At 33.6% G+C, this 136,980-nt stretch overlaps 1 long non-coding RNA gene across 3 annotated transcripts; it reads right to left on the minus strand.

Moving 5' to 3' along the window:
• Window positions 1-58,189: 58,189 nt before the first annotated feature.
• LOC130853038 (uncharacterized) lies at window positions 58,190-121,621 on the minus strand. 3 transcript variants are annotated; one of them, XR_009053645.1, is made up of 6 exons: window positions 121,499-121,621; window positions 106,277-106,386; window positions 78,571-78,657; window positions 60,836-60,913; window positions 60,440-60,547; window positions 58,190-58,493 (listed from the first exon to the last, which is right to left on the minus strand). It is a non-coding gene; the product is annotated as an uncharacterized LOC130853038 (long non-coding RNA). The 3 variants fall into 3 exon arrangements; XR_009053646.1 differs by lacking the exon at window positions 58,190-58,493 and adding an exon at window positions 59,661-59,754; XR_009053647.1 differs by lacking the exons at window positions 58,190-58,493; window positions 60,440-60,547; window positions 60,836-60,913; window positions 78,571-78,657 and adding exons at window positions 83,922-84,910; window positions 87,077-87,173; window positions 88,037-88,148.
• Window positions 121,622-136,980: the final 15,359 nt, after the last annotated feature.

A 136,980-nucleotide genomic window follows, 5' to 3' on the forward strand; every position in this document is an offset into this window, starting at 1 on the left:
AGAGGTGAAAAAAAGTTCATGGTTGACTGTCTCTAGGGCAACATGTAAACAAACATAATGGAATAGATTGCCAATAAAATGAAATATCAAATGCAAATGGAATTAGTTTGAGAGGATCTCAGTTTATTCCTGGAACCTCCATTTATCCTGTTCCACATTCATGAAGATATGTGGCAAAGTTTAGCAAATGGAGAGTAAAAGGACTTCAGAATGATAATAAAACCATATTGGGGTGTTGTGAAGGATAAGGCAGCTAAGAATCAGAGAGTTCTACCCTCACTTTAGCAAATAAATATTTCTGCATTTCTACTTCTCTCAAGTCTTGAGAACTAAACACTCTTGCCTCCTTCATGAAACTAAACCTTCCTCTGTTCTCAAACCTCAAGTCTTGTTTTTGCATTAAAGACCTTACACTGACATTATGCCCCTCTTCTTTTGATTTTTTTTTAATTCTCTGGTTTTTGTTTTCTTTTTTTACTTATTTATTTATTTTATTGGCTGTGTTGGGTCTTCGTTGCTGCACACAGGCTGTCTCTAGTTGCTGTGAGCGGGCGCTACTCTTCATTGTGGTATGCAGGCTCCTCATTGTAGTGGCTTCTCTTATTGTGGAGCACAGGCCATAGACATGTGGGCTTCAATAGTTGTGGCACATGGGCTCAGTAGTTGTGGCTCACAGGCTCTAGAGCGCAGGCTCAATAGTTGTGGCACACGGGCTTAGTTGCTCCATGGCATGTGGAATCTTCCCAGGGCAGGGCTCGAACCCATGTCCCCTGCATTGGCAGGTGGATTCTTTACCACTGTGCCACCTAGGAAGTCCTTAAATTCCCTGTTTTAAATAAAACTACTTGACTCTAGTTCTGTAAATTCTCAACTTACTCTTGCTTCCCAAACCCTTGAACCCTGAAATTTACTTAGTGACTGACTTGTTTAACATTCATCTCTCTTAATACCATCTGTCTTGTTTTTATCCCTATATCCACATAATAACTGATCTCTGAGAGATTGCCTGTGACTTGTTGATAAAGTTCCATCACTTCTCTGAAACATTTAAACTTCTGGATATTTCTTACTACCCTCTCTACAAGCATCACTTTTATAGGATAAATTTTGAATTTGCAATGTTGTTTTCTATTTTCCCCAACAACCACATTTTCAGAATAAAATTGAAAGTTATACACTTATTGGGAAAATTTTGAAAATTATAGTGTTTTTCATTTATGAAGTCTTTAGTGGCAAAACGTTAAATAATACAGTTAAATTACACACTAAATTATTCAGTCTTTTTAAAAAGAATATGCCTCAACAACCTGGGACTGGTCTAGAAAATCTTAGATGTTTTCAAAGACAAAGCAGTAATGCCATTTATGATATTATGTTTTAGGCTGAACTAGAATAAATTCTCTTGGAGGATAACAACCTTAATTCACAATATTAATAAGTCAAGTCAATAAAATATCTCTCTGATTCCTTAACAAAACATTGTTCAAGTACAAAAAAAAATCCCCCCAAATCCCAGTCAAAAGTGGTCTTCATAATATATTTCACCAAAGGTTAAAAATTGAAGAATAATTTTTTAAAGTCCCATAAATATTTGTTTTTGGTCTGGAAATGTTTCAATTTTCTGCTTTAGCCATCAACTCTCCAATTCTGCAGGCTCAGTTTATTAAAGGGATTGTGCTAAGTGTTGGGAATATGAACATGAACAAAAAAGACACAGTCCCCTGCCATTGTGGAGCAAAGAGGCTGGCGAGGGAGAAAATTGCTATTAAATCTTTACACAAATAACAATAAATTTACTGCTGAAATAAGACTCCAGAAGGAAGTGCATAATCTGCAAGATTTGAAGACAAAAACATTATTTCCTTGAGGAAGTGATGTTTGGACTGAGACTTAAAAGGGAACTAAGATAGGAGATAGGTGAGGGAAGTGGGATGGGAAGACAGGAAAAGATCTTTAAGGGAATTAAGAACTTTCTACAAAGGTAATAGAACAGGAGACATTAGGGCTTGTGTAAAGTGGTGCAAGTCTGTTTACAATAGAGCTAAAAGTGATGAGTGAGTGAGGTGAAGGTGCTAGGGAAGTAGGTAGAGGTCTTGTTCACCAGTCCATTGTAAAGCATCATAACAATGTGTAACAGAGAAGATGCTAGATAAATATTTGAGGGGTGAATAAATAGATAATTTTTATAATGTTGAAAAGATACCACTTTGAGGACTAAACAGGAGAAGAAACCTCTCCCCATGATTTCTAGCAAGATTGGCATTTAAGAGATATTTGAGGCTGCAGTGAAAACAGAAAGAGAAGAGCTACGCATTTAAATTAAGGCATGTCAACAACAAAGGGGCTTCACCACTGTGCGGAATCAAAGGACTAAGAAACAAAGACAAAATTTACTCCTTTTAAGTTCACACACAAACCAAGGGAATATTCATGATAGAGATGTTGCCAGATTCTAGGATCCAGTGTTATTGATTTAACTCCATAGTGCTTATTTACTGGCCAGTAATGCAAGCAAATACTGTCTTCCTAATTAAATACCTTAACATCAATATTTCTGAAGCCTTTACCTTCAACTTTCCTTTACAAATTACTCTTTAATTCAGATGCCTCTACATTACCACATTTCTAAAATATAACTAGATATTTATTTTTTCTAAAACTGATACTTTTAACTGAAAACCAAATTTTAGGACTGTATAACATTCCCTTCCTTCCATGAATGCCTTCTGAAACTTTCTTGGTAGTCTAGGGCAAGACCTTTGATATCAAGAGCTATTGACTGAGGTGCAGCACAGAGGATTTTTAGGGCAAAGAAACTCTTTTGTGTGATACTGTAAAGATGGATACTTGTAGTATGCATTTGTCCAAACCCATAGAATGTACACAACTAAGTGTGAACCTTAAGGTAAACTATGGATTCGGGGTGATCGATATGTGTCAATATGGGTTCATCAACTGTAACAAATGTTCCACTCTGGTGGGGGATGTTGATGACAGAGAAGGCTATGAATGTGTGGAAGCCTGGAGTCTATGTATTTTGTAGTTTCTAGTCAAGTTTGCCACAAACCTAAAACTGAACTAAACAAAATAAAGTCTTTAAAAACAAAAAAGAGAAGCAAAGTGAACTAGAATGGCCATGTTGGCAAAATAGACTTAAGACCCAAAGCATAACGAAAGAGTAAAGACACACACACAAAAAAATATTGACCATAAGCTTCATCAGCTTATATAGAAATAATTAATTGCACTTTCTATACATCTTTTCCATAAATTTAAAAAGGAAAAATAACCCTGCCCTACATAAATTAAAAACAATATTCCAACTTAAGAGCTATGGAAAAAGGAGCATGAGAACTAGTATATAACTTTGAAGTGCCAAATACTAATTTTTATTTCTAAATTTTTAATTCTCAGTAGAAAGGCAAAAAATGTCTTGAGTTTGCTTTCAGAACCCTTTGTTCAAAATGGACTTATTCTTTGTTTCTTTTCTAAATCAAATTCTATTATTGCCTATTAAGTTGCATTTAATATCCACAGTGGGTGCACCATAGAGAAAATTATTTGGTATTTTATTAAACAGTCATTTATTTTTCTATCCAATTTTATGAATTAGAGCTATGCCCAAGCTAGTGATTTTTAATATTCAGGGAGCTTTGACACCTCCTTATCTTTAAGTGTCTAATTTTTGACATGTCATCTCCACACAATACTCATTAGAACATAACTCTTTTTCTAATTGAAATGCATTTATGAAGGTGTTTTTTGGAGATTTTACCAGTACCATAGATCTTGAGCTGGATACTCAAAGGTCTATGGTAAAGTCAGTGTTAAGAAAGAATGATTTGTATGTTACATCCCTATACACAGTATACAATGAAAGAGCATGTGATTTAAAATGTTTATCCTAATTTATCCTGCAAATATGTGTTCTTTTACATATGAGAAATGGTCTTGGAAATTGATGTATATTAACTCTTTCATGTGATATAAATAATCATATTTTTAAATGATTATTGTTGTTTAAGTCATTCCTTACACTAGCTCTAGAAGTCCAAAGCCTTACTTACATTGATTCATCTGTTGAGTTGGGTGCTAAATGAAGGATATGCCATTGAAAAATTTAGGTAGAAAGACCTATAGTTAGGTGTTCAGAGTAGGAATGATGAATGATGTTTTTCTTCCTTAGGTAAGCAGCAGAAAACACTCACCCCCTTAAAATTTGTTATTAAAAGAAATGGGACATTTTAATTTATAATCAAATTGTACATTCTAGACATTATTAAATTTATCACTCTAGTCAAGCTCATCTTTTTCCACACTGTTAGGTAAGAACATACACACACACACACACGAATATGTAAACATTAAGTTCAAATTTAAATTGAAATTTAGAAAATTATAAATGGTTTATAGTAACCATTTACCAAAACAGATATAAGATATATCAAAAGTATAATTAAAATATCTAATGGAGATAAAACAATTAAATAAAAAAGAATATAAAACTTTAATTTTTAAAAAGATTTTGATCTATTCTTTCCCTTATGTGGTTATACTATTATTACAACCATGAACAATATAATTTCCTTCTCCAAATGTCACATTTTTATTTCAGCTAGCTAGGTCTCTAATTTTATGCTGGTTAAGATAGTCCTTCTTCCTGAAAAGATTAAGGTTAAATGGAAAGAGAATGGAAGTGTATAAAATTCTCTAAGATGAGAACAATGTATGAGTCCATTCTATTAGAGCCCAGAAAATTAGAAAGGGTGTAATTAATGATGAAAGAAGTGAAAAGAATAAAAAAGAAGTAATTCTTAGCAAACAGTCATTTTTAAAGGTTGACCTGAAGAAAGAGTACACATGAAAATCATAGAGTTAAAAGACTTACATTGATTCATAGGTGATGGGATTAAAGCAGGTTATCAAAGAAAAATTGTACAGAATCTCAATTCAAAAATAAAGCCTCGAAAATTTAAGAGGTTTAATAAGCTTGGAGACAACTCATTTAGGAGCAAAAACTTGGCATATGAAACCAGCATAATGATAAAAGGAAAACTTGATTGAGATAACCTTCCAGTATGGTGACTGCTCTGATATGTCTAGAGGATTCTAAGTTTTGAAGCCTACCATAGGATTTCTTTAAGTACACAGCAACTTATAATGTCAGATATATTAGCAACCAGAAAATTATTTTGTAGCATCTATGATGTGCACACACTGCAATTTCTCAGAAACATCAGCATGGAAGAGATCCTGGTGATATTATGGTCTGACCCCCATATACTTTCATATGCTTAAGAAACTAAAATGTGAAGGGTTAAGTCTCAACTTTTTTTTCCCACTTTATCCCTTCAAGATACAGTTTTTGAATCTTGACTCTTCTTTCTAGCTATGTTATCTGAGGAACATTTTTTAGTTTCTCTGCCTCAGTTTCCTCATTTCAACACAGATATAATGATAGTATATACAAATAGGGTTGTTAGAAAGATTAAAGCTTTTGAAAGAGGGCCAGGCACATCATAAGTTCTCAATAGACATTAGCATATACTGTGGTGTGGTTGTGGCTTTTGTTGCTTATTGCCTGGCAGTAAAGATGATTTATGGGTGCTGTGTATCAATACATCCAATAGGAGGTGCAATTGATAGTTAGTGGAAGGTGAAATTGATAGCTTGACAATATCTGATTTATCCTTTTGTGTTTCCAACAGTGTGTTGAATGTTCAGGGTACCCACCTCTTATAAGGCTTCCAGTCCAGAAGATAAGAAAGATATAATTTAATAATAATGATATAGGATGAATGTTTTTATAGCAAAAATTATACCTGAGAAATGCATATTGATTTCAATTTTATTTTGGATAAGGTAACTAGGTATAGGTAAGCAAGAATATAGATCGATGATAGATGTTTAATAGATAGATAAAAAATTATATTTTAGCTGTATCACAGATAGTTTTTGAGACATGAATAAAAGAGGATTTGATGAATTAATGAAGATATATGGGTGCATGTTAAAACTGGTAAGCATTAATATAATAAATTAGAGTTTTATAATATAATAAATTCCCTCAGTGTAATTACAGTTTTATATTACAGCAGGGATTATCAGCAACCTTATATTGTACCAACTACGAGTTCTCAATATCGGATAAAGTAAAGAGAAGCTAACACATTTCTCTAAAACGTTAACTGCATCCACATTGCCAAACACTGCAAAGCACCACCTTAAGGGGTAACATTCAAGTTGATTAATATAATATTTTCTCTCACAAGTGGAATCATGTCACTATAATTCAAGGATACTGATGAGGAAGTAATGGCTAAAGTGAAATTTTTGACAACTGGCAATATAGCCATATCATATAGATCATTTCTGTTATGATTTGTCAAAGAATCTTAAATTTTTCCTATCTAAACTTTCACAAACACAAATAATAGATCTCTTTCCATATTCTCTGTAATAACATTTGCTGTAAATTTAATTTATAATACTGTATCAAGTATCCAGTGCTATACTGTCACTGAGATTATTGAAATGATAGTTCTACTAGATAATCTATCAATCCGAATGGCAGAACTTGGACCAATCTCGTCTATATTAAAATTACCTTCCCTGTAGGAAACCTATAATTCTTTCCTTTTCTTTCACAACTTTGCCTCTATTTTAAGTTTTATGAATAATTGCTTTTCTACTGATCAAAAACAAATTCTAGTATACTAGATACACTATCATTGATCACTATAAGTACTAATGTATGAATAAAAATATATTTATGTTTCAAACTAAAACTGACATCTCTGTAATAAGACCTCATACACAATCGAGCACATTACTATCTTTTTTACCTAGGGAGGGAGACAGCTTGGGCTTTATGAGTCAAGATTTGGTCTAATAAAATGCTGATGAGTTGTTTGCCTATCATTCTTTTAGTGTCTTCCTTGAGGACTCCGATTTGTTAATATAATACATTGAAGTTATTGCTATTAATTAGTGCAGTGTCACAGAGTGCAAAATCATGACAAAAGTTCCCAGATTTCTGTTTCCAGTCATGAAGAGTATTGTGGGAGCAGTTTGTCTAAGATGGTTAAGGACAAATTAATATGCCATGCTGTTAAATTGTGATTTTAAACCATGATTTTAAATGGTAGCTTATTTGGACTCTGGAAACTGGATTCACACCATTTTGCCCTCTCTACAGGGGCATCAGTGGGTTGATTTTTTAAAATCCTTAGTAAGCAAGAGAAAAGCCATACACAGGAATCTCCAAAGTGGAATTTTTTCAGAATATTTTGGAAAGCTTGAAGACCAAAATTTAAAACAATAATGCAGCCGCAGCTCTCAAGCAATTGGTTTCGTAGACTAAACTTTCTGATTTCCTTAGCAAAATTCATTCTTTATTTGGTGTATCATGGTCCTCAAAACTGGAAATTATATTTCAGGTCTTTGATGTCCTTTGCTTTTACAATGATATTCGAAAGAATAGGGAGTCAGTCTTCAAAATGGAGAGAAAAGTTTTTCCTCCTCCAGGAGGAACTGAGACAAAAAAAAAATTATGATTGGCAATAAAAATCAACAGTTTCCTTCAAACAATACCTTGGATAAAAAAAAAAAACAATCAAAAATTTTGTGTTTTAACAACTGAAGGAGCAAGTAGCAGTGTGTATACACTTAGTGGTGCCAATTATGAAAGTATATGGGGAAACAAGCTCTTACGTAGTCTGGGTTCTGAGTTAGCTTATTTAATTCTCAGTGAAGACAGAAAACAATGAATACCAATGGAAATTAATAGGTTCTTGTAGTAAGTTTCACATGTGGACAATTTAGGCTAGGCTAAAACAATCAACTAGGTCAAGTGAGTGGAAAATAACCAGTTATTTACCATTGTCTAGAGAAAGCAGCTTACTTGCTATCGTTGTATTCTGTAACCTGTTAGCATTACATACTACCAAACACAGATGAATTTACAAAAGAGTGAATAGAAGTTTCACTACAGAATAATCCAAAACATATGGTTGTGGGTGTCAGTGTTTCAACAAAGAAATGGATTCCCATTTTTTTTCTCCAAATTTTATTTCAAGGCAGCTAATTCAGTCATAAAATGAATTGTTTCTAGAAGGAAGACATAAATGCCTACTGGACAGGGGGCCCTACCTGAAGCTACGCATAGGGTAGAAAGCAAAATATTGTTCAAGAAATGAATCCAATGGAATTTGTATACTTTCACCTTTCATTGCACCTACTGAATTAAGAAAGTATTAAGCAAACAATTGATTACCCTTGAGGGGAAAAATAGAAGCAACCAGCCAAAGACCTGATTTTTTTTTTTTGTAATTTGTGTTTTTCAAAGTTGGAAATTCACTCACATGACAAATCAAAGCAATATTAAAAGATAAAAATTAAGGTGTTTCAGTTTGTCTCCTGTCTCGCTCCAAACCATTCCCACCCATCAAGACTTATTAATTTAATTAGTTTCTAATACAGTCTTATACTTTTTCAAGGTAAAAATAAAAAATATAAAAGCATGTGACTAGATACAGAACATATAAATATATTCTTAATAAAAAAAAAACCTTACATTGTAACTTTTTTGGCTGTAAAGTGTAACAGAGTGTAAATTTGTGGAACCACCTCCAAAACCAGAATACGGATGAGTCACATCACCCCCCAAAACCCTCCATGGTACCCCGTGTACTCACCGAGAGTCCATCCCTAACTCCTGGCAATCATTGTCCTGTACTCCTAAACTACAATTTTATCTTTTAAGAACGTCATATAAATGAAATTACATAATATGTAACCTTTTGAAATTGGCTTCTTTCTCATAACATCTTTGCTATCCACCCAAATTATTGTATCTCATCAGTGATACATGCAAGTTCCTATTTCTCTGAAGTCTCCCAGAGTATTTTGTCAAATTTGACTTTTTTTTTCCTGTTTAGAATTATCTGTAAGACACTAGAGAAACAAATATTCTAGGTAAACAAAATTCCTCTCTTTTCATTCAAATTTTATTAAAAATACATATATGTGTATATATATAGACACACATATGTATGTATATATATATGTGTAGGTGTGTGTGTATATATATACACACATATAACTTCTCTAGAGAAGGTATTACAAGTGTTGTCAGGATAGGACAGGGCAAGCACTCTGACACTGATCACAGCTTGGATGACTGTGTCTGGAAAATTACTTAAAAAAAAAAAGCAAAAAAACACTCTCAAAGAGTAATTTGAATGCAGTTTGTAAAGTGAGTCTGTATCTCTTATTATAAATTTGCCACCTTCACCTGTTTCATGCAGCTAACCCTTTCCCTGTAGGTTGTTTTATTTTATTGAGTGCAAACATGCTCTTTATAAACACAAAAACAAATTCCTCCTAAATTTTGTGACTATTTCAACACTACTCTATACATTTGTTTACCTGCTTGCTTTTTATTCAATTACTTTGTTGATTATCTCTATTTCTCAATTTATGTTGGCTAAACACAGGTAGAGTTCCACGTAGGAAAATTTAAATTCAGACTATTCTTCCCAGCAGAGGGACCCATGATTCTGGGCCTTGATTTAAGTACTGGGACTCATAGTTTTGTGACAAATATATCCAATATTTAAAGTTTAGTTTTTCTTTTTAATCTTGAAGCTTACTATTAATTCTTCAATTCTACCCTTTAATGATCTCAAACATAGGAATTTTTGTTGGTAATACTATGATATTTTGATTAACTATTTATAAAAAGAGTGATTTTATTTTGCCTTTATTATTAATTTTGGATTTATTTAGGATTTCCTGATTCTTTTAAGGAATAGTTCTAGGGTTAAAACGACTCCTTAATGGCTACTGTTCTATCTTATGAATATACATTTTTGAATTTTAGAGACAAATTATGTGTATATGTATTTTTCATATTCTCAATTGATTTGTTTTCATTTGTCTAGTTTCTGTTTCCTAATGGTTTTAGTTTAATTACAAATTTATTTTATCATATTCTTACATACACTTGTCCTGAATTTACGTAGATGTGTTTTATAAAAAAAAACACTTTCTGACTAGATTATTTGGAATCAAAGTACATACACCAAGTAAAATCACTTCTTTCAGTGATTCTTAGAGAGGTTATACAATACAGATTTATATAACCAAACTTCATACGCTTGGTGTTGCATAGCATATTTTCAGTGTGACTTTGATAAGTTTGAATGTATTCTGAGAAGACTGATCTTACATGATAAATTGTCTGAAAACAGTTTTGTTCGTTATGGTTTATTTATTCCCGCCTTTATATAGTGCGTGTATGTAGTTGCTTACCAACTATGTGCAGATAGTGTTTCCAGTGTTGATGACATATCTGTGAACAAGTCTATTCATGCTGAAATGGCTGGAGAAGTTTCACCTACAAGCATATGAGGTTTATGAATTAAGCAGTTTTTGGACAGGATCACCTTGAAAAATCTGGAGCAATATATTTGACACATTTATTGAGCATCTACTATGCTGCAATCACTGTGCCTGTTGCTGAAGATGCAGAGACATAACTCATGAACCCTACTCCAAGAAGATCACAGTAAGATCTTCAATTACAGAAACAGAATAGTGGCTGCATATGATGAGGAGCAGTACTGGGATCCACAAAAGGTAATTATTAACTATTATATCAATTCATTACAGAGCAACCTCAAAAAAAAAAAATAGGCTGACATACTGTAATGAGCTCCTTGTCTCTCAAAAGCTGAATTATTACTTTTCAAGGGTATTTAAGTAATCCTATAGAAGGCAACATAGAATATTACATTTGAAACTGACTCGCCTTCTCTTTCCCACTTGGCCACTTCCTGGCGATGTTAAAGAGAAAAGTGACTCATTGAGTCAAAGTTCTGTCATTATCTTATAATAGGATAATGAGACCTGTTTTTTTTTCAGGGGATGGGGGGTCGGGGACTACTGTATGAATGATCTGAGTAATACATATTGAAAAATTGTGTGATCTGTAAATGTGCATAAATATAATATTTTACTATTTTGGTAAGAGGACTAAAGCACCATTTGAGATGTTAAAGGCTAAATGAGCTCTAGATCTCCTTCTCAAACTAAAGCGCCCCAATTCTAGAGCTGGAAAGATCACACTAATATTTTATCAAATTTAAATTTGTAAATGTTGAAATTAAAGATATATGAAACTATGGAAACTATAGAAATCAAATTATACATAAACTAGCTAATGGCCAAGAAGACCCTAAAAGTAAATTATTTTGTCTTCTTTGCTTTCTCCCTTAAAAAAGTTGAATGACTAAAAATTTGTTTACTAAAAATATTTTAACTTTTTTTCTATAGTGTTCTCCTGGACTCCTTGTAAACAGAACAACCATGATATAACAAATTGTTTCTGAAAAATTTCGCCTAGTAAGACAGTATTTTTGCAAATTACCTAAATATTATAATATTGATGTGTATGTGCTAACATTAACTGAGCAATTGCCACCATTTTCCATTTTATTTTCAATTTGTACAGAAAATCTAGTCATTTAAGTTTGATTAAAAAAATAGCTACAATGCAAAAATTTATATATAAGAACAAAAGTACACTGAAGTTATTTTATTAATATGTTTTAATAGGAAACAAATAGGAATGGTTATGTTAGTTTCTAAACTGCATTTTCTTTTCTGAAATATGTTATATTACAAATGCAGTAAAAACAAGCAAAACTTTATGTTAAACATGAACTTTTAAAAATATACAATCTCATGTTTATTTTAGTCACTTTTCATTTCACAACCAAATGAAACATGCCTATAATTTTAGAAATCACATAACTGAAAGACAAATCAAAATCATCCTCAAATATATCCAAAATAACCATCACTCTGGAAAGCATGCCCAACTTATTTTAAAGGTGCATTATTGCCTGATTTAAAGGCAGACAAGGGCTGTGGGGCCACATTCCATGACAGAGAGCCTCTAGAGACATCTTTGATCATTCTTTGTGATGTATAAAATATGTCACAGCTGTACTATAAAAGATATCAGCCGTCAGGTAAGGCTGTCACTTGCCCTTGTAGTATTATATTGGAAAAATACAGCTTTTCTCTCTCGTGCTTGTATGGGATTACTGCTCATGGAAACACAGCCTATTTAGTCTGTGCGTGACCATTATCATACTCCTGGTTTCTTTCAAAAGAAAGTAGTCATAAATAAACATGCTAAAGAGAATAGATCTGGTTGATAGTTTGTTTCAACATTCACCCATTTCATAAGTTGTTATAAGCTGTGAATATGTTAAGTACTGGTCTACATTAAAGCTGGGTTCCACAAAAGGATTGCACATTTCTCCAGAGAGTAGCTGCTTTCATTTGATTTCTGTTATGCATACATTTTAGTTTACTCCAAAATCTGAACCTATGTCACAAATAATATTTATAACAAAAGCACAATAGCAGGAAACTATTTCAAAATGTTATATTCTTATTTCTTAGCTCATATTTTTTACATTATACATGTGTGTGAATTAGCTTTACTAACACATTTGAGATAAAAAAACTACAATTGTTTGTGTTTTATAACAACAGTATATTTAAAATTACCTTTCACATATTGATGTACATAAAATCTTTTTGCCTTATACCTGGATTAATGTTTCCTTATATTTTTTTAAATGGCAATGAGAATGATTTAAATATCCATTTGGGGAAAAACATTTTTTAATTGTATTGAAATTAGGAAATATTTTAATATGAAATGCAATTGAAATGTGATTTTTACCTTTGAAAACTCGAAGTAATTAACTGAAGTTTTACCAAGTGTAATTATTTAATTGACTGCTTAATATTGGCAATATTTACTAGAGGGTTTGTCACATATAATATTCTTGTCTGAAAGCATTTGGCTCCTAAACCAACAAAACCCAAACAAATAAAATACATAAACTATGGTGAATGTGTGTTAAATCTGAACAGCTGACAAAAGTTTTGCTAAAAGAATACAAATACAACTTTCAGATGATTTTTATCTTCTTAATAATTTGTTGCCTTTAAAAATATTGTTTATTGTTTCTAAGTTGCAAAGTGCTACTTCTTAACACTTAAAAATTTAGCAATTTATTTATAAATTGCGAAGGAGGAACCCCATTTAATGGAGAAATAACATACGGTATAACAGACCGGATCGATTAAAGGCCTCCATCTGGCACAAGTCTAGAGAAGTTGCCGCCATATGTTTTGAACAGCACAGCAAAACTGTTTTATACTGTCACCACCCCCAGATTTGTTTTATAAATTGCATTGTGTTTTAATATATATGCATATATGTGTGTAGGTATATGTATATATATGAAAATATCAGGTATACTTTTATTTATGATTGCTTAATTAGAATGAAGATATTACACAAAATTTTTAAAAAGCACTTGCTCTTCATGGTTCAGTGTGAAAAGCAGCTGACAGCTTTAACTACTGAAAAAATAAAAAATAAAAGAGAGGCACGGAGTTTGCTGTAATTTGTTTACTCAATATTCCTTAAATCTTAAATGACTTTAGATTATTTAACGACAGCTCATACTTGAGGATTACTAGAAACGTTAGAATTATAACAATAACAACTTAAGGGAGGAAAATGTATAAGATCCATGCAAATATTAAACACTGGTAATATCAAGAATGTATTCAGTAGTCCTGTGTTTTTTAAGGTAAAATTTCATAAAGATAGATTTAAAAATCAGAATATATATGTTGCTGTTGGAAAAATAACATATCAGGTTCAAATGAAATTTAGGAATGTTAATCTCTTTTGCAGCTGCTATTTTTGTTTTATGGTATTTTTACAGCTGTTTTTAATTTCTTTTAAGAAATACTAACCCTTTAGGAGAATTCCCATGTGGGCGACCACAGTACAGATAATTGGTTTCATTGCAATTCAGATTATGAACATCATTTTTCAGTTGTTACTTTCAAACTATATACATAGCTAAATCTGTAAGCCATTTTCTTTATTCAGCTACTATCAAAAGGGGAAAAATCAGTTAAAAGCATCCCAGAGCCTTACTCTTTATCTGATAGGGTGTGATGTTTAAAAATATTTACCTTCCTCAATAGAACATTAATATATCCTGTGTAGTATGTGCAGGTGTAACCTATACTTTTTTTATTAAGGAAAGCAGAACAACATAAATTATGAAAAATTCTTTTAGAACTACGATTACTTTAATAAATTTCAGAATTGGCATTTATCATGCAATCCTATTTCTATACCTAACATCCTCTTCTTTGATTAAGTATTACCACAGACTGTATATCTTCACTGAGAAGCATCCTTGATTAGCAGCCACACCTATACCATGCAGTTTTTTAATAGAAGCCACCCTTCCCATGCAAGCCGCAGGGGAAAGTAATTAAATTTAATAGAAGCCGTCTTTGTTTTATAGCCACCCTCAATTTAAAGCCACAGGGGTAAGTAATTAAATTTAATAGAAGCCATAGCTTCTAAACAAAGATATACAGTATCAGTTAGGTATGCAGGGGTATAGAAATAAGAAATACTCTACCTTGGGAGTTGCGAAGAGTGTGGGTTTATTTGAAGCAATGTTAAAAAATATAAAAGTTCACAAAATACTTTTTGTTAAGTGATTCAAAAATGGGTGGAGAAGGTGTAGTTGTCACCCTGCATTTTTCAAACAGCAATAAGAGAGGTGGGGCTGCTACACGTCCTTGCTAAACCACAATAGCTTGGACAGTTGCCTGCTGTGAGCACTAGATGCGTCTTTCCCTCTGAATTGGGCAAGTCTAGTCTTGCCTGCTCAGATACGTAATGCCTTAGCTTGGTTAGAAGCAATTCACGGGAACATAAGATTTTTGATATTTATGTTCATTTATTCTAGATTTGAGCTAAGATCTTTTTTGTGTTTTGTTATTCTGTTTGCTCATTTGTTTTTTAAATTATGGTGATGATGGGCCCTCAATTAGTTTACCCTGCCTGTAGCCAATGACTTGTAAAACCTGATCTAGACTAGAAGTGCCATTTGGGTGGTGAATTTCAGCTTCATCCTAGGAAATGTTTTGGCAGGCTGTCTCACCACACCTTCTAAATATTTTGATGGATGTACAAAGAGGCTGATGAAGAAGAATTCTAGAATTTGCATTGACCACATAAAATTTGGGAGGCTTTTTTTTCCACAAAGCAGTATGTGCCAAGTAACTATTGAATAGCTTTAATTATTACATATTGTGTTTTAATACTGTTTTTAAAATTCCAGTTTTTCAAAATCATCCAAAACATGTTTAATCCATGCTTTGTCATAAATGGTGTTTTAATAATGCACAAGCCTCACATAGGGCAAAAGCCCAAAGTGGAAACAAAGCAGCTGGTAGCAGATCCAGTGATATTCTAAGTTCATTGCCTTTAAAAGATAGTTCAAAGTTTCTTAAAAAGAGAGGAGAGGAGAGACTCTGAAATTCAGCAGCCCAGATGGTAAAAGACAATAGGAGCTGCCTGTAAGCATATGGTACACAGAGAATGTACTAAGAATGTGTTAATAAGGAAATTAAAACTTGCATTTAAGTAGTGTGTGATTACAACATGAATCCTGACTAGGAAGGATGAAAACAGAATGGGGCTCAAAGAAAGTCTATATGTAAGAGATATGAAAACAAGAAGGGTTTTTAACATGCAAATTTAGTCACCAGATATCTGCATATACTTATAAATTGTTGTTAAGATTAAGTTGTGTTTTTCCTTAGCACATGTAGGAGTTTAGGCAGTTTGTGATTTATCAGTAGAAAATGAAGATTATCACTAACAATTGTTATCTAAACTACTGGCAAGAACACAAATCCTATGTGTGTGTAATAACAAGTTCTTTTCAATGAATTGCTTTGCCTGTGACACTGCCTGTTGGCAACTGATAAACACGGCCTTTCCAGTTAGGAGGAATTAAAACATCTCCAAATTTAATCAATCGTAGCTTTTTTTAAATTAAAGAACCTTAACGTACCAATGGGTATTTATTCCCATATTTGTAATTGTCTCATTTAAGTCCTTATAGATATTTTTCAGTATGTAGTGTTCAAGATCTTCCATATTAATGTGTGGACCATGTCATTAACAGACTCCATTATCATTACCCCAACTTCACTGAGAAATATTTTCATGTTTGCATTCCCTCCTTGTTAATCATTTTTTTATCAGACTCAGGATTTTCTCTCTATCAATTTCTTTCAATCTGGATTTTCTTCTGTTTGGATTATGGAAACAGAGGATACATTCACAACAGTATTCTGCTGCCCTTGAAGCAAAGCAATAACCCTTTTCTGGTTTTCTAAGGGGATTCTAATGTTAAAGTTTTCAGAATAGGTAAAAGGTTTAAAAAGCCTCAGTCTCCTGCCTTCGTTGTTAGGAGGGTCACCCCAACCTTTCCGCAGCTTGATTTTACCACGTGTCGCTCAGGCAGACCTTTGTTCCCACATAGACTAACCTATTTAGATGTTGCAATCAAAGTTATTTGGAGTTGCTTGCACTGAATCACATAAACCTCCTCCTGAAAAATACAAAGCCATTTACTGTATGTTTACATTCTCATGAAACTAGAAGCGGTATGTTTCCTATTTACACATCCATTGATATATACCTGGAATGATCTGGCAGTTTCTGGTGAATGTAGTGAGAGGAAGGGCTTTTGAGGTCACTCCAAAGCCAGGTTTAATATTGCAAATAGTACCTATGTCTTGATGAAAGTATTGTCTTATATGATTGTGCCAAAATTTTCAATTGTTAATAAACTCTATAAATTAGTATGTGTTCTTACTACTTGAAACTTTAAGAAATAAACTAAATGGAAAACATTTTGATTTTCATTAACAGCATCAGAAATGTATTACAAATTCCTATGAAAAAGGAGCAGGATGTTTAGGAATTTGAGAGTAGCATGCTACAGTTGATCAAGACATATGTACCAGTCCTGCTTCTCCTATTATACACCTGCACAACACACACACACACACACACACCCCATATTAAAAGCTGATTTCTTGCACTGGAGACTGTGGAAGAAAGATAAGTCATGACTTGATGCAAATGGCGATTCTCGCATACACAAAGCACTAAGGAAAGTTAAAGTATATAGTTACAGTGACTTTATCCAGAAGAATATGACATAGCTTTACTTTGACCACCAGAGTGTTCACAGATTAAAAAAGGGGACAGAAAAGTGGTCAGAATATTACTGATCATCAAGACTAGCAAGCTGCAAGTGGATATGTGGTTAGGAAAGCTCTGGATTCATCATCTCCTCCATCAGAGGCAGTGAAAACAAGCCCGAATGATTTTTCTATTCCCTCCTCATAAGGATGGAGAAGTGGGAGACAAGAGGTAAAAGCCAAGCAGGAGAAACAGCAGGGGTGAAAGAAAAGATATGGCCATTGGGGCAGCAATTCTCATATACTAACTGGGTTTGGATTTTAATAGATAGGATATGCATAGATCGAGATTTTAATAGAAAGGATAAGATATGCAGAACCAAGATTGTCAGCACTATTTTGAAGTTCTAGTCCATAAAAGTATTTTATACATAGCTATGTCGAAATGAATCTCTGTTGAGATTAAGTGGAATTATGTAATATATGTCCTTTTGTGACTGTCTTATTTCACTTAGCATAATGTCCTCAAGGTCCATTTATGTTGTAGCAAATGACAGTATTTCCTTCTTTTTTAGGCTGAAAAATATTCCATTGTATGATATAACACATTTTTAAATTCATTCATCCATGGATGAACATTCAGGTTGTTTTCACATCTTGGCTATTGTGAATAAATGCTACAATGAATATGAGAGTGAAAATCTCTTCAAGATTCTGACTTCAAATCCTTTCAATAAATACCTAGGAGTGGGATTGCAGGGATCATAGAATAATTCTATTTTTAAATTCTTGAGGAGCTCCATATTCTTTTCCATAGTAACTGCCATTTTACAATCCTACCAACACCTATTTTCTGTTTTTTATTTTGTTTTTCTTTGTTTTTATAATGGGTATCCCAGAAAAATGTAAGGTGATATACTGTGGTTTTGGTTTACATTTCCCTGTTGATTAGAGATGCTGAGCACCATTCCATAAAACTTTTGCCCATTTGTATGACTTGAGAAATGTCTAAGTTCTTTGCCCATTTTTTAATTGGTTTATTTTCGTGTGTGTGTGTGTGTGTTTTGTTTTGTTTTGTTTTTGTTATTGAGTTGTATGAACTTATATATTTTGGAGATTAACTTCTTATCAGAGAAATGGTTTGCAAGTATTTTCTCCCATTCTGTAGGTTGCTTTTTCACTGGGTTGATTATCTCCTTTGTTGTGTAGGAGATTTCAGGTTGGTTTAGTCTCACTTGTCTATTTTTGTTTTTATTGCCTATGCTTTTAGTGTCTTATCCAAGACACTTAATCCTTTTTTAATTTGTTTTTGTACATGGTGTAAGATGTGTTCACTTACATTCTTTTGCAAGTGTATATCCAGTTTTCCCAAGGCCATTTATTAAAGACACTATCCTTCCTCATTGTGTATACTTGACATCCTTGTAGAAGATCAGTTGACTATATATGTATGTGCTTATTTCTGGATACTCTATACAGAACTCTTCCATTAGTCTATATGTCTGTCTTTTTTGTGGTACCATAATGTTTTGATTATTTCAGCTTTGTAAAATATTTTTAAAATCAGGAAATGTGATGCCTCCCACTTTATCTTTTTTTTCTCCTCAAGATTATGTACCTATTAGGGGTCCTTTGCACTTTCATGTGAATTTTAGGACTGCTTTATCTATTTCTGAAGAAAGAAAAGGTCATTCGGATGGGATTTTGATAGGGATTGTGCTGAATCTACAGATGGCTTTGGATAGTATGGACATTTTAACAATATTAATTCTTCCAATTAATGGATGTGGAATATAGTTCCATTTTTATGTGTGTTCTTCAATTTTAATATTTTTCAGTTTTCAATGTACAAATATTTTACCTCCTTGTTTAGTTTATTCCTAAGTATTTTTTCTTTTTGATACTATTATAAATGTGATTGTTTTCTTGATTTTCTTTTCAGATTATTCATTGTTAGTGTTAGAAATGCCACTGATTTGTAGGTGTTAGTTTTTATCCTGCAATTTTACTGAATTTGTCTATTAGTTCTAACAGGTTTGTGTGTGTGTGTGTGTGTGTGTGTGTGTGTGTGTTTGGAGTCTTAAGATATAAATAAGATCACGTCATCTACATACAGAGATAATTTTATATCTTCCTTTCTGTTTTTAATATGTCTATTACTCTTTCTTCCCTAATTGTTCTGGCTAGTACTTCTAGTCATATGTTGAAGAGACGTGAAGACAGTCAGCATCCTTGCTTTGCTCCTTGTCTTAGAGAAAAAGTTTTCAGTTTTTCACATTTCATGTGATGTTAGCTGTTGGCTTTTTACTTATGGCCTTTACGATGTTGAGGTAATTTTCTTTTATCCCTACTTGTTGAGTTCTTTTAACATGAAAGGCTGTTGAATTTTGTCAAATACTTTTTCTGCATCAACTGAGAACAAGTAATTTAAAATTCTTCATTCTATTAATGTGGCACATCATATCGATTGATTTTCATATGTTGAACCATCCTTGCATCCCAGGAATAAATCCCATTATATAAATCCCACATGGTATAGGATCCATTTTTTTTTTAACAAATTTATTTATTTATTTATTGGCTGTGTTGGGTCTTTGTTTCTGTGCAAGGGCTTTCTCTAGTTGCGGTGAGTGGGGGCTACTCTTCATTGTGGTACACAGGCTTAGATGTGGGATCTTCCCAGACCAATGATTGAACCCACGTCCCCTGCATTGGCAGGCAGGTTCTTAACCACTGCAACACCAGGGAAGCCCAGGATACTTTTAACGTGCTGTTGAATTCTGTTTGCTAGTATTTTGTTGAGAATTTTTGCATCAATTTTATGGATATTGGTCTGTAATTTCCTTTTCTTATGGAGTATTTTCCTGTCTTTGATATCAGGGCAATGCTGGCCTCATAAAATGAATTTGGACATGTTCCTTCCACTTAAATTTTTTGGAAGAGTTTAAGAAGAAATGGTGTTAATTTTTCTTTAAATGTGCAATAGGATTCACCAGTGAAGTTGTCTAGTCCTGGGCTTTTTCTTGGGGGCGGGGGGGTGTTAATTATTCATTCAGTCATGTTAATAGTCATAGATCTGAACAGATTTTCTCTTTCTTTATGATACAAACTTGTTAGGTTGTATATCTCTGGAAATTTATCCATTTCTTCTAAGTTATGCAGTTTATTGGTATATAATTGTCTATAATTGTCTCTTTGACTCTTGAAATTTCTGTAGCATTAGTTGTAAGGGCTCCTCTTTAATTTATGATTTTATTTTTTTGTTTATTGGTTCATATCTTTGCCTAGCTAAAGTTTTGCCAATTTTGTTGACCTTTTCAAAAAACCAACTCAGTTTTATTCGTTTTTCTATTCTTTGTTTCATTGATTTCTGCTGTAATATTTATTATTTTCTTTCTTCTGCTGACTTTGGGTTTACTTTGTTCTTCTTTCTCTAGTTCTTTGAGGTGTATATTTGTATATATCCTTGGGTTGTTTATTTGAGATCTTTCATTTTTATTAATGTACATTTTTATTGCTATAAACTTCCCTTGTAGTACTACTTTTCTGCATCCTGTAAGTTTTACTATGTTATGTTTCCATTTTCATCTATCTCAAGATATTTTATAATCATATTTTTTATTTTTTTCTTTGTCTCATTGGATATTCAAAATTATGTTTTTTTTTTTTTTTTCACCTTTGTGAATTATCCAGTTTTCTATCTGTTAACGGTTTCTAGTTTCATTCAATTGTATTTGGGAAAATACTTGGTATGATTTCAATAATCCTAAATTTATTAACACTTGTTTTGTTACCTAACATGTAGTCTATGTTGGAGAACATTCTGTGTGTGCTTGAGAAGAATATCTATTCTGCTGCTGTTGGGTAGAATGTCATATATATATCTGTTAGAATTATTTTGTCTACAGCATTATTTAAATCTTCTGTATAATCATTGATCTTCTGTCTAGAAGTTCTATCCATTATTGAAAATGGGCTATTGAAATCTCCCATTATTATAATGCCATCTCTTTTTCTCTTTAGGTCAATTAATGTTTTCTTTATATAGTTGGCCACTTTCTGATGTTGGGTGCATTTATATTTATAATTGTTTTATCTTGCAGGTGAATCGACCCTTTTGTGATAGTCCTTTGTCTTGTGACAGTTTTTACTTAAAGCTTATTTTATCTAATATAAGTAAGGCAATCCATGCTCTTTTGATTACCATTTGCCTGAAATATCCTTTCACTTTCAGCCCATGTGTGTCCTTAAATCTAAAGTCAGTCTCTTGTAGACAGCATATAGGAGTATCTTTGTTTGTTTGTTTATGTTTGTGTTTTTCTTACATTCAGCCACTCTGTCTTTAGATTGCTGAGTTTAATCCATTTACGTTTAAAGTAACTATTGATAGGCAGTGACTTTCTATGTCTAGTTTGTTAGTTGTTTTCTGTCTTTCTCGAGATCTTTTGTCCCTCTTTTCCGCTCTTGATATCTTTATGTTTTATTGATTATTTTGTAGTGAAATGTTTTGATTCCTTTTCTATTTTGTTCTGTGTATCTATGAAAGGTGTTTTCATTGTGGTTACCATGGGGCTTAAATAAAACACCATGTAGTTATAACAATTTATTTTAAGCTGATAACAACTTAAGTTCAATCACTTATAAAAACTGTTACTTCTCTCCCTGACACACTTTATGTTATTGATATCATAAATTACATATTTTATATTGTGTATTCACTAATGTATTTTTATAGTTATAGTTATTTTTATAACTTTATCTTTTAACTTCTATATCAGAATTAAAAGGAATTTACACACTTGCTGTAACAGTAGTACAGTATTCTGTATTTGTCTATAAACTTACCTTCAAAAACAAGCTTTATATTTTCACAGGCTTTTGTGTTGCTGTTCAATGTGTTTGTTTCAATTTAAAGGACTCTAATATTTCTTATAAGGCAGGTCTAGTGGTAAACTCCTTCATGTCTTGTTTATCTGGAAAAGTCTTTTTATCTCACCCTCATTTTTGAAGGACAGTTGCTGGATATGACATTCTTGGTCGGTAGTATTTTTCTTTCAACATTTTGAATATAACATCTCACTCCTTTTTGGCCTACTGATTTCTGCTGAGAATTCCACTGATAGTCTTTTGGGCATTCTTTTGTATACAATGAATCACTTTCTTCTTGTTGTTTTACAATTTTCTTTTTGTTTCTGACTTTTGAAAATTTGCATGTATATACATATATTTCTCAGTTCGGACTTCTTTGGTATTATTCTATTTAATAGGTTTTAGGCTTCTTGAATCTGGATGTCCTTTCCTTCCCCAAATCTCAGAAATCTTAGCCACTTTTTTTTTTACAGGTGGAAAAGGTATAAAAGCCTTTAGCCATTTTTTTTTTAAATAAACTTTTTTTTTTCCTTTATCTCTCTTCTCCTTCTGTGACTCCCATAATGCATATATTGCTCTTGTTGGGGTTATCCCATAAGTCCCTTAGACATTCTTTTCTCTTTTTCATTATTTTTTTCTTTCTGCTCCACTGATTGGATAATTTCAAATGACTGTCTTCAAATTTGCTGATTCTTTCTTTAACTTGATAATGTGTGCTGTAGAACTCCTCTGGTAACTTTTCTCTTTTTTTAAGTTCAGTTATTATATTCCTCAGCTCCAAAATTTCCATTTGATTCTTTTAAATTTTGTATTTCTTTGATGTAATTCTTACTTTATTCAATCATTGATTTCCTGAGCTTGTTGACTATCTTTTTGACTGTTATTTTGAATACTTTCTCAGGAAATTCATATATATCTGTTTCTTTCAAGTCAGTTTCTGGATGTTTATTTTGTTCCTTTGATTAGGTCAGTTTTCCTTGTTTTTGTATTCCTTATATGTTTGTGTTGGTACTCATGCATTTGGAAAAACAACCAGAACTTTCAGTCTTTATGGACTGGTTTTGTACAGGAAAACACCTCCAAAGAGATTCTGGGGTCCACTCAAACTTTTCCTGTGGATGTGTCTTCTCTGTAGATTGCTAATTAGAGGGATATGTCATTTTCTTTTTTCTAGGAGCTTGTAATCTCTTGTTGCCTTGGTGGTATACCACAGGTCCTCTGAAACAACAGCATGCTACCCAGATCATTTTTATTCTCAGCACGTCTAGTCCATTCAGGCTACTAAAACAAAAATACCAGAGACTGGGTGTCTGGAGGCTGGGAAGTCCAAAATTGAGGCACTGGCAGATTTTGTGTCTGCTGAGGACCTCCCTAGTTCACTGATGGCCACCTTCTTGCTATGTCCTCACATGAAGGAAGATGTGAGACATCTCTCTGAGGTATCTTTTGTAAGGGCCCTAATGCCATTCATGAGGTCTCCATGTTCATTACCTAAACACCTCTCAAAGGCCCCTCTTCCAAATACCATTACATGGGGGATTAGGTTTCAACACATTAATTTGGGGAGAACACAAAGATTCAGTCTGTAGCTTCAGCCCCCAAGCATCTAGATGATACAGCAGCCTATCTGTGCTCTGAGACAAGCAAGACAGAAGCCAGTCTCTCTAGCAGACTCCTGGAAAGCTGGAATATTGCACATATGCTCCACTCTTCTCGTTCTTCCTGAATGAGAGGCCACTGAATGGTAGCATCCTCTGTCTATTGCACCACACATCCTGTGGAGCAGCAGCAAAAGAGCTACTGTGCTCTTTTGTTCTCGGCAGCTTCCAGCCATCTAGAGAATGCTGGATCCCATCAGTGCACTGAGACAAGTGAGACAGAAGCTAACCTCCTAGGCAGCCCCACTGAAAAGTCAGAATGTTGGACACTTGGTTTGATCCTCTTTTTCTCTCTAGGGAGAAGCTGGGAACTGGGATTTTCCTCTGAATTATGTGGTGTTATGCCAGTGGGAAGCACTATGGTGAGAGTGTGCCACAAATTTTCCTGCCTGCTTTGATGTGGCTTGTTTTGTGCTGGTGTTGGGTGCAAGAGCCCCTAAAATGGTGTCTAGATTCCTCCCAAAGGGAATCGTTACATGTTTTAATGTTGAATTGGTATTTCCATGGGATGAAGAAGCACCATCATTTTCTCCTTCTAATTATTTTAATATAAGCAAACCATAATTTCTTTTTGGTAAACCTTACACAATTGAAATTGATGCAAACACATAGTATCAAGAAAAAACCAGAAATTTGATAGGGTTACACATGCTTTAATGTGATTTCTTTTTAATTTTAATACAGTGATTTCAGTCTTTTGTTTACAGAAAGTCTAGAAATTTGTCATCTCATTTACAACATATGTATACTGCAGTGTGTCTGTGCCTGTGTGTGAATGCATCTAAATCCAACTTTAAATATCACAATATAAATATAATATCTAGCAATAAAACATTAGCCATGTAACTACATAGTTTATACTATTAAAAACTTTATTACAACTAAGATTAATTTGGATTCTGTAATTTTATTTTATTTTTATAGTAACTTTAAAAAATATTCAACCTAGTGGATATATGAAATGTAACAATGTTAACTATGAACCATAAACTTTAAAATTTCATAGATAATTTAGTTTTAAAATTTGAAACTCTGTCATATAAGTTTAAGCAGTGTTTTAGCTATAATACTATCCAAACAAGGGAAGATTAAAGGATACTATTAAATGTAAAAAACATCCAAGGAAAAACAAATGCCTGCTTTTCCAATTATGTGAACCATTAACTATAAAACCATTGAGGCCTTCAAGCTATAAAAATTGGGAGGGGGAATGTATGAAAAAATATTGAAAAGCAACAAATATTTCTAAGTTGATATAAATTTCAAACACTGCAGAGAAAATTAGCTCCAACCGATGAATGAAAAAATCAAGAGGAAATTCTTGCCTCTCTGGTTCTGTCATGTTACCTTAAGATGTATGTGGTCTAAATTACCATGCCTTAGAAAGACTGTAGGAAAGGATTATTTCCTACTGAATCTTGGCAAAAAAAGAATACAAAGATTAATTATATGATATCCAATGACAGAAGCCTAGGAAATTTATAAATCTTTTATTAATATGTTTTTGCTAAGAATGTAACTGAAATGGTAGAACACACTATGCCAAATATATATGATACAGGTCATCAATGAGCTTAGATGGGTTTAGTGTCCCTGGAACTTATGTATGCTTATTTTTTTTTTTTTTTAAATTCTACCACAGCTTGTTTTATTTATTTATTTATTTATTTATTTATTTATTTATTTTGGCACACGAGCTTAGTTGCTCCGTGGCATGTGGGATCTTCCTGGAGCTGGGATCGAACCCGTGACCTCTGCATTGGCAGGTGGATTCTTAACCACTGCGCCACCTAGGAAGCCCCTATGTATGCTTATTTAATAGCATCTTTATTGAAGTAAGTAAAACTTTCATATCTATTGCTGTAAAAGGCAAATACAAATTATTTTCATTATGAAAGAATTTTGGTCATATGCAATCAGATTAGAAGTATAGAACAACAAAATTTTTCACAATTATTCTTTACTGGGGAGGAACTATCAACAGCAGTGGAATTTTAGTTAAGAAGGAAAGCGAAGGGAAAGAGGAATCAATGTTCCATTCAGACATGTAAACTGACATAGTAATCTAAAGCTATTTTGTAAACTAAAGAAAAAACAAAAATTAGGCTGCAGGTAAAATATATATATCTATATATGTATGTACATGACATTATTTGCCAATGGCAAATAAAAAGTCAGAAAATTTTGATCAAAATACTCTAGATTATAGTTTTAATTTTTAATTTCACTTTATGTGTTAAAAATGTTTTATGCACTACATATATTATTAGGGGATAAGATGGAATCAGAGCCACCAGTACAAGAGACTACAGTGTAATATTGAAGGTATAATCCAGAGAGAAATATTAAACATTTAGATAATAATGTCTTCTATGACTATCAAGTCAAATTTTCAGAAATTATTGTACAGCTAAGGTTAATTTTATCTGCCTGTCTATTTAACTTTCTCTACCGGCATGTTTGAATGTTAAATATGGGGCAGAATTAAGTTTAAATTAAGTTTTGCTTAATTTCTGAAGAAATGTTTCATAGATCCATTAGATATAAAGAAATACAGGTTTATTTTCTAGTGTATTATAATATTCTTAGGATACTAGAGCATTTAAAAGATGAAGATATTTATGAGAGATAAATATGATTCAGAGAAACATTTTATCTTATTCTAGGATATGAAATCTGGAAGATGTAGAAATATGTTTAATCATGATTTAGTGGTTAAAAATGCCTTCCCTGTTTCACAAAGTAAGATGTATAATTTAGCTATAGTGGAAGCTATACATGTATATAAACATGAAATAAACCATAAGCGAGAAAGTTATAGATTCTATTCAAGTAGAAAATGAAAAATTATTCCAAACCTGACAACAACATTGTGGGAAGCCATTGGAACCAATAAAATAACATACAAACAGAAAAATGAGATTTATAGCACATTATGTAATGAAGGTAGAGATATGAGATTCATTTAGGTTGAAATATTTATATAAAAAGTATAAAACTCATAGAGTAAAAAAGGCAGAAAATTTTTAGTAAATTACAGCATTTCCAAAGTAGGAAAAAGTTCAATCCAACTTTCTATCCATTCCATGACTAGATTTATGAAGCTATATTATCCTAACTAAAATTGATGTCTTTAGATTTAAGGCACTAGTACTGCCCAACAACCCTCTACCTTCATTTAGTCCAATTCTTCTACCCCTTCTTCCTCTCTGTCCTCAAATCTTCAATCTCCCTTCTCCATCATGGCACTCAGTTCATGACATTGCTTCCTACTTCAAAAAGAAAACACAAGCAATCAGAAGGGAATAGCCACATAGTCCCAAAATTATCTGTTTACCTAACTGCATTTTCACCTACGTATACTGGATGAGTTTCTATCTTCTCATTTAAGTCCACTAGAAATTGTCATTTCTCATTGACTCAAATGTTTCATCACTTCCCGCACATAGCTCCAACAACTTTCTCCATTTTTTTTTTTTTGCATCTTCAAATATTTCCTTGTTAGTGGTTCCTTGTTATCAGGATACAAATCACATAAGAATATTAATTATAATACTAATATTATCTTACATGTCACAACATATACTCTTGGCCTCTACAATCTCCAGGTTTTGGCTACTCATTCGTATTTTGGTTGCTTCACCAACTGCATGGATTCCAACCAACTTCATCTTCTGCATGATACCATGCACTACTTCCCTCTCACCCCAGGTTGTCTCTTTTTCAGCTGAAGCTTGGGACACCATAAGATGCTCTAAACACTAAGTACCCACCACCCAAAAAGATGGAGGAACTAACACCTCAGGGACAATTTCACTAACAGGGAAAAGGAACTGGCAGATAAAATCTTCCTTGCTCTCCTGAGCAGAACCCCCTGAGAAATGGTGGTTCATTTGGCTTCTGGAAGAACAGTACCATGAAATCAAGGTATGAGTCATGTCTAATATCAAGAGGTTGTCAAGTCAACAGTCACCCCAAATTCCCTCCTTCCCTGCTCGGTTCCAATTTTCCTCACTTTGCCTTTCTGGGATTGTTGTCTCTAATCAAGTAATGTCATATATGACTTTACCTCCAGCTTAGCTCTGGGAAACCAACATGCTCAATTTTAGCTATTAATAAACACACACACACACACACACACACACACACACACAAATGCACACAGAGCTGTATTGATTTAACCAGTCCCACTTGTTTCTATCCATACATAATTGTCTTAAAATACATTTTAAATACTCTTTGTCTTGTTTTCTCCCTTGCCATTCTCTCTTTCTCATTCCCCATATCTCCACTAACCCTGCACCCAAATTGCTTTGACACGGTCATCAGCAACCTCCATGTTGTTAAATCAAATGGACAACTCCCATTTCTAACCTTTACCGTATTTTATGTTTCATTATATTACTTTCCTAGAAATGTTTTACTCCACTGGTTTTGAGGAAGGTATAGTTTTCTGGTTTCCCTCTTATTTTCTTCTCAGTCCCCTTGACTAGTTTCTCACCTTCTAGTGGAATGTTCCAGGATGTGACTCCTTTGCCTTATTCTCTGTTGTATCTGCACTCAATTAATTGATGATCTCCTCTTGCCTCATTGCTTTAAATACCAGAGACCTGAAAATTTTCAAATTTATATCTACAGGGTGGTCATCTCTTGAGTTCTTGAGTTGTAGCTATTTGCCTACTTGACATCACTCTTTGGGTATCTAATTATCTCAAAATTAAAATGACCAAAACTAAACTTCTAATTTCCCCGTGTCTCCCTCATTGCTCTCCTCTCAATAGGATTATTTATGATTAATTTTTCATTTAGTGTTTTTCCCATGGCAATGTAAATTTTGTGGTAGCAGAGATGTTTGACTGTTTTATTCATTGGTATAACCCTAGTGATATAAATGGGTCTGCCATAACTATTTCTTGAATAATTTAGGGGTGAAATATTTGAATATTCTCCATCATTTTGATCACTTGAAACAAATAAATTTATTCAGCAGGTAGAATTTACTTCAAATTCTAAAAGAAAATGATGGTTAAAACATAGGTTTCATAAAATCAAATCATATGTACTGTTTAAATGAAAATCAATGGTAGTTTTTATTACAGTTTTGTGTCTGACGATCTTGCTTTTCTGAATCTTACCCACTGTAAGACTATGGCTTTGGGAGCTTAGTTCTTTTAAATGTTATAAGAACCTTTTTCAAAAATTGATCTTTTAAAAAAGAGAACAGACTATAAAGTGGATTTTGACAACATTTTGTTATAAGTTTCACATTGTATCTATCAACAGAAAAACTGGGGATGTATAGAAATTAAAATCTGGACCATAATTAAAATAAATTACTTGAGATTAAAAATGATGTATTTATCCAAAGTGGCAACTAGTACATGAAACCTATTATTGAAAATATATCTATGTAAAAAGACAAAGCTATTCAAAATGTAGGATTAAAAAAATATGAGTAGCATAAAAATTAAATATTCCAAAAGTAATGTATGTGGAATATTAACACTTAAGATCTTATGGGGCTCTATGATTGAATGAAGTTTGCGTGCATGCTTTAGGAAATACAGAAATCTATAAATTTTGTAAACAAATGTTAAATCAAAGGTGTACTAGCCCTTAAAAGAGCAGTCAGTATTGAACTAGATCTACTAAGCCAAACCAAAGTTAAGTAAATCTTACTTTAAACAAAATATACATTAGTTAAAATATGAGATTTTTTTTCTTAGTGCTACAATATGATTTCTTAAATGTTGCTAAATTCTAATTCAATTTCTGGTACTTTAGCATTTTATCTGTGTTACTTCAGTCTTGGAAAACATACTCGGCAATGTCTACTGAAGCTTTTTGAAGTAAAATACTGCTCTTAACTTATGATGTGCTTGTTTCCAGTTTTTAATACTTCAGTTTTCCAGGAAAACTGTATACTTGTTCCTCATAGGTGTGTTGCTTTTACAATTCACAAATATACAGTGGATCCTATCTAAATACAACAGTCAATTAAATTTCTTAAAACCATCTTTTCAATGGCTTAGAGATAGTAAAAGTAGAATATAGATATTATTTAGATAATGTTGTAGATAATAAGCAAACAATCCTAAAATATATGTTTCTGGAAGATTTCCAAGCTGTACCTCAAAGAGACAGCCATCATTCAGCATTAAATATTATGTTTTATGCAATGACCCTTGATCGAGCAACTTGGGGACAGACATGGAATCATGTCAAATTTTTTTAAATTTTTTAAATTTATTTATTTATTGGCTGCATTGAGTCTTCCTTTCTGCATGTGGGCTTTCTCTAGTTGCAGAGAGCAGGAGCCACTCTTCATTTCAGTGTGCAGGCTTCTCATTGCAGTGGCTTCTCTTGTTGTGGAGCATGGGTTCTAGGTGCACCAGCTTCAGTAGTTGTGGTGTGTTGGCTCAGTAGTTGTGGTTTGCAGGCTTTAGAGCACAGGCTCAGTAGTTGTGGCGCATGGGCTTAGTTGCTCCACAGAAGGTGGGATCTTTCCAGACCAGGGCTCAAACCTGTGTCCTCTGCGTTGGCAGGTGGATTCTTAACCACTGCACACCAGGGAAGCCCTCATGTCAAATTAACAAAGACAAAAGCACACATAGAGCCCAACCTATAGTGGTCCCTCAATGAGTATCACAAGGTGATGAAAGATTGAATGCACTGACCAGCTCAACAGGAACCCATGGTAGATTGCCAAATACCCTTCATTAATTATTTCTCTTCCAAAGGCTGGAATTGTGTTGACCCACTTAAATTTCTGCCTTACTTGTGTGAAATCAACCAGTTCCCATGTTTTCTTTATCTTTTATTTGTAAATTTGGCTGTGGGTGTTACAGTGGAGGCAGAAACATCACAGTGGTCAAGATAACTTAAGAAGAACAATTCATTTCTCAGTCACATATGATAAATAGGAAAGCAGAACATGAAACTTAGCTTGCTTTTATCAATGTTTACTTAAATGTATATATTTAATTAACTTCAGGAAATGAAAATTGAAAAACTAAGATATTCTCATATACCCTTTACTCAGATTCCAACGTTAACATTTTAACAATTTGCTTCATATATCTTTGTCTCTGTCATTCTGTCTCTATCTGTCCTCCCTCCTCACCCTGACATTTTTTTCCTGGAATATTTGAAGGTAAATTATATATATGATGAGCCACATTGTAATTACTAAAATCAGGAAATTAACATTGAAATAATGCTATTGTCTAAATGACATACTTTATTCAAATGTCAGTCACCATTTCTCTCACTAGAAAAAAAAAATTTCCTGGTCTGTGCTCCAATCCAGAGGCATTTGATGCATTTAGTTGTCATGTCCCTTTGATGTCCTTTAATCCAGAACAGTTTCTCATTTTTTCTATTAATCTGTATATTTTATCTTTCATGACATTGACATGTTTGAAAAATAAAACTGTTTATTTTCTAGAATGTTCCTCAATGTTTATTTGTCTGATTTTTTTTTCTTATTAGATTTGAGTTATGCTTTTTTGGCAGAAAAAACTACAAAAGTGACATTGAATTTTTTAAGTGCACTCTACAGGGGCACATGACAGTTATCTATAGTTATTGAGCAAGACCACATTTGCACTCTGCAAAGCATGACTTTCTTCCTATATTATGAAAGCATATTTGTTCATTTTCTCACCAAGAAACATATTTATGGAGTCCCACCTATGTTCCAGGCAGCATATGTATAATAAAGTGTTATAAAATTTCCAGAGTAGGTAGTCAAACATTAGTATAATTGAGGAAAACACTACAGAAGTAGTGGAACTTTAACAAGAAGGATGGAGTACAGGATGATAAAACATCCAGACAAGGAGACCTATTAGAATGGAATTTATCACCTTGCAAAGTTGGTTAACTATGCCTGGGCCATTCTGAAATCTTATAGTGTCTGTGTTACACATGAAATCAATTTTTCATCACCCATACTATAAACCATAATTAATAAAACTATCCTCAGCAGGGATTAATTTTCAGAAATCCAGGATACCTTTTGATGTTCATAGTAGTACTAAGATCTGGAGAATACACTTTTTATTGGTTCATCTATCCAAAATAAACTAGTATTTTGGTGTTTTGCTTCCGTGTACTTAACTGTTATTGACTATATTTAGCTGCTGTGCACTGTTGTTGCCCTTGCCATTTATTTATTTACTTCTTAGTCAGTTGAAGCTCTTCAGTTGAATCATCTGCCAACTGAGCTTATCCTATCCCTTGTTTCTGATGCAAGATGCCACTCTTTAGAGCAGCACTATGTAAATCAAAACACATATAAAGAGAAAGTCACTGCTTTAACATTCCATTAAAGTGTTCAAGGATTTGGGTGTGTAGATCTGGGTAAGAAGACATATTGTCTGTTCAAAATTTGGTAATATTGTTAACAGAGAATGTTTCCTTTTTTACGATATAATTATCTCATTATTTCTGAAGCTTGAACTAAAAGAGCAGTGCAATCCTGTAATTGGGGTACCTGAAATTTTAGAAGTTCAAAGTCAGAGTACGACAGCTTACAACTTATGTCTACCTGAATGGTTACCTTGCATGTGCATTTGGTTAATCTATAACAGATTACTCTATTCCTTAATAGATATGTGAGCTACAGCTGATATGCATAGTTCAGTAACTAAGATTAAACTTTTTTTTTAAAAAAAAGAAAAGATAGTTTACTAAAGCATAAGTTACAAAATCACAAAGATGAAAAGGTTTTGAAGAATTTAATTTCCTTTTCTGTCTTACAAAAGAATAGGAAATAGAGCAAATACTAGATACATTTTATTAATCACATAGTGCAAGTCAATGCATTACATACATAGGAATGTGAAATGTCAGATGCAATTAAATGAGCACTTGTAAAATAAACCATTTCACTGCATGAGCATATTTAAATCACAACACATTCAGATAAGTGCACTAAACATTCAAATGAGCATATGTAGCTACTTGACTTTAATTACTGAAATAGAGACACTGACTTCCATGTGTGATGATACAAACAGACCATGTCTTCTTGTAAATGTTTATTTCTGGCTTTTGACTTGGAATCTATTTCTCGAATGGTATTTTATAACAAAAAGTAGTGTGATTTCTTCACACACTTTCAAGGCAGAAGTTTTTCAAAGTGAATCAGCAGTTAGCACACATTCAGAAACAACACACAGGTCAATACTTAAAGAAATGAAAAATTAATTCTAGGGATATCTCATGAAGGTCTTCAAATCTATTGTGATGGTAAACATATACATATACATTATTTGTATAAAGAGTTAAATTTCATTATAAATAACAGTAATTGGCAACACTTACTGAGTCTACTAGACAATGCAACCAGACTTTTAAACAAACAGCTCTAATCCTTCCCCAAATCCTGCATGGTCAACATCAGTGGTCACATTTTACAGGTGAAGAATTTTTCTTGGACAAGCTACATTATTGTCTAAGAGTGTTTAATTAGGAATATGTTTCAATAGGGGTTTCAGGCTAGATGTGTTGACTTTCATAGCCACTGTAAATTACTCTGATATGAAACATAGTGAGAATCAGTCGTTTAAATGGCATTACAGGAACACTTTCTTCCCATACCTACTTTATTCACATATCTAAATTTTATTGTTTGTCCTATAAGATAATTTTATAGTTAGTTATATTTGTAATTTTATTTATATTTTAAAATATTTACTTTTATGATAAAATAAAGGTATAGCCATTGAAGAATTTTTTTAATTAAAAAGGAAACAAATTTTTACAATTTTATATCTCAAATATAAACACTAGTAAGAACATGTTTGCATATTTCCTGATGGTCTGCCAGAGGGTATCTATTTATATGTAACATACAATTGCATACACATATTAATTTAACAAAAACATTTACTCAGTGCCTATTATGTACCACTGCCTAAGGATAAAGAGATAATTTTAGTGGAAAAATGCTTGGTTTCTTACTGCATACACATACACAAATATGTATTTACTTATTTTAGACAATATCAAATATAAAACTTTATTTGTATTTTACATGACATCAAGCATTTTTGGAAATCTAAGTGTTATCAGATATAATTTTTAATAAATGTTATAAGGTAGCCTAGTGAATAGATCATGTTTTTAAATTTTGGCTTCAAATTTGAACTTTGCTACATTATGTATTCTCCTTGAGGCAATGACAGAATTTCTTTAGTATCTGTCTTCAACTTTCAAATGAAAATAAAAATTAAGGAGAAAACCATAATTCAAAAAGATACACATACCACAATGTTCATTGCAGCATTATTTATAATAGCCAGGACATGGAAGCAACCTAAATGTCCATTGACAGATGAATGGATAAAGAAGATGTGGCACATATATACAATGGAATATAACTCAGCCATAAAAAGGGATGAAATTGAGCTATTCATAGTGAGGTGGATGGACCTAGAGTCTGTCATACAGACTGAAGTAAGCCAGAAAGAGAAAAACAAATACTGTATGCTAACACATATTTTGGAATCTAGAAAAATGGTACAGGTGAACCTAGTGGCAGGTAGGGAAAGAGATGCAGATGTAGAGAATGGACTTGAGGACACCAGAGCGAGGGGAAGCTGGGACATAGTGAGAGAGTAGCATCAACATATACACACTACCAAATGTAAAATAGATGGCTAATGGGAAGCTACTACAGAGCACAGGGAGACCAGCTTGATGCTTTGTGAAGACTTAAAGGGGTGGGATAGGGAGGTTGGGAGGGAGGCTCAAGAGGGAGGGGATATGGGAATATATGTATTCATGTGGCTCTTTCGCTTTGTTGTACAGCAGAAACTGACACAATACTGTAAAGCAGTTATACTCCAATAAAGATTTTTAAAAAATTAATGCTTATCAATAGGATTCAGAATTTATATTTATACTTCATGTGATAACACTATCCTAGATTATACTTTTAGTATTATGTTTTCATTTTATTATATCATAGTCATTTGATTTGGTCTATGTAATGCTTGAGTACCCACCTGACATGTTAGCATCAGGTCCAGTTATTTTGTTTTGACAGCTTTCACATTTTCAATGAAAAGATTAAAAATTAGTGGGATTATTTGGTGCCAAGGTTTAGGACCTGTTCTGAAGCACTACAGAAAGAAAACAGAATCTGATCAGACACTGAATATTGTTGCTGAGAACTACCGACATAATCCTGTAGGGCATTCCCTATTACTGTAGCAATGCCCTTCTGGTATTCTCCCTGTACAAGCTGAAATGATGCTGCAACCCAAGGTCCCATCCTTCCCTCCACATTCACCCACACAGCCTTTATTTCCAAACATACAACCCCATACTCAGAGAGTGCTTCAAATCCCAGCTTCATTGGACCAAAATCAGTGCTTTCTCACCACCATCTAAATCTTGGATTTGTAGTCAAGGCACTAAACCAGTCCCTTTTCCTTCACAGTAAGTTTTCATTTAAAGGGAACTCGGTGTTATTTCTCATCCATATAAGATAGTGTACCTCATCTTAGACTATCACAGGTGTTCTAAAAAATCAGACCTACACAATGGCAGGATCACAAACTCTTGGTTCTTCTCTTAGGTTGCTCCTTGGGTTCAGAGCAAGTGTAATGGGAACACAGACTTTATCTGTTTTTCAATTTTGGCTAAAGTTTCCTTCTCTCCCACTTTATTATTCTTTTCTCTCTCACCTTACTCAAGGCACATAGCATAAAATTCTTAATAAATGTGGCTTTTAACAGACAGAAATAGGTTGTTTTTAAGCAGTTTTTGCTTTTAAACTGGTTTTCCTTGAGGCAAAGGAGAACAAAGTTCTGGCTTTTTGACTGGGGGAAAATAACAGCAGAAACTCCTGAGATTGAAACAAAATTTATATTTTAGTAAATTATCCTTCCATGTTGACTTTTTTGGACTTCAGTCTTCCAGTGTAACATATGTCTAATAAGAAGAAAACTTTCATATCCGTTGTATACATTCATTTATTAAGAAGTAGTTGGTTAAAGGAAAAGTGCTACTATAATCGCCAATATGCTATTTTGCAATAGTGTCTGGAGATCTTTAAAAAAATCTTTTTAATTCTTCTATTTATAGTTACCCATCTAAAAAAGTTTTGTGGTTGAATTTAATACTTAGCAATTATGCTGGTCAAGCACTATGTAGGCAAGTATTTTTAAGCAGCTATATCTCTGCCAAGTCTATGCTGCAATTTTAAACCCTACTATTCTTGATATGACATAAAATGTAGAGGGAATTCATTATGTAAACAGACTTTTTCAGGCTAAAAATAAAAACTTTCGATTTACTTAAATCTTACTTGTCAAGACTATTCTCCGAAATTAGTGGATCCTATAAATCTGTATTATATTAAAATTGTTTTTGAGAGTAATAGGAATTATACATTATGTTTTTATAATAATTCCCATTTATTGAAATGTACAATGTGAATGGTAATATATTTAATGTTGTATATACATAATCTCACTTAATTTTTATAGCAACATTGCAAAAAAAAAGATTAACATTAGGCTCTTTTTGCAGTTGAGGATTCTGAAGGTTAGAAAGATTAAGTATTTCACCCAAAACCACTCAACTAACAAGTGACAGAACAGGAATATGAACCTATTTCTTCACAAATTACCATGGAACCTCTGCAAAGATGGCTGCCAAAATTACTCCCATCCCTGTGTGGATATGGTACCATTCCCACAAAGGAGTGGGTTCTATATCCCCTCCCCTTGGATCTTGGCTGTTCCTGTGATTTATTTTGACCAATAGAATACACTGGAAGTGATATTTTGCCAGTTTCAGGCCTAGATTCAAGAGGCCTGCTAGCTTACTCTTTTTTTTTTTGCCTTGGACGACAGCCGCCATGAAAAGAAGCCCAACTACCATGCTGGTAAGAGACGTGTGAAAGGAATGAGAGGCTACAAAGAGGGAGAAAGAGAAACCAACCAACCACTGGCCACTGTCGCCATCTTATCTGAGACAGCAGGAGTGTGAACCAGCCATGTGGATCCTCCATCCATTGTTTAGCTACCTAAACCAAACCACAGAGAGGAGAGGCCCAGACAGGCTCTGCTTAGTTTCAAAATTATGAGCCAATAAACAGTGGTTTTAAGCACTAAGTTTTGGGAGGTTTTTTGGCAGCGAGAAATAACTGAACCACCAATACAAATTACAATCTCTTTGCCGGCAAACTCTCTTATTGCATCTATTATTTATCATCAAACAAACCTGTTAATGTTTATTTAATTAAATTTTTTTGATATTAGTGTTCCACAGAGAGCAAAAAAAGGCATGATACAAATGTGAGCAAGAAACTGAATGAAGAGTGAAATTCTTCAGCAGCAGCCACGCAGTTATATTTATCTGCTACTAAAATTCCCCTCATTAACATTTCTAGAATCACCATAGAAAAGTTTCCAAGCAAATCATCTTTAAGTAATATAAATGTTGAAAGCATTCTCTTAGTTGACTCCATATTCTTAAGGAAAATATTTCCATTTATTGAAACTTACAACATGGCTGGTAATCTGTTTTAGGTTGTGCATACCTAAGTCATATTCTTAATAAAAATATTAGGGATACCTAAGATATGTTTACAATACTGGTATGAATTTAAACTACTTTATATATTTGTTATATTACTATGAATTATACAGATATGCTATTTCATATTAAGTAGGAAATTGTCTATCAATCTGTACTAACTTTACACTTAAAACTTCTTTCTAAAAACAATATGAATACAAATTTTGATCTATCTCATATATCAGACATTTTCAAATTCTTTCCAACAAAGATGGTATTTTAAAAAATATTAAAAACACCAAATATCTCAGGATGAACAATAACTATTAGTTTCCTTTCTTTTGCTGATATTACTTGGGAACAATATGAAAAGTTTGAAACACAGTTTATGAAAAACTAGGTTGTTAAACTATGATATAGTGCAAGATGAAATACCATGAAACCATTTAAAACTTTACCCACATTACTATATGAAAAAGTATCTTGGAAAGCAACCTGTAATAAAATCTCACATTGTTAAAATAATATGATTAATTGCACATATAAATATACAATTCTAAAATTTTACATCTAAAATATTTGAAAATTATATAATAAATGTGCTTTGTTTCATAAGCATGGGAAAGCCATCATAAATGTGCAGGAAAAAGAAAGAACATAGACATTGGAGTCACAAAGATTTAGATGAAAACTCTGATTTTGCCACTTTGATTTACATATAACCTCATATATATGAATCTGTAAAATGGAAAGAACAAAATCTACTTTAAAAATGATGATAAAATTTCAAGAGTATCTGATGATGTTCAGTAAATGGCAATTGTTCAAATTCTTAAAAATTCAAGCACAAATCAAGCTCTGGACCCTTGTCTCCATCAAACAGCACTGAGCTGCTCTATCGAGGAAAGGTTTTCAGATGCCTATCTAGTGTGTCTCTGTTTGCACAGGGATGTTCTTGACATTCCCCAAACGTCTGAACCAAATTTTGGGAAAAATGTGATTTAATTTTTGAAAAGCTATATAGCCTGTACTCAATGTCTCAATTAAATGAGAGCAAAGTTTAAGGGCATCTGCTCAGTGCATCTCTTTTTCAGAGTGAGTATTGCTGAATAACAAAATCTGAGAGGTGATATATTGTATTATGGTTATAGTAGCTTTATTGCAACAGTTTTTGTTTGACTTATATATCTTAAAATGTTTCTTTTACTGAGGTGAAATGTTTACCATCAAAACCTAGAAAGAGTAATTGATTATAAATAGAAATTGATTATTAATTGATCATAAATAGAAAGAGTAATTGATTATAAATCAATTTCAAAAACTGAAAGACTGAAGGATGTGACAAGACTGATCAGGTTTAGGGGAAAAAAAAAAGAAAAGGAAGAACTGTAACCAGCTCCAAATGATTCACATTGACCAAACTGGTAAAGAAATATAAAAGGGGAGCAACTTGGCCAAAACACTCACATAAAGTCATTCAATGAGAGAAAACAAAACAAGATAAAAGGGTAATTGTAATTAACTTCTGGGATTTATGTGTTATAACTTAAGTTCAGAGCAGATTTCACGCAGTGAAATTTTGCAAAATAGATCTATAGCACAGGCCAAGTTCTAATGTTACTTTGAAAGAACATAAAATTCAGGAAAAGAATGTTCCTTAGAATTTTTATTACAACATGAAGAGGTTAGTCTTATTAGTTATAATTAGACAAAATTTTGTATGAAAATAAATTTTCGTCAAAGTGGGTTAATTTGTATTTGAGGGGAAAACAGCATACTCTTGATGGGAAAGCATATTAAACCCAGACTATTGGCATTTGCATCATTGTATTTGATAGCTATACTTACATTTTTCTGTGCACTATAATCAGATTATATTTGTTCAATGTTTTTTAATAGATATATACTCATTTTGACATATGAATTTACAGATTTCACTTATGTTAAGCCTTTCAGCTTTTCTGGGATTTTATGTGTATGTTGCTCTTGTTACATTGATGCAAGCGAATACAAGGGTAGTCTACCACTCTGTAAAAATGTTTGCCTTACACACACACCAATATAAAAGCAAAAAATTATGTGCTTAAATTATTTTCATACGAGATTCATATTTTGTTTTTCAATATTTCTAAATAAGTGTTTAGCAAGTGTTTACTATGTGCTAAGCATATGGCATGGTTGTATGGGTGTGCTATTTAGGACACGTGTGAGCTCTGAACAAAATATGAAAGCAATGTCAAAAAAAGCCAAAGGCCTCCAGGTTTGTTTCCACATAATCACTGTACATTACATAAACTGAAATTAACTGTCAAAGAGAAGTGGGCATCCTTATAAAACAAGTTGAATTATGCAATTTAATGTAAAAATTATAAAGATTCTTATAAAATTGCCAACTTTTTAACTTGAAAGTACAAGGACAGCAAGTACAAAACTACAATTTTATGTTAAAATTTCTGGCTCTCTCAAGAGCATTAGCTATATTGAATATTTGAATGGTATCAGATGGATAGGTAGGTAGGTAGATAGATAGATTTCAGTGTTAATATTGATACATTGATGAAGAAATGCCATTAGCAAAATCTCTCTTAAGAACACGGACAAGGGCTTCCTAGGTGGTGCAATGACTGAGAATCCATCTGCCAATGCAGGGGACACGGGTTTGATCCCTGCTCCAGGAAGATCCCACATACCACCGAGCAACAAAGCCGGTGCACCACAACTATTGAGCCTGCGCTTTAGAGCCCATGAACCACAACTATTGAGCCCTTGTGCCACAACTACTGAAGCCCACATACCTAGAGCCCGTGCTCCGCAATAAGAGAAGCCACGGAAATGAGGAGCCTGTGCACCATAATGAAGAGTAGCCCCCACTCACCACAGCTAAAAAGAAAGCCAGCGCACAGCAAAAAGGACCCAACACAGCCAATAAAATAATTAATTAATTTAAAAAAAAGAACATGGATAAGCCACATGAGTCTTGCTGTATTTTTTATATGTTTACCTCTGGCAATATTTGGAGACTATCAATATTACACACTTACTAATATAGCAATGATATAATTTGAATTCAACTCAAAACAAAATGCATTTTACTACTTTGAAACAAGGAGTGAGTATTCAACAGTGATGACCTCTGAGCTTTCTGGAAAAGAAATTATACTACATAATTAACTCATAATACTACAGGACACTTATAAAACACTATTTTTCTACCAGAAAAATTAAGATAAATAATTTATTATCTCTCTTTGTTAAACACTTACCGAGAATAAATAAGAGGGTTTTGTTTGTATTAATATTTTTAGCTTTTGGATCAGTTTAATTGAAGATTAAGCAAACTGTTGAAAAAGAATTAAGTTAACATTTGCAACTGTCTGCTTGGATCACTCACAATGATTTGTTAATGAGAACATCGCATTAAAAAAACATAAACTAAACAGACATTGAGCCTGTAAAGAAATCACAATCATTTTTGTATAACCCCTGATTTCAATTTAGTATTCACAAAGCCTTCTTATCGTTCCTATTGTCGATTGACTCATTAATGAATAAATGTTATTAAATCACTTAACAACTATCCTAACAAATGAGGGCAGGAGCATTTACCAAAACATGGATCAGTGCCCTCAGCAATATTCTGTTTGTGAAAAATGAAAGCATCCTTCTGCTGAAAAATCAAGTTTGAAAACAACTGTTAAACTTTCAGATTCATATCAATCAGACTTCTCTGTAGTTATCATTTAGAACTATAATTTTGTTTTCTGAGCACTGCTTCATGCATTTTTTTAAAGCAGATAAATAATATATCACATTCTATTTAAGCATCTCTTTAAGATTTATATATTTTCTTTGATCTCTATTTAGGACATGTCCTAAATGTTATATGACTCTAAAAACTTTTTAATACATGTGTAGGGGAAGATGCATACTGAGAAAATTTGAATTGGGATACAGTAAACACAATTTTACTGTCTTTATTCTAATTAGCAAAGAAAGGCTGCTATCTGCTTTACCTACTATCTCCAGATGTTGACAGTTCTGTGGTCAGAACTCATAAAGCATTAGGATCTAATAAATTTGTTAGACTTCAAGAATGAAAAGAATTGCATAATTTTTATTTCTTAAATAAAATAAAGTCTGATTTAGAATACAGATGTTTTTGTCTTTGATGTTTGAATGTTCTGGGTAAACATATTAATGAGACTCAGCTGTATTAGTTTAGCTCAGGTACATTGGAGTTTTATGATCTTGTGAAGTTGAAAAAATAATTGTGCTTTCTTATAAATGCTTTTTGTGTATCATCCCTCCCCTCCAAAAAAACTTTAAAGCAGAGGCTTTCCTTTCTCAGATGACAGTCTTTTGAACATGAGCAATAAGAATATTGGTAATAAAAAACAAAAAAGAACATTGGCAATATTTATTGTAAACCTGTGTCGATGAGGACTTTCTTGAAGAGTAGTTTGGTGGCAATACTTAAGTAGCTCAGAAAATTTTAAACAAGTAGAATAGTAGACATATTTTCCATGGTTGGCTGTTTTCCATGGGGTGTGTTTTTTAAAACACATTCTTGGCCTTTATCGAAAAACCACAGATAACTATAATTTGGGTAGCTTTTACAGATAATTTATGACTTTTGCACTCAACTTAATGGCCCATAAAAAACTCAAACCAGCAGTGTTAGGACATTGCTTTAGCAATCAAAAGGATTCTGGAGACTGAGTGGATATTTAGAAAGGGACTTCCATGTCAAATGGAAATTTTGAATTGTACTTAGAACATTTGTTGCTTGATACAAACATAATCTGTTTCAAAGTTACACCCTGGCTGCTCTGATTCTTGCCATTTTAGCTAGGAATCCTACAGAAGAAAATTATTAGTGTGTTTTTGATTACCTCCTCTTCTTAATGTGCTGATATTGGATAATGCAAATTATCAAGTTAGAAAATGAATGCGGAACTCTTTGTGACCATTTACTGCACCTGAAGCAAATGGATACATTTCAGCTATGGCAACAGATGCCTGTGATTTTTTTTTTTCCATGGCATTTAAACAGTTAACATCACCTGCTGCTGTTTGTGATGAAACCCCACAGGAAATGAATGCCAAAGGTACAAGATGAAAGAGAAAGTAATTTTCTGGGAGGGGAGTGAGAGTAATTTTGCACTGTGAGGTGAAAGGGTGAGAAACCAAAAGATGTGTGAGGAATTACTTATGAAACTGGAAATGAGGGTAAAAGTTGGAGCCAAAGGGAGCAAATATAGGAAAGGGAAAAAGAAGAAAATACCTAAAGTCATAAGAAAGTTAAAGGGACTATAGATTGAAATACACATCCAGAAGGTGCTATTCAGAAAGTCATTGTTATATACATAGAAAAATCACAAACCTAATAAAATATTGTATACAAATTCTATCCTTGATGGGTAAAAAAAAATATTAGCAGACGTATTTTTAGGTTTTCCTCTCTCTTCACAGTGATGGATAATTCTATCAGCTTTTTTTCTTTTCTTTTTCTTGTTAAAAATCAGAGAACATGCAGTGAGGAAGAGCAAGAGATGCAAGAAAGAATAAAATTATAATTATTAGAAAGGAGGGAAAATTAAAAGAAGACAATAGTGTATGATTGAGAGATGTATAAAATTGATTGTGGACTAAGTTGAGGGAAAAGGAAGGAGAGATATTTGCAAGGGCAGTTATTGGTTTGTAGTTAGGGAAACGGGATGAAATGGAGAAACTATTGTCAACTAAGAGACATCAGAAGATATTTAAACATGTTTCAATTAGCTGGTGGATATTGAAACTGTGTTTATTGAAATGCAGCACTGTTTTAGGACTGGGACACATTATGGGTTACATGTGAAGATGTACACCAAAAAGAAATTAGAGTGATTGTTTTCACTTAAAATCAGAGTTAACAAGTTTATTTATCCCTTGTGATCAACAAACATAACCATCATCAGTTGTTACTACCAGTATAAATCAGTCTGTTTCTTTGAAAGAGCAAAAAAGAATAATGGGGGTAAATCCCTGATAACGCCATTCTGCATTAGTTTAGAACAAAGATATATTCTCTAAGGAAAGTCCAAGTTAGTCAAAATTTGTAGAGATGAGAAAAAAGTTGCCCAAGATGAAATGAAGGTGACGAGTAGTAACATGGTTCAATAGTGTATCTCTGGGAACATGAGAACAATATTAGACTTCCTAAGAAGGACTGCCCCTTGAAGTGTAAAAGTTATATGCTGATTAATTTTTTTTGATTTTTAGGTTTTTCTGAAACCAGCTTGTTATCAGAAGCAGAAGATTCAAGACTACACGAAGAATGATGAAGTTGGCCATATTTGTAGACACTTGTAAGTTTCTGTGTTATCGCAAAGAAGAAGAAAGGCCTTCAGGAAGAGCTTAGAAGTGTAGTTCAAAAAAATAGAGCTCATTAATGAACAAGCATACCATTTGTGTTAGTTTTCTATTGCTGCATAACAAATTTCCACAAATTTAGCAGCTTAGAAGAATACAAATTTATTTATTTACGTTTTGAAATAAATTTATTATTTAATTATTTTTGGCTGTGTTTGGTCTTTGCTGCTGCACGCAGGCTTTCTCTAGTTGCGGGGAGCAGAGGCTACTCTTCTTTGCAGTCCTCGAGCTTCTCAGTGTGGTGGCTTCTCTTGCTGTGGAGCACAGGCTCTAGGCTCACGGGCTTCAGTAGTTGTAGCATGCGGGCTCTAGAGCACAGGCGCAATAGTTGTGGCACACAGACTTAGTTGCTCCGAGGCATGTGGGATCTTCCCAGCCCAGGGATCGAACCCATGTCCCCTGCATTGGCAGGCAAATCCTTCAGCACTGCATCACCAGGGAAGCCTGAATATAAATTTATTATCTCAGTTTCCACTGATCAAGAGTATAGGCATGAATTAGCTAGATCAACCAAGTCTAAGATCAGGTGTCAGCCCAGGATTCAATCTCATTTGAGGCATGGGGCTTTTTTCCAAGGCCATTCAGGTTTTGGCAGAATCCATTTCCTACAGCTGTAGGCCTCAATTCCCCACTATCTTGCTGGCTGTAGGCCAAATCTTTCTCTCAGCTCCTGGAGGCTGGACTCAGGTCCTAGATATGTAACTCTCACAACATCACAGATTACTTCCTCAAAGCCTGCAGGAGAGTCTCTCTCTCCAAGAAGAGACAGTCCACCTGTTAAAGACTTACCTGATTATGTGAGATCATCCCAGGTTAGTCTCCCTTTCAATTAACTCAAACTCAACTTATTAGGAAACAGTTTTATCTGCAAAATTCCCTTTACTTTTGCCCTATAGTATTGATTATATATGATAGATGTTCCATCTGCACTCAAGAGGAGAAGTTTTACAAAAGTGTGGGCATTGGGGGCCTTTTTTAGAATTTCATCTTCTGTACCACTTATACAAAGATACTATACTTAAAAAAAGTAAAATATAAGGAAATAAGATTTTTACAGAAAAAAACTTTTTATTTTGAAACAAAAATTATGAACAAACATTTTGCAATGAATTTTTAAAAATCATAATACAGCAATTATTTCTATGCATAAATTCTGTATTAAAGGGATAAAAGATGAAACATCAGCTGTCCAACCTCAGATATAAAAGTAGGGGAAAAAAACACCCTTTTACGGATAGGAACACAAAAGAGAAAGGGCCCATGGGAAAATAGATATTGTGGAAAGCAAGGTAAAGAAGTGTAGCAGGTAGAAATGAAAAAAAAAAAAAAACACATAAAATGACAGCAAAAATAAAAATATAAAAATAAAATCAAAAGAGAAAATGATTACTAAAGCAGACAAAGAGGATCCAACATTTAAGTCACAGAGTCTTACCCTCCTAGAAAAATGAAAACCTAAATAAAGGAAGAGAATACTTTAAAATATAATTATATTCTTTTTTTCCCTTGGTTTTATTTTATTTTTTTATTTTTAAGAACTTTCATTGAGCTACAGTTAACATACAATAAACTGCATATATTTAGTTTACCATTTGGTTTTTTTTTTCTTATTAGTTATATAAATATATGGCAATCCCAATTATATTCTTTTTTTTAAGACTGAATATCCACTTTGAAATTAGACATGCATTTATAAAACAGATTGAGGAAGTTTTCTATGGAAATACATGATCAAACCTGATACACATATTAAGTGCAAAAAGTAATGGACAGAATTGTGCATATTATACTCCTATCATTTGTGAAAGAAATGTTGGTATGTTCAGAAACTAGTCACATTTCCTATTAAAAGCTTAAAAGCTAATAATGTACGTCTGTTGGGATAGGAGTCAGATTAGCAAAAGGTTTGAAGAAGGCTTTTAATACATACTTTTTAAATATATGCTTTTTACATCTTATTTTTATTTTTGAACCATGTGAATGCATTTTATTAATCTGTTAAATGTATACTTTAAAATTATAAATGCTTTTAATAAGTTATAAATGAATTCCTTTAAAATATAAAATCATATAGAACATCTGCTTAAAGATGAGTAAAAACTGTATTAGATTTAAGATCAACATGAAAATGTAACTCAATGTATATAAATTATGTTAGAGTTATGGTTTATAATATACTAATAGAGGAAACTAAGTTACCAAACAACATTGTTACATACAATATAGTGATTTCTCTTCAGTGTGGGTGAAAGTGCATTTGAGTTGAATAGAAATGGAAAGCTGCACAGCAGCAGGCTGTAAACTGCCTCCTTGCAACACACATTTTGTTCCTTTTCCTGACATGAGATTTTGGTTGCCTTTTGGGTTTTTCTTACAAGTTTTCTCCATTTTAAAATTTTCTACCATGAGAACACAATTAAGCATACAAGATGAAGTAATTAATATTCTCTAAACTGATGTTTCTCTAGCTCTTGGTAATGAACACACAATCATTTTAAATCCCCTTGTAGAAGAAAATGAAATTAGTTTTTTACTTTCACTCTTTTCTTCTCTAATATCTGTGAATTAAATCTGTGGGTCTCGATCCCCCAAATCTGTCTCTTTCTTTTCTCTCTAATACTTTTATGTATTAAATCATTCTTTTAACATCCAATTTATAATGCCATTAAAATGTATTTTAAAATTTTCTTTCCTTTATCAGTTGTTTTCAGTATATACTGCAAGCCCTTTGTAAATTAAAGTTTCTCATTTTGCATTCTTAGTCTTCATTTATACCTTTTAGTGGATAAATTCCATGAAGTATAACTGGTTTCCATTTTTTTCCTCTTGCATTTTTCAAGGTATTTTTCTTTCCTTTTGAGTTTCTAAAGTTTGAATACGATATGCCTAGGTGTAGGGTTTTTTTGTTTGTTTGTTTTTGTTTTGTTTTCTGTATTTATACTCCTTTCCATTTTGTGAGCTTCCTGGATCTCTGGTTTGCTGTCTGACATTATTAATTTTAGAATTTGTGGAAATTCTCAGTTGTTATTGCTTCAAATATTACTTCTCTTCCTTTCTTTTCATTCTGGAATTTCCATTATGTATATGTTGTAGTTCTGTAATTGTTTCACAGTTCTTAGGTATCCTATTGTTTTTGTTCGTTTGTTTTCTTTGCTTTTCAGTTTTGGAAGTTTCTATTTGATGTATCCTCAAACTCAGAACTTCTTTCCTCAGCCATGTCCAGTGTACTACAGACCCCATCAAAGGCATTCTCTATTTTTGTTACACTGTGCTCTCTAGAATTTCTTTTTCATTCTTTCTTAAAATTCCACACCTCTATGCGTATATTATCCATCTGTTCTTATGTGTTGTCTACTTTTTCTACTAAAGCCCTTAAAACAGTATTCATCATTAAAAAATAAATATTCTGGTTTGGTAATTCTAACATTACTTCTATATCTGATTCTGGTTCTAATGCTTGTCCAATCTCTTCAAATTGTGTTTTTTGCCTTTTATTATGCCTTGTGATTTTTTTTTTTTTTTTAAGATGGACATGATGTACTATTTAAAAGGAAGTGTGGTCCACAGGCCTTTAGTAATGCGATAAGGCATGGTGGTAGGGGAAGTATTTTATAGCCCAATGATAATGTCTTAGTCTTTCAGAAAGCTTGCTTTGGATTGTGAATTTCATCAGTGCTTCTCAGTCCTCCTTTCCTCTCCCTTCCATGGGCAGAATAGCTTGAATTGGGTATTTCCATTCTCCCAAGTCAGTTAGGCTCTGATAAGACTCCAGCAGGTTAAGCTCCAGTAAAATAGTTTCTCCTGAGGACAGGCTTGTTTTCTAGAACAGAGTGCTGTTTTGCATTTCAAATTGTTTTTTTTTTTTCTCCTTCCCCTGCAGGAAGTACCAGGGAATTTGTCTCCAATAGTCAATGTGGAACCCTAGTTGAGCTCCCGAAGACAAAGTTCACAAAATGCCAGCACCTACCCCCACCCTTCACCCCCACCTTCCTGCTCCATGACTGGGTCCTCTGAAGTTTTTTGACTCCTAGACTTGTCCCTGCTGAGTTTCCAGCAATTCGTCAATTACACTTTTTTTTTTTTCTTTTCCACCCAGGCAGGGCTTTGTTCCCATGGAGGTTCTTGCTTGTGGGTTTCTTCTCCAGTAAGTTGTGATTCTCTGTATCGCCTCTCTTTCCAATTTGAGGGCAGTGTTTTGCCATATGACCTCACTTCTTTGATGAAGTGAAGAAGAATTATTGAATTTTCAGTTTGTTCATCTTTTATTTGTTGTTAGGAGGGAGTGGCAACTTCTAAGCCCCTTACATGCTGGTCTGCAAACTGCAAGTCAATTCCATTTTTTTGTTGTTGTTATTTTTTTTAATTTCTTTTCCTACTCAAAGAAAAAAAATAAGGATATACTTTTTTATTTTTTTGAATATACACACAAAATAAATACAAGAGTATACCTTAAGGGCAATGTTTACTTTATTTGTAAGCCTTATGAATATCAAAACTAATGGCATTTTAAAAATAAACTGAGACGAAGCGAGAGAGTAGCACAGACATATATATACTACTAACTGTAAAACAGATAGTCAGTGGGAAGTTGTTGTATAACAAAGGGAGTCCAACTCGAGGATGGAAGATGCCTTAGAGGACTGGGGCAGGGAGGTTGGGGGGGACTCGAGGGGGGGAGTCAAGGAAGGGAGGGAATACGGGGATATGTGTATAAAAACAGATGATTGAACTTGGTGTACCCCCAAAAAATAAAAAAAATAAAAAAAATAAAAAATAAATTAAAAAAAAAAAGAGAAAAGAGACATTGGTAAAAAGCTGAGGAAATCTGAATAAACTATGGACTTTACTTAATACCAGTGCATCAATACTGCTTCATTAATTGTAACATACGCATCATACTAATATAAAACATTAGTGGGGAAAAGGTGAGGAATATACGGAAACCCTCTGCATGATCTTAACAAGTTTTCTGTAAATCTAAAACTGCTTTAAAAAATAAAGTTTTTTTAAAAAGAAATGTTTCATGAAGTTGTTAGAAATGCATGATGATCAAACTTTTCTCATCATTGACAGCTGAGTTGTTAAAATATGCAATATCACATGAAAATGTATTCATAATTTATAGTATTGCTGTAGGCTTGAAGCCTTAAAAGAGGAAACTTAGAAACTTATTTTTCATGTGATTCCATTGATAAAATAATAAAATTTGTGATGTATTTATATTTGTATATATTGCTTAATCATGGGTATTCCTGACGGGAAATTACCTCCATAATGAATGTTTGCAAGAAAAGCAAACCTTTCACTTAAAATATTATGTGTCTAATGAGAAGAAATTTCCCAGATTAATTCTGACTCTATATATTTCAAATCTTGTTTCTGCACCATTGCTAAACAAAGTGTTAGTAACAGGCCCCAAAGGACACATTCATATTAACATATAGCTTCTATCCTTGCACATTTGGGCCATAATACCAAATGGGTTTGCACAGTGGTTAGGGAAGTATTCCTATACTGGGACAATTATTGTTAACTGACTAGCAGGAGTAACTAAAAACCACATACTCATACCCTACTAAACCAGAACAAAATTTGGCCCCTGATAAAATCAGCTAGATCTTAAAAATGCCACTCTTTTGACTATCAACGTTCACTTGATATGAAGAAATATGTAATTTAGAAGAGTTTGCAAGTAATAGGTCCTGAAGCCTAAGGTTCATTAGCTTGGCTGTGAAACTGTCTCTCAGCCTGAAATGCTCTAGTACCTCTCAATGTGGCTAGACTCACAAGGAAGGCTTCAGTGAGGGTTGACTTCCAGGAACCCGATAACTTTTTTTTCTGCCAGGTGCAAAAGACATTAACAAACTCTGGGAGAAGGGATCCCCAAATTAGGAATGTAGAGATATGGCTTTCCTGGGAGATAAAGAGAGGAGGTTCTGGGAGGCAGAGAAAAAAATGTATATTTTCTTAGTTTAAAAACTTTCTTATAGAGTGAGAATAAAAGAGATAAATATATTAATAATTTTTGCTCAAGTTAGCATAAACATTTTATAGATTAAAAGGAAAGTCTGAAATTCAGAGACATTGAACTCAGTATATAAGATTGCACAATCACTATGTCAGAGCATAAACTAGAACTCAGTTTCTTGTCAATAGCCCCAGTGCATTTGTGTACGATACCTCACTGTCTTCTCGCCATTTTTAAAGCCACCTCTTCCCACAGATGGCTTTTCATATCTGTCCCATAGATGTGTGTACAAGGGCATATAACATTTATAAAGAAACTTGTTCTGAAACTTGAAAATACATCTGCTCCTATTCCTATTCAAAAATGTATCCCATTATTTACATTGGACTAAACCATATGAAATTGCAACACAAGGGGATCAAAAATGGTCAAGAATTGTCATTTTCACATAATTCAACTAAATTCGGTATATAAAGATTTTTTTTTAATTCTGTGGCATAGTCTACCCTTTCCTATATACTTGGGATTCCTGTCTCTTAATTCTACTCAGAAATTCTTTTTACCATTTTCATCAATTAGGGTAGCACATTGCTGCATTTGTGTGCCAAAAACTGATTAAATAGAGGCATTTTCGTACTGTTCAATCTAACATTTCAGATATTTAGAACAGTATAGCACATTTCCTCCTTAATTGTAAATTTAACACTTTAGAATTTGAAGATTCATGATTAATGTATAACGTAAATTTTAAGATTTTTCTAAGATTCTAAAGAGTAATTTAAAAATATGAGATGAGCACCAATTTATCCAAATGGGAAAAAAAATTAAGCTATTTGTTTTCTCTTATTTGGAAGGGTTTCGCTCGGAGGAATGCTAAAAATATATCTACTTGTAAAAACTTTCTAAGTCCCTCTAGCTTATATATATATATATATATTTTTCTTTTTTTTTTGCTCCCGCACCCCCCGCTCGGGGTGTCCGCTCCCTGAGCCCGACCTGGGCCGCGATCCACAGCAGCGGCCAGCAGCAGTCTCCCCGGATGCCCTCGTCGCTCTCGCCGCCGCCCTCTAGCTTATATTTTGATCTTAGTATATTCAAATTTATCAGAACATTTATTTCCAAGAAACAATCCTCAGTATATTATCGGATCTATTGAATAAAACTTAAAAAAAATCCATTTGTCAAACTAAGAAACAAAATATAAAAAAGGGGAAAGTAATTTTTCTTTAAATAGCAAACCTACCATAGATACAAGCTAGTATGCAACTGCTTTTGTCTTACAAAAATGACAGTTTCATGTGGTTCAATCTGATATGTGTTTTTATATTAACTGTTGTAATAACATTTATTTTAGAAAACTATATGTATGTATACACACATACACATATACTATAATATTCTGCTGTTTGTTTTACAAATATAATGGAGAAATGTATGTAATTTTTTTAAAACTTAGTGTATAGTCACCCAGATAAGATGGTCAAGATTTATCTGCATTTTTATTTTACTTATTAATATCTTTGCTATCACTACCACAGAGGATGAACCGCAAAGTTCTCACATAGTTCACTGCATTCGTATGTATAACTAATGTGTCAAACTCGTCAGTATTCTTTCCCACACAACATACTTATAAAACATTTAATTGAAAAATAAGATTTTAATTTAAATCACATATTTTAAGTAACATCACATATGTTCAGATTTTAACTAATACTTTATTACTAGCTGGTTTATAAAGCAGACATCCTCCTTACAAAGGTTTGCTCAGTGATAATGTCAGGGCTGTTTCCTCCTAGGGGCCACTCTCTATTTTATGCCTGACTTCTCAAATAACTTAAAGAAAAATATAATTCAAGTGTGCTTATTTGGTTTATAAAAAGTGTACTTCACAAATTATCACAAAGAAGAAGAAAATCACCTATAATCACATCATCAAAGAACACACAACTATAATTCTACTTATTCCTAGTCTTCTTACTGCAGGATTTCCTTCTGCCACACCTACTCCTGAGTTCTAACCCCATTCATCTTCCATAGTCCTGCATGGCCAGATTTTTGGACACATCAGGAATGGCCTAGCTATTTTCTCACCAACTTTGATTCTTCAGAATGTAACAGATTCTTTGTTTATCACTTTAAGATTTTTTGAAGAAAAAGTGACAATTTAATTTTTAGCAACACTGTGTTCCTCCCTGATGCATATGTTTCTGCCCAGTTTAAAAAATAATACAGGGGAAGCAGTTATTTCTGGACCTTGTAGCTTTGAAAATCCTCTTTGGGACTTCCCTGGTGGGGAGGTGGTTTAACAATCCGCCTGCCAATGCAGGGGACTACGGGTTCTATCCCTGGTTCAGGAAGATCCCACATGCCGCAGAGCATAAGCCTGAGTGCCACAACTACTGAGCCCATGCACCACAGCTACTGAAGCCTGCCCACCTAGAGCCCATGCTCCGCAACAAGAGGAGCCACTGCAATGAGAAGCCTGTGCAAAGAGCAGCCCCTGCTCACCACAACTAGAGGAAGCCTGCGTGCAGCAGTGAAGACACAATGCAGCCAACAAATAAATAAATGAATTTATAAAAAAAGAAAAAAAAATCCTCTCCCACCAATCTACAAACTGTCCCTATTCTGTAATACTCCAAGCCTGCACAGTGGCCAGCTGTGGTTAAACTCTCAGCTTTCTTTTTTATAGTGAATATTGTGCACACCATCTTTAAGGTACATGATGTTTGCTTTTATTTTATTTTTTTTCCTTTTCACAACTTGAATTTTTTTTTTTTTTGTAGAATTCTCACCTTGACAAGAGATTCCTGCACATTCTTTAAAATGTTTGCTCTCCACCTCTGATTATTTACCTTTTGCTGTAACTGTAAAAAACATGTAACCCAATCACCCTAAAGAAGCTTTCTGAGGATCCTTAAAAATCATGTGTACTAGCGTGTTAGGAAAGTGTGGAGAAAATCCACAATGGAAGAAACAAGTACTTAGAATGTGTTGTATAAATATTCCAGAGTCAAAGGAAAGGGGAATAGAAAAGAAAGGTGATTTCATATGCTTTCCCTTCTGTTTAAAACTACTTTCCATTGGGTTCAAAATGGGACCTAATATCTTTATGAATGTTCTGAAGCTGTGACCTTTAAGTCAAAGTGTATGCAAGGAAATAATTTTCCACTGTAAAATTTCACTTTATACAGTAAGTGGCATATAAGTATCTGCATATTTATAGTATTAAGGTAAGTAGGTAATTTGTAAAATGCATTTGAAGATACTTGAGCTAAGAGTCAGACACCCTCTAGCAACTCATCTGATCCTGCTAATCAAACTCCCAGCTTCAAAGGGCTAATGCAACATTACCACACACTCCATAGAGCAGCAGTTCTAGGCATCAAGGTGATATAATGATCACAGACACAAGAGAAAGATTTCAATTAAGGGTAGCATAGCAGCACGCTACTGAAGGCACACAGCATCATGCTAATTAAAGTGCAATAAGCCAACAAAAGCCATTAAACATTATACTACCAGAGGCAATATAGAAAACTGATGAACCAAAGCAGTTGTTTTGTTTTTTAAAATCAAAGTGCCAATACGCTACTGACTAGTGAAATAAGAATGAACATGGGTCTCTAAGAAATTAAATAGAATCAAACGTTGAAATTTCAAATCAATTCTTTAATCAACTGATAAAAAATGGAAGTGTGAAGCCCTAAATATGCCCCCAAATTGTAGTAGGTAAATATAAAAATACAATGTCACTGCATTAAAATTAATGCTTGACATTACTGAACAAATATCTTTATTGAACTTCTAATGTAAGAAAATCAGTGACTTAACTAAACATGCATTCTCATTCTGATCAGTGAAATAGTCTCCTTGAAATTAAAACATGTTTATGCTTTAACATTTTTCTTTGTGTACAAAACAACATTGTCTTGGCAGGAAATGTGACATTATATCAATGGTTATTAGACTGAAAGCCATAGACAAGTCAAATAAGTAAGCATAATAGTACACAGTGGTAGAAGTCAATTAAATAAGTCAATTTAATGCTTAGGAGTATACTTTTCTCTAGAATTGAAATTGAACAATTTTTTTTTCACAGAAGCTATCATCACTGAATAGACATTAACAACTGAAAGAAATTATTTTATAGATACAATAATCAAAACCATTTTAACTTTGTGATGATGTAATTTGGGTTTGTAGTCTGTGGTTTTAGGGCACCGTGCACATCAGAGCATGTAAAACAGGTCCAAAACATTTTGAAAAGATTTAAAAGGTACAATTAAAAATATCATGATGGGTGCTCAAAGGAATTCTTTGAAAGATCTCAAGTAAACAGGACAGTAATAAGAATGTTGTAATAAAGCTGTGGACTGGGCTATGATTCTCAGTTGTATAATGTGAATTACAACATATAATTATAGCATTTACAATCCACGTTATGAAATCAGCTAGTATTTATGGCCAATGTCCACATGTGCTATTGTTAATGGCTGGCAAATATACACTGCAATCACTGTGGTATAGTAAAACTCAAATTCACATCCTTTATCTTGAAAGCCAATCCACTGAAATCTAGCATTTGAGCTAATCCATCCACAAATGTTAAACAAGAAAAAGTGGGGAATGTCCACAATATTTTTAAATGAAAATAAGACACAATTACGTTAATATACAATAACTACGTCACTCATTACGCAATAGTTAAGTATAATTGTTCCCAAATCTATCAAATATCAAAAGTTGTAAATTATTCAGCCAAAGTTGAGAGAGACATATTCACAGGTTACAGTGATATCTTAGGTTTACTGATTCTTTTGTGGATTGGAAAACACTGTAGGTTTTACAAACTGTGAAGCAACAAAGAGAAGTTGTCTATCTCCAATGTTTTAATCTGAAAGCATATATTACCTTTAATTGGATGATACTTCTTCATGAAATAGTGGAAACAAAGAGTAAATTGGTGTACATTTCAAAATACGGGTTATATACCTATATGTTTGCTTTAAAAAATAGAGCTTGAAAGGCAGGATTCAAAGGAACCTGCTATTCTGAACATGTACAAAGGAAGGGGTTTCCTTAGCAACAGGAAACAGGTGAAAGCTCTCAGGAGTGATCCTTCCACCCATGCTCCTTTTGAGTTTGGTAATGTTTCCAAGCTCATGTAGGAAAGATAGAGTGAATTTATCATGAAGAAACAATACCGCTAGTTAGGGAGGTTTCACAACATTTATGAGTTGGCAAAAGCCTTGTTTTTTGTTCTTGTTGGCATGACAGGAGTAGTCATCCTAGAGACTAGGCTTCCTTTTTTATTATTCTGTATATTCCCCAGATGTTTAAGCCTTTAAAACTATGTACTGAATTCTTAATAACTTATAAGGCCTATCCTGATACAATAACCACATATAGAAAAAAAGTTGTATGTTTTGTACAAATCATATAGTCATTCCATCCATTTCTGAATTCACTTACAATTGTGTTACCTTCCGTCTGTTTTTTTAAACAGAGAAATGGCAACACCTATTGTATATGAAATATTTTTAAAGACTTTAGAAAGAACATCATGTTAATTAGTTAATGCCATGAACCTTTCAATGGCAAGTCTAAAACTGAGGCACATAGAGATTGTGTTTGTTTTTTAATTGGAGCAAAATTGCATTACAATGTTGTGTTAGTTTTTGCTGTACAACAAAGTGAATCAGCTATATGTATACAAATATCCCCTTCCTCTTGGATCTCCCTTCCACCCCCTCCATCCCACCCATCTAGGTCATCACAGAGCACTAAGCTGAGCTCCCTGTGCTATACAGCAGATTCCCACTAGCTTTATATTTTACACATGGTAGTGTATGTAAATCAGTTCTAATCTCCCAATTCACCCCATGCTCCCCTTCCCTGCCATGTCCACATGTCTGTTCTCTATGTCCACATCTCTATTTCTGCCCTGCAAATAAGTTCATCTGTACCATTTTTCTAGATTGCACGTGTATGTGTTAATATACAATATTTGTTTCTCTTTTTATGACTTACTTTATTCTGTATGACAGACTAAGTCCATCCACATCTCTACAAAAGATCCAATTTCCTTCCTTTTTATGGCTGAATAATATTCCATTGTATATATGTACCACATCTTCTTTATCTATTCATCGGCCAAAGGCCATTTAGGTTGCTTCCATGTCCTGGCTATTGTAAATAGCACTGCAATGAATATTGGAGTACATGTGTCTTTTTGAATTTTGGTTTTCTCAGAGTATATGCCCAGGAGTGGGATTGCTGGGTCATATGGTAGTCGTATTTTTAGTTTTTTAAGGAACCTTCATACTGTTCCCCATAATGGCTGTATCAATTTACATTCCCATCAACAATGCAAAAGGGTTCCCTTTTCTCCACACCCTCTCCAGCATTTATTGTTTGTAGATATTTTGATGATGGCCATTCTGTCTGGTGTGAAGTAATACCTCATTATAGTTTTGATTTAAATTTCTCTAACAATTAGTGATGTTGAACATCTTTTCATGTGCCTCTTGGCCATCTGTATGTCTTCTTTGGAGAAATGTCTATTTAGGTCTTCCACCTATTTTTTTTGATTGGGTTGTTTGTTTCTTTGATATTGAGCTGTATGTATATTTTGGAGATTAATCCTTTGTCAGTTGCCTCATTTGCAAATATTTTCTCCCATTCTGAGGGCTGTCTTTTCATCTTGTTTATGGTTTCCTTTGCTGTGCAAAAGCTTTCAAGTTTTGATTTTGTTTTACTTCTGTACTAAGTTTGAGTTTTAGCATAATGAAAATGTGCAAGAAATTGAATAAATTGCTTCACTTTTAACATGTCTTTTCTTTGAATCGACAAATCTTATTTTACTATAAGGAACTACAGAAATGAGAGCTTTCTTGGCTAATTCTATTTAATTACTTAATTTATCATGCACTATGCTGGAGGCTGGGAACACAAATATGAATAATGAACAGCCCTGGCCCCCAAAAGGCCTGCAATCATTTTTACTATGTAACTTCAAGAATTCAAAATAACTTAGTAATTAGGTTTATTACTCCTGTAATAGTTTATAATTCTATAAATAAATACTCATATCAGAAGCATCAGATAGAATTTCATAATTATTGTGCTTAGTAATAATAAAAGACAAAAGAATAATTTCATAGAATTTTCAAATTTACTGACAAAAGTCTTCAGCAGAAATTTGATGAATTTAGATCTTTAGAACAAATTTTAAATAACTCAAATGAAACAAATTTTACATAGAAAAGGCTTAAATGATTAGAGGAGCAGTGATGGTTGAAGAAAAAGGTGACTAAATTCAAGTGAAATGGTATAATTATGCAGAATTCAATAGCATATCTCACAAAATATAGTCATTTATCTCAAAATTGAAATAGCTTTATTTTGCTTATGAAAGTAATCCATGTGCAGTTAGAAAATTCAAACTAACTCAGAAAAGTTCATAAAGACACTGGTAATCCCATCATCTACCTGATATTATTCTATGAAACAAACAATTCTAGAGTAGTTATTATTCATTGAGTCCTTACTCTTGTGCCACCCCTTATATAATATGGTTTATGTGCATTGAGTTCATATAATTAATTAATTACCAACAATGGGAAATAAGTAATATTAATATCCTGATTTCATAGGTGATGAAATGAACATGCTAAATGTCAAGCAACTAGAAAATAGATGTATAAAATTGTATAGATATATTGTTATCTTTCTTTCCTTTCAAAGAAAGTGATTTCATACTAGTTATGCTACCTATTCTGCAATTTTATTCTTACCAATTTATTTCAAATCAAAATGTAGCATTAAATACAAATCTGTAAGTGGTATTATCTGAATAATCTGGTTTTGCTTACTTGTTTTGTGGTAATTAAGGAGGTTTAAAAAGAGAGAACACAGATTATGATGGGAAAACAATGGCCACTTATTTGCTATGATGATACCTCCATGGTCTTTCACTGCTGCTGTACAAACCCACGTTTGCATGTTTATTTTGACCTTCTATAGTTGTTGCAGAGGATTAGAAGGGAAGATATTGACTTTAGCACCATGACTAAACTTATTTGGACATTCATCCAAAAATGTTAATTGAACTTTGTGCTAGTTTCTTTTTCTTTTTAAGTAGGTTCTGCAGGTACACCAATGAGGAAAATAAGTTAATTGTATTCATGAATCATATATTCTAGAAGGTTCTTAAAATTTGTTTCAAAAAGATGAAGGAAAGAATAGTGGTGCCAGATGAATGCAGAGAGCAAACGGAGCAAAGGAAAGGTGTTGTAACCTCCAGTGTACACTTTGTTAATTTGAAAATCCACAATTTCCTAGTTTTTGCATCCTTTGTTTTCTCTCATACAAGAATCAGTGGCGGTCTTCTTTTCTAAGGAATTCTACACATTTCTTCAACTGTCTTTTCATCTTGTGAGGTCTTATCAGGGTTCTAGACCTCCACGGAGTGCTATGCCAGGACAGGTTTAAGAAGACCACATATTTAGATTCGGCATCATTGTGCACAGTTGCAGAATTAGAGATGTGATTTTTTTAAATAAATTTAATTAATTAATTTATTAATTTATTTATTTTATTGATTGGCTGCTTTGGGTCTTCCTTGCTGCACATGGGCTTTCTTTAGGTGTGGTGAGCAGAGGCTACTCTTCACTGTGGTGCTCGGGCTCCTCATTGCCGTGGCTTCTCTTGTTGCGGAGCACAGGTTCTAGGTGCATGGGCTTCAGTAGTTGCAGCACGCAGGCTCAATAGTTGTGGCTCATGGGCTCTAGAGTGCAGGCTCAATAGTTGTGGGGCAGGGGCTAAGTTGCTCCATGGCATGTGGTATCTTCCTGGGACAGAGATCGAACCCATGTCCCCTGCATTGGCAGGCAGATTCTTAACCACTGCGCCACCTAGGAAGTTCCAAGATTTGATTTTATTATATTTCCCCAATGTTAAACATATGAACAACCACAATTTCTTGCTTTATGTAGCTTTTCACATATTTAAAAGTATTGTTATCCCTCATATTCATAGCATCTTTTGAGGTAAAGAAGTACTTAATAATAAGAAAAATGTAAAGTAATTCAGGCATTAAAAAGACAAACGCCCGCAAATATGAAGTTAATGTTGACAGAGCAGAGAAAGAAATTTGAATTTCTATACTCTATCTCTACTTACTACTTAGGTAGTCTCTTTGGTTAGGTCCTGATGAACAAATTCACTATCAACAAGCGTGTATTCATTTAAATAGGAGACAGGTTTATAAAGCTGAGCATCAATAATTAATTGGCCAAGCTAAATATAGTTAAAGGAAACATTAATATTGATCACATACTTTTGTTTTTAAATAGGCTATTTCAAGATTTTTTTTCTCCCAAAATATTGAGTTGCTTGGTAAATACAGGATTAGTTCATGAGAACTGAGAAGTTTCATGAGGATGATTTTATCAACCATGGTAGTCTAATGAACTATATACTACAAATTTGGGGGTACTTCTGATTATTTAGAATTTGGCCTTACTCATTCTAGGGACTGTGCTAGAGAAATACCCGTATGTTCTTCTTCAACTTCTGTTTTTTCCCCTCTAGGCTATTTGATGATCACCGTCCCTGAGTTTGTACCTGTTATTATATCATTCTTTCTCATTTTAACATACTCCCTTTTCATATTAAAATTCTTAAATTTCCATCTTCATTTACATTTATTAATGACTTCTGGGAGGCACCTTAATCATATCAGTAATGAGTTGTTAGCTTCAATTAAAGAAGGTGGCCCTTCTCTAACCTGGTCGTCCTTTTCCTGATCTTTAACTATCAAGTTTTACAGGTTACAACTCCAAGCTTGGCTGCCCATTGATTATATGAATCAGTTTTCCACAGCACTGTAATTGTGCCATTGACTCCTTTCTTTCTTTTCCCAGGATTGTAAGTGAAATAAAATTATGATGTATGTTGTTTAGAAATATATGATTAGAGCATAGAGAAAGACATTGTAGTATATATAAAATAATCAGTGATTCCCATTATAAGAAACAAGTAGCTTTCTTGTGGCAGTTTTTCTTGTAAAATATAGGTATTACCATTCATGGGAAAGAGGGTAAAGGATACTCCCCATCTCATTGTTAATTAGCCCTTCAAGATTTGATGGAATACATGTAGTATCAGGGTATCCTTAAAGAAAAGAAAACAGGGTAGAAAGTGAAAGAAGGAAAAGTAATATGCAATACCTTCTAAAAAAATCATGTGGGCTGGAAGAAGATTTGAAAACATTCAAATTCTGCTTCTTGTTGTACTATAAATCATAATGACTTTGGATATGGGAGGCTTTGATAAAACTGTCTACAGAATGCTGAATAACTAAATGTCTGCCTAAAGATTTAGACAATATACATCTACAAAGCTGCATGATAGATTTGTTGCTGTTGAAGTGAATGATGGAAATCACTCACACATGGTATATCAAAACCTGCTATTAGTTAATAAGACACTTATGAAAATACAAGCAAATGGATAATTCAAATTAAGTTAAGTATGTCCATTTTTTTCGTAACATGCTCACTCTGCATTTTTAACATTCCTGACATGATGCTTGGTACTAAGTTCTCTGATGGAGCAATCTACCTTCCATCTCTTAAAAGTCTATCTGAGTGAAGAATGTGCCTGAGGATTGAATCCCTATCAACCACTGCAATAATCCAAAGCTTTTGGAGGGAAGAAGCTTGGAAACAAAGGAAAAAAAAAAAAAAATTTACTTGTTTATCTCACATTATATACAAGATTATATATCTAAAGGAAAATGTAATCAAAGTGGTAGGCAAAAAATTTTCAAAAAATGTGGAGAGGAAATTTAACTTACCCTCACAGAAGAAAGAGGCACTGAGAAGATAATCTGGATAAAATAAGGTGGTGAAACAAAATGATGTAGTAAATATGACAATTTGGAGAGACAGCTGTGGAAAAATACCTATAAAGTAATGGATAATGAGAAATTAAGACTATCTAAAAGAAAAAATACTAAAATTATATAATTATCCTAGAGAGAAGAATTAAATTGAATGTGAATGAGGAAGATAAAAGAGGTAAAAGGTATGAAAAATTACAAACAGTTTTAAAAGTTTAGCTATAATTTAATTTTGTTAGAATAGCTACAGGGGTGGATATCTGTTCACCAATAAGGAAGAACAGAATATTGAAAGGCACTGAAGGTAAATTTCTCTAAGGTAAATTAGCAAGTAGAAAGAAGTACTTTCACCTTAAGGGACAATAGAAGATGTATGATCAACTCCATCTCTTTCATTCTTCTTTGCTCTCAGATTTTATTGTTGTTTTACTGTTCAAGGAATAGGAAATAATGGCTGTGAGCTTTAAGGTTTGGTTAGGTGGCATGAGTTAAGGGTTTAGATAGTATAATAAATTGAGAAGTAATTACTGTGAGCTGAGTTTAAAGGGTGTAGATTCAATGAAACTTTCTTCCTCCACTAAAAGAAAACATATAACTGTTTTGAGTGACACTGATATAAAAAATATAGCTCAAAATGGAGAAAATAGATGATCAAAGTAGCATTGATCTTCTTCAATCACAAATTGCGTTATTCTAAATACTTTATAAAATGTATACTGAGATATTGTTTCAACCTAACACCAAAATTGAAAAAAAAAAATGTAATGGAAAATGTGAACAGGTTGGTTCATAAAGCCATCAGTCATGCCTTCATGAATAAAATAATTGTATTATAGCATATCATTTTAAGTTAATTTTGACCATTACATTAATCCACTTGAATCACTGAATGGTCAATATGAACCACATGTGTCTGGAGAGACTGGGTAAATTTATAATTAAGAATTGCTCACACTAGGTCTACTGTGTAAGATATGCTTTTGTTTCTGACACTTTTATATGGAACTAATTCAACTCAAGTTAAATACCTGATGATTAGCTAGCACAGAGAAGCAGAAGGAAAAATCTGGAAGTAAAGAACCAAAAAAAAAAACTTTCATTGACAAGACTATCCCTTTCCTATTGAGTATTCTTGATTAGTTTACTGTGTAGGTTTGCATTTATTTCTGGGCTCTCAAATCTGTTTCACTGGTCTGAGTATCTGTTTTTATGCCAGTTACATACTGTTTGATTACTATAGACTTGGAATCAGGAAGCATGATGCCTCCAACTTTGTTCTTGATCAAATTTCTTTAGCTGCATGGAGTCTTTTATGTTCCCATACAAATTTTAAGACTTTTTTTTTCCTATTTTTTGAAAAATGTCATTGGAATTTTGATAGGGATTGTATTGAGTCTATAGGTGGCTTTGGGTAGTATGGACATTTTAACAATGTTAATTATTCCAATCCATGAACATGAGATATCGTTCCAATTGTTTGTGTCTTCTTCAATTTCTTTCAGCAAAGTCTTATACTTTTCAGTGTACAGATCTTTCACTTTCTTGGTTAAATTTATTCCTATGTATTGTATTGTTTTTTATACTATTTTAAATGAGGTTTTTTCCTTTCTTTTTCAGATAGTTTGTTTTTAGTGTATTGAAATGCAACAGATTTTTGTATGCTGATTTTGTATTCTCCAGTTTTGCCAAATTCATTTATTATTAGTCTAAGCAGTTTTTTGGTGGAATCTTTAGGGTTTCCTATGTATAACATCATGTCATGGAAACAGAGATGAATTTCTTTCTTTCTTTTCAGTTTGGATGCCATTTGTGGAATTCTCATCAGGAAAAAGATACTCTCCTCAACAACACTAGAAAAACTGAATGTCCACAGGCAAAAAAAAAAAAAAATGATACTGAATCCTTATCTTATAACACTCAAAAAAAAAAAAAAAACTCAAAATGGATTAGAGACTTAAATATAACACCTCAGTCATAAAACCCCTAGAAGAAAACATAGGAAAAAAACTCCATGTCATTGGTCTTGGCAACACATTTTTTGGATATTACACCAAAAGTGCAAGCAACAAAAGCAAAAAATAAACATATGGGATTACATCAAACTAAAAAGCTTCTGCTCAGTGAAAGAAATAATCAGCAAAATTAAAAGGCAAATGGGAGAAAAATTTGCAAACCATATATGTGATGGGGGTTAATATCCAAATTACAGGAGTTAATAATCAAAATATATGTCATACAATTCAATATCAAAAGCCCAAGTAATTCAATTTAAAAAATGGTCAAAGGATCTGAATAGACATTTTTCTGAAGAAGACATATAAATGACCCATAGGTACATAAAAATGTGTTCAACATCACTAATCATCAGGGAAATGCAAATAAACACCATAATGAGATATCATTTCACATCTGTCAGGATTTCTATTATTAAAAAGACAAGAGAGAACAAATACTGGCTAGGATGGAGAGAAGAGGGAACACTTGAGCACTGTAGGTGGGAATGTAAAATGATGCAGCCACTATAGAAAAAAGGAATGGAGAGTCCTCAAAAAATTAAAAATAGAACTACCATGATCCAGCAATCCCATTTCTGGGTATATATAGGGAGGAAATGAAATTACTATCTCAAAGAGATATCTGCATCCCCATGTTCATTGCAGCATTATTCACAATAGCCAAAACATGGGAAAAGCAACTTAAGTGTCTGTATATGGCTGAATATATAAAGGGTGCCATATTTATATATAATGGAATATTACTCAACCATGAAAAGAAGGGTCCTTGGCCATTTGTGATAGCATGGATGCATCTTGCATGCATTATTCTAAGTGAATTAAGTCAAAGAAAAACACTGTGTGATCTATACATAGAATCCAAAAAATATGAACCTATAGGAACACAGTGGTGGTTGGTGGTTGACAGGGGCTTTGGATGGGAAAAATAGAGACTTTGGTCACAACGTACAAACTCCCAGTTACAAGTGAATAAGTTCTGGCGATCTAATGTGCAACATGGTGACTATAGCTGAAAGTACGCTGTTATATACTTGAATGTTGCTAAGAGAGTAGCTCTTAAATGTTTTCACCACACACACACACACACACACACACACACATACACACACACAGATAACTAGGCAAGGTGATAGGTGTGTTAACTAACTTACTGTGGTAATCATTTCACAGTATGTAAATGTATCAAATTGTCATGTTGTACACCTTAAACTTACACAATATTATGTTATATATTGAGAAATATAGCATCTATATTTCAATAAAGCTGGGGAAAAAAAAAGACCTGTCCTCTATTATCAAGGTTCATACAGCAGTAGAGGAGGGAAGAAAATAGCCCACAAAAGCTATATTAAGGGAAACTTATTCTCATCAAGCAAATAGAAGTATTGCAGACATTATTGGTGGACAGGCAATCCAGACTAAATAAAAAGATTCAATTCTAGTGCAGCCCGCACTGACTAAATGGTGACTAAAGAGTTGAGAGTATATAGAACCCAATGTATGCAAAACAAGAGAAGCCTGGTATAGTAAAGAAAGATCTCTGGAAAAAAGAAAAAGTCAGTTGTCAAATTATTGTTCTGTAAAGTATTCTTTGCTTCCTTTCATTAGAAGGCTTAAAAAAAAAAACCAATCTCATTCTCTTAACCAATGTAAAATCTCTATAACACAGTTATGTTCCCTCTAGCATATCTAAAATGTTTGTTTCACCATTTGCTAGACAAGTTGAAAATTTTATTTAGACAATGCATGATACATTTCTGCTTTTCTAAACTTCTGACACAATAGCATTGCCACAGCTTCAAAGAATGAATATACTATAGTTGAAATTTAAGAAAAGTGGTTTTATATATGCATTTTATACAAATTTAATGTGTGATTTCACAGTTCGATTGATTTTCAAGTAGGATCATTAGACTTAAAGATCATTTGAAGAGTTCTTATAAATTTCTTGGCCACCACCTTATATAGGCAACTAGAGAATTCTTCTGTGAATGAAAGAAATATTCTGAAATACCAAGTATCTGATAATGATTTTCACATTATATCTTGAGATCAAACTGAGGGGAGAGAAAGAGAGATTTTTATTAATATAACCAGTACCTCAATGTAGTTGGACTGAACATACAGGAAAGGAAATCTCAATATGAATTCCTTATGAACCAGAACTCAATTTCAATAGCTCAGATTCACACTTTATGTCTAATGAAGAATTGTCCTATCACCTATGAACAGTCCTGAACCTTCGTCCGGTTGGATGTTTTCCAAAACTTGAATCCACATTGAATAGTTAAATATCTGCTGTAATACATAGTATCTACTCAAGCTTCACCAGAGACCAGTTTAGGAATTTGTGGGAAAAAAATGCTTTACAGCTGACTAAGAAACAGGGTACTTCATGCCCTCATGACAATTCATTATCAATCATACAACTTCACAGCTGTGTTTCCCAAGTATTGTAGTTTGAAAGCCAACTCCCATGAAATGATCACTAATGGTGAATCTTTTAATAGATTCGGGTTGGTTTTTATTTACAGATTTATTTTTCTGCAAAAAAAAATTCTTACCTTCACTAAAAGTTGTCTTCAAAAACTAAGAAAAAGCTAATATGAAGTTATGTACATAATTTATGTCAAACACAAATGTTCTTGGTTCCAAAACACCTAAATAATTTTTTAAATGTTGAGAATTTATATCAGTATTTTTGTTGTTTGGTCATGGACGTATATCTTTGATTAGGATTGAGTTATCATATGTGTTTCTACAAATTAAATATAGAACAATTGAATAATTCATAATTAAAATATAATTTTAGTTAAAAAAATCATTAATGGTTTTATAGGTGGGATTGGTCAAATGCCAGTAATTACCAAACTCTGCTTTCCTACAGTGATATATAGATTTAGACCTAGACATAGACCTGACATTAAATTTTACCAGATGGACCTTGTAGTCATGTGTAAGGTTTTTTTTTTACTATTTATATCTTTATAGGATTCTTCATCAACAAACTAGCTATTGGTTTTGCAGAGCCTAGAAAAGAGAATATTTTCTTTTCCTGCACCATCTATTATTGTATATGGCCAGCCAATTTCAAATATGGAAAGCTGGCTATTTGTTGTGGCTGTAGAGGTTGTATTGGTTATATTTCATTTTTCATGTGAATTGCTGACATCATCATGATGCTGATACAAAAGCTGCTACCCTAATTTCAAGCTCCATTAGCAACAAAAGAAGTATTGTATTGCTTACACTTATAGAATTGAAGAAATACAGACTTTCAAATAATATAATACAAAATAAAGAGCAATACTTTTCAACTCTTGAAATATAAGCATTATATATCTAATGTAATTTACCTTTTTCTTGTTATATTTAGAGTCCTAAGAATTAAGTGCTCCGAATAAAACTATTTTTTGAAAATTTTCAGTGATCATCATATTTAGAATGTCTTAGTCCTCTGTGCTTTAGTCCATAAAAGTATTTTAAGTTAAAAATTCACTTTGGAGTTCAATAATGCATCATTTGTATGGATGTGTCTCAGGCTGAATAATACATTCTAGGGTGAGAAGAAGCTTAGAATAAAAAGTGTAAAAAATTATAGTTTCACATAAGATGTTTTCTACAATATTATGTTTATTTTGAGCAGACAACTTCCAAATTTGCATCTTCAAAACCCCAACCCTTACATCTTACCTGAAGACTAGATTTTAATGTAAAACTGGCAAACTGTTATCACTACATATATGCCTGATAGATACATCAAATTCAGTGTGTCTAAACAGAACACTTGATATCTCCATTTCTACTCATTTCAAACAATGTCACATGTTACTCAAATTAAAAATCCAGGCTTCTTCATTCCTTCTCAGAGGGAGTTAACAGAGTCATGTCTAATATTTCTTATTTTGATGACTATCTCAGAAAAATAACAATTCCTTCTAGCCCACACTCCTTTCTTTGCCTCTTCTTTATAATGTATTTATTCTTTTGTTTCCTAAATAGCAAGAGCAACCTGAAATAAATGAGGGAAAGTGGTTAGAGACTGTATTTAAATGCATGTATGCAAAATGCACACAAACACACACACATACGCACACACTCAACAGCAGTAACAAGAAATCAAGTCACTTTAAGTGAAACCTCTAGTTTTGGATTTACCTTCCCCCGTCCATTAAGAAAAACTTCCAGGCTTTGATTTGGAATCTTTTGATTAGCAGTTCTTTCAGTTTAAGTCCAAGTATCCAATGACTTCTTAATATCTCTGCTACTGATTATGCAAGTACAAACCAATATCATTTTTCAACTGGACTACTGTAGTGTTTCCCAAGTGTTCTACTCTTGTGCCACCCACACCCAAAAGCACCTGCCAAGTGTCTTTTCTACAGAGGAGCCAGAGGTTTCTTCTCAAAGCCTAAATCAGAATATTTCTCCCTACTGCTTAAAACTCTGAAATGGCTGAGTAATATTCCATTGTATATATGTGCCACATCTTCTTTATCCACTCATCTGGTGGTGGGCATTTACGTTGCTTCCATGTCCTGGTTATTGTAAATAGTGCTGCAATGAACATTGTGGCAGGTGCATCTTTTTAGATTATGAAATTGTGTTATTTGTAGTGAGGTAGATGGACCTAGAGTCTGTCATACAGAGTAAAGTAGGCCAGAAAGAGAAAAATACCACATGCTAACGCATATACATGGAATCTAAAAAAAATGGTACTGATGAACCCAGTGGCAGGGCAAGAATAAAGACGCAGATGCAGGCATGGGACTTGAGGACACAGGGTGGGAGGGTGGGCGAGGCAGCAAAGGGGAAACTGGGAGGAAGTGAGAGAGTAGCATTGACATAGATACACTACCAAATGTAAAATAGCTAGTGGGAAGCAGCTGCATAGCACAGGGAGATCAACTCAATGATCGGTGATGACTTAGAGCAGTGAGATAGGGATGATGGGAAGGATTTGCAGGAGGGAGGGACTATGGGAATGTATGTATAAATCCATCTGACTCATTTTGTTGTACAGCAGAGACTGGCACAACAGTGTAAAGCAATTATATTCCAATAAAGAGCTAGAAAGAAGAATAGTTAAGGAAGCCCTTATTGTACTAGAATAGAGAATCTATTAAGAGCTGAGTAGAGGGAGTGTATTAGTAAAATGATTTATCGAGAAAAATATATGCATTGTGTTGTATATTCAGTTTCTTAAAAAAAACAAAAACAAAAACAAAAAACCAAAAAACCTCTGAAATGACTTTCCATGCAATTAAAATAAAATTTGAACTACTCATTATGGATTATTTGGAGACTCTAAGTAAGTGATAGTTCACTTTCCTGTTGTCATATCATAAGATTTTCCTTCTATTCATTACATTCTTCTGTCTATCCCTCTAACTTGGTCTCCTTTCTATTCCTCGAAAACTCTGAATAAATCTTGCCATAGGGTTTTGGCACTTACTTATTTCCTTGCCTGGAATTCCTCTTTCCCAAGTCTTTTTATTTGCTCCTTTCATGGTTCTTAACTCAAATATCACATCATCAGGGACACTTTTTTTGAACATTCAAATAAAATGGCTCCATCCCAACCCTCCCCATTCTTTCACCTTATTTTGCCTCCTTTATAATTATCATCATTTGAAATTGTGTGGTTTTCATGGTATTGTCCTCGCCCTCTTCCTACACCTACAACATCAACTCCACTAGAATATGAGTTCCAAGTGGGCAAGAAATGTGATTTGCCTGTCCTGTCTTGTTCTTGTATCCATAGTATTTGGTGCAAAGCTTATGCCATAATAGGTGCTCAAGAAGTATTTTAATTAATTAAATATAATTAATATCATTCCTTCTTCTATTAGGTCCAACCTCCCACACCCATGGAATAGTGATTTGATTCAAACAATCAAACTTGATTACTATCTCTTCAAGGTAGGTAAAATGAAAAATGTGTTCAGATCAATAAAGAATTCTGTTCCCTTTCACTGTTGTTGCTATTACCCCACAGTTTTGCTGCTGATAATAGGTGTTTTGGCTGCTCAAGTATAGATTTTTCCCTATTGCTCAATGATTTTAAATGATGGAGGACTGAAACACAGAAAACTATAGCTGTACTTAACATAGAGACCACATTAATGATCAAATCATGGTGCTGACATTGGTCCAAATTTAATTATTCGGCCCTACAATTGGGAAGGTACAGGAAAGAGCAACTCCTTCCACCAGTGTTATCATCGGTTTGGGTCAGTACATACTCTTAGGCCTAAATTTCCAATGTTATGGCTCAGAGCTCTATGAGTCCAGAAATTTTTGTCTCAGGACAAAAAAATACATAATTAAAGGTGACTTAAGCAGTCAGTAATATTTGCCGTATCGCTAGATAAGAAGACTAAGTAAGCTGTTCAGTGCTGTCTTCAAGGAGACAAGGCATTTCTTATTCACTGCTCTTTATTCCCAGATTCAACGACTAATTCTTTGTTTTGCCCTGAATACATTGTTAAAGGTTGTTGTAGCAGTTTCAGGCATCGTATGTAAACAAAATTACATCTGGCTAACTAAATATGTCAAAAAGACCACACATAACAAATGTTGGAGAGGGTGTGAAGAAAAAGGAACCCTCATGTATTGTTGGTGGGCATGTAAATTTGTGCAGTCACTATGGAAAAAAAAGTATGGAGATTCCTCAGCAAATTAAAAATAGAACAAGTAGACCTATCATATGATCCAGCAATTTCACTCCTGTGTATATATCCAGAGTAAACAAAAACACTAGAAAAGACATAAGCACCCTTATGTTCATTGCAGTGTTATTTACAATTGCCAAGATATGGAAGCAACCCAAGTACCCAACAATAGATATAATATTATCTAATAATATTAAATATTAAATTAAATCTGATAATGTGTATAATATATATCCCCCCAAATAGTAAAATTTTGCTATTCATGACAGCATAGATGGACCTAGAGGTTATTATGTTAAGTGAAATAATTTAGAACAAGAAAGACAAATACTGTATGATTTCACATATATATATGTGGACTCTAAAAACAAAATGAATGAACAAACACACCAAAACAGAAAAAGGGTTATAGATACAGAAAACGAACAGGTGGTTGCCAGAGGGGAGGGGTCAGGGGAGGAAAGACACAGATAAGGGAGATTAAGAGGTACAAACTTAGACAGTTTTAAAATAAATGAGTCACTGATATGATTTGTACAGTGTTGGTAATATGGTCAATAACTATGTAATTTCTTTGTATGGTGACATATTGTAATTAGACTTATCATGGTGATAATTTTTAAACATATACAAATACCAAATTACTATGTTGTATAACAGGAGAAAACATAGTTGATTACACTAAAAAACAAACAAACAAATATAGAAAAAGAGATCAGATTTGTGGTTACCAGAGGTGAGAGGTTGGAGGGAGGGGGAATTGAATGAAGGTGGTCAAAAGGTGCAAACTTCCAGTTATAAGATACGAAAGTACTAGGGATGTAATGTACAACATGGTAACTATAATTCACTGCTATATGTATACATGAGAGTGATGAAGAGAGTAAATCCTAAGAGTTCTCAGAAATAGAAAATTTTCTTCTTTCTTTAATTTTGTATCTATATGAGATAATGGATGTTCACTAAACTTATTGCGATAATCATTTCATGATGTAAGTCAAACGCCTTAAACTTGTACAGTTCTGTATGTCAGTTATATGTCAATAAAACTAGAAGAAAATAAAATTGTTATGGTTACTCAAAGTTGAGAATGTAAACTTGAAGGTGTTCTTAGACATAATGCTACTTCAAGGTGATCATCTGCTTTAATATGAAGCCACATTCAGGGGAAAAGCATAGAATAAATGGGAAAAGTAAGATGTAATGATGCAAAAGCCCCTTGAAGCAGCCATGCCTGAGCTAGCAACAGACTCTCCAGATAAGTTTAATTAATTCTCTTTTCAGTTGATGTCTATTTGAATTGGGCTTCTGTCACTTGAAATCACAAAAGTTACTGATTATAAATAACTACCACTGTATTCTTGAGGAACATGGATAAAGAGAAAAATGCAATAACAGGAACTCAGCAGTAAATTAGCCCTGGTAAATATTTTCATGTTGTTTATTGTTCTTTTTTTATCCCTGTTCATTTTACACAAATCTTAATTGCTCTAATCAGTAGATAAGTTAATTAGATCTAATTAATTCAATGTGACTCTCAGCTCTCAGGATTAAATTTAAAACAAAATCAGTAACATCCATCTTTTATGTTCTTAGGAAAAAATATGGAAGTGGTGATGAACAAGGGTAACTTCTAATCCATATAGTGTTCATTGTCTTGTGTGAAAATGTGTTATTCAGAAAATAGCTCTTTATACTAAAGGCTTACCTCTGAAAAAGGTTGGAAGTACTATCACCTAAGTAAATAATATAACAAGTAAAACTGGAAATAGATTAATATTTAGTGTAGAAATAGATGTTTTATTTCAGTGACTTGGTAGAAAAGCTACAATTATGGAGCTTTCAAAGATGATAGCATAATGATACAGCTTTTTATCTGGTTTACAGAGAAGGCTGCCATTTGAAACAAAGGAAAAAGAGTAACTGGGACTGAACAAGCTCAAATTAAATGACCATGATTCTCAGATTTTTTTTTCCATCTTAGATAAGAAGATATCATTTGGCTGTGAGAATGAAGAAAAGAAATAGATGGACTCTATGGCTTAGGTGACTGCAAATGGAATACCTTTCACCTCTAATTGACTAGGACTGAAATGGAGGCAGTCTCCATAGAGACTGCATTTCCTCCATGAGAGATGGCAGTTCTTCAGAGAGGCTGCCGATAAAGGACTGTATCTCCATTTCTGAGAGATAGGGAGCAAGACATTAGGGCTAGATTCACTGGCTCCCAGTGCTAAACTTAGCTGTTTTCAATCCTCCATATTTTAAAATATAGTGCTCTTTAAAAGGATTCAATTTAGAGAATTATAACTTGTTTATGGTAATATAGTGAGTCTTGGGGAAGTTTCTGAATCAATCTAGTTCTTAAACTACTGCTCACACTATTATACTTCATGTTATAGCCATAAATGTGTATTGGGTTTTGTTCCTTCTGTATGATCATGCTCTGAAATCCTGTGTTTACATTGTCACAAATAAGTGTTATCATTTAAGGATTCATGCATTCTGTCTCCCAGATATAGGTTGAATTTCAATAATAAAATAAAATATTTAAATCATAAAAAAAAGTAGCAATGCAGGCCTCCATTACATTGTCCATCCTTTGCTCATGTTCTCCACCCCAGGTTCTTCTGGTTTTTTTGCTGACCTGACTGGCTGCTTCTCAGCTTTGAATAGTTTGCCTCCTGACTTCTCTGGCTCTGTATAGTGTCTACCTGTTGGCTTTGTCAGAGGTACATCCAGACCATTATCAGATCTGCAGTGAAAGGCCGCCAAGGCTCCCCACCCCCTCCACCCTTTCTTCAAACTCCCATCCATGTTCCCTCCACTATTTTTATTTATTTTTTTTGAAGAAGATAGAGTTTATTAGGGAGAAGGGACATTGTAAAGACAGCGGGACAACTTCCTGGCAGACCAGGGAGAGCCGATGCTCTGGTGGGCTCGCAGCCAACTTTTATAACCCCAAGACAAGGAAAATTCCTGCTAAGAAAATGGTGCCAATTGATTGGTCAGTGCACCAAAGGTGACAGGTATCGTTAGGTGATAGGCTAGGGTCCTATATGGTGAATACCTTCCATAATATGGGGTCGGCTGGCCCAAGTCATGAGTCAAAGATTGTTATGGGGGTTGAGATAATTCTGGAATTTTGTTGCTATGAGGGTTGGTTGGGTTAACTCTGGAATCTTGTCCTGTGACTTTGGTATAGGGCTCCACATTCCCCCCTCTTTTTATCTGTGGGCCAAATCTTTGGTCCCTTTACACCCTGCTTGTGACTAACTAGCTGCCTATTCCTGTCTCAGACCATAGGGACCCATGTCATTGGGGAAAGGGGTGATGACCACTCCTAGCTTCTTCCTGCTGGACAGGGGCATCATGGGGTCCTGGGTCCCAATGCCCACCCTCTGTCAGGGTGTATTTACGTAGGCACATGGTTCCCTCCACTCTTCAACTCAAAGCAGGAGAATTTTCTTTAAACATAAATGGGATCATGCTACTTCTCTGCTTAAATCTCTTTCGTGGCTTTCTGTTACAGAAAGAATAAAATTCAAAACTCATTGCCAGGCTCTGCTTTGTGTTCCTTGTAATTGCTTGCCTCTCTTCTCTTCATTCAATATACTGTAGCCATGTTTTTCCTCAATTCCTCAAAAGTGCTAAATATGTGTCCTCTACTTTTTAGCATTCTTTCCACAACTCTTCAGATGACTGGCTCTCTTTCTTTTCTTTTGTTGTCATTTTATAGGCAATTCATTCAAAGCTGTTTTTCTGACAATGTATTTAAAAGGTCCCCAAATACTATTCTTAATATTAATCCATAAATATATATATACATACATATAACTGAATCAAATTGCTGTACAGCAGAAATTAACACCACATTGTAAATCAACTATAATTCGATAAAATTAAAAAATATTAATCCATACTATGCCTCCTTCAAACACATACTGAAATTTGTACTATTATTTTGCATTGACCAATTTACTTACATTCTCTCTTTCTTCTTCACTCAAGTATAAGCTTCACAGGGACTTCCTAGGTGGCACAGTGCTTAAGAATCTGCCTGCCAATGCAGGGGACACAGGTTCAATCCCTGCTCCAGGAAGACCCCATATGCCACGGAGCAACTAAGCCCATGTGCCACAACTATTGAGCCTCTGCTCTAGAGCCCATAAGCCACAACTATTGAGCCCATGTGCCACAACTACTGAAGCCCATGCACCTAGAGCCCATGCTCCACAACAAGAGATGCCACGACGATGAGAAGCCCACGCATCACGGTGAAGAGTAACCCCTGATCATGCAATTAGAGAAAGCCTGTGAGCAGCAATAAAGATCCAACATAGCCAACAAATAAATAAACAAACAAACAAATAAAACAAACAAACAAAACCTCAGCTCAACCTTTAAAAATACATATATATATATATATATATATAAGCTCCAAAAAGCCTGAGCCCTTCTGTATTATTCACCACAAGATCACCAGCGCCACCACGGGGCTGCACCACCACCCCACATTTCTAGCCAGACTTGATGTACTAGGTACCTTGGTCCCAGCATGGACTTTTAAAATGGAATTCATTCTGAATTCATGGTGGCTAAACATCTTGCATTCTGCTGACATGACTATCAACAGGTCTTTGTTCTAAATCTAGATATTATTCATTATTAGATGTTTATTCATTTATTTCTATGATACTCTGTGATTCTCACTAGTTAAGGTAATAAACATATCAAGTCTGGTTTGGACAAATGTCATACTTTTATGAAGTACATACATAAAGCAAACATACAACTGTCAAAGAAAAGACAGAGCTGAATAGTCATTAAAGCAGTAAAAGCAGATTTTATTCAGGACTAGTGCAACGGAGGAAAAGAGACCTTAGTATAAAACCAGGTACAGTTTTGAATAAAACATGGACAAGTGGGAATTTATAGCCAAGGAGCAAGGCGGGGATCAGCCGATAGAAAGTTACTAGGAAGAAAACACCAGGGGCAAGGGAGAGTCCTTCTAAACCCACCCAAAAGACGCTTTGCTGAAGACAGGCCAGGGTGATCAGACATCACCTGGAAGGTGGTGAAAGATGAGGAAACCAATCAAATATCAAGGGTGGTGAATTCTGGTTAAACTGATTTAGCAGGCTTCTTGATAAAACTAGACTTCTACAAGGCAGTGCATAGATGAGTCTAGGAGGTTAAAGAGCCTGACTAAAGTTAGATCAAGCAAAGAATCTTTGTCACGACATATTCTTTTCATTGGTGTACTGTTAAAAATATTGCATAACTGGTATATACGTAGGCTCACTCTTCTGAGCTGTAAATTTCATTTATGCAATTGAAGAATTGGAAATTTATAATGATGAATTATCTTTCTTTTAACAATCATAAAAGCCTTTTCAGACACTTAGTTGCAGGTGAAGCAGATTGGTGAGAACCCCAAGGAATGGGAAGAATGCAGGGCTGCTTTCATTCAGGAATATCCTTTTACTTGCTTCTAGATAAAATAAGGGCATTTCAGCATACGAACATCTGAAAGCAGGGTCACCAAAAGCAACCACTTAAATAGATTTTAAGCAACTATCTATATGCAATGTCTGCTCAAGTTCTAAGGTAAAGGCAACATTCAACTCTATTCTAGTAATTGAAAAGACTGGAGTTATTTTTACTACAATTTCCTATCATTTCCAACAGGGTTGTTCTCATTGCCAAGACATTAAGTGTTTTATAAAAAAGTGTTTTATACTTTTGTATAGAAAGTGTTTTAGGCATGGGTGAAATTAAAAACAGGCAAAAAACAAGGCAAACGAAACTGCCACTGAAGAACTACTCTTGTCGTTTAAGCTATATGTTAGGGGAATCTAATCACATAACCTCATTAGAGCTAGATCTTATGCAGATCACCAATTGGGGGAAAATTCTCTTTTTATTATATTTGTCACAATAAAATATGAAGCTTTTCTTTAGTGTGTGACATTTTTAAGAAGGCATGAGCTTCTTTTTGCGTAAAGTTGTATGAGGGAATCCACTCCAGTAGAGCCTGCATTTTAAAAAATCCCTCAATGAGATATGCAAGTTGGAAGAACTCACACTTCTTCTTGAAAAGTTCTCCCCTGCTCATTCTGTTCCATACTATTAGCCTCACCTCCAAGTTACCCTGGCAGTACATATCGACAATGCTAGAATCAGATTTACTTCTGTTATTTGAACTGCTTGAAAGCAACTTGAATTTTTGTTGTATAATTATTCCTGCATTTTTCAATATGAATCTTCCTCATATAAGCCTGAGATACTCCATAAGTCCAAACTATAGAATTCACTAAATTTTCTTTCAAGGCTCAGTTTTCCATTTTCGCCAGTTCTGTCTTGCAAAGTCTCCTTTCTCATTCTCATTCTCCACTCGTGTTCAACAGTCTCTCAATCTGATGCTCTTTCAACTGTCCTCCAAATGCATCACAGCAGATATTTGAAGATCACCTTGAAAGTGACCTTGGATGTAAATCTCTTTTTCTAGGTTGAGCCAAAAGAAACTACATATTTTGCAGTACAAATGCAGTTGAATATTAGCAGTCTTTTATACTTCATGCTTACAAATGAGAAAGCCAAGACCTAAAGAATTTAAGTGACTTGCCCAAGAATCACATCTTAGGATAAGCCAGCCAGGAGTCAAGACCAGAGACCTGGTTTTCCATTATATACAATCTTCTAGCTGGCTGCTTTAAGCATTATTGTTACTTGCCTTGCATTGAGTTGGGGATTCTAGGTAGGCAGCTAGTTACTCCATTCACTCAAAACACTTGCCTTGTTCATGTTGTAGAGATGCAAGATAGACTTCTTAACATTTTAGTAGTGCAGAAGATATGGTAAAAGTACCTGAATGTCCCTTCATTCCAGTGGGCAAGGCAGTCATGAGCTGTTACTTCCCAGTACCTCCCCCTTCAAATACCATCCACAAGAGGTAAATTACAAAAATGGTGACTTTGACAGCCACCTTTTTATCTCCCACAGTATAGTGTTTCACAAAGTTTTGTTGAATATAATGGAATTGAGTGAAATATGAAACCCCCAGTTCCTATGGATTTTTGTCAAACACATGCTCCCTGGTTGTATTTCTCCATTCTCAAAGTCTCAAGTTTCCCTCCTCACTATTCTCACATGTTATTTCACTGATGCCACAAATTTAGTGCTAAAACTATTTTTGGTTCATAAGGTCACAGTTTAAAATTAAAAATTAGAAAAAGTAGGAGGTTACCTGTTTTGTAAGGAGTCTTTCTTTCCATAATAAAATACAACTTATTAAACTAAAAATATATGTTAAAGAAATTAATTTTATCCCTGACTAGACATTTGGAAATCCTATTCTCTGATTATAAGAGGGGTCATTAAATATCTGTTGGCTTGCCTCATTCAAATCAATGGTTTCCAGTGAATTCAAGTAAAGAAGGTCACTGAAATCAACCATCAATTCAAATATGCAAGACTAGACTGCTATTTATCAGTTAAGAAGCTAGACTCACCAAATCAATGTCCACATATGTTAAGAAGTAATCATTTTGGTAAATTAATTAATATTGAATAGTTTCATAATGTTCTTGCTAAAAAATTCTATTAGGCCTTTTCCCCCTTTCTTTCTGTTTTATATGTTTCTTCTAATAAGTTTACTCAGAAAAGGCTCCTACATGAAAATATAAAATATTTGCACTAAGTTTTTGAAAATTTTTCAAATACAGTCCACCAAAAGATCATTATGTAAGGATTGGTTTTTACTTTTTATTGCAATCAAAAGTGTCCTCATAGATACTAATGTCTATTATAACTGTGCACCTAAAATGTTAACCTATCCAATATGTGCTGGGCACTAGATAATTAGGACATTTCCCCCAAAGCAGTGATATTAACTAAGGTTGACAGTAAGGGACTAATGAGATAGGAGAAATGAAAAGGTAGAGAAAATTGTAGGAGAAAATCTTGTAATGTAAAGATCAGCGATAGAAATATAGACCATATGTAATTGACCTGACCCAAAACAGGTCGCAGGAATTACAAATCTCCTTCTAATTATATGCAATAGTGATTGAAAGCATATATGAAAAAAAGTCATCAATTAAAATCATGTATGTGTTAAATAACCAGCCTGCAAATTGAAAACTGCAAACATCTGTAGTTCCCCTGAGTTTTCTTTCCTTCAACACTTTCAGTACATTTAATGACACAAGTGAAACCTTGTGGCAATCACAAAACTACAGAGCTTAAAGATGAACTTTGGATATTTTATGTTCCTTTCAGGATATGTCAGACATTGCACACACACACACAAACAAATACTCAGAGAACACATCCATCAATAGGGGACAGTTTGCAGTTTGATGGTGGTATTTTTATTTATTCAACTTTTCTCTTTCTTTTCTTTTTCTCTCTTTTTTTTTCAACCAGGGTCAAATACTGTCCTTCAGATCTGCTACAATCAGGTGCTCTCTGTAGAGCTCTCTCTTTGTTCTTTGGAGGGGATGCATTCACACACTGATGTGTACCTTTTGATGATCTGAAAAATGTGGGTGTTCCTTAAGGGCTACTGATCTAGATGCCTCCGTTGCTCAAAATAGATCAAGGGAGGCTTTCTCCAAAAATCCAGAGTCATATCACAGAGAAAACCAAGAAGATTAAAAGTTTTACTATTAAATTACACTCCTACCACTAAGCAAAGCCTGTACCTTTTTTAATTTTTTCGGTAGAATTACCAGAGAATATAGCTATATTAACATGCCAAATTCAATAACTCAGTCTTCTGAAAAATGGATAAATGATCACAATTCTTTAAATTAAATAATGAAGCTTATGTCTGCCAGAATCAGAGACACATTTCAGAATTAACTTGCCTATATTGCTAGAAGTTATTGTGATATTATTAGAGTCTGTTGAGGCATCAAGATTTTAGAAAATAAAGTGATAATACTTACCTATTTGGATTTTGGTTACATTCACTGAGAAAGGGATAAACAACTGAATTGAGAAATACACAAGAGGGAATTCTGCAAATATGCATCTTCAGGCTAAGTGCTGCAGGTTTTATATAAATGGACTTTGGCAAAAATAGTTTTGATAAATGTAATAACTTGAAATATTTATTTATTGTGATAATGGTGATGATGGCAAAGCCCAAAATAATCCAATGCACCAGCACCATAAATTAACACCTTTCAAAAAAGGGAGTTTGGAAGTTTCACTTAGAACCTTGATTTTTACAAAATGTCTTCACCAATAGTCTAGCCTAAAGAAGAATACCTTCTACCAGAAAACATAAGCTGAATGGCTTTTTTGAGTCTTGCAGCCTATTCTCACATTCTCTGATATCCAGTTACTTATTTTTGCCATATGCACAACTGAGATAAAATTACTCAACATTCTGGGTCGGGGTCAAAAGTCATCCCCTCCTTGTTCTTCTGAGAATGGAGACAGACATTCAACTCCTATTTTGACATTCTACCACCTGTAAAATGAAAAGAATTGAGTTTGTATAATAAAAAATAAGATTAGGAGATTGTGAAAGGGATGATATTCTTTAAAATGCTTAGTAATACTTGGAAAAAAGACTGAAAGTAAATACAAATTGTGATTATTCATGATAAAAAATATCACTGTGCAGAGTTTGAAGAATTGGGAATTATTTGGTGGATCATTGATCAAATCACCTGCCAGATGTAAAAGCTGCTGCAAATTAACTAAGGAGGAGAAGGTAGCTGAAGAGGAGACAGGAATGTCACAAAGAGCTTTTAGTCACAGCTTAATATTTATAGTTCTTTTAGGCAGGGTGAGATTAGTCAAACTTGTCTAAATTGGCTTCAGAGTGATACCATGTGGCCCAGATTCTGGATCCACAAAGCCTTAACATTGTTTTACTGAAATAATTGTCTTTAAAGTAAGCAACATATTGCTTTTTTATGTGCTGTTGAAATTTATACAAGGTGAAGGAAATCTTTGAAAGAGTAAGGATAAAGGTGAAATTAAAGATCCTAAAAATCAATTAACTGGTCAAATTGCATATCCTTTTTTAATTGTTTCATACTAATAATTATCTATTACTGACAGAAACCTAAAGAAGAAAAGATTTTGAATTTAAATCTTCATAAACAAGTATAGGGTCTCCAATTGTAATGCTTAAACTGTCATATCCTCTGAAATAAACTCTGCTGAAAATCCAATCTGTTTTCATGGTTTTTAACACACAAATTAAGGACAAATTCTTAGTGTAGAACTGAAACCAGTAAAAATAACTTAAAAACAATTTTATTTATTTAAAAGACATTCTTAAAAATTTATCATATTGTGTATATATATACACACATATATACACACACATATATATACACACACACACAAAGAACGCTTACAATTACCAAATTTGAGTGAGCACAAATTTAAGAAATACTGTACACAGAAATATTGTTTTCTTTCATAAAATGTCAATTTATGGTTTGGATTGGGCTATGGCACTCTAAACCAACTTTTTAACAAAGAGTAACCACAATAGCAAGTGAAACATTTTAAAATAATGAGTAAAGCACCATTATACATGTGATATGAAAAAATTAAATACACACAAGTTGATTTCAGTCTGGAGTGTTTTGATATCCCTGAAAATCAGGTTAATTTCATAGAGGACCCATTTGGAATTTTCTCATTCTTGTACTAAATGTCCTTTGTAGTATCAGAACTGGATCATATGTATTATACTGAATATCGTACACCCACTAAAGGGGGAAAAAAACACTATTCAGCAGGAAGTAGGCTGTATGTTAACTAATCACTAAGTGACTGGATCAGAATGGAGCTTCACTAAGAGGCTCTCAAATGGGAGAGGCCGTTGCCCTCTTCTCTAAGAGGGCTGGGTTGCATACCTACTTTATGTCTATTTTAGGATAACTCTGAAGAAAACCAAGCTATGAATACAATAAATGTCTAATGTAGCTGGCCAATTCATTAAAGTGTCAAACTGTAGAACTTTAGAACCCAGTTAAGATGCTTCTGAGGTATATCTTGTGAAAGAATTTTCTTTAAGAATATTAGCATTCCATGTTACTAGACCATTGTGTAAATGTGTCACAGTAACTCACAGGATTGGAAGCTATGGAGATATAAAAAAGAATACTGAATGTCATGTAGAGTTAAATGCAAAAGGCTGAATCAAGATAGCATTTCACTAGAATTCAACTTATTATGTAAAATACAAAGTAGCAACCAAAATGTTATATGATATGATATATGACTAATTGATATTTTGTGCCTGTCCTCCTCTTTCTTCTTCCCTTTGTTACTTGCCAACTTTCCTTAAAATCTATTGTCTTTTGAATAAATATCTTTTAGTACCCTATCTTTAGTCTCAAAATTAATCTAACTGCCTTTTCTTAAGATACTTTGGATATTTCACTGTAACCTTTCTTCTACAGTGCACTATATTTACTTTCTTCTCTCCGTTCTTTGAAAATATTGCTTCTAGAATGTATTAATTTTGTATGTTTACCTTAGTAGTTCTCAATGTGCGCTGTGTGTTATTGATAATCAAGGACCCTAAAAACTGCCTCTTCATAGGCCCCAGATTTATGCCATTATTTCATTGTGGTAGGATGGGTCTTAGGGAATTGTTTTAAGTTCACCAGTTGATTCTAATGTTCAGACAGAATTACAAACCATTGATAACCAAATCCCACACACTCTTGAAGATCCACAACAATCAAACCTGCAGGTGATATTGCCTTGCATGTTCACAACTTCTCGAGGAAAGATCCTTTTCTTCTAGCCAATAGTACTTATGGCCCATTCTACTTATACAGTTTTCAGTACACACCATTTTAGAGGTTTGGTTTTTGTAAGCATATCAGCTTGCCTTATTTTTCCTACTTTCTTGTAAAATCTTCTCGTCAGAGATAACGTTTTATTCATATTTGGCTGGGGCTGTGCTGCCTTGCACTCTTTAAAGGAAAGTAAGTTTTGTTTTTGTTTTTACATCAAGGTAATTAACTAATGCATTATCCACAACTAAATATTTTCTAGGTCCCATAAGAGTAAATACTCTTGTACTGTGATCTCCAAATGTAATTCATCAAGAATTATTAATCAAATGAGGAGTGAACTCTTAAATGCATATGCAAAAGTAAATACTTAGAGATATGTGTATTCATATGAAGATTAATAAGAAAAAAATTTTTAAAAGAAGCATCCCCAAGTCAATACATCTTTTCATTTTATAAAAGGAACAGAATGAAAAAGGTTGCCAGATTCTTATCTTTTTTAGGGTATACATGTAGTTTTGTTTTTCTCTGAATTCTACATTCCTTAAAGAGCATTTGTGCCAAAATTCAATGGATTTGAAAAATTAAATAATGAATCTAGTTTTGTGTCTCCTAGAAACAAACACATTTAGGATATTGAATCATGGATTTAGACTAGAAGCAAATTTAATTTTCCATTGTAACAATTAGGGAATGGTCAGAAAAAACATAATCACAGAGATTATAATAACTTTTCCCCTGAATAACAGCTCCAGCAATGTGGGGAGCTATTTGTATAAAATGGTTTAAGTATATTCTTTTTGGTTAAACTACTTAATGATTGGCCTATATTTTCCTTTCAAGATAATAAATTTTAACAGACCAGCTATGATTTATGGAACAGAAATATCATAAAAAATAAGATAAAAACTCAACTTCAACCTATAATGTGTGCCACACACTTTATTAAAGTGGTTTTCTTTGATGAAGTAGAATAAGTTTTATACCATGATTATTCTGAGTTGTTGCTATGGTAACTATGCATGTCTTGTAAAACTGTAAACAATTGTGTAAAATGGTTAAATAGAGCACATGTTTATAGCTGTACCAGTTCAGTTCAAATGTATACACACTCCATTTTTAATATTATCTTTACAAAGAAATATTTATTCATTTCAGATGGATGCTCAGAACCTTCTTCCAAAAGATTATAGCTATTTGTGTGTGGGTACATGGTGTGTAATTGGGGAAAGTAACTTTTCTTTCCATTTTCCAAAACATAAAATGAGGTGATTATAATCCAGACAACTAGAATCCACAGTTCATCCATGCAATTATTATGAGTAGTCTATGAAAACATGCCAAGAGCTTTGCTAAGAATTAGGCCCTCAGGTACAAAGATTAGCATGGTTAAATTGACTGCTGGTGATTTGAACAACCTTTAAAGGCTCTGCATAAAATCCATTGACAATGAAAATTTTCATTAAAAAAATGTGCTGCCATGGGCAATCCACACTAACCAATTTATAGTCTCTATTTTTATAGGAGTTTGGAAGAAAATGCTTTTAAATCATCCAAACAAAACTCCCTGAATTTGTTATAGATTAATACATGATGACTTTGCTCCCATTAAAAAAGACAGAAATTATAAGAAATCAGAGGGCATACATCTACCACATGTATGGAGTTCTGCTTATGAGTTTGAATTGGGGAATGATGTTTTTGTGGTGTGCTGTATGCTAAATCCCTGAATGAGACAGTGGAATGCAGGGCTAAGGTTCTTGTTGTCTAAGAAGTTTCATTCCCAAGGAAAATTTAACCTAAAAAAGCCCTTATAAGACCAATGCTAATTATTTGTAGCAACGTTACAGTCATCTTAGACAATCATATGTTTAAAATGACATACAGCGACAGTAACTGTATATATCAATAGATTCATTTGCTCATCTAATAAGCAACTTTTCTAACCAGCAATACATAACCATTGTCACGCTGGGGTCCTCTATGGAACTTAGAAAGTACTATTCACTACAGGATGCCCTAAATCTGGTGATACATTTTTTTTTAATTTAAGTAAACCATTTTTTTGTTTTCTTTATTTTTCCATTTTCTACAGTGCTTTTCATTTATCCTATTTGATAGACTTGACATGCAAATTAAGAGCAATGGATAAAAAAACAAGCGTGTGAAATAAAAGTCTAGGTAACAGATTTTTCTAACTAGAATGAGAGAAATGAGAATGCAAGAAATTATGTTTTGTGCTGTTTCTTTAAGGAAAGGTGTACTCTGATTGTGACTACATGTATTAAATTGCCAGATATTTAATCCTGCCATTGTGTCATATGAAAGATGCCATTTTATTATTCTCAGAAAATGTTTACTTTGTTTTGGCTATCTTTCAAATACCAACACTGAATAAAAATTACAGAAACAACTAAGTAAATTTAAGAGAAAATTCCTGTGGCAGAAATTGCAGCTATATCATTTATCTGTTTAAAACCTCAGAAAAGAAAACAAACCTCAGAACCATTCCAAGTCAGAAACCAAGGGTTTGTAATTACCTTAAGCAGTATAGTGATGTAACAAATATAAAGAGATAATACCTGTAAATATCTCAGACTAATATAACCATAATAATAAGCAACAGATTTTTATAAAGAATAATTTATATCAAAGAAAGTTGTATTTTTAATGATTATAAGATTAGCAGATGAATCAAAATACAGTAGCATATATATCTTCATATTAACAAAACATTCAATACTAGGTTTCATAGAATTTTGACTGTGAACTTAAGTCAAAAGGCCAGCTAGTAATATGAAGGTTTTCACACTCACTGAAAACTAAAGCTACAAAAACATTTCTATAGACAATAGCTTTTCTTTTGGTAGGGAGTAACCTGCCATAAAAAAATAAAATAAAAAAGAAAGAGAGAACAAACATATGGACACCAAGTGGGGAAAGCGGGGAGGGTTGGGAGGGAAAGAACTAGGAGATTGGGATACCAAATTGTATGCTCTAAATATATGCAGTTTATTGTCTGTTAACTGTATCTCAATAAAAGTTCTTAAAAAAAAGAAATAAAAAATAAAATTTAACTTCTGTATGTGAGTTAACCATGTACTAATGTAATTTGAGGGAAATTAAGAAACTATGGAAGGAATCGAGGAAGTTCAACACCAAAGCTGAGAAGATACAGCTGCGGATCCCCTATGGGCCTGTGGTATACCCTACATACAAGATTAGAAAGTCCTCTGCACACTGGAGAGAGAAGTAACATACATTCTGCAAATCAAAAGGAAATATAAAACATCCAGGCTGATAGTGTTTCTCAATTATATTATTGTAATATATTTGCTACATTTAACAAATATCTGTTGAGCAAAAACTGTGTGCCACATCCGGGTCTAGACATTGGAAATAAAGCAATATATGACATACACTGTCCCTCCTGCTTGTGGAGCTTAAAGTCTTAAAAAAAAAAACAACCCTAAACTCTAAATTGATAAGCTAATGGGACAGATATCAGGTGGGTTGTGTGAAATGGGATATCAAAAACAAAATATGAACCATTCCCTCAATAGTATGAGTGATAATACTGTATAATTCTGGCAGCATGTCTTTATTTTACACTCCTGCAACTCAAGCAAATTTGGCACCAATTACCAACAATAAAATAAACACAGCAGTGGTAAGCTTTGGGGAGCTGAGAGTAATGAATTCAGGTTTAAGCTTGTTACATTTTTGATAACTTACAGGATATTGAGAAGAACACAGACCCCCCCCCCATCTTGAGTGATTGATCCTATCTCGTTAAATTCTAGCTCACCATCTACTTCCTTGCCTCAAGAGTAAACTTTGAAGTTAATCTGGAGGTTTGATGACGACAGAGCAGGAGAGTGTCCTGAGAGCACTGATGTGGTCAGTCATGCATGCTTGCTGGGTAGGGAAGTATGTGAAGCCAGGACCAAGGAGCTATAGAGTAAATGGTACATAGACATTTATAATTTAGTTCTTAATTATTCTCTCCACTAAGGCCGATTTTTTAGTCTCTAAATATTTATAGATTAATGAACCTTAGATTATGAATTAACATTTTCAGTCACCTCACTGTGATTAATTATGTTCAATGCTACTGTCAGACTATATTGAATAATCACTTCTGCAATCAGTTCAAGTAAAGTGATGGTATTAATCTCTGTATATCCAGAATTTCATGTGTCTAAAAAACTTCTACTTCCATGGTGAATCCTGCCCTTATTAATAGAATACTTATCTGTTTATAATGCCATTGAAGACTTAACACAGTATAGTGGTGTGCACATTTTTAAAAGTAAAGCATATATGAAATTAAAATTTTGAAGAGTACCATCTTAAAAATATTCTTCATAGTTAAATTATTCAAAGATATATGCATGTATGTATATATAGTTTCTTGATTGTTATGAAATGAGAAATATCTGAAAAATATCTGAAAAATTAACTTTTTTGTGCTCAGTAGGTCTGTCCCTTCATTGTTAACACAGACCTGTTTCAAAGGACTGTGTTTATCATTTGTCAAATGTCTTAGCTCTTGCCATTATAGAATATAAAAAAAAAAACCTGCCCTGATGGTAAGTTTCATGAGAAATTTTTCTTAGATTCAGGAAGATATATGAGCTGAATGCTATGCTATGAGCTAGCTAATAAGTTGAACCAATAAAATTTAATATCAAATATCATTAAAAGGGATAGCTATTTTTGTAACAAAGAAAACCTGAGGTCAAGGTTGAAACCAAATAAATATTAACAACCAGAAACTGTCAATTTCTAAAATTGTAAACCAAAACTCGAATTTGTTACACAATACAACCAATAGACAGTAATGCTTTGTAAAAGTAGAAAATGAACTACAAGTGCCTCCTCTGAAGATTCTCATGTGGAAGAAATGACCTGAGGCTGATTACCAAGGTTGCTATGGCTCTGGTTGAATGGGCTCTAATTTGACCCTCAAGTGACAATTCCACCAAAGAACAATGAGGAATACATGAGGACAGCTGTTTCAATACAATACTTTCAGAGGTGGGTTGACCTAATGTCAGTGTCAAAAGTGGGAAGAAATTGAATGGATTTTCTAAAGAGTGAAAATCCAGAAACACTAGGATCTAGCTTATCAGTAGCCAGCCAAGAATCTTTAATAGAGAAAGCAAATGTGAACTCAATGAACTGCCACATTCAAAGCAAATATAGTGGGTATATGTTTCACCTAAGATTATGCAAACACAAAAACTCTGTAAACATGAAAGTGGAAACATTGATTTAGGCTATTCACATAAATTTTTGTAGTGTACCATGTGCAAAACAGTGTATGATCTTACATACTATTACTATTTGGGTCCCATAGTTTTAGGTACAAAATTCTGAAACTGAGGTTAGTAACAGAATAAACTACATTTTATCCAAACACACCTTACCCCATCTCCAAATTTACTCTTCTCCCCTGGGCTATACCCTCCCCATTCTCTTCAATTAATGCAAAATGTTCTATTCTTCATTTAGAGTACATATCCAACTTCTCTGTGATTTTGTTTTCTTAATTCATATTTTATTATTTTTATGGCAATAAAATAACTTTATTTTTCCGTTTAAATTTTACAGGCTGCCATGAGTTGAGAGATGTTTGGGAATCCTAGAAGCTCTATGATTTTGTTGTTGTGATTTTATTTAACAACAGTTTAAAATTAATATAAGCATATTATAGATCATAACAATTTTTTAAGATACTGCCACTCAATTTTGATCAACTATATATGGAGACCTTATTTTAAAGGTGGAAATATTAAAAAAATATTATAATAAAAATAATTTGTATCAGTAGGGGAAAATCTGAAAGTTTTTTATTTCTTTAAGAACAAGAGAACCTACTATAAGTGAAATATGCTAAATTTTTTATCAAATACTGATTTAACATCCAGTTATTTGAAAAATTAGTAACTTTAAAAAACGTCTCTTTTCTTCATAGCAGGGTTATAAAATGCTTAAAGAAAAAATATATCTTTGCATTACTTAACATATTCAGTAATTGGTTCACATACAAGAGTTCCTCAGTTAATACTTATTGAATAATTGATTACATACTCACCCCCCCAAAATTATACCCACCTTCAAAACTTTTATCATACTAAAGTTAGCATTTATCAGTAACTTTTAAAAGGTGTCATGACTAAAAATGTTGCATATGTGCATTTCTTTAGCATATCTGAAAAGAAAGAAACAAGAATCAGAATATACAATTCTTGTAGTGGATGCTGTTGGTGCCTCTGCCCTTTAGTTGGGAGGCACTTATTCCCCAACTACTGTGAGTGTTGGCTGCTAACACTGAGAGCTGCTTTCCCTGACAATTGCCTTCACCCAAGGGGAGCTTCCTCTTACTTCAGTAACTGGCTGTCAGCGGGATGCAGAATGCTGGGTCATTTCCTCAAGAGAGAAGTGAACTCTGTAATGTAGCTGGGCTCCAGAAATTCCTTGGGCTCAGACTCCGGTTAATCTCCAACTGAGATGATGTCTTTGTTTAGCTCCTTCCCTGCCTTATCTTGTTTCCCTCACTCCTTTTCTTCTGAGACCACTCTCAATAAAATATTTGAACAAAAATTTCAGTTTTAGCCCGTGCTTCTAGAGAACCTGATCTAACACAATTATTGAGGAAGACAGTCATTGCCCTTCAGGAGGAATGTGAAATAACTGACATATTACTAAAATATATACCTCAAACTGAGTATTAAATTACCAAAAAAAAAAAAAAACCATGTATTTTCCTTAATAGGTTAAAAAAAATTAATTTCTTTCACTATTTGAAAGTGAAAAAAAATTTTTTTTCACTATTTGAAGGTAAAAATCTCTGCCTTTTGATTCAAACACAATTCTGGCCTTCAGTGCTTTCATGATAACATATTGTGTTAGCTGTCTGTTGGATTTACAAACCCTGCATTACAGAGATAAAAGAATAGCCCGCAATCCCTGTTTTAAGACAGTAAAACTGTATATCATTGTGTATTAATTACTTATTTATGTAAAACAAATTACCACAAAATTTAGTAACTCAAAACGACACATGTTTCTTACCTTATAGTTGTTGTGGGTCAGAAATCTGGGTGCTTTACTGGGTGCTCTGCCTGAGGGTCTCTCACAAAGTTGTGATCAAGGTGCCAGACAGGAGTCTCATCTGAAGGTCCAACTGGTGAAGAATCCATTTCCATTTCCAAACTAAGTGGTTACTGGCAGAATTCAGTTTCCCACCAGCTACTTGCCAGAAGCCTCCCCTCGTTCCTTGCCATTTAGGCCCAGCTTCATCAAAGTACACAAGGCAAGAAAGCAATGGAATATGGACACCAAGTGGGGAAAGCAGAGGTCGGGGCAGGGGGGCATGAATTGGGAGATTGGGATTGCCATATATACATTACTAATAAGAAAAAAATATCACATTTTACACTTTAAATATATGCAGTGTATTGTATGTCAATTGTATCTCAATAAAAGTTCTTTAAAAAATGCAGAGGGCTTCCTAAGTGGCACAGTGGTTAAGAATCTGTCTGCCAATGCAGGGGACACAGGTTCAATCCCTGCTCCAGGAAGATCCCAAGTGCCGCCGAGCAACTAAGCCCATGAGCCACAACTATTGAGCCCATATGATGCAACTACTGAAGCCCACATGCCTAGAGTCTGTACTCAGCAACAAGAGAAGCCACGGCAATGAGGAGCCCATGCACCACAATGAAGAGTAGCCCCCACTCACCGCAACTAAAAGACCCAACACAGCCAATAAAAAAAATTTTTTTAAATAAAAAAAATTCAGAGAATCTGCTGGCAATATGGAAGTTACAATCTTTTGTAAGATATTGGGTTGGCCAAAAAGTTCATTCAGGTTTTTTTAAGATGTTACAGAAAAGTTGGAACAAACCTTTTGGCCAACCCGATAATTAGCTAATTGTGGAAATAAAATCCCATTTACTTACTAAATTCTACTGGTCATGAGGACCTGTTCATACTTTAGAGATGCAGATTGTCAAAGGGCATGAGTACCAGGAGGTGAGGTTCATTGAGAACCCCTTTAGAAGTCTGCCTACCATCATGGGAACAGAAATGTTTTGTTTTGTCATTTTTCCAGTAGTCAGAATTCTAAACAAATTTTCTTTTTTTTTAAGATTTTTTTCTTGATGTGGACCATTTTTAAAGTCTTTATTGAATTTTTTACAATATCGCTTCTGCTTTATGTTTTGTTTTTTTGGTCCCAAGACATATGGGATCCTGGCTCCCCAACCAGGGATTGAACCTGCACCCCCCTGCATTGGCAGACAAAGTCTTAACCACTGGACATCCAGGGAAATCCCTCTTTTCTTTTTTAAAGTGTTTACTTCACTTTCACAAAAATAAGGAAAATCCCACCCAAATAACACAGTAACAAATATGTCCCAAGAGAGTTGGACACTTGTGGTCTGGCCAGATTTATATTCTAAAGTGGTTTCTTACCACCAAAAAATAAAGAATATTAAGGAAAAGGATAAAAGTTATATCATTGGCTAAATGTCATTTATTTTTTTAATCTGGACACAATAAATGTTAATGAAGTTACAGATTAATGCAATGGAGATGAAGAATGAACCCAAGGTAATTTTTTCCTCAAACTTGTATCAAATCATGTCACTGATTTTCCTTTAACCCTTCGCAGCATCTGACAACCCTGAGACTTAAATTCATCAGTTCCATGTGCTCTACACAGCCCCGAATGACTGACTGACTCCCACTGAACTCTAAACTTGCTTCCTGACTCACCCCTACTCCATATCTGCCACGCCCCAATTCACAGGAGCTATCTTTCAGTACTCATGACCTGCAAAAGCTTTGGATGTATTTACTTTCACCTTTCCCTGAAATTGTTTCCTTCATATTTCACCTAGTAGATCCATCCCAAATTACTATATATTCTCACTGATAACAAAGCACGATCACCTGCTTCTTTGAGAATTCCACTCGGCCAAGCAGGAAACTTCAAACAGGAGGCTTTTCTCCCCTCCTTACCTGTCCCTCTCTTCCAGACTTGCACCAGTGATCTACTTACCCTATGGTACCACAGGCATAATTGTCTTTCCTTCAAAGAGACGTGCAGATGCACATCATTCTTTCGTAGTTATCACTTTTATGATTATTTATTCATTTTCTGACTTGTCCTTGTCTACTTCTCTCATTTGCCCCAAGGGTCTCCAAAGGGGATAGGAAAACAATCTTTCTTAATCATTGTTAAAACTACAAAGATTCATGAAGTGTCTAGTTCCTAGTAAGCTTCCAATAAATAGATTTTGTTTGTACTAAGAATGACAAGTTAATTACTTAGTTGATTGAAACTGAAGTGATTTCTTTGGACCCTGCTTAAATTTAAACCATGACATGTCTTGAGTGTTTTGGATCCCTTGTGTCTAGAAATAGACTATGTCTTAGTTTGTACAGGAAGAGTCTCAGTTTATATTTGGGTCCCTATGTAATTATGAATAACTTCCCTTTTTATTTTCAAAATATTCTGATTTGAATGTTAAATTACATGGTCATATTAATTATGTCTCTGAAAACCTCTCTCTTCTATACCTTTAATTTTTTTTTTCTTTGTGAGTTTGGTACCATCTTTGGAAGAGCAAAATTTCACCAGTTGTATAGAATTTCACCACTTATATAGGCAGTATAATTTCTAACATTCAATTTTCTCCATACTATTTACTTATTTGATGAGCAAGTGTTAAAATGTATATAAAGAGTACTTTTAAGATTTAATAAAATACATTAAACTCATACACTTAAATTAGGAATAAATAACTTGTTTCAAAGTATAATTCTAACCTGAATTATAAATATTCATACAAATAGTTTAAAAGTAATGATTATGACTTTTAGTTACTTTAGATGTATTTTTCCTTTTTTTTTTTTTTTTTTTTGAGGAATAGAGTATCTATGTCAATATGATCTGAAAATGAAAATTTTAATTTTGTTACCAATAAGTTAATAGTTTGGGTACATTTGTTTAAAAATACTAATATTAAGAATGCTTTTTGCTTACCTCAGTTTGATCAAAGGAAATCCTAAAAAAATTGACAAGGAAATTAGATGGCCAAATAAGTCCCCTAACCACAGCTTAAAAAGTATTTGGGTTGGAAGACTAACTACCCACATTCATTGAAAGGAATGATGCTTTTCATTGAGGTCACTAGAGCTCACTAATATTGGCATTCCCTATTGCAAAAACTGGCCAGCAAATAAACAAAAATACTTTTAAGTCTCTAGCTAAATACACAATAGTATAAGAGTAGTGAATCAAATGCCAGGATAACTCACGCCTAAAAAATATTTCCTTAAGTAGTTTATAATTGAGACCTTGGATTCTGCCACCTTAAATAAGGACCATTTCACTAAAAATTGTTAAAAAGATCAAATGGAGAAGAAAGTCAATGAGTCAAATGTGGACTTTTGGTGGCTTTGAAAGATTCAATTAACCAGCCTTTTCTTTCCTCTGCAGTTGCAAGAAGGAACAATGCTAGAAACTGAGAAACTACTTGACCAAAGAGAATGATAAGGAAGAAGATTATCTCATATTTATCAGAAGCCCTAAAACATCTGGAATTGTTCAATTTAGTTCATATGAGCAATAAAATGGAAAAGCTGGTGGATAGTAATTTAGTGGCTTTGCACTTTGTTGTGTACTCTTTATATTTTGCAATCCATTTGATAAGTGTTTTTATTTTTGAAAGCAAAATGGTGTTCGTTATATAAATGAAATGAGCCACTTGGTGACTGTGGAGACATTGTTTCTACAACCTGCCAAAAATTAGCTGAACAACTGCCATGAGTGATGATGGGGAACTAAGTCCTTGCATATGCTGAAAAATATATAAAAAATAAATTCCATGTGTATTGTATGTCCTTCAATTCACAGCTGGTTAAGCCATTAAAAGTACTGCATTTTTTCCATTTTCTTCACACTGACTGGAATTTATGATTCTATTTGTAAAATTAGCATCCATATCACTCTAATATCCAGATGCTAATGATATTGCTTTTAATTTCCAAGATCATAACATCAACTCCTTTCTTCTCTAGTCTTCTCTTTTAAACAAGTTTGTCCATAATTTGTTATTAAGTCAAATATGGCTGGGGAAGTGGAGAGACAGTGATAAAGAATTATGTGAAATCAGAGTTTGGCAAGTAGGTAAGTCATGGATGAATGGAGGGATAGCTAGATGAAAATTATAGATATGTATAGATAAATAGATGATAGATAGATAGATAGATAGATAGATAGATAGATAGATGATAGATAGATAGATAGATAGATAGATAGATAGATAGATGATAGACAGATAGATGATAGATGATGAAGAGAATGAGAAAGAGAGAAAGAGAAAGATTTCACACTCATGTTTACTAGATATACTAATATCATCAATCAAATCTTGCTAGGGTCAAGGACCCTTTATTCCTTTCTGGTTCCTCTGATATGTTAGTTTTACAATTTTTAACTTTCAATGCTCTATGTAATCACAATGGTGCTTTTACTTACTATTCAATGCCCAACTTTACCCACTTATCCCTGAGAAGATCAGGGTTCAAGTCCATTTAATTGCTCCATGTTTAACAGCTGTAAAACATAAATCCACTGATCTTTGAGTGTCAGTATCTTCATCTAACAAATGAAATGATAGATGTACTCTTACTTGCCTCACAAGAAGGTTGTAAGGAGTGAGTAGATAGTAAATGTGAAAATTCTTGTACAGTATAATGGGCACTTAATATTAAAGGAATTACTAAAGGCTAAGGCCACATACAAGGCATGTTATGGGGAAGGTCACTTTAGTCAATTCAATGAGCCATTCATACACACAACAGTTTAGCACAAGGGTAAAATAATAACTCGGTTTGATTTCCTTTGTCAAATGTAATTTTTCACATGTATTAAAAGGTGGGAATAAATTAATCAAGTATCCCTTAATGACTATGAGCTTGAAATGATCACTTTTCTACCTGGTTTGATAGAAAAAATTATTTAAAGCACTCATATTAGAATCACAGTTCTGTTTCAAGGGTTCTACTGAAATGTGATCAGTTTGTTTGTTTGTTTTTAATTAAAAGTTGTAATCATCAATGCAAAGCTTGAATATGGTGTATATAAGATTAACTTATAACAACATATGCATGAAATAAAATTGATTTTTACACAGAATCCTTATGAGTGTATGAAGAACACAAGTGAATAAATGCAACTATTCATTCATTTATCAAGTCCTAGCTTTTAAAAATGTGCTTTCCTAAAAAGATAAACCTTAAATGAATCACATACTGTTCAGTTTGTATCCTTGAATATGAAGGATTATATACTGTGATAGGATTCTGCATATGAAACAAGAGGGAATTAGCTCTGATCTTAATTTAATTTGACAACACACCAAGGTTCTGAATATTACCCACACATAAAAGAAAATAAGTAGGCATTTGGGGAAAAGGGGGAAAATGGACAACCTTAATATTTTGAGACCTAAGACATTTGCATATTTTTCAGAAGTGTTTTGAGAATAACAGATATTTGCACATTTTTTATATTAAAAACAATTTCAATTGCCAATAAGAATGTTTGTAATTCCCATACTCTCATAGGTAATGTAAAGTTTCTTGGAAGAAACAGAGATAATCATTCTGCATTTTTAATAATTACAAAAGCCATAGGGTGCATCTTTTCTCAAAATTTTACTAAAAATATATTTTCCATGGTATGTTCACAAATATTGCTAAAACTAGAAAATTTGAAGCACTACAAAGCTGTGTAATTTTGCTAGTTCTTAGAAAAAAATAGAAAAATTTTATTTTACCAGCTATTCATCTAGTAAGTGTATTAAACAGTAAAAATAGAAAGGCTGCAGAAACTAATATGCTATTGAGATCAAACTGGTTTAGAAATACGCTCTTTAGTTAAGAGACGCTCCTCTTTATACGGGTCTTGGTAACAAAGAAACAGAAATAATATTTATGTCAAATATTTTCCTATAGCATGTTTGATGAATTAACTAATGTTGTTTCTTTCTTTTTAATTTTTTTCATTATTCCACAATTTCTTTTCACATTATAACAAGATCAGGGTTTCTTGAAATAGATAACATACTCTCCTGTTTTACACTACTTGTTCAAAAGGTATGTCTGCCATCATCAATGTCTTGATAAACACTTCAGAAAGATCTGGCCTAAATAACTGCCTCAGTTTTCTTCATTAAGAGAATGCCAAAAAGTCTGCAAATTCTCTAGTACACTGCTAAGGAATGTTTGTCCTAATGGATTTAGAACCTCCCAAAGAATACACAAAGGAATCAACTCTGGTTCCAAATTTTCCTGATTAGTATAGTAGCCACAGTTCTGAAATGATATTGTTCTTGAAGTTTCTGTGACCCAGTTAGCAGATTGCCATAATACGGGCTGGAGAAATTCCATGTAGCTCAATGAAGACATAAATAATTCCACTTAGTAAGTGCATGTTGTTTTGCTTATAATGTTTCAAAGTTTGTCTCTATGAAAGAACTCAGCCTCCCACCCCCATAAAAAAATTCAAGGGATACATGACCTACAATTGAATCTAAAGGATTTTCTTGTATTGTTAAATAATATATAGAACTATATTTTGTCTCCATATTAATTTTTTTTTAAATGAAAGGTTAGGCTTATGAGAGACTAATAAAATTTTTATGGGTATTATTTTGGGACTTGAGTTTATGCTCCTGGGATGAATAAGAGGCTTCTGGGGAACAAATTTCAGAAATTTCAGAAAGAGGTGTACATGGAATAGGGTTGTGTCTTAAAGGCTTGGCTGAGTGTCTCACGTGGCTCAGGCAAATGGAGCCCTTCTCATTCAACAAGGTTTCCATTCACAGATGTTGTAAGCTGTAAAGCAGTTCTTTTTACCCCCAAATAAATGCAGTTTTGACAAATGCTCTTTCAAAAATGCACCAAAATAGAATCAATATAGGAAGGTTAATAATAGGCCCTGTTTTATTCTGACAGCCAATGCCTTTAATTTTAATATTTGATCATTCAAAAGTCTAGAAATGTTGATATAAAAACATGATGAATACTAATTTATTCTAAGTAATTTAGGGGGAAAACTATGATTAAAATAACAAAGTTTTGTCTTTCTTGCATTAATAGTATCATTATAGACATCAGTTAATAATAAATACTGATATGAAATTAAAAAATTACTTGAGTAGTAACATAAATAAACCAATACAAAGATAATGCTCTGTTTATTTTGATTTACCAATCCATTAATTGTCCTTGGTAAATGATTTATTATAAGGGTGGTAACAGACTACATAAAATAGGCTACTCCCCTGTCAGCTATTTGTTTTTTCAACAAAGTCAAATCTCACAAGGCACTGGAGGTTTTGAACCAATATTCCAGGAAAATGTCTTATTATTGTGAGGGAAATGATACTTCTACTTTACTAAATGCTTATTTGGCTCTTTGCTAAGAGTAGTTTGATTTAATATTGCAACCACCCTACAAAAGCAAGTACTATCAATTCTATTGTAATAGTAGAGAAACTGAGGTTTGGAGACCTTGACTAGATTATTTAAATATATTCATAAAACTTCAGACCCACTCCCAAACCAAGAATGTGTTGATTCCAAACCATGTGTTCACTCATTCAAATTTTGGCAAGTGAATCAGGCTGCATGTGAGGAATAAACAGATGTAGTTAGTCCCAAATTAAACATCAAGGACAATGGGGGTACTTAGTAAGTGGAATGTTGGCCAGAGGTAGTGAGAGAAGGTACACAGTTAATCCTGTTAATGGAATTCAGTGAGGAAAGTGTTAAAGAGACTGGCAATAAGGATAGGTTTAGCAAGTTTCCTTTGATAGCTTGTCTAAAGTTTGGCTTTCTTGAATTATGAAATCAACAGTCATGACAACAAAAACAATCTTTTTTTTCCATTATGCACCCATTAGAAAAACAGTAAAAGGGAATAGCCCTAGCTCCTCAAGACTGTTTGAAAATCTGTTTCCTAATGGGAGAAACAATACATTAAACTTGCTAATTCAGAAAAATCTACATTTTGTCCTAAGTTAAATTTTATATATATATATATATATATATACTTTTTAAATCTATGTGTATGTATATATACTTTTTAAATCAATATATCACAATACATTGAAAGAACATTGTTCTGATAGCCAACTATTTGAATATGAATTAGTACTAGACTCTAAAATACTATTTACTCATTTTCTGTCAGTTGCTATAGATAGTTTAAGTATTACATCATTCATCAATTAAAATTCTTATTTCATTTGTCTCAAAACCAAAGTGAGCGAAGTTTCTAATTTGTATATTTTTAAAGTTATACTTTCTAAAAATAAATTTGAATCTTCTATTTATTAATTCACTGAAACTCTTTGTACAAGGGTGAGTCAAAAATTATCTACACTCTGGCTGTAGAATTTATTTTAATTAACTTTAAGAAAAGACAAACACATCATTTTTCGACATAGTCTCCTTGCTTTTAAATACCCTTTGTCCATTTGTCAACAAGCTTTTGTATCCCCCCACTAAAAAATGTTTTAGGCTAAGCTGCAAGCCACGAATGCACCACTGTCTTCACTTCTTCATCAGAAGAGAATCTTTGCCCTCGTAGGTCTGCTTTCAGGGGACCAAACAAGTGAAAGTCGGATGGAGCAAGATCAGGACTCTAGGGAGGATGCTTTAACACCTCAAATTGAAGTTTTTGCAGAGTGTCAACAGTGTGGGCAGAAGTGTGCGGAGGTGTACACCCTCAGACCACAAAGAAGGAATCACTGCACGTGGCTCTTCTTTCATGCAAATCACAAGTGGGTCATCCATTTTTGCTCACAATGCAGGTACAAATGAACTGATGTAACATGTTCACACCTGCACAGTAGTGACTCAGGAGATAGTAGCCTTGAATGGAAAACACTGATAAGACAGTGTGGCCAACAGAAGTTTTAATATAACTGGAGTGCGGATAATTTTTAACACACCCTCATATTTCAAAAACTTTTTTTGACTATAATGGAAAACTAATGCTTTGGTAAATACTGCTTTTCAATGTTTCTTTGAATTTTTTTGTAAACAAAATAAGGTAAAAGTCTTGTACTTCATATGATGCGACATTTCATTATCCAGGGAAAGCAGAGAAGTGGAGCATCAATATGATTTGCCTAAGGTCACAACAGAGCCAAGACTGGAAGTCTAATTCAATGTAGGATAGTTTATAATAATGCCATACATTCTTTCCCTCCCTTCAAGAGGCCTATCTCTTCATGCCTTGCATCTTTGTGATCCTTCTGAGTTGCTTTGGCCAGTGTTATACTAGCAAATAGGATGCAAGTAGATGCTTGGAATGTGCTTCTCCACTGGGATTTGTTATCTTATTGCTCTTGGAACCCCAAGAAGTCTGAGATAACTTGCATGATGATAAGAGACATGCATCCCAGTTGTCCTTATCTCCTTGGCCAACTGCCTGTCAAACACCTGCCATATAAGCGAGTGTATTCTAGCTCATCCCACTGCTAGTCAGCTTTTCATCTACTTTCAGCTAATTGTGCACACAAGAGTCAGTCAAGCCAGTATGAATCAAATCACCTGGAAAGGAATAAGTACCTAACAGATCAACAGAAACATGAGTTAAATGATTGTTATTTGAAGTTACTACATTTGGGGGTGACGTTACACAGCAAAAGCGAACTGACATAAATATATTTCTGACTTCAGTATTTAGTAATTAAGATCACACAAAGCATCTTTACAAAGTGACCCAAAACAGCAGTTCTTCTATCTACATTGTGTTGATAAAATTAAAGACAGATGAAATCTGGTGCTTAAAATTTGTTGTTATTCTAAATCTTTTGAAAAGAGACCTGCTAAGCACTGCTTAGCACTGCTAAGGCAAATCTTACAAAATGTGATTTAAAACAATTATCTTTATTAAATTTATATGTTATAAGAATTAAAATATTGCAAAAATAAGATGACTCTAAAAATAGGAAAAGGAAGCTTGATAACTGGAAGCTGGCACAATTACACCTAATACAAGGGGAAAAAAATAGCGATAACACAAAATGATCAATAACAACAAAAATAATCAAATTTCACAGGAAATTCAGAGAACCTAAAAGAGTTTGAATATTGGACTAAAAATTTTATTAGTCAATCATCCATATTTTCAAGAGCAAATGCAGTGCTATTTAGCCTAATTAACTCTGCCTTAGGTAAATATTTAAACAATCCCTTCAAATCTTTGGCATTTTATTAATAAAACTAAAAAGGCAATGTGATAAAGCAGTCACAACAAAATAAATTGTATGGATGCATAAAATATACCTACAATTGATATTAAATTACATCAGTGCTAGTAGGAAACTGTGAGGTACTATCAAAATGTATAATATTTTGAGGCAAAATATTTCTGAGAGTTTAGTCATGAGTGCTGCTAAACAGTTGGAGTTGTGTCTTGGAATGCAAGGATAGTTTGGTTAAACGGTAGCAAACAGATAGTGGTGCTCAGATTTGGAGAAACAAGGGATAATTACATGTGCTATCTTCACCATTGAAATTAGGAATGATGAAAGTAACATTAAAACACATTTTTTCAGTAATGCATATTTACATTTTAATTTTAATCTTAAAATTTAAGTAACATTGATATTAGCATTAGAATCAGCACTGGAGGGTAATTGTAAGTACAGTTTCCATCACATAAAGTGCCATAATATACCACACCTAGAAAACATTATCTGCTTTTTATGTACTTAGTAAGCAAGCATCACAAATTCAAACCCTGTAGGTTAAAGGTTATCAATGCTCTTAGTATAGGTAGTGTGGATGCACCAAGAGATGAAATATTTGCCAAGATATTTGAAACAATGCATGTGAAAACCTTGGGAAATACAAAGTGTTACATAAGTGAAGACAATCGGGGGGAAGATTGGGCAGGAGGGTGGAATGAGGGGAGTGTACGAATTATAGTAGGAGGAGAAGGAGTAGTATTTGCAAGGAGTAATTTCGGATATATCCTTTGTGAATTTGGCATACCAGTTAATTGCATTAATGCCCTCTTAATTTTTCATGAACAAATTTTAAATGCTAGAAAGTTAAACATATTCAGCTTGAAATGTGGTCATTTAAACTTGACTAGCAATATGAACTGTGCAGTTAGGCATTGCATGCAAAGACAGTAGTTTTTCTGCTCTGAGGGACTTTTAGACAAATGTTATTTTTTCTCTTTATCTATTCAAATTGTCAAACATAGATTCTCTGATTTTCACCAAGTTCTCTTTATTTCTGTTAGAGTATTTCTTTCCATTCACCATGAAATATTATTATTCTGATAACCAACTTTTTAAATATTTTAAAAAAATAGAATATTTTGTGGAAGATTCCTTTCCTAAAACTATAATATCAGAGCACATTTTAGAAACTTTGTCAGCAAGCTGTTCTGAAAGTACAAGAATGTCTAGGCACCTAAGAATTAAAGCAAAAATTTACTTTGCTTATTTTGGATTGCCTTGGTGTTATTGTCATTGTTAGATGTAGGATAACCCAAATCAGTACAGTATCTTTAATTCAGTTTTATACCTAAAGTTTCTATTAATTAAAATGTTATCCAACAGCATCAGGAAAGGACATGTGTGTGTGCACATCTGCCCATTTATGTGTGTGGTGTGAATATTGAAATTGTGTGTGTTTTAAGTAATTTTTTTACTGTGCTCACTTGAAACACTGATGATTCCTTAAGCTAAAAAAAAGTACCAATTTTCTGAAAGGAAAAAAGGAAAAGAGAGAAAGTGAAAAAGAGAGAGGACAGAAAGAGTAAGAAAAAGAAAGAAGAGAGAAAAAGAGAAATAAAAAAGGAAATAAGAAAAGAAAGAAAAAGGAAAGAGAGAAAGAAAAAGAAAAAGGAAAGAAGGAAAAAGAAAAAAACAGAAAGAAAGAAAGAAAGAAAGAAAGAAAGAAAGAAAGAAAGAAAGAAAGAAAGAAAGAGGAAGGAAGGAAGGAAGGAAGGAAGGAAGGAAGGAAGGAAGGAAGGAAGGAAGGAAAGAAAGAAAGAAAGAAAAAGAAAGAAAGAAAGAAAGAAAGAAAGAAAGAAAGAAAGAAAGAAAGAAAGAAAGAAAGAAAGAAAGAAAGAAAGAAAGAAAAAGAAAGGAAGGAAGGAAGGAAGGAAGGAAGGGAGAGAAAGAAAAAAAAGAGAAGAGAAAAGGAAAGAAAAGGAAAGAGGAAAGGAAAAGAAAGGAAAGGAAATGAAGAGAAGGAAAGAAAAGGAAAAGAAGAAGAGAAAAGATAGATCAGAGAGAGAGTTACAGGTAAGAAGTATGGGATAAGTTGAGAAATGAATTATGAATGTTTTAATTGCTTTGGTCCATAGGAAATTAAATCAGATTTTTTTAAAGGACCCAATTTCACTCACTTTTGTGCTTTGATCCATTGATTAACATTTGCAACCATTAACTCACTTTCCTGATGGAGGTGACTGTCAGATTGCACTGTTTCCAGAGCCAGGCACACAGTTTCCAGCTGTGGAGGCAGACAGATCAAAGCACATGATGGACTCTCTACAACACAGTCTATCTGGAATACTAATAATAGTCTGTACTACTTGTAAAGAATCAAGTCATTTTTCTCCACTCCTTCAAATAATCAGGGTTTCCTTCTACATGCTATTAATTGATTCAATATGCAGAAGGAATGTCTGAACTTTTCCCACGCCTTACACTTACTTGTTTTCTATTATATACATTAGTCTGCTTCCAGAGGTTGTTTTAATTCAAGGCAGGTTTTTTTTTGTTTTGTTTTGTTTTTGTTTTTTTGTTTTTTTTTTTTCATAAAAATGGAATGGGTGCTTCTTATGTTTAGCTTTATATGCTATGCATTTTCTTATGTTTTATAATTATATCTATATATGTCATCACCTACCTTGCTCAATTTTGATTTTGCTTAACTTGCTTACAATAGAATTTCATTCTCTACTTTGATAAATATTGAGATTTTTACTATGGATCCTTTATAAAGATTGCTTGGTCCTCTTATATTTTGTTCCTTCTTAAGATTTTGAACCCAGTAGTTCTAAGTTTTCATAGATGACTGATAAAGATTTTCAAGCTTGTCACAGTATTAAAGACTGAGATCTTTTTGTCTGTTTGTGTCCTTGTTTGCTTGTTTTAGGTGTGATGATACCAGTTTGCTTTTATTTCATTCTTAATTTACCCTTTGCAGGGTTATAGTTTATTCTCTTTTCAGTAATTCTGGAGGTTTTTTACCTAAGAAATAATTTCTGTTATCTGACTCTTCTTTTAGGGTTGTGTTTTGGGAAAGATGTACCCACAGTTGTGGTATATTCCTAGCACTTTAGAGGATAAAAAGCTTAATGGGGCCATCTCATCTAATTTCTGATCAAAGAAATATTTATTAAACATGTAAGATGTATAAAAGCTGTGTGATTGAAGATGAAGAAAATACAATAAAAATATTTTAAAAGACTTACATAGCTTGCAGTCCATTTGTAAGATGGAACAAAAGAGTATTGAAAACTCTGTGTGATCATTGTGTGACATCCACAGACCAGGTAGAATAGCACCCTTTAAACTTTCTATATATCAATGAATGAAGGGAAAGTTTCTGCCTTCGGTGTTATGAGTAACTAAGGTTTTAAGGCTAATGAATTTATATACCATGAAAAATGTGGTAAGACCATTTTATTTTGCCATCACAAAAAGCTTTGAGCGATCTACTACATATTTTCCATTTCTACATTTAATGTTCTTAGGTGAATGAAAGTATTTAACTCAGAGCGTCATCTATTTGATTGGTATTTCACAAGGGACATGGATGTGTTTATTTTTTCTTTTATAATAAATATGACAGTAAAAAAGAAAAACAACTAACTCAAAAATTTTCCTGAAATAATGTCAATTGGTCAAAGCTGATTTCATATCAAAAACTCAATTCCACCTATGATTGACAGTAAAGTAGTTAGACTATCTAATTCAAATTATTTTCTTTCATCATGTCCTTATTTTCAGAAGGATGCACTGCAAATTCACTGCATATATAATTCAATGGTCAGAAGGAAAATTCAATAGTGAGAAAGAAAACAGGGACCCAACTTGCATGTTTCTCTGTTGGGCCTCACAAGAACCATGTGAGAGAAACAAGATGCAGTGTTGCTTACTTTGTGGCTAGGGTGTGGGAAAGGAAGCCATGCATGTTCTGCATAATTAAGCTTGTCCGTGGCATAAAGAACACGGAGGGAAAGAATTCTAAATCCCGTGTTTTCTCAAACTTTTCAAATTAAGAAATATATACATGTAAATGCTGATGTAGCACATTTTTACTAGTTAAAAATATGGAGTATTAAGGAAATGGACATAAAAATGTTAAATAAGCATTTACCCTTTAATTTATAAGGAATGATTGAAAATGCATGATTGTTCTGAAGCTGACCGTATGGGAAATATATGAGAGTAATACTCGAATGTCTTCAGTATTATCTTTCCATCTGCAGCTATTTAAGAACAATACACATATTCATATGTTTCAAGGAGTGGTAGAGCCTTTAAAAACACTGCTCCTTTTCATAAGAAATACCATTTTTTTTCAGAGTTGAAAAAACTCCCCCACCCAAAGTAGTATACTTTCTTATCATAATTCAATACATGACACCATTAATATTTTAAAAGTTGCCAAGGTAATAAATCTTTGATTATTGTACATGAAAGCCTATTATAGTATTAGCATGGCTAATACATAATGGAAGAGATAATATATATCTAATCAAAGTCAAATCAAAATTAATATTATAATACTCTTCTGAGACTCATCTGTTATGTATGTTACTATTAAGTAATAGATAATAAAATGAGTGTAGGAACAATTTACATGTAGGAAAGATCCTTGAAACATTGTGCATTGTTAAATCAGATAGATTTTATTCTTATTTTGTCTCATAATATTGGAAATATATTTAAAGACACAAAGTATTCAAGGTACAAATATTCTGATGAAAGCAGAAAGCGTAAATAAAAATTCTATGCAAAATGCCATCTTCTATAGCCAGATGTTGTTATAAATGTAGAACTTTTCAAATTATAATATGAGATATATTAACAAAAAAGAATAAGAAAAAACTTGAAATTGCTAGCTTTTTGAAACTAAAGCACTCAATATTTTACTGTGTATTCTCTGAGGTAATTATCTCATGATGTATTTAAGAAGAAGATGATAACACATGGGATTTTGCAGAGATAGGTAGATTTATAGATTTGAAGAACTATAATACTATTTACAGTTGTATTTATTGTACATTTAACATGTATCTGTCTCAGTTCTATGTATTTTACAATGTATTAAGCCATTTAATTCTCACCACAACTTTACAAGATAGAACATAATTTTACTCCCCATTTTACAGTTGAGCGAAGATCACAAAGCTATTGCCAGCAATAGAGCTAGCATTCATTCAAATACACACAGTCTGAACCCTGAGTCTCTACTCTTAACTACAAAGCTACAATGAATAGGGTTAATGGATTTATTGTCAATCTTATAAGGAGATTGTGGGGGCTAGAATATTTTGTCTGCTTCTTGATATAGTTGGAAGATTGACCCATTAAATTTGCTGATGACATATTGTTGACTAAACTAATATAATAAAAACATTCTTCAGTTGAACTTAACATTGACTGTAATAGACACACATTAAGTTCTAATTATGAAAGAATATGTAAGTCCATTTTAAAAGATAATATAGTAGACCCCAACCTCTGTCCCCCAACAAAGATTGACAATTGGACAGCTATTTATAAAGTAAAAAAGCTCTGGAAGAGCTCTGGAGCCCATTTAAAAAACTTTAGTAACACAGTAGAACAAAAAAAATTTGACAATAACTGTACACAAAAAAAGAAAGACAGATTTATTTCATCTGCATTATCCCATCCCCTAAGCCAGCATTGCTCAGTGCCAAGAGGGAATTCGCCAGTTAGAGTTATGCTTACTAGGAAATGAAGAGTGGGGTGAGCAAACATCTTCCCCACCCTTTGGGGGCATTGCATAGAGGTCCCACTTCAATTTCACTTCACCCAGACCAGAAAGCTGAAACATACAGAGACACAGCTTAGAACAAAGAAGAAAATTAGGACTATCAATAACGGCCATGCAGCAGGAGCAATCACAATTCACAGTGACCTGTTTTACAGACAAACCCATCAGCTATGGTAGCATATGCTGACAGCCAGGGCCCCTGCAACTACCTGTATGCCTGCAGTTGGCCTCCTCAGCCATTGCCACCTATGGTGCCCACACACCATTGTATATGTGTCTACAACAGGGTCATGCCACTACACAGACACCTGTAGCTAAAGCCCTCTGCTGAGTGTGTGCACACAACCAGCTCTGGCTACCACTGCTGCCTGACCCAGTCCCTAGCCATTTGACCTGGACATACTGCTGTGGACTCCCAACAGCCCTCATAGCCACTGTGGACCCCTGCAGTGCTCATGTCAAAGCTGTAGTCCCAGTGGCCTGAGCTAAAGAGCCAACAAGACCCCCAAGAGTTAATGCTGCCATACACCTCTGCACTTGTCTTCCTGCATCATTAGGTCCAAAGCGATTTAAAAATATGGAATTGAAGAATACGATAACTACCCTTAAGAATTCAATAGAGAGCTTGAATAGCAGCAAGAGAGGAAGAAAGGAACCACAAAAAAAGGGAGAAAAACCAATAAGATGGCATTAATGAGGTCTTACCTATCAATTACTCTAATGAAATGGATTGAATTCTCTGATCAAAAGACATAGAGTGGCTAGATGGATAAAAACAAAACAAATGAAAACAAAACAAAAAACAAGATTCAATTATATGCTGCCTAGAAGAGACTCACTTCATCTTTAAGGACACATACACTTAAAGTTAAAAAAAAAAAAAAAAAAAAAAAAATGGAAAAAGATATTCCACACAAATGGAAACCAAAAGAGTGCAGGAATAGCTATATTTACATGAGACAAAATATACTTTAAATCAAAAATTGTAACTGGAGACCAAAAAAAGGTAAAAAAGAAAGGTAAACAATATAATAATTGTTACTAAATATGCACTCAGCACCTAAATATATTAAGCAAATAGTAACAGATATAAAGGGAGAAATAGACAACTATATAATAATGGTAGAAGACTTCAATACTCCATTTTAAACAATGGATATTTCATTTGAAAGAAATTCAATGAAGAAATGTTGGACTTGAGCCATACTTTATACCAAATAGTCTTAACGGACATATACAGAACATTTATTCCATCCAACTGCTGCAGAATACACATTCTTCTCAAGCACATATAGAATATTCTATAGATTAGATTATGTAATAGGTCACAAAACAAGTCTAAGAAAATTTGAGATTAAAGTGATACTAAGTTTCCAACCACAATGGTATGAAACTAGAAATCACTAATAAGAAAGCTGGAATATTTACAAATGTGTAGAAATTAAACAACACTGCCCTGAACAACCATTGCATCAAGGGAGAAACCAAATGGAAAATCAAAAAATATATTGAGACAAACAAATATGGAAGCAGAATATACTAAAACCTAGGGATGCTGCAAAAGCAGTTCTAAGAAAGAAGTTCATAGTGGTAAATACCTATATTAAGAAAAAAGAGAAACACTTCGAACAATATAATGCAACAGATTAAGGAACTAGAAAAAGAACAAAGTCCAAAGTTAGCAGAAGGAAGGAAACAATAAAGATCAGAGCAGAAATAAAAAGATACCAAATAAACCTTAGAAAAGATTGACGCCAAGGATAGATACATAAAACTAGAACTTGGTCAGTAAATAATGCACTATAATCTGTCTTCACTGATTAACCTTGTTTTAATTGTTGCCACAAAAGTTTGCCTGTCTTTCAAGTGTCATGCATCATAAACAGTAAGATTTTGCCCAAATTGTTTTCCAGGAACTTGGAGTCTGATGTGTCCAGTTCAAGCTCAAGCCAGTTAAGACGGTTGGGACCACCAGCCCTCCAACTGGGCATGGTGGGCATGCATGAGTGTCCAATCTGTGACCTTCTGACATCAGAGGGCCAAAAACTTCACCTTCAGAACAGCCTAATGCCACCATTTTCTGAACAAGAATCCAACAAAGACAGCTGTAGCCTAGTTGCACCAGCATAGAACAACACTTGCCTTACATTTTTCTTATCTTGTCACCTTTCTCCATGCTCCCCATGACTCAGCTTTATCCCATAAATATTCCAATCCCCTTACCTTTGGGAGGCAGATTTGACATCTTGTTTCCTGTCTCCTCACTCGGCTGCCTCATGAATAAACCTTTTCTCTGATGTAAATCTCAGTGTCACAGTGTTTGTCTTGCTGCACTTTGGGCAAAAAAAAAAAAAAAAAAAAATTTTTTTTTTTTTTTGTTTTGGTAACAATATCAACAAAACTAATAGCTAGTTTTTTGAAAAGATAAGTACAGTTGACAAAACTTTAGCCAGACTAATCAAGAAGAGAAAAAACTCAACTAGGTTAAATCAGAATTGAAAGAGAAGACTTTACTGTGATCCTACATAAATATAAAAAGACATAAAAAATTACTATGAAATTTATATGCAAACAAATTTGAAAAAATGGATAAATTCCTAAGAACACACAAACTAACAAGACTATACCATGAAGAAATAGAAAATCTGAACAGTCCTATTGTTTATAATGAGATTGAATCACCAACCAAAAACTACTTAATGTGGAAAAGCCCAGGATGAGGTGATTTCAATGGTAAATTCTACCAAACATTTAGTGAAGAATTAATAGCAATCCTTATCAAGCTCTTTCAACAGAATTGAAGAAGAGGGAATACTACCAAACCTGTTTTACAAGGCCAGCATTACCATGACTCAAAGCCAGCCAAAGACACTACAAGAAAACTACAGACCAATGTCCATGCTGAACATATACACAAAAATTATCAATCAATAAAATATCAACAAACCAAAGTCAATTTTAAATTAAAAGGATCATACACCATGGTAAAATAGGATTTATCCCTGGGATGCTAGAATGGTTCTAATATGTAAATCAATAAATATTATATAATACTTTAATAGAATGAAAGATAAAAATCATATAATTATCTCAATAGAAACAGAAAATTTTTTTGTCAAAATAGAGCAACTTTTCCTTTGTAAGAATATTCAACATTTGGTTATAGAAGGAATATACCTTAACATAAAAAAGACAAGATATGACAAGCTCACATATAGCATCATACTTAATGTTGAGTTATTGAAAGTTTTTTTTCCCTAAGATCAGAAACAAGAAAAGGGTGCCCACTCTCACTACTTCTATTCAACATAGCATTGGAAATTCTAGCCAGAGCAATCAGGCAAGTAAAAAAGTATCCAAATCAGAAAGGAAGAAGTAAAATGAAGAAGTAAAATTTGTATGCAGGTAATATAAACTTATGTGTAGAAAACCCTAAAGACCACAATCAAAATCTGTTAGTACTGCTCAATTAATCCAGTAAAGTTATAGGATACTGAATAAACATCGGAAATCACTTGTGTTTCTATACACTAACAACATAATATCTGGAAAATAAATCAATAAAACAATCATTCAAAATGGAATAAATAGCAATAAAATAGGATTAAAACTAAGCTAGGAGATGCAAGATCTGGACACTGAAAACTGTAAGATATTGATGAAAGTAATTGAAGAACACACAAACAAATGGAACGATATCTCACACTCATGAATAAGTAATATTGTTAAAATGCTCATATTACCCAAACAACCTATAAATCTAACGCAAATCCTATCAAAATACCAATGGTGTTTTTTACAGAAATAGAAAAAATACCAATACTAAAATTTCTATGGAACCACAAAAGATGTCAAATAGACAATGCAATCCTGAGAAAGAAGAACAAAGTTTGAGAAGGATGGGTGTTATCTCTTCTCTAAATGTTTGATAAAATTCACCTGTGAATCCATTTGGCCCTGGGCTTTTGTTTGTTGGGAGATTTTTCATCAGAGTTTCAATTTCATTACTTGTGATTGGTCTGTTCATATTTTATATGTCTTCTTGATTCAGTCTTGGAAGGTTATAACGTATGAAGAATCTGTCCATTTCATTCAGGTTGTCCATTTTATTGGCATATAGTTGCTTGTAGTCGTCTCTTATGGTGCTTTTTATTTCTGCAGTGTCTGTTGTAACTTCTCCTGTTTCATTTCTAATTTTATTGAATTGAGTCCTCTCCCTCTTTTTGTTGATGAGTCTTGCTAGAGGTTTATCGATTTTATTCATCTTCTCAAAGAACCAGCTTTTAGTTTTATTGATTTTTGCTATGGTTTTCTTTCTTTCTATTGCATTTATTTCTGCCCTGATCTTTATGATTTCTTTCTGTCTACTAACTTTGGATTTGTTTGCTCTTCTTTCCCTAGTTTCTTTAGGTGTAAGGTTAGATTGTTTATTTGGGATTTTTCTTGTTTCTTGAGGTAGGATTGTATTGCTATAAACTTCCCTCTTAGAACTGCCTTTGCTGCATCCCATAGGTTTTGGGTTATTGGGTTTTCATTGTCATTTGTCTCTAGGTAGTTTTTGATTTCCTCTTTGATTTCTTCAGTGATCTGTCAGTTATTTAGTAGCGTATTGTTTAGCCTCCATGTGTTTGTGTTTTTTACAGCTTTTTTCCTGTTATTGATTTCTAATCTCATAGTGTTGTGGTCAGAAAAGGTGCTTGATACGATTTCAATTTTCTTGAATTTACCAAGGCTTGATTTATGACCCAAAATGTGAACTATCCTGGAGAATGTCCCATGTGCACTTGACAAGAAAGTGTAATCTGCTGTTTTTGGATGTAATGTCCTATAGATATCTATTAAATCAAGCTGATTTATTGTGTCATTTAAAGCTGTGTTTCCTTATTAATTTTCTGTCTGGATGATCTGTCCACTGGTGTAAGTGGGGTGTTAAAGTCCCCCACTATGATTGTGTTACTGTCGATTTCCTCTTTCATAGTTGTTAGCATTTACCTTATCTATGGAGGTGCCCCTATTTTGGCTGCATATATATTTGTGACTGTTATCTCCTCTTCTTGGATTGCTCCCTTGATCTTTATGTAATGTCCTTTCTTGTCTCTTGTAACATTTTTTATTTTAAAGTCTATCTTATCTGATATGACTATTGCTACTCCAGCTTTCTTTTGATTTCCATTTACATGGAATATCTTTTTCCAACCCCTCACTTTTAGTCTGTATGTGTCCCTAGGTCTGAAGTGGGTTTCTTGTAGACAGCATATATATGGGTCTTGTTATTGTATCCATTCAGCCAGTGTGTGTCTTTTTATTGGTGCATTTAGCCCATTTACATTTAAGGTGATTATTGATATGTATGTACCTAGTAGCATTTTCTTAATTGTTTTGGGTTTGTTTTTGTAGGTCCTTTTCTTCTCTTATGTTTCCCACTTAGGGAAGATCCTTTAGCATTTGTTGTAAGGCTGGTTTTGTGGTGCTGAATTCTCTTAGCTGTTGCTTGTCTGTAAAGCTTTTGATTTCTCTGTCAAATAGGAATGATATCCTTGCTGGATAGAGTGTTCTTGGTGGTAGGTTCTTCCCTTTCATCACTTTAAATATATCATGCCACTCCCTTCTGGCTTGCAGAGTTTCTGCTGAGAAATCATCTGTTAACCTAATGGGAGTTCCCTTGTATTTTATTTGTCATTTTTCCCTTGTTGCTTTTAATAACATTTCTCTGTCTTTAATTTTTGTCAATTTGACTACTATATGTTTTGGTGTGTTTCTCCTTGGGTTTATCCTGCCTGGGACTCTCTGTGCTTCCTGGACTTGGGTAGCTATTTCGTTTCCCATGTTAGGGAAGTTTTCAACTATAATCTCTTACAATATTTTCTTGGGTCCTTTCTCTCTCTCTTCTCCTTCTGGGACCCCTATAATATGAATGTTGGTGCATTTAACATCATTCCAGGGGTCTCTTAGGCTGTCTTCAGTTCTTTTCATTCTTTTTTCTTCATTCTTTTCTGCATCAGTGGTTATCACCATTCTGTCAGTTAATCTGCTATTGGTTCCTTCCAGTATATTTTTCATTTCAGTTATTGTGTTGCATATCTCTGTTGGTTTGCTCTTTAATTCTTCTAGGTCTTTGGTAAACTTTTCTTGGAACTTTTCAGTGTTTGCATCCAATCTTTTTTCAAAGTCCTGGATCATCTTCCCCATCATTATTCTGAATTCTTTTCCGGAATAGTGCCTATCTCCTCTTCATTTACTTGTTTTTCTGGTGTTTTATCTTGTCCCTTCATCTGGTACAAAGTCTTTTGCCTTTTCATTTTCTCTGTCTTTCTGTGGCTGTGATTTTCAGTTCCACAAGATGAAATACTGCTGATACTGCTTGATTCTGCTGTCTGCCCTCTTGTGGAGGAAGCTGTCTAGGAGGCTTGTGGGTGCTTCCTGATGGGAGGGACTGATGGTGGGTTGGGCTGGGTGGGTGAAGCTCAGTAAACCTTTAATCTGATTTTGTGGGTGGAGCTCAGTGACACTTTAATCTGCTTGTCTGTCAATGGGTGGGGCTGTGTTCCCACCCTGGTGGTCCTTTGGTCTGAGGTGACCCAGCCCTGGAACTTACAGGCTCTTTGGTGGAGCTAATGGTGGACCCTGGAAGGGAACATGCCAATGAGCACTTCTCAGAACCCCTGCTGCCAGTGCCCCTGTCTCCTCAGTGAGCCACAGCTGCCCCCCACCTCTGCAGGCAACCCTCCAATACCAGCAGGTAGGTCTGGTTCCGTCTCCTATGGGGTCACTGCTCCTTCTCCCTGGGTCCTGGTGAGCACACTTTTTTGTGTGCCCTCCAAGAGTGGAGTCTCCATTTCCCACAGTCCTGTGGAGGTCCTGTGATCATATCCTGCTGGCTTTCAAAGTCTGATTCTCTGTGGATTCCTCCTCCTGTTGCTGGACCGCCAGGTTAGGAAGCCTGACATGGGGCTCAGAACCCTCAGGACTTCTGCAGTATAACTGTTCTCCAGCTTGTGAGTCACCCACCCAGCATTTATGGGATTTGATTTTAACACGATTGCACCCCTCCTACCATCTCATTGTGGCTTTTCCTTTGTCTCTGGATGTGGGGTGGGTTTTTTTGGTGATTTCCAATGTCTTTCTGTCAATGGTTGTTCAGCAGTTAGTTGTAATTCCAGTGCTCTTGCAAGAGGGAGTGAGTGCATGTCCTCCTACTCCGCCATCTTGATTCTTCTCCAAGATTGATTTTTAAAATAAATCACTAAGAATCCATAATATTTTCTTTTCAACTTTTAAGTCCTGCAACAAAATAAACTTAATAATTACCATAGAAATACGTTTAAAAATGCCTACCTGTTCAGATTTATTCTATACCACTACACTGCTGAGAAGAAAGGTTGTTAGAAAGGCCTGTCAATCAGATCAAACAGAGCTATGAAAATCTGACAAACTGCAGGAAACATTTAGAGCAATGTTAAGTGGGTTCAAGATGATGGCCCTCCTCACTGAAATCCTTAGAGAATAGAGTGTCTATACATTTGGGATGATCTAAGCAATGGAGTTAAAGAAGTGAGAAAGGCATCTGTAAAGAATGCAAAGCTATCTTTATTATGGCTTTACAAATTATAGCAGAAGTAATTTTAATTAAATTGAATTATATCATGTTGGTGTATTCACAATTTATTTTCCCTAGTACCCCAACCTTATTTGGTGACAATGAAAAGAGCAACACAATTCTAATGGACTTTAGGTGGATATAGATGTGCCCATAGCTTCCTCATACAATTGAAGAATAATAAAATTGTGTTCTTACTAAGTTTCTTTTCCTCTATTTGTCATGTAATATGGTGATATGGATTTCATTTTTATTGGGATATAATTGACAAACATTTATATACTTAAGATGTACAATGTGATGTTTTGATGTAAGTATACGTTGTGAAATGATTATCACAATCAAGCTATTTAACATACACATCATTTCACATGGTTACTATTCTTTTGTGTGTGACAACAATGCTTAAGTTCATTCTCTTAGAAAACTCTATTAACTTAGTCACAATGCTCTACATTGGATCTTTTTTATTTTAAGAACTTTTATTGAGATACAATTGACATACAGTAAACTGCATAAATTTCGAGTGTGCAATTTGACTTTTTTTTTTTCTTATTAGTAATGTATATATGGCAATCCCAATCTCCCAATTCATTCCCCACGCCCCCACTCCCCCGCTGCTTTCCCCACTTGGTGTCCATATGCTTGTTCTCTACATCTGTGTCTCTATTTCTGCCTTGCAAACTACTTTGGATCTTTATAATAATTTGTTTTCAGACTGCATAACTGAAACTTTGTTTTCCTTTGACCAAAACCTGGCATTTCTCCTAACACCCAGCCCCTGGCAAGCTATTCTACTCTCTGCTTCTTTAAGTTAGGATTTTTTAGATTCCACATATAAGTGAGATCATATAGTGTTTGTCTTTCTGAATTTTAGCATAATTAAATCTCACTTAGCATAATGTCCTTCAGATTCATTCATATTATTGAAAATGTTAGGATTTCCTCTTTTCTCACTCCCATCAGCGTGGTTGTGTTATCAGCTAAGGTCATTTGTTTTTGTCTTCTGTTTTGGTCCCCTCACCCACATAGTGTTAACTTCCAAGTGCTTTTATTTTAGATGGAATTTAATTCTTGGTTCTCAAAGGTTCTCCAGGCATACTATTATATCATTTTCTAATAGCTACAGTTTTACTTCTTTACCAAGTACGCCTCTTATAGGTTTATTTTATCTAACTGTATTGCTAATAGCTATGAGAAAAATCACTTACAGTTTTAAATACTTAATGGACAAATAAAACCAGAATAATACCCATATAAATAATTTGCTCTACTAGATTTTATAAAAAATGCCAACATTCAGTTTTACGTTAGAGCAAGTTTTTCTAACTTCAAAAAATATAAGAACTTTCATCTTCTTAGGTAAAATTATTCCTAAATGTTTTATATCATTTTATCTTCTTCCAGTTTTATTGAGATGAAATCTACATACAGAACTAAAGAATATGATATGAAGTGATTATCACAGTAAATTTAGTGAACATCCATCTTCTCATATGATACAAAATTAAGGAAATAGAATTGTTGTTTGTGTGTGATAACTCAGGATTTATTCTCATAAAAACTTTCAATATCATTGTTTTAGATACTAAATGCAAGTGGGATTAGGTTTTGGGTTTTTTTTTTTTTTTTTTTTTTTTTTTGATATTTTGTTGTTAGCATATAGAAATGCAGCTGATTTTCATATGGTGATTTTTTACCCTGAAACTTTACTCAATTTGCTTTTTAGTTCTAAATATTTCTTGGTGGAGTCTCTCTGCTTTTCAATAGCCAGGTCATGGAAGCAACCTAAATGCCCATCAACATATGAATGGATAAAGATGTGGTACATATATACAATGGAATATTACTCAGCCATAAAAAGGAAAAAAAATTGGGTCATTTGTAGAGATGTGGATGGACTTAGAGACTGTCATACACAGTAAAGTAAGTCAGAAAGAGAAAAATAAATATCACATATTAACACATATATATAGAATCTAGAAAATTGGTACAGATAAACCTATTTGCAAGGCAGAAATAGAGACACAGATGTAGAGAACAAATGTATGGACACCAAGGGGGGAAGGTAGGAGTTGAACTGGGAGATTGGAATTGACATATATACACTAATATGTATAAAATAACTAATGAGAACTGCTGTATAGCAGAGAACTCCACTTGGATGTACAGGAGAAACTAACACATTGTAAAACAACTATACCCCAATGTAAAAAGGAATTTAATATCATCTGCAAATGGAGACAATTTTACTTCTTTTCCAAAGTATATTCCTTTTGTTACTTTTTCTTGCCTAATTGCTTTGGCTATACCTTCCAGTACTATATTGAATTGGAGTGGTATGAGTGGGCATCTTAGTCTTATTCCTGATCTTAGAAAAAAATATCTTTTGACTGCTAAGTATCATGTTAGCATACATGGTCTTTATTATATTGAAGTACATTTCTTCTATACTTAATTTCTTGAGAGTCTTTATCATGAGAATATATTGTATTTTGTCAAATGGCTTTTCCACATAGTGGAATGATCATAGGCATTGAAAAATGTAAAACATTAATAAGAGTACTGAAAAAGACACAAATGAATGGAAAGATATCACATAATCATGCATTGGAACAATTAATATTGTCAAAATATCCATAATACCCTAATCTTTCTACAGTTTTAATGCAATCCCTATATAATTTCAATTTAATATTTGTAAAATTTCTCTCAGATATAAAATAACAATCTTAAAATCCATGCAGAACTACAAAAGTGACCTGAAAGACAGAATAATGGAAATCACCCAATAAGAACTGCAAAAAGAAAAAATAAATAAAAACTAACTTTTGGAAAGCAGTATTTTGACTGTAAGGAGTAAGTCTATAGACAAATAAGAAAAATGGGAAAGCTAAAATAAACAGGGTGGTATTGAATTTTAATTGGAAGTATCAGTCTGAATTCATGATTGTTAATATTAATATGGATGGATAAATATATAAACAAATACAAGTGTGTGTGCGCATGTGTGCGCATGTGGGTGTGTGGTTTAGAATATATCCATAAATTCCTAGCTATATCCTCTGAGACTGGCCTATAAGTAATGGCATCCAGTACCACAGAGTACAACTAGGACTCAGATCTTTATTTCTAAATACTATTTTTTTAGTAAAAGGAACCAGGAATTACTAATTCCAAGACTGAGATAACAGAAGTAGCAAAAAATCTTGTGTACTCTTGGTTGTCAAAAGTAAAGAAACATTCAAAAAGTGATTGGGGCAAGTTAAGAGGATATAGAACCCAACATGAAACGTCTCCCAATAACTAAGTCTGAGATAATTTGAGCAACAGAATAAATAATGATGTTGATAGATTATAATCCACACAATAAAATAAATATCCACAAGTCTATAATCCAATTGAATAAATTAATAAACAAATAAAGGGGCAGCTCTTCCTTAATGTGGTTACTATAGAGAGACATCTCATGTAAATGCAATGTGGAATCCTAGATTGGATCCTAGACCAGAGAAAAAATTCAGTAAGAAAATATGTGAGATTCAAATGCAGACTGTAGATTAGTTAATAACATTGAATTCATGTTAAATTCTTGGCACAGATAATTATACTATTTTAATGCTGGTGAAGAGTGTATGGAAAATTTGTGTAGAATTTTTGTCATTTTTCCTGCTCTTAGACTTTAGCAGCAAAAACCAAAATTCCTTTTAAAGAACATATATAAAATGTACAATTATATTTATTTTGATGATATAGTAAGAATATCAATAGACAAACCTGTACTATAGCTCAGATTCTGTCTCTAAATCACTGTATAAGTAACCGCAAAATGAGTACTGTGATGATTAATTCTATATGTACCCTTGATAGGGCTAGAAGATGCCCAGATAGTTGGAAAAAACATTATTCTAAATGTGTTTGTGAAGATGTTTCTGGAAGAAGTTAGCATTTGAATCAATAAACTGAGTAATGAAAATTACCCTCACAGATGTGAGTGGGCATCATCAAAATCTGTTGAGAGCCTGAACAGAAAAAAAAAGTCAGAGGAAGGGCAAATTTGTTCTCGGCTTGATGGGGACATCCATCTTTTCCTTGGACACTGGCAATTGTGGTTTTCAGATCTTCAGACTCAGACCAGGACTCACACCACTGGCCGCATTGATTCTCAGCCCTTTAGGTTTGGACTAGAATTACATCACTGGCTCTCCTGGGCCTTTAGGTTGTAGCTGGCAGTTCATGGCACTTCTCAACCTCTAAAGTCACATAAGCCAATCCTTCATTGGAAACCATTTTCTATATATTTATACATACACATATATGTATATATATTACTGGCTCTGATTCTCTGGAGAACTCTAATACAATTACCGAAGTGAAACAATGAGTAACACATTTATAAATAAAATTCAATATTTTCATGGTTCAAACTTTATATAATCTCTAATTCTACACAGTGAATTGTTATAAGTGATGCTACCATTGGGGGTCCTTATGGAATCTAGTAACCACAGTTGTTTTATATTTGAAATATTAATAAAATATTCTAGAAATTCATTTTGAAAATAATTGTAAGCTGGCCTAAGAAATTTTTATGATTTATATGTGATTATATCTTATTGAAATAGAAAGTACAGAGACTTCAGTTTGTGTAGATTGCCTTGAGACCAGTAGAGAATAAACAAAAAATGTTTTAATGAAGCAAAAATATTCTTCTTTCAAATCCAAGTATATGTTCAACACATATTAAATGTTAATTATAAATATAAATATGAATAATGGCTATTTCAATATTTGGGTAAAGTTAAATCTAAAAGAAGATAAATTTATATTTATTTGTCTATATACTTATACAAACATATATATATATACGTGTGTGCGCATATATGTCTTTCCAGACATTCCATTGACATTCTATCCAGCCTTATTATTAATTAGTCTGAATCTCTAGAACTAATCTAATTCATGCCTGTAGTCTATCTTGCAATAATACAGTAGGAATTGGATTGACTGATCTATTTTCTTTAATTTTAACTTCATGTGTTTCACTGAGGAAAACTATGCAGAATGTACCACTTCCAACATGTTTGAGCATTAATATCATCTATTAATTCATATTAGTGTGAAAATGCTAACTATATATTTGACAGAAAGGATTTGATATAATAGAGAAATAAACCATAAATCTGATATCTCTCACATATGCATATGTTTATAGTGTATAGAGAATCACCAATTAAACTACTACTATATAAACATATACATTTTAAACTGTAGTCTGAGGTCATAATCATAGCTACTATAAGTTTCTGATTTTAAAATTTCAAAGTATTTTTAGATGTTCCCCAAGATGGCTAGGATAAAAAACACTAATTCTCATTTGAAATGTTATTTTTATTAACAGAGTTTAATTTTTTTTTTTGCTTATCATTAGATTGAAGAAGAGGATATAGGGAAATGTATATACAATATTTGAGGGAAGATCCTTTGAGAAACTAAGTTAAAAGACATTTTTTAACAGAATTTTAAAATATCATTAGAAAAAAAAACTGTAATCAAACAAAAAGTAGAAGAAAAGATTGTCCTCAGAGTACATCACCAAATGCTCATTTGATAAAAAGACAGCATCTAAAAAGCTCAAGAAACATGATAAATTGCAAAACCACATCAGAGGAGGTAAAAACAAGTGGGTTGCAACAGTTAACTTTAGTAGCTAAAAAGACATTTCACATCCAACACCCTGGAGATAGAGTTTTGTAACTTCTTTAGTTGATAATATTGCTTTTATGATACCATGTTACCCACTTGTATTGAATCCATATATATAAAATTCTTAAATCTATCAATCAAATTTAAAAGTCTGGCCAAAAATCCCACAGGCTCAATGTTAAATTTCCCCACATTTGTCAAACCCGCTTATATTGAGTTTCCACCTACATCAACCTATTAGTTTCCCCAACAATGCTGTATTTTTATAGGGCTTTATACCACTTCCTGGTGCTGCAGAGAGGAGGCAGAACAACAGAGTAGACACTACCAATGTGCTCTCCTACAAATATTGAATTACTTTGTTTTATCAAACTCTGTCTGATCTCTGAAAATTAGATATATAGTAAGCTTGTTTCACTTTCTGTAGAGTTAGAACAAAGTTGACTCAAACTGTTAAGATACTAAAGCTTGATGAAACATTGAACTGCTTTTCTCTGTCTTACCCTAATTTTAACGATTATTATTTTAAAAACTTCCTAGAAATATTTCAGGATAATTTTCCCATTATCAAAAAAGACAGTGGGTAAATTTGTTTTCCTTTTAGATTGTAAAATGTGGTTTGTTTTTAATATATGGAGCATAAATTACAGAGAGTCTATCTTGGAGTTATGTTTGGCACTCGAGCCTGTAGAGTGGCTGTAAAAGACAGGATCTTGTAAAAGTGTGGATATTGATATCACAATATTTTTTTTGTTGTTCAACCATTCTAGGTTAGGCACACAAATTTACTTTTATTGCACTCAAAGAAGAAAAGTTCATGCTGTTTTTGCATTTTGCCTGATTTTAGGAAAACTTTTTAAAAAGTTTCCTATGTGATACCATGCAGCTTTCATATTCAAAAGAGACATTTGCAATTGGATTGGCTTTTTTATTACTTGAATTTTTGTTTAATTTCCATAAAAATTGCCATGAAAAATCTGTTTTAAGGATAAATATACTGAAGAATGATGCATTACGTAAAGCATTATCTATTTCTTTTAAGTAAATGTTAGGAAACGAACAATCAAGTTTATTCCAAATGGAGAGTGTCTGATTAAAGATGAAGAAAAAAACAATTTAATGGCAATAAAAGCTCCAGTTTATGGTCGACATTTTGCAAACTACATTTTATGAGGTGTTAATCATTGTTTTTTGGGAAGAAGTCTTCTGAATCGTTTCCATACTAAAATGGAAATTTGTAATTTGCATTAGAAAAATAAAAGTTTGAGAAGTATTTTATAATTATTGAAATTAATGGTTCCACTGAACATAATTCATTATTAATGTGCTGTAGAGGCTGAAGGTTTCTAGAGATTACTTAGCTCAACACCCTAAAACCTCATCAATAGAACTGCTAGGGGAGAAGTTTTGCTGAAGCTATATAAAGTGTAAAAGCCTATCTATATGTCATTGTATGTAAAGAAACTGACAAATCAGAACTTCTTGGTTTGAATCCTGCCTCTATCTTGTGGGCAAAAATCTTAATTTACCTAAAATTTTTAAATCTACATAATGGGGATTTAAATTACATACATCATACAATTGTACTGGAGAATAATGATGTAAGTAAATGATGCAGAATACTGTGTGGAAATTGGTAAAACATCAATAAACACACACACACACACATATATATATACATTCTCACTTACAATTTATGTATTTTATCTCTCAAGTTACTCATATGAATATTTACTATATGAGTATGTTTTACTTACCTAATTATTATCCCAAGTTCTGAGGTCATGAGGCGAAAAAAATCTGGTCATTATAAAAGCACTTTTATTAACATAATTCTTACATGACTGATTATTTAAAATTTGCTTTCTGTTTAAAATTATTTACTCCATCCATTATATTTAAGCCTCTGTAATTGTTGGATAGTGTCTCCAAAAACTTTAGTCATACATCACAAATTCTTTGTAAAAATAAACTGTAAATCTTGAAAAGGTTGTAGGATTCTTGTAGTGAATGAAAGCAATGTTGAAAGAATTATCCAAATTATAGTTGAAATCATTCACAAATGAAGATCTGACATTAATACTGGTTAACATATAAGGAGAATATTGGAACAAATATTATGACAATAGATGACCATCTAAAGATCAAGAAAGATAATTGATGAAATTGAAAAAGCTCTTTAGTATTCTTTAAATGACTTATTTATGATTATGCTAACATTATGCTCAAATCAAAGACAAAAGTGAAAGATGTCATATAGCACCAAATTTAGTTGGAATATATATACATGTATAAATACGTAATGTATATACATCCTCAAATTAGTATTTTATTCCTTCTTTATTCTAAGGCTTAGCACTGAAAACTTAAATTTGGTTAAATAAACTTACTGCCTTAATTTTTATTTTGTTTATCAAGATACATTCACAGTAAGACCTTTTATTTTTCATTATTTAGCAAGAAATTTTTGGTACCCATGATTGACTTTTCAAATTATCTGATACAAATTGCACTCTAGTAGTAAAGACTTTCAAAAATTTTGAACTCAGCCTAGAAAATGTTAACTCATAGTATGGCAAATTTCATGAATGGATAAATGTGATAGTTTTTGCATTCATTGTTTAAATGACTGCTTCTAAATTCACTGATTCATAATCATATAAAAAATATTTTTGAAATGCCCACGACTCTCTGTAATGGAACTAAGTGTAGTAATGGGAAAATAAGAATAAATAAAGTACAATGCTGCACTCGTGGCATTTTATAGCATGCAGGAGTGATTGACATATAAATTATACTTTGATTCAAGCTATCAGAAGAAACGTACAAATTACCATGTGAGCAATAAAGGAAGATAGCTTTTTTTATGAGCAAAGAAACAATATTCTCTTACATAATTTAAAGAGCCAACCCCACTCTTACCCCACGGTTAACTCTCTACACAATTTATTCCATTAATTTATTTATTCAACAAACAATTTGGGCAACTTTCATGTACAGGGGACACATATAAAAGCGTGTTACAATATTGTATGATAAGTTCAAGAACATAGACAACTAATTAACTCTGCTGGATACAGTAGAAAGAGGACTCAGAGAGGAGGCAGAGGTGACCTTTGAACAGTCTCTGAAAGAATAAGTAATTTCCATACTCTAGCAGAGGAAAAGAAAGTGTCCTGGGCAATGGGGAGTATCATGGGCAAAGACCTTGGATGTGAAAGGTCAAGTATTTAAGAACAGTTTTACCACACTATTTAAAAATGACCTTATTTTCAAGAAAGAGTTGCCTAAGCAAAATATATACCCTTCAGGTTCCTGTACAAGGTATACATCCCAAATTAGAGAAGATGTACTAGAGATTGACTATAAACATCATGACTTATTTGTCATGAAATATGCACTTAAAAATAGCATAGAATTGATGATTTTTTTTAAATTTTGTAACTGAGGTATAACTTACACAAAGCACATTAATATTGTGTTCAGCTTCATGATTTTTTCTTTTACCTGTATAATCACTCATGTAGCCACCAACTAGAGCATGTACGCAAATTTTTAGCATGCCTTTCCCTCTTACTCCCTCTCCCGTGCACTACCTACCTAACCAGTATAATCATTAGTCTGACTTCTATCATCATAAATTAGCTTTGGTTGTTTATGAAGCCCATTTGAATGCAATCACACAGCGTATATATTGTGCCTGGCTTCTTTCATCAAACTTAAGCTCTGAGATTCATCTTTGTTGTTGCATGTATTATCATTTAGGTTTTTTTTTTTTTCATTTAATTTGTGTTATATTTCATTTTGGGAATATACCACAATATATTTATTGTGTTTTATGCTGGTGCACATTTAGGTTGCTTCCAGTCTGAGGCTATTAGAAATAAAATTTCTGTGAATATCTTTATAATGGATGTTAGCATACGTTCCTGTTGAGCATATACCCCAAAATGAAACCCTGGGTGATGTTTAGCTCCAGTAGGTGTTAACATTATTTTTGAACTTAAAATTGTTTTTCTATTTTCACATTGTAGAGTATTATAGAAAAACTAATGCTAATAGTGCTCTCATTAGTTTGCTAAGGCTGCCATAACAAAATACCTGACTGGGGTGACTTAAACAGCATAAATGTATTTTCTCACAGTTCTGGAAGCTGGAATTCCAAGATCCAGGTGTTGGTAGGTTGGGTTTCTTCTCAGGTCTCTCTTCATGGTTTGCAGATGGCTGCCTTCTTGCTGCCTTCACCCTTCTTTATCTGCATGTAGGAGGTGTCTCTCTGTGTGTCCTAATCTCCTCTTATTATGAGGAGACCAGTAATATTGTACTGGGACCAACCCTAATGGCCTCATTGTAACCTAATTACCTCTTTAAAGGTTCTGTTTACAAATACAAACACATTCTAAGGTATTAGGGGTTAAGACTTCAACCTATGAGTTTGGTGGAGGAGACACAATTCAATTCATAACAGTAGCTTAGTCAGGCACTCTGATTGCCAGATATTTTTTTAACCTTTAAAAAATATCCTCTTGACTCCTGAAAGAATAAGTCCATGAATATTAATACTTAGGACTAAATATATATGATACTTCTCTAAGTATTTTCAGAGAATAACTCAAATACAATGGGTATATGATGAAGTGTTGAACTCACACTCTATGTACCAATAAAAAAATTAGAATTTCTTCAGATAGATTCATCTATAAAGAAGAACTGCTTCAAATTATAAAGAACTTTTATTGGGAGACAAATGATTATATACACACCACTATATCAAAGAATAGGCATTGTTTTATTTCCTAAAAATAAAGTTTAAGAAACTAATATTTTCTGATTTCGTACTAGTTTAGAAAATACATTCTTGAAAAGAAAAATAATGGAGAGCTTAAATAACCTTGTATATGGTGTGCTTACATTATTTCTTTTTAATTCTTCTCAACACTCAGTGAAAGATGTATTATAGCATCTCAACTTTACAGATGTGAGAACTAGGAACCAGACTGGCCAAGTGTTCTAAGCTTGGGTGGCAACATCTCTGCCTTTAAGTTAAAGAATCTTTTTATAATATCTAAAGTTTAATTCACATACGTGTTTCCATAAGATAACGCCTCTGGTTCATAGCCAGTAGGCCATATACTCATCATTCATTCATCACCACTATCCATCCAACCACAAAACAGGTACTCACTTACTTGTGCCAGAGACTGTACTGGGTTGTGAAGATAGAGGAATGAGTAAGATAGAAAAGGTCCCTGTCTTTATAGAACTTACAGTCTAGCAAGAAGTTAGATAATTTTAGAGAGTCAAATAATATATTCAATGCACCTATACAACAACCAAGTCACTGTACTATCTTCTTTTAATTAAACAAATTATATATATATATCTGCCTTCAAATTCATGGCTGTAAACATTTTCTCTGAGGACTTGTCCAAATTCTGGAGAATGCTTGGCGCACCAGCCTAGACATGGTGGTCAACGTCATCAACATGGTGGTAGAGGTGGTGATAACAGAGTGTTTTCATAATGCATCCACCCATGCCTGCTGTTGGCTGCAACATCTTCATGAGTTTTCCTCCCAGCTCCACTGCTTGTGTATTTCCACTGTATTTTGTTCCTACCTGTTTCAGTTACAATAGCTCTCTGAGGAACATCTATGCTGTTTTTAGATATAGAAACCTATCTGCAGAATTCTAGGGCTGTAATGGAGATCTGAAGTTGTTTCAGTGCCAAATACCTAGAAACAGCATTAAGACTTTCTCAGCATCATGTGAGGTGAAGGACTTTAAGATCTGGTCAGTTTCTTTACTTTACCTGGAGACATAGGCCAAGTTTTCTGAGCTCCTAAATTTCCACAGCTGTTAAATTTCTTAAACTTTTGTGCTCTTTCTATTGCCTACTCTCCTTCCTTACTCTGACTCTGGAACCCAACAAGGTATAAGCTCTCTTGTTCCCTCTCTGATTCCTCTTCTTTCTTTCTCTCATCAGGAAGAGCTTTCTACAGTCACTGGTAATTGAATGTGATGTAGTAACACTCGCTTTAACTTAATATATATACTTCCTAGGTGGAAAACTCTCTTTGCCAATATGTTAAAATACCACACCACAATAAAACTCATCACAAAACTTTAAGATGTGTGTATTGTAGAATAGACTGACCAGGGCAAGAGGCTTCAGAGGGTGTCCAGGAAATTTCAGAGAAATTGAATTTAGAACAGAGATCTAAAGGGTAAGTAGGGATTGACGGGGTAGAAGTGTTGCAGGTAGATGAGATTGTCCTAAAGTAGGGAGAAGGTCAGTGACTTTGAGAGACAAAGCATTTCTGGAGGGAAAAAGCAGTGGGAACAATGGTCAGAGATGAGGCTGCTGAGGAAGGCAAGAGCGATATTGTGCAGGACCCTAATAGGCATATTATGGCCAAGCAGGCATATTTGGTCTTTGCCCAAAAAGTCATTGAAAACTGTTAATAGTTTTAAATGGGGAAGGAACCTAATCAGGTGTGATTTTCTAAATGATCCTCAAGTGAGAATGAGTTAAAGGGGGTCCGAGGGAGATGTTGAGAGGCCAGAGACGACTTATAAAATTAGTTCCTTCCCAACAACAACAAAACCAATCATTTTGCTGTGGTTAGATGAGAGCTGAGTGCTTCCTAGGGGCCAAACACTAGGTACATTTATGTATTAGCCCACTGAATCTTCCCAAAACAATGAGCCTCATTTTAAAGGTGAGAAAAATGAGAGAGAGATTCATACCCAGGCAATCTGCAGCCAGACCTCACATGCTCAGCAAAGGCACTGTTTTTTTTTTCAGGTGGAAAAAAACTCATTCCAAAAAATACCTTTACTTCCTCACACCCTTGTAATCAATAGCAGGCATGTGTAGGATGTTTATAAAGAATTAAAAATAGAAGCTACAGAAAACAGTTTTTCTTTGTGTAACCTTTAAAACATCTAGAAAATAAACCTAATTAGATCTAATAGAAGATGAATTTAAAACTTGGCAAGCTTTACTGTCTGCTGCCTTATCAACTTAAAAAGACACCATTTTACATCAATATTAGTAATGATCTTTGTTTGTAACATAGAATGTTTTCTCATACTTAATTCAAATTACTAAATGTAAGGATACTGCATATTTATCAACTTCATTAATTTATTATGTTTTGAGGATCCTACTAGATACAATATTAAGAATTAATCATATTCCGTGTTGTGTTGAATATTTACCTCTCTGAAAATGAAAACATTTGCTTTGCACAAAATCACTTTATATCACTACCTTGTTCATTGTCTCCGACCTCATTCAGTACAGGTTAAAGGTGCAGTTTCTTTCCAAGTTAAAATAGACTGCTAGAGGAAATCTCACATTTTTGTGAGTAAAATGATTCTTCATCATAAATGCCTCATATCATAAAATATTTAGAAGTACCAGAATATACCATTTTACCATTTTAACTACAATCCATAAACACAGGATGTGGAAACTCAGAGGTGTTCTTGTTTAATATCAACAATTGAAAAATGAACCACAACATCTGCTGTTTGTGAATTTTCTCCCCATGATGTCTATTTCAGTTTTTAAAAGGGGTTGTGTGGGAGCTGGAATTTTTCTTTTAAGATGTAGACTCTTTCCTCGCTTTTCATTTTGGGCTGTGTGATGTTATGAATTTATATTTGACTACTAGGAACTAGTGGAAGGAAAATGCTAACATCTACAATGAGAGAAGTTAATAATAGAGTTTAGGAAAAATCCTTTACTAAAAGCCAAGTATTTTCCAGTTGATTTAATAGTTCTAGCAGCACCAACTCTATAGCATAGTGACTCAATTTCTGGATGTGTTCCTAATTCAATTTTCACACACACACAAAACCATCAGAGCTTCTCTTTAAAAAGATGTAAAAATATGTAGAAAAAATAGGATAACACACACACAACTGAGATGAAAGCATTCTGTCATAGTTGCATCTGATTATTTTATATTTTTGATAATATATCAATACAAATAGCAGTGTAATCCTTCATGTTCCCCCTCTCCTGTCCCAGAAGCAATAATTATGATTAAATTTGTGGCTAATCATGTTTTTATATTTTAGTACATATATTTATCACAACACATATCTACCTATGCATAACATTTATCATTTTAATTGAGAAAATTATTTCATAACTGTATAAAATATTCTGCATTTAGCTTTGTTCACTCAGTATTAGGTTTGTGAGTCCAATCAAACTTGATATATACATAGTTCTGGTATGTTCTTTTTGACAGCTGTGTAATATTTCATTGCTCAGATATTCTTCCATTTCTGATAGATGTTGGCTTAAAATGTTCCAATAAAAACTCTTGTTTACATCTTTTGGGGGATATATTATAAATATTCTTTATAATATTTCTTTATGATATACCCATAAATGTGAATCTTAAGTCATAAGGCATACACATTTTCAAAAACAATACATAATAATGTCATTCTACAGGGTAGTTGTGGCAACTCTACCAGCTCTCCTTTTCTTTATTTGTCAACATCCTGTTAATTTTTTCCTGATATTGTATTGTCCAGTTTTGTCTATTAAGCTTTCTTTACATACATGAATCTGAAAAATATAAAAATAAAAAAGTAATAAAGACTATGTTTAACTTTGTAATAAAGAATTACATACTCATCTTTGTCTAGACTCACTGGGTATACCCATCCAGCGTAACTGTTTTAATACAATCAATGTGCTAATGACTCCTAAATTTATATCTCAGCTCTAGGCTTCCACATTAACTCCAGATTTATGTAAACAATAGCCTATCATACTCTCAGCCTGAATGTCTACCAGCATCTCAGACTTAACTTATCCAAGTCAGAGTTTCAGACATTTTTTTCCCCAAACCCACTCCTGTAAGTCTTCCTCATCACAGTCAGTTAGAACCCCAACCTTCTGACTTTGTCTCTTGCCATTATTAACTCTTCTTTTTCTCTTATATTCCACATGAAATTGATTCACAAGCCCTGTTTCCTCTACTTTCAAAATACTACACATTTAATATTCAACCACATTTTATTATCTTTACCATCGCCACTGTCACAATCCACTGTTAAAGAAAACATCTCTTCCCCGGTTGCTGTGATGGATTTCTAAATTGTCTTGCTGCTTCCCTCTTTGCCTCCTTACAGTCTATTCTCAAAATTGTGGTGGTCTGCTAACACATAATTCACATTATATCATGTATGCGCTCAAAGTCCTCCAGTCACTTTCAAATCCAGTCTCCGCATGGCCTTTAAGATCCTACCTGATCTTGACTCTATTACCTTTCACACCTCTTCTGCGACATATTCCCCTGCCTTTCTACAGCCACATTGCCATCTTCACTGTTTGTAAAATACAAGCACATTCCTTCATTTGTACCTCGGGCTAGGACACTCTTCTTCCAGACACATACAATTTCTACTCCCGTGTGCAACTTAGGTCTTTATTCAAAAGCCACTTCAGAGATGCTTTTCAGCCTCTAAAAAATTTTTAACAAACTTTCCATGCAACACACTGAAAATATTATATTTCCCTTCCTAGTAATATTTTACCTCCTTAACATTTATCAATAGCTAATATGCAATATATTTTATTGGTTCCTTATCCTTTAGCACAACACCAGCCACATGATAGGCACATTTAGTATATATTTCTTAATTTCATGAAAAACATATCTAGTAAATATTAGTTTTACCATAAGTTATACATCATACCACATCATCTTTAAAATATATAAACACAACTTGCCAATTATAAATGTTGACATACTTTGGAAATGAATTTCTGAAGTTGTATCTTTACAATATCTCTGAAACATGATTTTTAACACAGTTGCCATTTATTTAAAAAGTATCAGATTGTTCTGTGTTACTTTTTTAATGATTTTTTATTGCTGCTAAAAAAAAAGATGCAGCCACCTTCCTTGTTGGATATAGTGGGGAAAAATTTGCATACTAAAGTAAATATTTAACTATAGAACCATCCATATCTTTTCAAAATGCTGTTAGACAGTACCCGAGTTCATCAAGTGTGTCTGTGATATATTAGGCAAAGGATATCTTTCATGATGTAAATAAAACATATATTATTACAGTTCCTTTTTTTCTGAAAAAGAATTCTTACTTAAATACATTTTCCTTTGTATATATTTACATGATACAAATTTGGCAATACAGAAACTTTTCTCTGGCTAAGAATATTAGAAGAGTGGAATATATATATTTTTTTCAAGTGTTTGAATAACTTACATAAATTCAGAACATATTACTGAGAAATAAACGGGAGTGGAATTTATTTGAAAATTAAATCACTTAAAATACCTGCTGTGAGATAATCATTAAAGCATAGTAAGCTGTGGTCTTTGCTTCGGTTTTGCTCACAGTACCTAACTTATTATAAATTTACCCATATTTTCCCTAATTTAATAGTATTCACTTGTTCCCATCATCTCCTGCCTCTAAAATAAGTGAACCACAAACTTTTGATTATGATCTTGCAGCCATAGAAAACTTGGAAAATATAATCACAATTTAAAATTAACTCTTTGTCTTTAGGTTGAAAAAAATGCTTTGAATTGCATACCTTTTCTTAACCACAGGTGATATTTCATAAGTTTAAAGTACAGTTTCAAAAAAAAATGGTACTTTCAAATAATTTTCCATGCCTTCATTCAGCAGGTAACCCAAACCTTCATAATCCCCAAATGCTGCACTTCAAAGTTATGCTCAGGAAAAAAATATTGAAAAGAACAGTCTCTCTTTCCAGTTGATTTAAAACATCACTAGCTTATTTTCAGTACACATATGGAGTTACTTTTAAAAAGAAATCTTGGAATATTGCCAGACTACATACAGGAAAGGCTTTTCTCCAGAGAAAGCTAAAATTCATTATCTGAGCTTTGGGACACCCATGTTCCTTCAAAATTTGGACACATCTTTGTTCCTCCATGATTAGTGATAGGGGTTTGACTTAAAATAAGAGACTACTCAATGTGTAACTAGAGTCTGAAGAAACCAAATGATTGTCCTGTTTTGAATTGAAACTGATTAATTATTAAACACTTAAATAGAATATTAGTTACATGATAGCTTTTGAAAAAACTACAGTGTTTTTTATCTGAACTTATTTACAAAAATGTAATACATTATGTGTTTATAAGTAACATAAAGTTAAATGTTGGACCCTTTATCTTCTTTCTCTTATTAAATGGCTTCCTTTATTTAAATCCATCTGATTATTATTTTAGAAGAAAATCACTAAATCCTAAAGGCAATATAATTATTTTCTTATTGTTTTTAGGTGACCATTTCATGGTAATAAATATTTCAAGAAATTAGATCTAGTTGTGATCCATAAAATAACCCTAACAAAGTGAGCAGTAGGGTTACAAATTAAGAGGAAAGAAAAACAAAGTCAACATAATAATTTCAATAGTAATCTGTAACTTTGTGAAATATCACATTGTGATTATTTTCTAGATTACTTATATATGTATTTTTTTCTAAGGCATGGAATACATTTTAATTTCTGGGTATTTTTGGTGAAATGGTAAAATAAAATCCTCATAATTGATGATGAAGAGCCTATCAATACAAAATTAATATATGTTAATATAAACCAAATTAATAAGCACAGGCCAGCCTCTCTCTAAAGTACACCATATAACATGTACAGTGCGTCCATTAATAGAATGTGTTAAGAAGACTGTTGTTAAAATATCAATCTTACATACAAGAAAAAATAAGTGCATATTGTTGTATGCTGAATACAGAAGCTAAGGGACGTGTTTATCCCCATTTTTAGTTATTCAGGAGAGAAATATTTAGAATTTCAGAAACTGCTTAAATGAAGAAAGAAAAAGGTTTGGCATGTTGGGAGTGCATTTTATATCAAAAATGAACATTACATATCAGAGGAGTTTTTAACCACTGTGATTCTGTCCACAAGGAAGGACTGGACACGTTCTGTATCTGCATGATTTGATAGAATCAGGTATTGTGAACTTAATGATGAATTATTTCAAATGGAACCAAAACATAAGTTCTATTTAAAAGAGTAGTAGTAGGGCCAGGCAGGATTACTTCTGTAAAATGAATTAGAACACTATGAACTGCAATATATCAGTGATAAGTCTAGCATATTTCAGTACTGAAGCTATTGGAGAAACGAGCCTGAATGGCTTGAACGTCACAAATCCTAGGCCATATTTTTATTTCCAGCCTTACCCTTTGTGCTCCTTCCAAGTACGCAGCTCTCGTTGATTTCAAAGGCAGTAGACGAGAGATAAAGAAGAGTAAGGATTGTTCTACCTCAGCAACTCACGATTCCTCTACAGCCACTGATTTTGAAAGAATATGGAGACCTTGGCGTCTCGGCAGAACAGAACCAGCTACTCTTTTCTATTCCACTCCCACGAGGCAGCACAAGCATTTATCCAGTTTACCATAGCAAATGATTCTCTACGTCCAGAAAATTACAGCACTCTTCCTTTCTTCACTCCAAGGAGTCATAAAACCTAAATTAAACATAACTGTCCAAAGAATTATTTTCAGCTATGTTAACATGTCAACAAGGGAAATAAATGGAACTATGTGATTTAAATAATTTTATAATATTAAGCATAATAATAATTTATAACATTTACACATCATTTGTTAGTTTTTAAATTGTGATTAAAAATAATTTATGGGCCTAGTGTATAGCTATATAGTATATTACTAAAATGTGTGTTTCTCATTCTGAAATTGTTAAAACTTTGTAATATATCTTTCATGTTCCTTATAGACAAATCCCCTTGCCTCCTTCGAGTATATTCTTCTTTTCCATTTATATACGTTTAAAAGACTTATCTAATTATGATACTCTAATAATGTGTTTTGGTGTCCAAAATATTTATAACCTATCAACACAGTTACGCTAATATTTGACAAGAGAATAAAGTGAATAAATACCCACAGTTTTGTAAACCATATTAATTAGGGTAGCATGTCATTCAAAAGCAACAACTAAAAGCTATTGAAAGGAATAAATTTTTAGGTTAGGAAACTTTAGATATATGTACTAAACATAGTTAATATTTATTGAAAACTTACCAGGTTTCAGTCACTATTCTCTTATTACATGCATCACCTCATTTAATCCCTGCAGAGCCTTGTGAGTTAGAGTTATTTTGACACATTTTACAGATATCAAAACAAAGGAGTACAGAGGGTAAGTAAATTACTGAAGATTGCAGATGGGGCAGAGCTGGAGTGTGGACTCACATCTACCTGAATTGAGAATTTTAGTTTTGACTATGTTTTACCATTATTTTGGTGACACAATGCCCTGGGCTGGAAAAATTCTAAAGTTCAATTTCTAGGCAGACCAGGTAGGTTTTAGGATTATAGATGTTCAGTAAATGCTTGTTAAGCTGAATGCATAAAATGTATACTATTTTGTACAGTCTCTTTTGTGTGTCAGCTATGTGTTGAGTGCAAAATAAGATAACTAATACATGGTCCTAGCAGAGAGAACCACTAAAAAAGAGGTTAGCACATTTTTCTGGAAAAGGCCAGATGGTAAATATTTTAGGATTTGGGGGTCATACAGTTTCTCAAAACTAATTCATTCTGTCATTTTGTTTAGCACAGAATTTGCTACAGAAAAACTGTAAATGCATAAGCATGGTTATGGTCCAATAAATCTTTGCTAAGAATACTGAAATTTGAATTTCATATCATTTTCAGGTGTCAATAAATATTCTTATTTTTTTCAACAATTTAAGCATAAAAATACAACTTAGCTCACTGTCTGGATTTGGCTAGTGAAGCAAGCCACTAGCCATATATGGCTACCAAGCACTTAAATTTAGGTAGTCCAAGTTGAGATGTGCTGTAAGTGTAAAATACACACCAGATTTTAAAGACTTAGTATAAAAACTTTTAATAATTTTTGTGATGATTTTACTTTGAAATAATAGGCTTTTGATATGATTAAATGTGTTCTTAAAATTAGGTTCATCTGTTTTATTTTCCCCCTTTTCTTAACATAAGTCCTAGAAAAATTACACATGTGGATCACATTATATTTCTATGTATTTCTAAAATGTTACTTTAGAGGTAATAATATTTGTAGGTAAACAGATACCTACCTATGTTTGTACCAATTTAGGGGTTTGTTAGCTATTGAAGTAGGATAAAGAGTCATTAGAGAAAAATTTTACAAACTGGATCACATTTTGAAAGTAAAATGAATATTTTCCAGACAGAAAAGGAACCAAGGCATTCAAGATGCAGATATTGGTGTTACGAGTATATGTCTGGGGAATTAAAAGTTGTTCGTTATTGCTAGAAAATAAATTATAATAGAAAAAAATGGCAAAAGATGATGCTGTATCAGTTAACCAAGATCGGCTCGTGAAGTGTTCTGTTTGGCATGTTGAAGATGTTAAATTTCATGAGAAAAATGAAGTCACTGACAAGTGTTAGGCAGTGGTAGGCACTGTAAAATATTCAGAAAATGTAATCATTTAGATAGTTAGAGGGAGGAAATCATCAGAGATGTCTCACGCTACTAGATGGTATCATTGGGTGAACTGCAGTGTCATCTGACGACAAAATATAACACAAGAAAATGAAGTTTTCTTTGGTGTGTTTGTAGGTTTATTTATCCACTTGCTTTGTGGAGATTGGTTTTCAGGGATGTTGAGACAGTGAAAAAACATTCAAGTTCAGACACATGGAAACTTAGCAGTTGAAAGATAGTAGTTTTACCAGTATGTGAACATTTCAGCTTTGTACCCAAACAGGACTAAGTCATAGACTCACAGATATTGAAAACTGCAAAATAACTTACAGGTTGGGAGCCAATCACTTACCAGATATCTGAGTGCCTTGACTAATATGAACACCAAATACGCATCCTTAATAAGGCTGAGCATTCCCAGTAACAGGGAATTTTTCACCTCCTTGATATAAAGGCATTTATGACTATTAGAAAGTCATTATGCTGAAAATTAAAATCTTGAACTATTCATTATCCTTCCACAAGCAATGCCACCACTACATTTAATTTCAGAAATCCTAATTAGCTATTATATTTTTCCAATGATCGTACTATTGTGTGGACAATGAAAATCTTTGATGATTAGATGTCCCTCAATGATAGAATTTATTATTGGGGCAGTGATCAAAAACTGTAAAGTTATGTATGTACATTTTTCATTGTGGTAAGCAAGTCAGAGAGCTAATGATTTCAAATGCCAATGGAATGTCTCCTCCTGGCATATCCTGCAAGCTCTTCAAGCCTAAGAGGACAACACAAGATTTTTCTTCTCCATCTGCAATAATGTTATTTCTTTCCATTTTATTGGTTAATGACACAACCAGATCCATCTGGCACATCAGTTAAGGGAAGCCTGCATTCATCAATGGATGAACAGATAAAGACACTGTGGTGTGTATATATATATATAAATAAAGTGGAATCGTATTCAGCCATTGAAAAAAGAATGAAATTTTGCCATTTGCAACAACACAGATGCATCTTGGGGGCATTATGCTAAGTGGAATTGGTCAGAGAGAGAAAGACAAACACCATATGAGCTCCATGTATATGGAATTTTTTTTTATAAATTTATTTATTTATTTATTTTATTTATTTATTGGCTGTGCTGGGTCTTTGTTGCTGCACATGGGCTTTCTCTATGTGCTGCGAGCAGGGGCTACTCTTCATTGTGGTGCGCGGGGTCCTCATTGTAGTGGCTTCTCTTGTTGTGGAGCACGGGCCCTAGGCACATGGGCTTCAATAGTTGCAGCACATGGGCTCAATAGTTGTGGCTCACAGGCTCTAGAGCACAGGCTCATTAGTTGTGACACACGGGCTTAGTTGCTCCGTGGCATGTGGAATCTTCCCAGAGCAGGGCTCGAACCTGTGTCCCCTGCATTGGCAGGTGGATTCTTTACCACTGCGCCACCTAGGAAGTCTGTATATGGAATCTTTAAAAAAAGAAAATTAAAAGATAGAAAGAAAGGAAAATAAAAACAAGCTAATATATAGAACAGATTGGTGGTTGCCTCAGGCAGAAGTTGGGAGATGGGAGAAATGGGTGAAGTGAGCAAAAAGGTAAAAAGAAAAAAAATGCAGTTGATGTGAAACAGACACAGGAATTTTGAATCATATTCAAAATATTGAATTGATATATATACACATGCTTATTAAAAAAGAAAAAAATGTAGCTAATAAGAATGGTACATCTAGACTTAAAGTCAGAGCTCAAGTGATGTTGCTATTTGAAAAGTCCCTGCAACCCTCCAAGCCTCATTCTTACAGAAGAAATGATATTCTTTAGTAATTATTTTTCATTAAAAATTAAAGAGGGAAAAAAATGAGGATTGGCAGCATGTTTGAAGTTAGAGGAGATGACATGGTCAAAATTTAGTAACTGCATCCCACCATGAATGTGTCACGTCCCAAAATTTGCATAAAATTTTTTGCCTACATGTAATATGTTAATAGATTTACAATACAACTAAACATCTCCATGGAGAGAAAGGGGTAAGAAGAATAAGAAGACATAAATTTGGAGCCTAAAAATATACAGAAATAAAACATCTCTCCACTTCTCAAGAAGAAAAAAAATCAGAAAAAAAAAAAGAAGAGAGGACTTCCTAGGTGGCGCAGTGGGTAAGAATCCGCCTGCCAATGCAAGGGACACAGGTTTGATCCCTGCCCCAGGAAGATACCACATGCCACGGAGCAACTAAGCCCATGCGCCACAACTATTGAGCCTGCGCTCTAGAGCCCATGAGCCACAACTATTGAGCCCATGTGCCACAACTACTGAAGCCCACGCGCCTGGAGCCTGTGCTCTGCAACAAAAGAGGCCACTTCAATGAGAAGCGCGTGCACCACAAGGAAGAGTAGCCCCACTCACCGCAACTAGAGAGAGCCCATGTGCAGCAACGAAGACCCAACACAGCCAATAAAATAAATAAATTAATTAAATAAATTTATAAAAAAAAAAGAAGAGAAAGGTTGTGTTATTTGTGTTATTTTGCTCTTCTGACTCACAACTAACTAAATCACTATTAATGCCCTTTTGAGTCTCTCTAAAATCCTTTCTTTCTGCCTTTTCTACAGCCACTTTATTGTTTCCTAATTGTTTTCAAAATCTTTATTCTCTCTCCAACACAGATATGATTTTCAGTCTTCCTTAGTAAAACCTTCTATTTGTCCTGAATCATACATGGTCTCAAGAAGAGAGAGGTCTTTCAATATGTACCCTTCGCATCCAGTGGTTTCTGTGGAGGGCAGGGGTTTCACAGGCAGGGAATTGACAGAGTGAAGGAAATCCACCTACTGAGCTTTCTGACTCTACTTCAATGAGTGCAATTCTTATTTTCTTCTTTTGACCATGTAAGTAAGATTTTATTTGATGAAATATTTTTACTGTTTAGAAACATGGCCAAATATTTCATTCTGGCTCCCAAATACTTACCAACTTAATTTTCTTCCTCTCCACACCTCTTGCAGTGAAATTGTAACATGAGAAAATAGGAGTTCTTGTAGACAAAACAAAAAATGCAAACAATTTAAAATGCACAGTTTACTATGGGGACAATTATGAATTTTGCAACTGTAGGAGCATGGGTCTGATCAAGGAAATAAAGAAGGGTTATCCTTGAGAGAGAGTTGTAAAGCCTCATCTTTAGAGAGAAATAAACAACGTTGCTATTCCCCTCTCCAGAGCAGAGAGGGCTGAGGGGTACCACATCCTTTACCTTATATCTTGTAAAAGGGCATCCACAGGCCCCTGGAAAGTAGAAGAGTGAGTCAAAAAGTATCTGCACTCTGGCTGTAGAATTTATATTAATTAACTTTTAGAAAAGACAAATATATCATTTTTGACATAATCTCCTTGCTTTTCAATACACTTGGTCCATCTGTCAACAAGCTTTCGTATCCCCTCATTAAAGATATTTTAGGCTGAGCTGCAAGCCACGAATGCACCACTGTCTTCACTTCTTCATCAGAAGTGAATCTTCATCCTCATAGGACTGCTTTCAGGGGACCAAACAGGTGAAAGTCCGATGGAGCAAGATTAGGCCTCAAAATGAAGTTTTCACAGAGTGTCAACAGTGTAGGCAGAAGTGTGCGGATGTGCATTGTCATGCAAGATCATGACAACCTTGGATAGCAGTTCTCTGTGTTTAATCTGAAGTTTAGGCTTCAGCTCTTCAATAAGCATCTCACTGTAATGAGCACTGTTGATTGTTGAACTTTTTCCTGATAATGTTACAATACTGGCCCTTGAGAATCCCAGAAAACTGTAAGCATCAATTTTCCAGCTGATGGTTGACTTTTGAACTTTTTCTTTGTCAGTAATTGAGGATGTTTCCATTCCATACTCTGCCATTGACTCTCAGGCTCGTAGTGATGAATCCATGTCTCATCACCTGTGATGATTCTCTTTAAGAAACTTTTACCTTCCTTAGAGTATTGGCCCAAATTTTGTGTGCAGATATCCAAACGTTTCTGTTTATGCTCTTCTGTGAGTTGTTTCAGTACCCACCTCGCACAAACTTTTCAAAACCTAAGTCTTTCATGGATTACTTCATTTTGAGGTGTTAAAGCATCCTTCCTATAGTCCTGATCTTGCTCCATTGGACTTTCACCTATTTGGTCCCCTGAAAGCAGTCCTATGAGGATAAAGATTCACTTCTGATGAAGAAGTGAAGACAGTGGTGCATTCGTGGCTTGCAGCTCAGCCTAAAATATCTTTAATGAGGGGATACGAAAGCTTGTTGACAGATGGACCAAGTGTATTGAAAAGCAAGGAGATTATGTCAAAAATGATATATTTGTCTTTTCTAAAAGTTAATTAATATAAATTCTACAGCCAGAGTGCAGATAATTTTTGACTCCCCTTCGTATCTGCTATGCACCCTCTTAACCTTAATGGGGCCAGGGAGAGAGGATGGTCTCTCCCTGGGAAAGCAGTAGGGTAGAAATGGCAGCATTAATAGACTTGCACGGTTTCATTGTGACCTACCTTAAAAGAGAGCCTAGGCCACACAGGGACTGCAAAGTCAGCGGGAGTAACACTGAGTTGGAGTCAAGAGGGTTGTAGAATGTGTTTTCTGGTGATGGACTCTGAATTCCCCACAAATGTCCTCACAGGAGGAAAGGTCACCTTAAACAACTCCAGGCTCAAGGGCACAAGTGTGAGGCCACCTAGAAAATAAAAAATTCAGTTTTATCCACAACCTCTCCTGCCTCCTTCCACTTCAGCCCTGCCATGGGAAACAGAGGAAATGAATGGGGAGAGTTGATATTGAATACTCCCCTTCTTCTAGAGAGATGCTTCCCATTACAGACCTTATCATGGTTTAGAGGAGGAATAAGCTTCAAGTCTGACTAAGAATAAAATGTGGATAAATACATTGGACTGGATACATTCTAGTCACGAACTGAGTCTCTAATTTGGAACGTAAAATCATCTTAGGACTTTTATTGACCAGGGGGCAGCAATTTCAGAGAAACTTTTAATTTTGATCACAGCCCACAATCCATGTATTCAATATACCATTTATCCAATTGTTGCTTCAATATGTCTCTCTCTCACACA

Source organism: Hippopotamus amphibius, chromosome 5, assembly GCF_030028045.1.
Source record: "Hippopotamus amphibius kiboko isolate mHipAmp2 chromosome 5, mHipAmp2.hap2, whole genome shotgun sequence".
Classification (NCBI taxonomy): domain Eukaryota; kingdom Metazoa; phylum Chordata; class Mammalia; order Artiodactyla; family Hippopotamidae; genus Hippopotamus; species Hippopotamus amphibius.